The following is a 143,741-nucleotide window of genomic DNA, read 5'->3' on the forward strand; positions in this document are numbered from 1 at the left end:
GGAGGAAGGGAAGAGAATTCCTCCTCCCTCAGTATTTGATATAAGAAGCTTTCTAGCTCTGGCACAGGCAGTGAGTATATCACCATAATTTCTGACCATACACACGAAATTAATAGTTCGATCAAAACTGTCTATAAAGAAGCCGATTTTCCTCCATAATTCGATTCAATACTTCTTCTTTTCTCACTTCTTCCCCATTCCTCTTCTCTCTCCTTGTCATCATCCATGGCAAATGATGTTGTTTGCGCTTCGGCTGTTGTTACAGGCCAAAAGCAATCAGCGAGCGGCAGGTCCTGCGTTTCACTTTGAAAAATGTCAGGTTAGGACTTGTTTGAATCCACACATAATTTGTGTCACTGTTGGAGGCCTTTCCCTGAGACTTGTTTTCCTCCAGTGGCTCTGGCGGAATTTTGGAGCATGAACAAAGGGCTGGGGAGGATCAAAAAACATCTGAGAGCCGTGGGGAAAACATGTTCATGGCTGACACGGGCCATTGTCCCTTCCAGCCCATCCATGTGGCACTTCCCTGGGTGCCTCTGGTGCAGAGGAAGGTCCCAGCACCACAATGTGCCCCAGCTGGATTTCACCTCGCTGTCACACAAGGCAAGACTATCAGTCTCAAGCCATAGGTAAGGAAGTCCATGCTGGACATGCTGTTTGCCAAAAGTCTTCGAAAACTCCTTTGAGCCACCCCTGTGGGTACAGCAAGTGATTTGATTACCTTAAAGCCACTCCTGGCCATGTGGGAAGCTGCATCCCATAGCACAGACACATCCCGAACACCCTTTGTCCTCTCCAAGCCAGCAGGACGAGCATCCCCACTGCTCGTGGTACATTCACAGCACAATGTTGGCAGGAAAATTCCACTATAATAGACTCAAGTAGAGCCTAATTGCATCAGGTTTTGTGCTGGAAATGGTCACTGGAGCCTATGAGGCTACTCTGCTGCTCCCTGCCTTTCAGAGAGAAGTGAATGCTTGGAAGATCACACCAGTGGAAAGGAGCCAAATTTTACTAATGTACTCTTGCCACAGACACCAGCAAGAGCAGAATCAGATGCACAGTGCTGCAGGTCATAAGCAAACATTTTAATCTGGATAGTGCAGTAGAAAAAGAGCAGAACCTCCCAGCACAGACAATAACCATAGTGTGTGGTTTCTCCTTCTCAATTGGGCCTTAGGGTGTTTCCCACATCTTCACCATACTTAACACTGTTTCCCCTTAATTCAGGCACATGGGAATTTCCAGGTAGCATTTGCTTGGGATTGCCTTTAAAAGACTGCATTGATCCTTGATAAAAGTAAGTGCAACTTTGCACCCACAGTGCTTGCTTGGTTATAGCTCTGAGAATGGATATTGTTTCCTGTTTGAGATGCAAGACTTATCTGCACCGCTAATAACAGTACTTTCTTTGTTTAGTATCTACTGATGCATCTATTTATTTCATAAACTAACACTGTAACCCTGCTTTTACTATGAAATGCAATAAAAACATTGAAAGGAGTCACAAAACTGCCCCTGAAACTCTGTGACATTTCACAAACCTTGGCAGACATCTCCACGCTGCCCAGCCTAAATTTGCCACAGATTTTCTGAGCTCTGCGTTTAGCAAACACAGCCCTTGAAAACTCCTCTGAACAAGATGCAGAGCCTGGTTCTGGGCGTTGAGCAGCTCAGTGCTCTCACTGCAGGCACCGCACGGCTGCCCCAGGATTGTTGGGGAGATGAAGCAACTCAGCCCTTGCCTGTCCCTACCTGCACACCCAGCAGTGATCCCCACTCCTGGCAGCTTGAAGGGCGTGACAGAACAGCAGGAATCTACCAACACAGCTGGATTGAGGTTGGAATATCCATTGTATCAGCCAGGTGGTGCAGAGCTGTGTGTGACCACAGCAGGAGCTGGACCCTGCAGTGGCCTCAAGCTCAGCCCCACGGCCTGTGGCACACAGGACACCTGGGAGAGCCACAAACCTGAGTTTTGGAACCACAACAACCTTGTTTTCACACGGCATTTCCGAGGGAAAAGCACCCTAACTACCTCATGGTGACTGGGTGCAGCACATGGACGGGTCAGGGTGTGGAGGGCACCCACAACCTGCCCCTGGCCCATCCCTGTGGTGACAGAAGTGTTGGTGCATCCACTGCTGGCACAGCAGCTCCTGGGCAGGCACTGATGGTCTCCCTGTGCTGCTGCTCACACTCAAACACTTGAGATGCGTCTGGACTAATAGGGCTGCTGAGCTCTCCCTCGAGGCAGCACGGGCTCAGCAGCAGGAGTGGAAAAACACCTCTTTTCTGTGTGTACCCATCCATGCCCCGGGGCGGCTGCCCCCTGTTCCACTCCATGGGACACAGCAGCTAATCCAAATCACCTTGGAGGGCTGCCCTGCTCTGGAAATCCACGTCATGCTTCCTGTTGGGCACCTCGCCACCCTCATAAATATGTGCTGGAACCATGGTCCTTGTTCCCAGAATAGAGCACATCATCATCATCATCATCATACCTGCAGCAGTGTGGTTAACCATTATCTCTCTGGCTTGCCGGGCCCGGATATTTGCTGTGGAAAATCACAACTGCAAGGGACAACTTAAGGTGAGGGGATCACAAATTTAACACACACACACGTTTTGATGAAGAAACTTCAGAGAAAGGAAGGAACTGAGTCACTGCTGGGCTCCTCTGGGGCAGGTGCCAACAATCCTCAGCTGGAGGGATGTACCTGTGGATGTCTCAGCTGGAGACAACTCCCAGACACAGCTTCCCTCTTCCAAGGAGAACTGAGACACTCAAAACCACTAGTTTCAGAAATAATGAGAACTTCCAGATGTCTACATGCCCACTGACTTGGAGGGGACAAGGCTCAGAGCCCAGATGTGGGCCTGGAGATCACACACAGCTCTAAATCAGAGAATAAACACCAAGAATTGCCTTTACCTGTGGAAGGGATGCAGACACATTCATACACCTGCCAAGAGCACTTGCACATGAAGATCTTACAGCAGGATCTGCTTTGTCTTACTTGCTGAAACAGGGCAAAGAAAAGCAATACTTGGTTTAATTTCCATACTTGTATGAAAACAACATAATCCTGATTACTGTATATTCTTGTTGAAGGGTAGGATGCATCTATGCTCCCATCTTTTTTCAATACAGATGAAAGAAAAATAAGAAAAAATGTTCATAGCAATCATCAAGAGAGATTAGGATTTTATTCAGTGTATGTTTTAGACAGATGAGCTTGTCTTAATGCCTTGTACTTTCCCTCTCTTCAACTTTTGCAGTTAAGATGCCCAGAAAACTACTGAGTATTTTTCTACCTGTGCTGAGCCCTGCCCATTCCACGGGAAAAAATCCCACCCAAAAATCCCATGCCCAGCCCCGCTTCCCAGAGCAGAGAATTCACCGTAATTTGTAGAATTATGTTCCTTTGGTAACTCAGCTCTACCTGAAATCTTTAGGTCCTCGCATGATTTTCATCTACAGCTCGATGATCTGCAGAGTCCTCATAATTTCTGCATAGATAAGAGGTGGAGAAAGACTGAACTATTTAAATATAAAAAAGTCAATGATAATGAAAGGATTTAAGGCCACGTCCACCAAATCCTTGATGGTGCTTAGACCACTGGAATTTTATCAGTAAGAGCGTTTTATTGCAGCCCTTGGTCACAACTGGACATCTTTTTTCATGGAGAATATGATCAGATGAATTTCTCTTTCACACTAGAACAGACCAAAATTTCAAAATTCCTGGCAAAAGAAATTTTTTGAGGAAATAATTGCTTTGCGTTTATCAAAACATTTGGTTTCTGCATGAATTACTTATTTTTGACAGTTTCTATGACAGTAGGAAAAATATAATCTGAAATTCCCCAAGAGGAAATCAAAGTTTCTTGTTATACTAATGGAGACACAGACCATACCCATGTTGCTGTCATTTCCTTGGGATTTTTTGGTTTGGGGGGGTTTTTTTGTTGTTTTGGGGGGTTTTTTTGGGTTTTTTGTGGGGTTTTTTTGGTGGGTTTTTTTTTGGGGGGGGGAGGGATTTTTTGTTTCTTTGTTTTTTTCTTTTCTTGTTTCTTTTCCAACAACAGCAACATCAAAATGACTAAACAACATGATTTCACAAACAGTTTTGGTTCTGGCAGAATTCAGCCCCCAACAGAAAGAGATTCAATGAGCATCCCTATGAACATTTGTGTTGTCAAAGGCACCAATCAACACCTGCAGCTGAACAAGCAGGTTTTGCTCTGCCTTTTTTGCTTGCAGATGTGCCTGTACTGCCCCAGAAATCTTTCTCACACTTTTTTTTCCCCTCCTTCCTTTGCTCCATCCACACAATCTTTCTGCAGCAGGGCTGGATGCAAAGTTTGAGTTGGCCAAGCTGCAGCTCACCACAGGACTCCACAAGTTCTGGGGTTCTCTGATCCTGAACAAGGATTTCAGATGAGAGATATTTGCTACCACGTGAGGCAGATATAGTTTAAATTCACTTTTTGGAGATGAGCAGGAACTTCTGCAGCTCTTCAGGAAAAAAAGGCCCATCTAAATTGTTACATCAGCTGTGCAAGGGGGTTTCACAGAACTCATGAACTACCTTGGGGAGGGTGGGGTGAGTATTTTTTTTGCTCTTCATCAAGTACAAATTGCTGTTCATGTGGGGTTTTGCTTTAGGCTGCTACATATTTTGCTATTGTCTCTTCCTTCCCCCAAAGACATTGAGAATTCCTCTGCCTTATGTTTTATTTACAAGTTTTTGTGGTTTTGTGCTTTATCAGCTTGAGTGGGTGGGAGAAGCTCAGTTTTATGGATTTTTAATAGAAAAGCAGAGAATAGCTCACCTCAAAATCCCACACAAATGGTTTGTAATGTGTCAGGAACTACCCTCCTTTCTGGAAGACAGAGCTATGTATTTCTTTAGTTTGGGTCCCGAACTGAAACAAACTTTCCTCTGAGGAGCTCAAGCCTGAACACCACACAAAACAAAAGAGCACTGCTGCTCTGGTCCCACAGTAATTTGAGGCTGACAGCTTTTTTTCCACTGTTGGTTTTGCTGCATTCACTGGATCAGGGTGAAGCTCCTCCTCTCTTACTCAGGCGTCAAAGATGGGAGGCAGATTTCTACCCTCAGAGGATCAGGATCCAAGGAAACAACAACTGTGTAAAAAAAAACATTGCACATGAAGGGCTTAGAAAACACAAGAGCGTGCAGAATTTTTCCCTTTTTCTGGAGTGAAGGTTGTACATATGATGATTATTTCCTTTTTATCAGAGACCATGGCTCCACCTCAGCACCAGGTGGATCTCTGAGTGATTCTTCCAAGAGGAACAGCCCTCCTTAGTCAACACATGGAAAAATAGCAGCTCTTTGACCCATCAGGGGCTGGGAACAAGCAACACTGAGGACAGAAACATTCACCTCTCGGAGCTAACAAGGGGAAGGGGTCTGCATGAAATATTCTGTTTGTGCAGGTGGAAGAAAAAGCATCTTGCTCTAGCTGAGAAATCCACCCATATTTTTTCAGCTGCATTCAATACAATTTTATAATTGCATTTAAATCAGCACCCTTGGAGCAGGGTGGAGCCCAGGTCTGAAAGCCAAGAGTCATTTGAAAACATCTTTCTCTGTGAGCCAAAATCTTCTCTTATTTGATAGGGCCAGAAGGATGGGAAGAGCTTTAAAGGGGCCCTGGAAAGGTGCTGGCTGTGAAGTGTCCTGTGAGCCAGAGTTCACACAAAGCTGCCCCTGCTCAACACCCCCTGCCTCTCTGGGTGTCCTCAGCAGCAGAAGGGTCCCTGTCCCTGCCCCTGCCCCTGTGCAGCTTCTTGCCCCAAGCCTGGGACTGGCTTGCATTAGCAAGGATGTGCTGGTACAACTTGACTGCACACACCCCTAAGGGAAATACAGCTCACACCCATAAAAGAATTCATCTGTCAGGATAGCTCTCTGAGCAAACCAGCTCTCACAGAAAAAGGATGGTGTTGCTGTGTAAGCATGTCTCCATTAAGGCTTTTCTCCAAAATGAAAACAAAAGGATGTGTAGAAAAACCACGGCTTCTGTGAAGTGGTGAAGTGAGGGTCAGCATCTGAAATAAAAAAGACTGGTTTTGCAAAAGCAAAGGTCTATAATCCTGATCATTTTTCATTTCATTGAAAGGAATATGGGTGGACACTCCTATGAAACAGGTTTAAAGAGAGGTCACAGAAAGGTGATGGAAATTGGCTATTTAGAATTAGAGAGAAAATCGCATGGTTTTGAGTATGGTACGATTTTACTCAAGCAACTAAGATGGGTGATAAATATTAAATAAAACATAATAGCATTTTATTATTTATAATGCTTACTGCAAACATGAGGATTTGAAATAGAAAATCGAGCCAATTTTATAATTACTAGTGATAAAATGCTTTAACCTCTGCATTAGCTGCTACCCATACTGTACCTTTGATTCAACTAATCGATCTTAATTGATTAAATGGAAGCACTTCATCTTTGGATTTTATTGCCAGCATATTCTGCCACTTTCTATTACAATCCATTTTGGAAGATACCCGATGATCCTACTCTTCTCTTTTCTTCACACTTTCATCCTCTCATTAATTATCTGCTGCCAGCCCAGCTTTCTTGCAGCAAGGGACTCCAGCACACAGACACACCTAAATTGCAGCACATCCAACACAACCAAGAGCAAATAATCTTTTCTACTCAAGTCTCTGCCTCAGTCCAGCATTGCCCAGCACAGAAAATCCCTTTGGTTCATGTGTTCTTTTCCCTTGAAGGTTCTTTGGGCATTTTTTAGCAAGGACTCAATGTAGAGCTGCTTAATAAAGAGTTTTGTATGTGCCTCAACATGCTGTTTAAATCTAGTTAAAATGAATATGTGTTTCCTCTGAAATTTACCCTGGCTTTCAGGGTACAGTTCTCCTTTAGAGTACCTGCAGTGCACCTAAATAAAGGGGAGGGTTAGTGGAGAAAACCCCACAAACTTGGATAACATGAAGATCGTAACTGCAATTTTCAAGCTAAAGGAATTTATTCACCTAGAAGGGAAATATTCCCTGAGCAAGCAGACGGTGGAACACCTGAATTATATTTTGCATATCTTTAATCATGAAGGGATAGGTACTCAAGCACTCACAGAATGAGCAGTGTACTACAACCAAGTTACTAGGGGAACACAGGCCTGTATTTGGGTTATTTGTCCCTGGGTGCTTCAGTCAGAGCTCATCAGGCAAACTCAGAATGTAATATATAATCTGACCCATATATGCTATTAGAGCACTGCACAGAGCACTGGGAAAGCGCAGAGCAAGGGGAAATGTGTGAGCACAATCCCTGGAATCTTTATTCATGAGGGCCAGTGAGGTAGATAATGTGCTGCTGTGGTTTAACCCCGGACAGAAACTCATCCCCAAGCAGCAGCCTCTCACTCACTCTCCCCTCCTGAGATGGGGAGAGAAGCAGAAGGATAAAAGAAAAAAAAAATTAAAGAAAAAACAAACAAACAAACAACAAAACCAGCCTCAGACAGTTAATAGGTGAAGCAAATTCCACACCCACAAGTAAAACAAAGAATTCATTCACCATTTCCCATGGGCAGGCAGGTTCAGCCACCCCAGGAAAGCAGAGCTCCACCACATGTAACAGTGACTTGGGAAGGCAAAACCCATCATTCTGATTGTGTCCCCCCTTTCTTTATTTCTTACCCCAGCTTTAAACATGGATCATCATCCACATGGCCTGGGATATCCCTTGCATCAGTGGGGTCACCTGTCCTGGCTGTGCCCCTTCCCAGCTCCCTGGGCACCCCCATCCTCCTGCTGTTCGGGGTGAGGAGCAGGAAAGGCCTTGACTCTGCCTGAGCTCTGCTCTGCACTAGCTGAAACATCCCTGACTTACCAGCAAATCCAATGCACAGCCTCAAACCAGATACTGTGGTGAATATTAACTCTACCCCAGCCAAACCCAGCACACAGGCAGAAACCAGTGGTGCAGATAATGAAGAGAAAATGGAAATAAATTCTTCAAGGGGAAAAAAAAAAATATGGACAGTTCCTCTTGCTCTGTCACTGCTTTGAAAAAGCAGTGTTCCCAAAAAAGAAAAAAAAAGAAACTCTGCTTGGTTTGGAGTTGTCCTAATGACTGGGAATGCTGCCACCACAGTGACTAGGTAAGGCTCAGGAATGACCAACCTGTAAAAAGACTTTTTCACTCACTATAAAAAGGAAATTCAAGAAATACTCATCCACATAAGACACAAGCCTAGCAGCCCAGTAAGGTCAGCAGTTTTTGCAAATGATTGCCACACATGTTAACATGGCATGAAGGCTGTCTCGGAGCAAACTGAACTTCCCCAGCTCCAAAAGCTCCAGAGGGGAGAATTACAACCTGCAGATGATGCCTTGGTTACAATCCAGTCTCCAACAGAAAATACACTGAGCCAACAACGGGCCTTTGCTTTTATTAGAGCACGGGACAAATCCATGCCTATTTTATTTTTTATAAACTGATGCCTGCTAAGCTTTTTTCTCTTAGAAAATGGCTCTTCCAAGTTCCTGCTGCACTTAAATTTTATCTCATATATAGATAATTATCTTATCTACCGCCTGAGTCAATAGGGGAGGAGCCCTTCTTATCTATCTTAGCCTACAGGGAAGAGCTTAATGAAAAAAACCCCACTGTTCTTCAGTAACAATCTGCTCCCAGCTCCCAGCCAGGCACTGAGACCCGATGGAGATCCACTGATACCCATCACACTGCTACGAACATCCCTTTAGATCCAAATCACACGTCTGAGTTATCCCACAAGGGCCCAGACAGCGTTTCACCATAATTTTTCACCCTCTTCTTCTGGACTTCTGAGCGTGCAGGTGTTGCTGGATTCCTCAGCTGGAAACTTGCTTCATAAATGTTAAAGATTGTGCAGTGTGATAAAGTTCACCGTGTTTATACATGAGAGGTGATTCAGATTAAAACAGCAGTCTGCAACGGTTGTTTCTCACTAACTCCTTGTGCAGACAGCTGTCATTCCAAAACATCATCTCCAGGGCAGGCCTTTATTTGGGGCATGCATTAATTCAGAAGTTAAGATCTCTGCTCTTTCAGGAGAACTTGGAGACCACTTAATCTTTCTAAAGAAATTCATTAATGAGCGCAACACCTAAAGGAGAACCAACAAAAGTCTCTTGTGCTGAAGCACCAGGAAGTATTTTGACTTTGCTGATTTATTCCTGCGAGGGAAGGCAAATAAACTAACCCAGCATGTTAGTTTTTATGTGTTTAAAAGCTTCACGCAGGCATTAATGCAGATAAAAGATTCTCTTACCCTGAGTTTGGAACACCAAGACAGTCAATTCATCAGGTGCACAAAGGGCCAAAGCCTTGACTGGTTTTGTTTCTCCTTACCAAAATGCAATTAAAATACAAATTCCATCTTCTCCTTGCATCAAATTTGTGAAAAGGAGACATTTTCTTGCAATAAATTCCTGAAGATTTCGTTACATGAGCAGCAGAGCATAGTCGAAATGCATAATAAATCAGTCCAAATTCTAGCTGTGTCTAAAAGGTTTATAGAAAGCTCTCTATCCGTTTTTCACACTCCAAAATCTGAATTATAATTAATTTCAGGAATCAACCAACCTACCCCTTACTTTAAAAACGTCAAGCTAAGGAGTGCATTATGTGAGATTACAATTAATCAGACGTGGAGGCGCGCGCGCACACACACGTCTTCCCACTTAAATGCTTTGGCCAAAAAAATATTACAGAAGCCTTGACAGATACTAAATGATCTTTTCAAATAATACTCCCCGGTGATGAATGCTGCAGCTCCGCAGCCTGGTGCTAATACAGAGCTTTTCGGCAGAGAACAGGCATCATTTGACAACTCCTGCATTAACTCTAATGACGTGCTGATGGCCCTGACACTCCTCTCAGCTCTCTGGGATGCACTACCCCATCTGGAAAGAACTCCAGGGACAGGAGAGCCCAGCGTGCTAAATTATATAAAAAGAATTACCAACGCTGGCAAAAGCGTTAATGAAACATTAAACGTAACTGTTTCGTAGGGCAGTGTTGTTATTTACTCACTGTCTTGCACAGATTAAAGGGGCTCTTTAGAGCTGCTGTCTTTGGCCCTGATAGTGCCTTCCAGTCTAATATTGCCCTGCTGAAAGGCAACGGGGTTTTCTTCCTCTGCCTCATCCTCTTTAAAATATTGGGTAGCCTGGGCTGCAGTCACCATGCCCTCAAGAAACCCAAATTCACATTTAGGGCAGAGTACTGGTATCTTCCTCCATCCGTGGCAGGAGCACGGCCAAGGAGGGGCTGTGTGGGCACCCCCCTCTCTGCCCACGCCCTGGCTCTGCCCTGCAGTGGTTGTCCAGCCCTCCAGGTCATGGACAGCACCCAGAGTTAAAGCAAACCAAAAGAGGAGCTTTCCCTCCCTTCCTCTGCAGCAGCACCTGACCTTCCCTCCTCTCCTGCTCGGCAATTCCACCAAGGGAAGGCAGCTCCTGTCCCTGCCTCAGCTCCTCAGCTGCTGATGAAAAGGCTCGACACAGCCTGTACAAGGCAATATCCCAAAAATATCATTTTGCTTCACTGTCAGCTGCAAGGGGTGAGGAACAAAAATAACAGCTTCTTAATTTAATGTGGACTTCGAATAAAAGCACTTCCCCTGCCATTTATCTACCTATGGAGCTATTTTTGTCCAGTTCACTGGGAGAATTGCTGCATTCTGTTATGCTCAAAATATTTTGCTTCTTTAATCACTGCACAGGGTTCCCACCTGCAGTAATGGACTGAGCAGACAAGAGAAATTTATTGCAGCTACCAGCCAGAGATCAAATTCATCTCTCATCAATTATTTGGGACACCATTGTTTCCAGCAGTTTCTCCTCTTAATAAAACTGATCACAGCTGAATGTTTGGCTGCTTCTGTAGAAAATGCCAAGACTTGTTATTTCATTATACATGTATTCTTCTTACCTGTATATTCTCTGGAAGGATTTTATATATAAGTGATGAGCATTGTCTGGTTGACAAAGTGTGACTAAAGTACAAGCCAAAGAGCTGGAAGATAAATTCATCCTTGCAATGCTGCTGCTGATTTTCTATGCAAGAATTAATAAAAAGTGCTTTTCATTCGCCCCTCTATCAGAGGCAGAGCTGGCAGTTTGGTGTTTTGGGGAGAGGAAAAATAATGATGCAGAAAAAAAATCTGGGCAAAGCCATCCCCTAATCCAGCACTGAAAGGACAACACAAGGTCTGTGCAGCCCTCCAGGGATGGGCTGACAGAGTACAGGATGGCCTTGTCCCTAAGAAAGCTCTTCCATACGCTGGGAACAAAATGCAGGCCTCAGGTGATACAGACTTAGAGACTACATTGCTCTTTTCTCTCTTTGTAGGGCACAGGATGTGGTCTCTCTCTCAAAAAAAAAAAAAAAATAAAAAACCCTTTGCAAATCCCAGCCCAACCCTACAACAGCTCCAGAGAATGGGAAAGCAGAGCCAGACATTACAGAGACAAGGAGCAAAGAGGAGAGACCAAGAGTGGTACAAAACCAACCTGGGAAGGGCTGGAAACTCGGCAGGATCTCCTGTCAGCTCCGGAGGGGCAGCAAAGCTCCCCAGGAGCCACAGCTGTGCAGTGCCACGACCCAGGGAGGAGCAAACTGCAGGCAAACCCTCCCCAGCCCTGCAGGGAACATCTGCACAGCGGCTCTGCCATCCCCAAGGAGCAGCCAGACTGGTCCAGAGCCCGCCAGCTGCTGGGAGGCCAGGACACATCACAGGGTTTATCGCTGGGAACACAGATGATGCTCTTGGAGGGGCCATGCTGACAGCTCCCCAGAAACAGAGATCACAGAGGCACAAGGGGCATGAGCAAGGGCTCCCTGCCACCGTGGGCTTGGCTCTGGTGGGGAGGCAGCAGCGAGGGAGCTGCTGGGATCAGCCCCATTGCCCTATTTCCATGTGCCTCTCTTTGAGCCTGGCACTGCCCCAGGAAGGATTAAAATGAGAAGTCAGGGCTCCTCCCCAGGCCAACAGGAGCTCGGCATCCCATAAAAGAGACACAGGCAGCTTTGGGGACCCTCAGCACGCAGATCCAGAGCAAAAACACTTCTTGCCCTTGAATAAAGGGATTTTGACTGTTGCTGGAGGACCAAAACCATGCTGTCATTCCCCAGGATGAGAAAGCAAAGAGAAGGAACTGAGCGCCCCTAGAAGCACTGGAGAGCAGAGCAGGTTCCTGAGGATTTTAAGCCTTTGAGTAAGTGAAAGTGCCATGAGAAATCCCTGCAAGGGATTTATTATTTATTTGTTGAATGGATTTGTTGAATGAATTATTTGTTGAATGTACTGAAGTAAATAAGGCATTATTATTAGCACAATTATTATGATGATTAAGATGAATAGACCCATTTTTAAAAGTTCTTTTACTTATGATGGTAAATTCTATTTATTAAATAAATTACTTATTTAAATCTTATTATTAATTTTAATTTTTGATATACCCTCTTTAAGTTGTGGTATACTCTTATGAATAGATTTTGAGTAATTAGATAAATTCATATAACATGTTTTTTAAAAATCTTTACGCTTATGTCTGTGTGCTGATAAGAAAAATTATTAAATGCAGATTGAATTAAAGAAGTACAATTATACTAATTAATCTGATTTTGTATGTAGAGTAGGACACAGCGTAAGCGAAATCAGGAGAGAGAGGCCTGGTTGTGTCTCTAGGACTTTCCTCCTCCAGCTGTTGAAGATGTATCCACCAAGTGTCATCTGCTCTGATTCAGAAGACCTGCTCCAAAACCACTAAAATGAGTGGAGTTTTGCCATCCGCCATGAGGACTTTGAGATTGCCTCTTTTATCTTGCACAAATCATTTCACTTTCCCTTTCACTCACTTTATCACTATGGAAAGCAAGAATAAATAAATTCTGCTACTTGACTGAATTACCTTTGAGAGGAGTCTATGCCCAGGCAAAGACTCTCTGCTGGCAAAGCACAGCAGAAAACCTCAGCCTTGGATGTCTAAATAGAGCTCCAGGTTCTAGTGGGGACATGGTGCTCACTCTAGAATATGAAGAAATTGTCTTGATTTTACTAAAAAAAATGGACTGAAGAGATAGATGAAAAATTAAATGGCCTAATGGCAAAGGTTAACGAACTCGAGGGAATCATTAGACAAACTTTGAGGTGATCAGTTTTATAGAAGAGCAGAATCAAAGATAATGGAATTCAACTGTTTCAACTCAGTTTTTCTCATTTTCCTCAGCTGAGAAAACATCATAAACCCATGTCAAACACAAGTGTTAAATGGTAATTTCTACAGCATTTCTCCTTGAGCATTGGGTTTAAATGAGGCTTTATAAGGTAAAGGCTGGTGACTATTTAACCTGCTGTAGTGGAAAAGTATTTAAGGTATTAAACATGATTTAAAATTATTGTTATAACCCATCATTTTCTAATCCCTTAACTCTTCGGGAGGATTTAAAATAAATTATATAAGCTTTAGTAAACAAATAAATATACCATATAGGGAATGAAAACTGAAGATTACCTGGGAAGGAGACAGACACACTGCAAGTGTGGTTTTAGAGAGTTTTCCAAAGTCTCCTGATGAATTAAGAACCTAATTCTTATTTATGGAAACACTTAGGGGCTGTGATAAAGGACAGATTTTCTTCAGCGAAATTTTTAACTAAAAATACATGACAGAAGTACTTACTTCACGATTTTTATGACAACAAAAATACAGTGCCAAAAGGCTCCTGGAGCTCCTGATTGCTTTCATTTCATTTCTCACCACAAAAGTGAAACAAGAGAACGAAGGGGAGATTATATTGCCAGCTTTCTCATTATTGATGGTGGAGGAAATAGCTGCCTTAATGCATTTGATTACATCTTAATAATCACAGTCGCCCGGCTCCTTTTTAAACACGCCAGATCCTGTAACAGAAAAATATCTTTACGCCGACCACAAACCGTTCAGCCCCGACCACTGACAAGTTGTGACAACTGCACTGAGCCTGCTGGGAGAGTGTAAATATAACTGGCTTTGCACCCACGTGAGTATCATCTGTCACCAGGGGAGCATTCTCAGAGCTCAGGGAAGGCAGGGCTGGGCGCTGCACAAGTTTCCTGAGGTGCTTTGGGAATCGTAAAAGGAGCAGCACACCAGCACATGGAAGGAAAAGCTGCTCTGTTATGGTCAATGCCAGAGCTGCCCTCTGAATTCCTGATCAGGGGTGTTCCTGGGGGGAAAAAAAGATGTTTAATACTGGTAGACTTGTGTGAGGAAAAAAAATTCTGCACTTAAAAGTGTGCCCAACTGCTGAGATAGGGTTATAAAGTGTGCCAAGATGTTAAGAAAACCTGATCTTTAGCAGAGAAATAAAAATCAATCACTGGAATGTAACTGAAACTTCCCAAGCCTGAAATAGTCTTTCTTGGATTTGAGCTAAAGAAGTGCAGAAGGCTTTCAGGAGCTGCTTGACTTCTTTTTTTCCTGTTTCACACCTCCCTGCAAGGTCTTGGTCTCTTTCTAAAAGCTCACCAGCCAGAGCTTGCAGAAATTGCAGTGTAGCTCATAAACTGCACCAGACTTGGCCTTTTGTCTGGTGCCCAAGAGACCAAAAGTCAGAACTGAGCCTCCTTTGTGAGAAGAGAGTCAGCAGTCACCCAGAAAGTGCAGGAATGCAGATCCACCACCCAGGGAAAGCGCAGACCTGTCAGTGACAGCTGCCTCTGGCCACAGCTTTGCGTTCTCCTTCACTTGCTGTGAAGTGAAAGAAAGGAGAAGTTTGATAATTAAATGTTTCTCTAATTATAAAAAAACCCATCTAAATAAAGTCACATGCACCACCTCATGTAGTGGAACTCTGCACTTGGATAAGCGGGTGAGATCCAGCAAGGGAGAGATGCACAATTTTTTCTGCCCACCAGACTTTCCTGTTGCCTAAAATCCCAGGAGCACAGTCTCAGCTCCTTCCTTAGTCCCTCACAGGTGGTTGTCCAGAGCGAGATCCTAGAGGGATGGAAATGAGAGAAGTGTGAAAATGGAAAGAAAAAAAACCAAAATAAAGCAATCAGGAAGAATCACAGGAGGAACAGTAGTTCAGCACTGCCCCAGACTGCTGTAAAGGGATGCTGCATATGGGAAGGGAATAATCTATTCTTCATGTGCGTGGTAGGTTAGACAAGAAATAATGAGATAAAATTACAGCAAGGGAAATTCAATTCAGACACCAGGAAATACTTTCTAATGGTAAAGACTGTCATGTCCTGGAGCAGATAGCTTAGGGACCCTGGGGAATAGATGGGTGTTGGTGGTTTAAAGAGGCAGATGAACTAAGTGAACTCCTCAGGTCTCTTCCAAGCCCATTTTCTTTAATTTAGGGTAAATCAGCTCAAATTGCTCCATACAGTCTTGTACCTGTACGACCTCTAACTTTGCAGACATGGTGGATGTGCTTAATTCTGAATTAACAGTGCCTAGGGATTTTTTTAAAGAACAGCATATAAACCTCGTGATTATAATTATAGTATTTTATGATATACTTTTATCACAATTGTACAGAGACTATAGCTCCATTTAATCCAAGAATGTCATTAGACATCTGGCTACGTGGCCTTCACTCTGTCAAGAACATCAGCCACTTCAAATAATGGTTTTCAACTGCTCCCAAAAAATCATTCACTGGTTACAAGGCATCAGGTCTCTGGATTTAACCACCTCAAACACTTCAGTGTTTCTCCCTGGAATGGCTCAGTTTAGCAGTACTCTGGCTGGACAGTTTCTGATAGAGTGCGTTGTAAAAATTCTGTGAGAGAAGCACTTTTGGGGGGGGTGATTTATTTAGTGTTGCCACTTATTTTTATCAAAATCACAAGCTAGACCTAATGAAGCAAAAAAGTAAACCTTACAGTTCCCCTGCATGCAAAAAACCAAGGAAAGACTGTGGTGGTGGTCACTAAAAATCTGATCTTGCCACCCATTGCACACACTGGCATCAACCCAGCAAAGCACTTAAGTGCATGCTTAATTTTAAGCGTACAGGTAGAGCCATTTAAACTAATGGAATCATTTAAGTGCTTTGCTGGATCAGGGCCAGCCTCCTCAGCATCTTGCAGTGTCAAGTACGCAGAGCAAGGGCTTCATCTAATTGCATCAGGCTTTAATTGACAAAAATCAAAGTAACGCAGCCTTCAGACTGAGCCCATCTCTCTCAGGCTGCTATTCTAATCAGAGTGAGTAGCACAGGGTTTGTTCATGCTGTCCCAGTGCCTCAAGTGTCCTGTTGGATTTGATCCACCATGCCTCAACTCTGGCATAAGCTCTTTCCCAGCAATTCTTGTCTAAGTTTTCCATCCAGCACGCTCTCCTCAAAACACCCAATTTGTTCACCTGCCCCATGATCACACCACATAATTATGCAGTCTTCCATACCAAGTGTGTTCTATCACCTGCTATTTTCTCCCCCCGATATACATTCAAGATTAGGCTGTGCACTCTTTTAGAAAGCGATTTTACTTACCTTTTGCAATTTTTCATGCATCTGTGGAAGTACAAAAAAAAAAATTGATTGGGAGAAATGTTTTGATGGTGCAGCAGCTGAAGAGAGCAGATCACACAAAGGACGAGCCTAAAACCTCCGTAACCTGAACCATCCCCCTCCTTACATATATAACTTATTATTCAACTGCCAAGCAAAGGAATGCTGTGCCCACAATGACACAATAGTCTCACCTCTATTTGAGCTCTTACTTTGCAGTTCTGAAACGGAACGTTTGAGGGGGAAAGAAAGCGAACCAACACAACTAATTTAGCGTGGATGTAAAATTAACTTCTCACCACAGTGTGTTCCTTTAAACATAGTTATGAAAGGAGGGGGGAGAATGGCACGTCTGGGAATTTGTCAGACTATTGCACTGAGTTAATGCAATTACTGCAACGGGGTGATTGAGAGCTGTGAGAGGAGTGTGGGCAGAGTACAGTAACAGTGAACTGAGAGTGCTCTGCATCTCTACAGCCCCACTCACATGAGCAAGGCCTTTGCCTTAACTACTTTTATCCAAGCATGGAACAAGTGCAGGCCTGAGCCAAAAGCCAGAAACAGAAGATACAGCAAACAAAATAGCAACTGGAAAGGATGGGAGGAAGTTTCCAGAATTGCAAGGGGAGTTTGTAACATCTTTTGTCATTATATTTTTCCATAGTCATCATCTTTAATCTAAAGTTTATGAGCAGACCTAGGTCTGAAAGGCAAATTTCCCTAGCAAATGGGGAAATAGTAAGAAACACTAAAGAAATATTAAGAGGGAGGTGGGAAGGGTCATGTAGTTGAACCTTGCAATGGCAGTATTTCTGTAATAGCTCTCTGAAATGTAACTGTGCTTTCAGAAATGCAACCACATTTTCCTGTGCCTTCTGCAGGAAGCAAAATTCTGCAGTTAACTGCTCAGGAAACAGCTTTTTGCAACACCTAGAAACAAAATGCCATTGAACAGTGGCAGTGACCAACAGTGGCCAACAAACCTCCCAGCAGCTGAAGGAGGCAAAGTCCCCCAGGTCTGTTTGTGTCATCTCTTTGTGCCCTGGTAAAACCTGTGCTGAAACCATCCCATAACACGGGCAGGGAGGCAGGAATAATTCAAACACAGATAATATTTAACATATCAAGACATTTCAGCTTGCAAACAGGGTTCATCATCCTGCAGTCTGAAGAAACATAAGTATGGCAGAAATTGTTTCGTTTCTAAGCTCTTACATTTAAAAGGAGGCAGGAGTGTGGAAGTCACGTGCAGCAAGTTGAATGATGCAAAATTTCAAAACCAACCTGAAATGGGTCTTTCTGAAGAAAGTCAGCAACTCCATAAATCTTTGACTCCTGTGATACCCTTTTAGAATTTGAGCCTTTGTACACACTTATAAAACAGGTAAAAAATTACTGAGCCTCAATGCAGACACTGAACTGAACTGAACGTGAATTTGGATACAGCAGCAATTTTGAAACTCTGGACTGCAGGCACACCTTCACATCCCACTGATAACACAAAGTCATCAGCACACTTCTGGATTGGGTCATTCCTGGGGGTGAACCCTGAACGAACACATGAGGTTTCCAATTGCCCTTTGCAGCTACCTCACATGTAAGGCTCACTTTCTAAAATGACAAATATGAAGACATAAAAATCAATTCAAGGAAAAACTAATTTTAAAATGTCAACATGACTGTCTCTTAACATTTACTCAGATCTCATATCCAGCTCTACAACTCCACAGTGGCTGTCTCTACCAGGGTGTTTTCCCTAAAAAACCCACGTTTTAAAAGAAATCAAACACCTTTTTCTTTTTTTATTCTTTTTTTTTTTTTTTTTTTTTTGTGACTTCCCCACAGAAAAGGGCTTTTCATTATTAACTCGAATTTTAGCCTTTAATCATATCTGCTCAGAACAGGGTTGAAGCTGTGATGCAATGCACAGCTTTCCTGCACAGCATATGGTATTTGAAAAGCGAGTAGAAGGGAAAAATGACAGACAGGAAAAGGTTCAGACTTCTGTAGCCTTGGTTTTGCACTGTGTGGTAATTATACTGAAGAATTCATGACTCACTTTGGTGCACTACTGTGCGCTGCTAAATTAGAATTTTGGCAAGGACACCAGACAAATGATGAAATATATAATATTGGTTTCTCTAGCATAGCTCATCACTATAGTCTCATAGTGTTTCAAAGGGCTTTTTTTAGCACTCTGGGAAAACAAGGTCTTTTTTAAACAAGAAAAACATATTGAATCAAAAATGTGCTGTACAGAAGTCAGCAGAAATAGATAAAATTCCTCTTTAAAAAAATCAGCCTTTCAGGTAGTTTGAGTAATTGCTCTCCAAGACTTATTTCTGAGTCTGCACAGAGCATCTGACATGGAGACTACTAAAAGCTGTTGTGCATTAAAGCACAAGTGATGTGGAGATGAACTCTTCCACTATATAACATTCATAAGAAGATATTTTCTTTACACCAGCTTACAAATGTGTATTATCTAAATGATTTACATAAAGCCTCCTAAGTCATTTGACAACTGCAATGAGGCCAAGCACACTGGAAGATGCACACATTGGGACAGCACTTAACTCTTAAAGGCAAATTCCTTTCTCCCAAGGACTGCAGTCAGTCTGGAGTTATGCAGCACATTGGAATTAATCCAGTTTTGCCAGGTGCAGCCAATCCCCCATGTAATGCTGCACTAGTTATTCTGATTTGTAATGAGAAAGAAGTGGCACCAGTCGCAAGAAAGAGGCACCACCATTAAAAATATTTTGCTGCGTGACCCAGAATTAACATCTCAATTTATCCAGATAAAAGCCAAATAAAAATACCCAGCTCTCCGCTAGGGCAGGGATGGGAACCAACATCTACTGGGCTTTCCATATCTTTTCACAAATTTACTGCAACGTGCAAGTGGTCATAAAGAGTTTCACAGCAGCCAGAGGGGTTTGACCATGGAGAGAGTTAAGATGTTAGCAGAAGTCCTTTCTATGAAACTTGCCATTAACTTCAAGACCTCCCTGCACAAAGCTGGCAAACTCTCAGAAATATTGGATGTTAAAGCCTCCATATGCTAAACCACCACTGCTCTATACCATGTATTTTGTTTAAGGGCAAGCACAGAGATTGCAAACAGCTATTTTTAACTCTTTTCAGTGTACAGTACATCTGTTGTGTTTCTGATTTCCATTAAAAATGAGAGTCATTTACTGATCTGGCCCTTATCCAGATTTCTACATGAAACACATGGGCTAAGCACAAAATAACACTGTTTTATGTGCATGGGTGCATGTATTGTATCTATTATCTACTACAGCGATCAGGAGTACAGTTAAAAATGCTGTGGGGACTTTGAAAGAACAGACTATCACACTTATCTTGTTTCCTCAAAGTCTCCGGACTCAAAACCACCAAGAACAAGGCAGTGAAACCTTTCTTTATGTTTACATGCTGCTGCTGGGACCAAAAATAAATCCCACTGACTTTGCTGAGTGGAGAAGAGGCTCCTGAGGCTGGGGACACAGTTCGGGGTGCAGCAGATACCTTCAGCACAGCTGCAGAGAACACCCATGGAGAAAAGCCTCCAACAATAACGAGCTACTGAAGGATCTGCCAACATGGACCTCAGCCAGTAAGTCAAGCAAATTAAAAGTTGCAATCACTTCCCTGACGATTCTCCAGCAAAACTTGTCCCGAGCTTTGCTTCCCTGGTGAAAAACAGAGGATGATCAGCACGCACCAGAGGTCAGTAGGTTCACACTATCTGAGACCAGCAAAGGGAGGAAATTAAAACACTAAGAGGGCATCACTGAGTGCCCTGCCAGCAGCACTTTACCAGCTCACTCCAAAGCCTGCTGAAGTCAACTGGACTCTCTTTGTAGATGCCACCAGCTTTAGGTCACATCTCCATGCAGGGCTCCGCTGCCCTTCTCTCTGCTGATTTCAAAGGCAGCAGTGCAGCATTAGAGAAAAGAGGGACGCTTTCAAATAAGCACAGAGTCAGGGCTAGAGAGGTCACCCACCACAGCACTGCTCTATTGAAAACTTTGAGTGGAGAAAATATAAAGATATTCACTCAAATTTGAAAATTAATTCCAAGGTCACTGTCTGGGCAACCTTTCAGCATTTGTTTTCCACGCTTGCATGCACAGAAAACCTTTTCCTAACCAGGATCCCTATGAAATCAGCAGGCCCAAAACGTGAACAGCCAGATGTTCAGAAAAAAAGGTGAAATCCAAATTGTGTGTTTGATTTCTGATGCGATTACATAACCTGTCCTGGAGGAGAGGAGCCGACACCCCGAGCTTACACAAGCGACCCAGATGGAGCTTTGCTCGTAGGGCAATTCCTGTTATTATTAGCAGAGGCACATCTGGCTGGCCAGGCCAGCCCAGGCACAGCCAGCCCCCAGCACTCACAGGTCCCAGACCATCCCCATGATGGAGCTGTCAGCAACTGGGGGAGCCCCAGGGCTCATCCACCTTCTGTGGCAGATCCCCAGAGGTGTCACTGCCTTTCCTCACCTCAAGCAGGGCAAGCACTCACCCAAGTGCTCACTCACCCATCAGGAAAATGACAAAATAAAGTCACTTCAGATGTGCACATTCCCAAAGTTCTCCTCTTTAAGGACAACGTGATCTTCTCTCACTGTGATTTATTCACCCCTGGCCCTTATGTGCTGGCTACATATGGTACTAATTTCACAGCCATTTTCAGATGATGCAATGAGATTAAATGACATGGCCATAGTCACAAAGGGATGGCAACATTAATGCAGACTCTGGGAAAAGCTCCTTGTTTTTAGCTCTAAATACGGGTGTACCGTTTCTTTCATATTGTGTTACTCCTCCATGGCTGCCAGACTTGCCAGACTGACAATAGCATCTTATGTTACAAAACCTACAGTTTAATTTAACTTCAGTGTCCTTCAGAGGTTAAATTTCCATGGGAAATTACTTCTGGAGAAATATGGCTTGCATATGTTTGTGCCAAAGAGCCATTTCTGCTGCTTTTCTTCACAACTGTGATCCGTGCATATTTCATTTTTTGAATCATGACTCAGATGAAATAAAAGTTCAGCTTGGGTTTCAAGAATGCAAATGTGAATATTCAGCATCCAGGGTAAGTTTTCCCACTATTGGCATTAGCCTGCCCACGCTGAAAGAATGGCCCCTCTGGAGGATCCAGCTGGCAGCAGTCAGCCCCTGCCCTCTGAACACTGGGGTCTGGAGAGCAAAGGAAAGGGGAAAACGATTTTCTATTAAAAGACTTCAGAAGTGGCTGCCACTGCTGTGTCTCTCACCTCTTTAAGGCTCAGTCCTTTTTTGTCTTCTCTCTCTTCTTTACTGCAGTTTGTTCCTCAGCCCTTCTTGGCTGTCAGGTGCCAGCAAGTGAAGAACAAAATCACTTCAGATGGCACGTCCTGGGGGGTACAACCAGGAGCACATTTGCTGGTGCCACGGCAGGAGCAGATGAGCTGCTGCACCAGAGCACGGCCTCCAGAAATTTAACGGTGGAAAAGAGGCTCCAGGGCATACAAACTGCCAACATTCCCCTCTGGCGTAGGGTTATATATTCATTTTGCATGGCAAGGTTTAGGTTTGGGTTTGGGGGGGCTACAGGGGTGGCTTCAGTGAGAAGCTGCCAGAAGCTTCCCCTGTGCCCAGTGGAGTCAGTGCCAGCCAGCTCCAAGAGGGACCTGCCACTGAGCCCATCAGCAGCAGTGCATCTCTGGGACACCTGTTTTAGAAGGGGAATAACCCCACAAAACTTTACAACTGCAGCCAGGAGAGAAGAGGCGACACAAGAGCAACAACCCTGCAGACACCCAGGTGGGTGAGGGAGGGGTAAGGGGCGCTCCAAATGTCAGAGCAGAGACTTCCCCGCATTCCCTGTCCCCCTGGGCCACTTTGGGGGCAGCAGGTAGAGAAAACACAAGTGAAGTTGAGCCTGGGAAGAAAGGAACCAAAAGAAGATGTTTTTATGATTTGATTTAATTTTTCACTATTCTCTGATTTGACTGGCAAAAAGTTAAACTTGTTTACCCAAGTTGAGACTACTCTGCCTGTAACGGTAATTGTAGATTAATCTCTCCCTGCCCTTATCTAAACCCTCAAGCCTTCATTATATTTTGCCTCCCCTGGTCCAGCTGAGGCCAGAGCAGTTCTGGTGGGTACTTGGTGTCCATCTAGGGTCAATTCACCACGGACTATTCGTATTTTAGTGCAAATAAAACTGAACTCTGAACTGTTTTGCAGCAATGTCAATGACTCCCTTCTGAGGATAAACCAAAATGCCAGAGCGGAGGGGAAGGCTCCTTTGTGAGGGAAATGGTTTGGGTCTAGCCGGACCCACAAGACACAATGGCCACTTCACTCCCATTCTGCCAAAGGTCTGTATTACCAAACAGGTGGAAAATTGAGTGATTAAGCTCTGAAACTTTGCCTCTGTAATGGGATCACCCTGGAGTGTGCTTGGGCATCTGCTACACCCCCAGAGCAGCCTCAGCCCCTGCCCGGGGCTGCTGTGCCCTAAGCTCCAGTGCAGGGGGGCACATGGGAACCTTCTGACCCTGATTTATGTGCTGATCTCCACATCGAGCTTCCAACCAACAGCCACATGACAAGACCCTGGAAAATGGCATCTTCCTTAGTGCGCAAAGTACCCTGGGGACTGCAGAAGCACTTCATGTTCCTGTGCACCACTCCATAGGCAGCAGATGGGACCAGTCACACATTGTCAGACCTCCATCAAAGACTCCTCCCCAGCCTCCACAAGCCTTCACCCCACTGTCAGGAACACCCCCAAATCCTACCCAAACTCCAGCACTTTCCAGTGCTCTGCCCTTTGCCATCTGCAACCCCCACCCACGCCTGCCAGGGGTACACAGCCAAGCATCCAAGCAGGTCCTGACTACCCACAGTGCTCATTCTGCCAGATCCCAGAGGCAGAAGGCACAGCCTACCTGTAATTATTATTAGAAGGAACTTATAATTATCTCTTCTCGGTGGAGAAACAATAAAAGAAAATCCAAATTATAAAGGAAGTGTTCATATTGCTCTACGAACACCTACACAAATGTTACTTAAAGCTGCATCTCACCATTTGTTATTCCCTCGTTTCATTATTTTTTCTGTGTCCTTCATTTTCAGTCCTTCTGTACAAGACATTTTGCTCTTTTGCTTCATAATTTTTTTCTTTAATTTATTTGCCCGTATTTCCTTTTGTTCTTCCTTTGATCTTTATCCTTTTAACTTTGGGGTTTTTCTCAAAAGCTTTTTTGGTAAACTGACAGTTTCAATGTTCTGTCTTTGATGCATTTTTGAATTTGCTGCTACTTTGCTCTTCATGCAACTTTTATTTTTCTTTTTGGCTTATTTATCTGTGGGACAGCAGCAATCAGATGCCAGGAACCTTATTGCATCACGGCACACTGTAACTACTAAATTTAATTTTCACTTTATTACCCCTAGAACTTGACTTGCCCACCTTAACTCCATTTGTAGACTGGAACTCTAAAGTGGGTCCTATGGATAACAAGCAAAACATAACTGTGGCCTTACATGAAGTTCTCCAATATCATTCATTTGACTCTTGCAGAACTCAGTCCAGCAAAGTGCTGATCATTGGTGAGTTGGGAAGGAACTCTGCTCACATTTATGGTGTTATTCACTACGAGCTGAGCAGGACCTCTGCTCCTGGTGATGGAATTCTGTGCAAGGGCTTCATCAGCCTCTCACTTCAATCTGTCCAGTCCTTGAATATCAAACTTCTGTTGATTTCAGTGAGCAATGAGGAGGCCAGGCAGGTTCTGCTGGCTCACCTCAAGCTGAGGGAATCAGACCCAGCTGAAAAAGCCTCTTCCTGTCACATCACGGCAAAGACCTTTGAGCCATGGAACTACCCCTTCAGGGATCTCAAGCATTAACCCTTTTTCAGAGCTTCACCAGCTGAATGGAGTAACACCTATGCAAAATGCACAGAAAAGTCCAGTCCCTGAGCCCTGCCTAACCTGCCAGAAGGGCACAACCTATATTTGAAAAGAGCTGGAAAAGAGAAAGGGAGCTGCACACCTTTGCACCACAAAATATGAGCACAGCAGAGCTTTGCAGCCACTGTCACTACAAGGCCCATGTGCTCTTGAGATGATCAGCTCCAGTACCAGTAGCAGATACACCTCCTGAAGGAGGATTCAGAAATATGAGTCAGCACATTAGCATTTTGTGTACGGCAGTCGTGTCTGAAGGGTTCCAGATGAGATCTGGGCCATCCTAGCCCTGCTCTAGCTGTGCTGTGCTAAGGTGTCTTGTAAAATATTTCAGAAAACAGCCATTGCATTGGCTTTTACCTCTTCTGCATGTTTTCCTATGAGAAAGGAGAGAAATCAGAGCAGACAGCCATGTACAGAGCGCTAATCCAAAAGATAATGGGAAGAAACTTTGCGAGGAGAAAATGCAATTCACTTTATAACAAGCAAATGTTCATTTCTCACAGTGACATCCAGAATGAGCAATGCTGGGTTCCTGCCGGCTCAGCTCTTTGTATAAAGGTTGTGATAGTTTGTCAGCAAGGAAAACAAAGGTGCTGAGATGGGCTGGTCAATAATTGACTGAACCTTGTTACTCACTGCAATCACTATCCTGTCACCAAGTCTCTGTCTCAAAGTTTCAGTAAAACCAGTGAATCATCACACTGAAAAAGACTTCTTGCCTTGAAAAAAAAAGAAAATTACCATCACTGACAACAACAACAAAGACTTCCTATCTGGCTTTATCAAAGGTCAGTCAGCAGTTAAGTCCATTTACACTGTGACTTCTATCAGCTGTGAAGAACACAGAACAAAGTGAACACCAATATTCACTCCTCTGGCTTCAAAAATTTCCATGGAAACCTTTTTCTCCCCTCTTCTTTTTAAGTTACCTCAGTCTTCAAAGAACCCAGGGAGGACAAAGCCTGCGCTGGAAACCACTTTCACTTTGCATGTCTGACATTCGTGTTTCCAGCCCACCTGAGAGTCATAACCTTGACACATTTCTTGGCAAGTGCCTGGAGTTTTATCTTCCAGCAGTGAAGGTAAGTGAGCAACCCCTTTCCCCACTGGATTACAGGTGCTGTGTGTGGATATTATCCCCACCCTCCTTCCAGCCTGTATTCCACCTGAGGACACAGCTCTCTTGCTGTAGGCTCTGTACAAACGCAGAACACAGAACCCTGCCCCAAAGCTCCCATCTCTGAAGATAAATCAAATCTTATTACTCCAACCTATATGTGGAAAACCATGTTGGTCTCTCAACTAAGTGACAAACCCAAAGGCAATTAGGTCTGATTTACAAGGGAGTCTATGGCAATTATGCCTCCAACTCAGGCACCTAAATTGTCTCAAGTGTTTTTGAACCCACGCTTTGGAGAAAGAAGCCCAAGGCCTGACAAGAAAAAATGGATACAGAAAACAAACTTGCCCCCAGCACCCTGACACATTCCCAAACTCGTAGAGCATCCCTCCCCCATAACAGCACAGCTGCTTTACCACAAGGGCTGCACACCTCCAGCCTTCAACAGCAAATGCAAAATAGCCAGATCTAATTACTAAAATTTACTATTGAAACATATCAAAAAGAACAATCCAGAAAGTGAGACAGTATTAAAAAAAGCCCTTAGGGAAAGAAAAACAAATTAGAACTGGAGGAGCAGAAATCACTGACAACAAAACAGTTCCAGGAAAGTTCATCCTGCTGATGGGAAGGGAGGGAGAGAGACCCCAAGACACCACCACCTTCCTTGGCAAAACAACAACAGGCTCCCCACATCTTCATCGAGGCCAAATTAGCCCTGGGCCCACCCCGATTCAGGCTAGAAGGGGTTAATTCTGAGCTCAGGGATGTGTAGCAGGAACTGCACAGGTTGGGGCTGGAGCAGCTGCCTCAGCAGGGTGACAGCAGCAGTGGAGTGCCCTGGCAGAAGGGGGCAAAGAGAGCCCCAAACCACAGGGCAAGGGGCAAGTCATCAGAAAGGAAGCTCCCACCAAGCCAAGAAATAGTGGACTTAAACTTGGACTCTGCCAAGTTTAAGGGGTTTCATGGCTCAAGGGCTCACCCCAAGTCCCCGTGTTTCAGCCCTTCCTGTTATATCTCCAGGATTCTGAATTTCTCATGAGGTTAAAGTCAGGAGTATGAATTTTTCTCCAAAGAAAAAAGACCTAAAACAGCACCGTTTCCCTCCTGTAGTGGCTTTTATTAATAGATCTCAAAATTCTCCAGGGTATCCTTCCCATCAGACAAGGAGACAGAACTGAAGCAACTTCTCAGAATCACATTGGCAAGGAGCATCCAAGCTGGGGAGAATCCTGGTGTCTCCCAGGGGCAGAGTAATTCACAGCCTATTAGGATACACTGCCTAGTTGTAAGACTCTCCCATGAGGGTTTCTATTAGTATTTTAATTTCTATTTCAGGCTGTCACATGCTTAAAATATCTTGTGGTTTGCTCTCAGTTTCTCAGGTGGGTTTTTTTTTTCTAATGATCTGATTGAAAAATTAGCCATCCAAGAGGAAAAAAGCTCAAGTTGAGGTGTCAAAACATCCATACAAATCAAAATTAGATTAAAATATAAAAAGGGATTCCCAGAAGAGATTCTTCAGTATACAATTAGGCAGTTCATAGTTTTGTATGCACTCAAATGGGTCTGTGTGTGACTGCACACTGCAGTAGGCAGAAGATTTCTGTGTGCACGTGGAGCTACACCTTGTTTTAGCATCAGGATGCATTTTTTTCCTGGCATAAATCAGGTAGCTTCCTCAATTTCACTGGAACTGCAAAATTATTTTATGTGTAATTTAGCAAGCCACGTTTTCTGTGCTTTACAAAGATTCATGCATTAACTCAGAAAGTCCACAAGGAACACAGGCTATTTGATCACAACTATTTTTAGAGGAATTAGTTGCTATAAGAAGATGAAATTATGATAACTCAAGCAGTGCATGCTCTTATGTCATGCACATCAAGATAATTTGTTTTGACTTGGTCTCAGGGATAATTTTTAGATAAGAACACAGCCTCCTAACAACTAATTTTCGTTATAACATCCTACCACTTAGGAAGGTAATTTCTCAGCCCCTCTGTAATGTAGCTATATGCAAGATCACTACTCCACTTGAATGCCTCCAGCAAATGTGATCCCTCCACAGGCCCAACCCCATCACTCCAGCAACAACAAGAATTTTGTTCTTGCATGGCCAGGCAGCTCTTTGTTCCAAACAGTGGAAGAATTAAGCATTGTGGCCCACATCCTCAGCTGATATAATTAGACGGCATTTCATTGAAGCCAGGGCCAGCTGATACCAGCTGAGGAGCCAACCCTTGATCTGCAACAGCAACCGCTGAGAAGTAACAAACAGGCAGGGCAAAAAAACCTCCTGTTCCACTGCCTTACTAGAATAACCAGCTCAGTGCTTTCAACGGGTTGATCAAGAAATCCCTGGGGATTTAGATCATCCAGAATATTGTGTCCCAAATCAGAGAATGGGAACACTCAAAAGCAAGAGGCTGGAGCTGGAAGCTTTGGCTTTCTGAAATGAGCGGAGGCTGGTGATGTGTCTCCACACAGAGACCCCTTTGCCCAGCCCTGATGATCTGACAGGACCAGCCCCCCCTTTCAGCACTATTTAACTCCAGCTTGCAGCTCACTGCCCTTTCAGGCAACCTTAGCAAAGCCACCATGGGAAGGAGCAGGTGGCCACACTGCCTCTATGATTTGGAAGTGGAGGTTTGGTCAAGATTCATTCAAAAAAACCCGCAAATACCTAACAAAACCCTGGGCCAGAAGGCTGCCAAAAGAACATTAGTATGCATTATTGAAAAAATACCAGCACACCACTTGAAACGTGTGTTGCTGACTCCTCATACTCAGAAGAAGCTGACAGTGAAATCAAGCTTATGGAATTGCCTCCTGTTCAGTACCAAGTGTATTCCTCAGCAATAAAAGTGGTTTTGGCAGTGTGGGAGGTTAATATGCAGTACCCATTAGAGTGCCAGTGTGATCTGTGTTTATAAGGCAAAGCACCAATAAATTAGGTCAGCACACAAATCTTCAGAGGGAGGAAGGAGAGGGAGAGCAGGAAGAGGACCCTGGGCAACAAGGCCACAGGGGCCAGGCAAGGCATGTGATGCCCTCAGGACTTCCAGCATCATAGACAGAGGCTCTCAGAAAGCAAAAATCCATTTTTCCATTAGAAGTAACAATAAAAATATTACACTGATTCAAAATGTGCAATCAGGCCTGACTTACAGCTTGCCCTGCTGCATTCAGGCTTTACACCAGAAGGCTGTAAACCGTTATAACAGAAAATAATAGCTGGGTGTGTTTACTCACCCAAAACCATGCTTCATTTATTTACCTGAATACACTATCACGTACACTGACCATTGTGGCTGCTCAGCGAGGCAGGCAGAAAAAAAATGGGGAAAATAAACATCTACGCAGATTCCAGCAGCAGATAAGCTACTAATTCATGCACAAAACAATGAAGAAATGCCGGGACATACGACAGTAACCCCTCCTGAATTCTTGATTGTATTATTAAATAAAAGCAAAGGTAGAACATGCAAAGAAGTGCTGAGTGCCAATTTGTAGTACCAAATTAAAAAGCCTGTTAGATCCAAAGCAATCCTGGCTTGTGATTGTAGAATTCAATGTGAAATTCCCAATAACATTCAAGCACTTCAATAAAAGGAAGATTTTAATTCAGTGACCAAAAATAAAATAAAGAGTTGATGTAAGTGACTTGATTTCATTTGTATTATTGAAATGAGATCTATGCAATGACTTATTGATGTCACAATATTCCATTAAGAACTGATTATTTTCTTGTTTACATAATGCCAGCAATTACAGGGGTAATGCTGGTCCAACACACAGCACAGCAGAAATAAAAAGCTCTTTGCCACATACTGGAATTCCACATGAAGGTGTAGAGTTTAGTTCAGGAGAAATATTTAAATATTCCTTACTAAGACCAAGTTAACTTGGAAAGTTAAATAATAAACAACTGTCTTCTAACTAACAATTGCCCGAATCAGGCATGGTTACAAAGATCCCGTGGCTCTTTGCAAACAAGTTTTGTACTTAAAAACCTGCTTGAGTAATAATCAGCAGGTATCAAAAATTTGGGGGTTTTTAGCAAGTCTTGAAAGCAAATATTTGAAGGCAGAGGAGGTAACTTGAGTGCAAACATTGGACTTGCACTGAAAGGGAAGGGGCCAGGGCCTCACAGTACATGGACAGGGATGTAGGGCTGAAATCCAACTGGCTGGACACAAATCCCCATTTCTTCCCTTGCAGCAGAAAAAGGGAACCCTTCCCTAGCAGGGGTGGATCACACGACCCCCAGATCCCAGCACAAGAACAAACTCTCTTGCACCAAGCTCACTCTTGCCCAGGGCCAGCAATGAGGTTGTCCTGGCAAGCTGCACTAGCCTTGAAATACCTTAAACCCAGTCCCTGGGTCTGCCTGCCACCTGCCACCCAATTTCCAGGCTCTTCCTGACCTGCAGCCCAGCTCCTGACCTCCCCCAGTGATTTCACACATCATCAATCCCTGGCTTCCTGACCAGAAGTCACCTCAGCCCTCCCACCCCAGCAGATCCTCCAGTTCCCACCTCCCTGGCCAGAACACCAGGCTCCCTGCCAGCCCCACAGGGTCACCAGCAGGAATGCAAAGGTGAGACTGGCACTGATTTTGTGTTCCCAAAGAGATGATTGGAGAAGTGAGAGGGGCCCCTCCACTCACACCCAAGGCACAGGGACTCCAGGACAAGAGCAGGGCTCTTGCTCATGGGAAAGGTCCATGAGAAAACAGGTGGGCCGGCGTCCTCCTTGTGTGGTGGGCTACAGGGGGAGCCCACAGGGCTTCGAGAAGAGCCAACTGAGCTTGGCTTCATTCCCTTGGCTTCATTCCCTTGGCTTCACCCATCACCACAGCCCAGAGGCACAGAGGGGCTGTAACACACTGCTGGTGCTGATCATTGCCAGCCTTCAGGACAGAGGGAGAAAGGCTCAGGAAACAAGGAATTACGCATTTCCCGTAGTCCAAAGCAAAGCTACAAGCTCACTCTCTGCCAGAGTTCACCAGCTAGCCAGTGCATCTTAGATCGCAGACGACCAACCAGTGGCTAAAGGCATTTGTGGATACTGAAACTGAGAAACAAGTGCAGAGACAGCTCTCTTTTATTCACATCTCTGGGGCACTTTGGTCCAGGCAAAATTGTCCATAAAGGTCGGTTACGGAAGAGAATACAGTACATCTACCAATCTCAAATCCTTAGATTAAACTCAAATGTTTAAAAAGCTCAAGGAACAAACAGCTCCTGGAAGACAGGGAGATTCAGTTTACAGGCAGGCACAATTTAGATGAAACCATACTTAACTGAATAGCCAATATGCACTGAAGGTCACACTGATGAAAACAAAAACATGTAGTTTCAAGGAATTACTTGTTTACAATATTGTCATTTTCACCTCTTGAAAGTCATGTAATTAACTGCATCTAGTTGCTTGCATTATATTTCAAAGCCAGTTTCCCTTTCATTATGTAACTTACACATGGAGTTACAACCTTTGACACAATGTTCTTTTACTATAAAGTGAATTCAAACAACTTTAAGTTAAAGAACTCACTTTAGTAATTTGCAACTTTCTCCTCAGACCTGCTCAGTTACACTGCCATCTAATACCATAGACCTCAGTTTTAATGGGGCAAACACTAAGAAAAAAACTCCTTCATGTAGCTAAAATTTGCAACCTACAAATTCTACTGGGCTTTGGAAAAGGAGATAAGGTGTCCTATTATCTATCCTCACTTGAAGTGCTACAAGCAGCTCCCCCAGAACTCCTTAAAAAACCACAGCACAGTGAAACATAAGTGATACACAGGGAACTACATACCCTGCACTCACCCCTCACTGGCTTCTGCTGCCCTCCTCTATCAGCCGTGTGGTCAGCTGTCCAGACAGCCTTTGTCCAGGCTGCTCTTGGCAAAAAAAAAACAAACCAAAAAACAAAACAAAACAAAACAAAAAAAAAGGAATAGACAGAAAGCCTTGCTTCTGGCTCTGTAGAAAAATATTTTTCTGTGACTAAGTACACCTGTACTTGAAGGATTCAGGTGTACCTCTGAACCCTGGGACTACAAGGCCACTCTCGACAGCAAGTTTTGTCTCTCCACAAAGTTACAGAGCAGTCCATAGGACCGTGGTCCTGTTAGGTTGTTTTATGGGTTTTTTCTTGGTTGTTTTTGGTGGGGTTTTTTGGGTTGCTTTGTTCATCAGTCTTGTTTTCCTGCTGGAAAATCTGTGATTTCCCTTGTGCAAAACATGGTGACAGTGTAACACTGCATGGATGTGCTTCTGAGGAGTGCAGGGCACAGGGCTCTGCGGAAGTGCCAGTAAGGGAACGGTGCTGGATGGAGCCTGGTGGGTGGGGGAAGACTTTTTGAGGAAAAGAAATACTTCAATATGGCTTAATGCAGGGAAAAAATCGACCACCACATCCAGCATTGAGATGATTCTGTGGAAAGGTGGTGGTGGGTTAGAGAAAGCACTTTATATCTCTCACCCCTCCTACAGCCCAGCTCAACAGCCTTTGGAGCCTGTTATGGAGCAGAGAATCCAGGGGAACTCTGCCCAAAGACAGAACTCAGCAGCTCTGAGCATCCCTGCCTGACCACCTGAAGCAGCAGGAACAGTTCGTTCCTTCCTGCAGACTGCCCTCGCTTATCAGCCAGCTGCCAACAGCACTGTCAGGGCTGTGCTGGCCCCAGGGCCACCACTGCCACCTACCCACTGTGCCGGCCCCAGGGCCACCACTGCCACCAGCCCGCTCTGCTGGCCCCAGGGCCACCACTGCTACCAGCCCACTGGGCCACCTGGAAACGGAGCCAGCTGCGGGGAAGGCAGCAGGAGGGAGGGCAGCCCGCTGCTGGGTGTCACAGCCCGCTGTGGGTGTCACAGCCCGCTGTGGGTGTCACAGCCCGCTGCTGGGTGTCACAGCCCGCTGTGGGTGTCACAGCCCGCTGTGGGTGTCACAGCCAGCTGTGGGTGTCACAGCCTGCTGAGGGTGTCACAGCCCGCTGAGGGTGTCACAGCCTGCTGAGGGTGTCACAGGCCGCTGCTGGGTGTCACAGCCCGCTGTGGGTGTCACAGCCCCCAGTGGGTGTCACGGCCCGCTGTGGGTGTCACAGGCCGCTGAGAGTATCACAGCCACCAGTGGGTGTCACAGCCCCCAGTGGGTGTCACAGCCCCCAGTGGGTGTCACAGCCCGCTGCTGGGTGTCACAGCCCGCTGTGGGTGTCACAGCCTGCTGAGGGTGTCACAGCCCGCTGAGGGTGTCACAGCCCGCTGCTGGGTGTCACAGCCCGCTGTGGGTGTCACAGCCTGCTGAGGGTGTCACAGTCCGCTGAGGGTGTCACAGCCCGCTGCTGGGTGTCACAGCCCGCTGTGGGTGTCACAGCCCGCTGCTGGGTGTCACAGCCCGCTGTGGGTGTCACAGCCCGCTGCTGGGTGTCACAGCCCGCTGAGGGTGTCACAGCCCCCAGTGGGTGTCACAGCCCCCAGTGGGTGTCACAGCCCCCAGTGGGTGTCACAGCCCCCAGTGGGTGCCACAGCCCCCTGTGAGTGTCACAGCCTCCTGTGGGTGTCACAGCCCCCTGTGAGTGTCACAGCCCTCTGCCGGTGTCACAGCCCGCGGGATCCCGGATCAGACAGAGGGGCTGCTCCCGGGGGAAGCGGAGCCCGCGGCTCCCGGGCTGACCTTGCCGGGCCGGGGGCGAGGGTAGCGGGCGATGCGCCTTTTGCCAGCCCGGGCAGTGACGGAGCAGAATCGCCCATCCCAGCCCGGGTACACACCGCGCTGCTGCTTCGCAACGCTGCCAGTGCAGATTCCTCTCTCCTCTACCGCTCCTTTCTTTTTTTTATTATTTATTTTTTTTTCCCCTCTTTGTAATTTTTTTCCCAAACCTTTGTGGAACAGACGCCCTCTCCTTGCCCCAGTTGGAGCTGCAGTAGAATGAAAAGGGGGGGGTGGGAAGGAAGGAGGAGAGGAGGGAAAAAAACCCTCTTTTGGTTGAGGTTTTCCTGTTACTATCACTGTAGCGTTTATTTAGCCAATCTCCTAACTATGACGTGAGGAAGGCAGGAATCATGGCTCGCTCATAATATTTAACACACCCACTGAAAGCTGGAGCTGCAGAGCTACTAGTCCAACCAGTCTCCAGAATTCAGTGTAGCTGAAAGAGGTTTTCACTCTGCACCTGCCAAAGATCTCTCCCCGCTTTTCCCTTTCTCTCCCCGCTTCTCTCTTCCTTTCTCTCTCTCTCTTTAAAAGATCTGTAAGACCCAGCAGAGATCAAAGACCTCTTCGCTAAAAAGAACCTCTACTGATTCATATTAGTTTTTTTCCTCTAATCCTTCCTTCTCCCCGCTCTTTTTTTTTTCTTTTTTCTTTTTTTTCTTTCTGTGCCATATTTAACCTTTATGTTGCAGTTGTGCCATCAGACAGTTTTGCAGCCAAAAAAAACCAACCCAAGCCAAAGCACAAGCCCAGCTCGGATACAGCAGCCACCCAGACTCGATCTCAGTTGAACATACTAATCTGTCTCGAGCACTGGACGCGATGGATGAAGAAACTGGAACCGCTCTAAGAAAATGATTTTCCAGCCAATGTTCTTAAAGAGTCTGAGAGAAGAGAGGGAGCAAGAGCGAGCGGGGAGCGCTTCTGCTGCATCACTGCTCAAATCCAAGGGAAGGGAGTCAGCGTTTCCAGCAAAGCCAAATATTATGGATGATTTTTTTCCTTCTGTCGCCTTTCCGCACAGGTTTTCTTAATATTTTTCTTTCTCCCCTCCTCCTCTCCCCCCCCCCCTTTTTTTTTTAAATTTTATTTAATCAGCGCCTGTGTCTGATGCCGGTTTCTCTCCAAGAGCCAGTTTTCCCTGTTTGTTGTGATCCCTGCAATAAAAAGAGGGCGAAATCGTGAACAGATGGCTTTCTATATTACCATGCCGCTGGCATTGTTTTCCTGTTGATTTTAAAGGCTCGGTCCGGAGCTCTTTTTTTTTTTTTTTTTTTTTTTTAAATTTTTTTCCCTTTTATTTTTTTTTTTCCTCCCCCTTCCAAGTTCTTGATGATACTGAGACATGAGGACCTATCGGGTTTAGGCTGTTTATTTCTCGGCGCCTATGGAGGTAACTTTATTGACTTGATCGCTCGCTTCCCGACCCGAGAGGAGCACGCCGGAGCCCCGGGGGGGGCCCGGCAGCCCCGCGCCCGCCCGGGCTCTGTCCGCCGCCTCCCCTCCCTCCCCCTCCCCCGGTAATTCATCAGCCGCCCCGGCCATGAAAATGCTCCTGGTCCGCAAGTTCCGGGTGCTGATCCTGATGGTGTTCCTCGTCGCCTGCACCATGCACATCATGATCGACCTGCTGCCGCGCCTGGAGCGCCGCGGCCCCGAGGGCCGCCCGGGCTGCTCCTGCCCGCCGCCCGCCGCCGCGCCTCCCCGCGCCGCCGCGCCGCGCTGGCCCAGCAAGCACACGCTGCGGATCCTGCAGGACTTCAGCGCCGAGCCGGCCTCCAACCTCTCGTCGCAGTCGCGGGAGGCGGCGGAGAGAGCGGCGGGAGGCGGCGGCGGTGGCGGAGCGGGCGGCGGGGGCGCGGCGGCGGCGGCGGGGAGGGCGCGGCGCTTGATCGGCCCCGGGGCTCCGCGCCCGCCGCCTCCCGCCGGCAACGCCGCCCCGCTGGCCGCGCTCTTCCAGCACCCGCTGTACCGCGCCGCCCTGCCCCCGCTGGCCGACGGAGACCTCCTCTTCAATGTCAACAGCGACATCAGGTTCAACCCGCGGGCGGCCGAGCAGACCGAGTGGTGAGTGGCCGGGAGTGGCGGGGGGCGGGGGGGGAGGACGCGGGTGGGGACGTGGCGTGTGCCCCCGGGTCGCCGCCCTTCGGTGGGGAACGCGGGCTTTAGGGTGTCGTGGGCGGAGGGTTGAGCGGAGCGTTTCGGGGTCGCTGGAAAAAAAAAAAAAAAAAGGGGAACCGTTCGCAGGCTCGCCCGGTTGGTTCCTTCGGGAAATTGATGCCCTGAAATGCAGAATAAACAGGGGAGCACGGGAAGGCTGGAGCGCTGAGGCCAAGGGGTCGGTGTGCCCCATCTCCAGCCGCAGCCAAGGAAGATGCTGCCAGAAGAACGGTGTGAGGAAGAGGGTGAGCTCACAGCGAGCCTTCCTCCCCAGCACCTTCCCAGTCTCCCACCCAGAGGTGAAGGGGCTGAGCAGTGAGGCCAGGCAGTAATACATTAACTTTTCTCAAAAGCAAGGTCTGGTACCACAGAGGCATTCATCCTGGCAGGTATTTCCGCTCTCAGGATCTGATCTGTGCTACATTTTTCATCCTCAATTAATTCCCAGTGCCCTGCACCTCCGCTGCTCTCCAGCCTTCAAAGCAGTCAGTTGCCTCTGTGAATCGTATGCCCTGTTGGCTCCTAAGAAATGCTGAGAAATTCAATGACTGAAAAATCAAAAGGGTTGTCTAATACAACAGCACCCTCTTCCAAACACAGTGACATTGTAATGTTTAAACAGCTGCATTGTACCGTGCAAAAGCTCTGTCAAGCTGCAGAGCAGCCAGCATGATCTAAACCCTTAGAAAGAGAGGATAAATAATTCTGATTTCCGCCCCGTGAGCATGTGAATTGTCCAGGCCCCTTCCATCTAATAATCCTAACTGACTGTGAAGGGAAATAACCTGGAAAGTTTTGGGTTCTCTGAAAGAAAAAGGGGGAAAAAAAAGTCACGAATGCCTGAACATCTGGAGTTGACTGTAAACACAGAGAACTCTGCATCAAAAATCTGGGTTAGTCTGTTCAGTAGGTGAAGAGTGAAATCAACACTGATATCCACAATGCGGCTGCCTGTTGTACATATTTTCCTTAGTGGCTGCAGCCAAAGTTCGCAGAACTTTGAAATTCACAAGGTAGTGGTCATGTAATTAATTCTTTAACAGGTTGCTACTGCTCAAAAAGGGGCAAGGCCAGCCAGTTCTTCTTTAGCAATCGGTTCAGAGTGATGCATTTTCTGTCATTCCCCCTCTTTAAGAAGGAGGAGGGAGTGGGAGCGCTGGGCACCACAGGTCAGGTTCTGCTGCACTCTTGGTTTCCTGCCCCACATCCCTGTTAAACAAAGGTTCAGGATGATGCTGTTGTTCAAGTCAGACCTGTAAAAGCTGTGTGCCACATAATGCAACCTAAACACAAGGTAAAACTTGAGCTCTGTGGTTCTGGTATGGAAGGGCCTCTGCCAGTGCTCAGTGATGCCACTCTGAGTTTTGCTCCTGACTTTCATGGGTGTTAAATCAGGCAGGATGGGGGGAAGTGAGAATCTGCCTCCCCATTAGCCCCAGGTGGGAGAAGGCTCCTGGTTCAGGGAGAAGCCTGGCACCTCTCTCCCTTTTGTAGTGTTTTGCCTTTCCAAGGCACATTTTGAAGCCCTGTTTCTTGATGCATGTTACAAACTGTAACATTATTTATTTCTCCTCAACTTTTGTATTGTTCTTTTTTTTTTTTTTTTTTTTTTTGGTGGTAGGCAAAATGAAGATCATCATGAAGAATTTTTGCCAACTGGAGAAACCTCCATAGACTCCTACCCAAATTGGTTAAAATTCCACATTGGCATTAATCGGTACGAGCTGTATTCCAGACATAACCCTGCAATTGAGGCTTTGCTACAGGACCTTGTCTCCCAAAAGATAACCAGTGTTGGTAGGTTTGGATATATGTTATTTTTTTTATCATTATTTGCTCTTTGCTCAGGATGTCATTGCTGTTTGAGTATTAATATTTTGCATGGCTTCTCTCCAGCATCCCTGCAACTTTGCTTTCCGACCTCCCTGCTCATTTTCCCTGCGAAACATAAAGATATATCGCCAGCTCTGTATTACCTGAATAATTGCCAAGTCTGCCAGCAAGGCAAACCCCATTCGTGTCAGAGATCCTTCAGTCACAATCAGGCTGCAAGTGCCCTGCTCGGTTATTCAAAATAAATACGCTGACACAAAAAAAAGGGACGGCAGAAAGCAGACAGCACCTTGCACGAGCTAGATTTGTATCTGTGGCTGATTATTATTTCAGAGGCTGTGCCTGGCAGAGCCTGCCTTGCCAAGGGAGGAGAGGCTGCCCTGCAGCCCTGCTGCGGCGGCTGCGGGAGCATCCGGCACCGCGGGCTCTGCGGCTGCGGAGCTGCAGCTTCCCCAGGCACGTCAGGGAGCTCCAGGCAAGGCAGCCTCCTGCCGAGCAGAGCCTGGCTCTGTTTACTCTGCCTGTAAATCCACAACGGGGGTGTGCCCATGTCAGCCTTTGGCTCTGGTTAAACAAGGTGACACTGTTCGGGGGCTTTTCTCCAGGGCTGTTTAATGGCAACGCGTGTCTTCTTGAATTTAGCTGCGTAGCTGCACGGGGAAAGGAATGTCACCACCTTAGGTGAAAGCCCTGGGATACCAAACAAGTGCACAGCCCGTGGTTTCCAGAGGCAAGGAGCTGCAGCACAGGCAGCGGTTTCCATCCACCAGGCAGAAAATGGAGTTACTTGTGCTGACCACAAAGTTGCAAAGTCCCTTTCGGAGGGATGAAATAGCAGGAGCTTTGTGAAAGTGCTGATGGTGTGTTGGCACCGTGGGATGAGGTCAGCAGGTCTTTAACCCTGCAAGGCAAAAATTCCCCTGGCTTCAGCAGGAAATGGCCTGGGCAAGAATAGCTCAAGCAGCCCTAAGGTTTACATTTTCCATTGTGTGAATCACGGCGGCTGCTGAGCAGGAATAAGGGAGATCCTTGGTCATCAGGAGTGGGCTGATTTAGCCCTTTGAGATGGAGTAGGTGTAAAATACAGAGTGCCACCGGAGACCCCCAGCTCAGTGAATCTTGCTGTGTGTTGGCTGTGCTCAGTGCACTGCTTTGCTGGAGCAGCACTTTGAATAAAGCAGTGTGTGGTACCCAGGTGCCATCCCACATGTTGGATTCAAAGCTCCAGTGGACTTGCAGCTCAGGAAAGATGACAAACATGGGCTTGTTCATTAACCTGTGATGTGTTTCCTGTCCCCAAAAGTCTGGATCAGGGTGATTCATTCAGGGGGTCATGTTTGCCCATTAAGCCACGTGCTTTCCCTTCCCCAGGTCAGAGGTGACACTGCAGGTAGCACCAGGCTGCCCACGCTCCTCTGGTCTGCACTGGAGGGTGAGGAGGGCACTGTATGGACAAGCCTGCGTGATTTTCTCCCTGATGGATCCCTTGCCTTTCCTGACCTCGCCCCTCAGTACCCACCAATTTTTGGAATATTGGTGGCACGTGCAAATGGGGATTGAGCCAGCACAGTGTGTGAACATTCCCCCTTGGGCACATAATGAGGAGGGACGGATGCAGTCTGTGCTCATCCCTGTCCCTGCAGAGAGCAGCAGTGCCGGGCAGTGGCCAGGCTGTCCCCAGAGGGGCGGAGGTGATGCCCAGCCAAGCCATGTCCTGGCCCATCTCTTGAGGTTTGCACCAAGTGCAGTGGCTGTAGCAGTTCGTGCCACGTGGCTGCTGAGTTTTGATCTTTACTCAGCTCCCCAACACTCCAGAGCTCAGCCACATTGTCTGTGCGGGAGGAGAGCAGTGTCTGCAGCAAACTCAGCAGTGCTTGAGCCGTGAGGTCTGTCCCTTCTGCAGAGCAGGGGGGTGGCTGAGGTGGATTAGGGACTTAGAAGCTGGTAGGAGAAAAAGGAAGGCTGGAGCAAGAAATAGTAGTTTAGTGCTCACTCTTCACTTGATTTTCTGGGCTTGGTGTTCACTTGTGCTTCTGGGCACGTGGCTTTACCTCTCTCTGCTTCAGTTGGCCTAGCAGCAAAAATCATTATCATAGAAAATGGGAGTGAAATCCTGATCCTGGTGACGTCAGTGCAAGTTTTTGCCACTTACTTCCCTGGGGCCGTGATTTCACCTAATGTGTCCTACAGATGTATCGTGGGCTTTCCATTAATTCCGGTTTTGATGGAGCTTTCAGATCAGTGGGGGGAAAGGGCCATGGGACCACAGAGGAGGATTTATGGTTGCTATTAGCCATTCCCTTTGGGATTGTCTCTGTTAATGTTTGAACAAGGCTCTTAAGAGCATTGCAGGGCCTCTTATGCCTCTTAACAAAAACACAGAGCCATGGTTTCTAGCAATGAATCAGGATAATTTCCATAAATTAAACCAGGAGGTGTATTTGGTATTGTTGTTGGCCACCATGGGAACTGACAGAGAATGATTCCTACACATCCATCCCAGTCCAAAATCAAGTAGATGTAAATGAAAGGGGAGTTTTGGCCAATATAGAGATGCCAGGATCTGAATTTTGGTGTTAGCATTCACTGCCTGACCCTGTGGGGATTCAGGAACTTTGTCAGCTTGCAAAGAAAGAAAGAGCATGTTGCTAATATAGTTTTTTAAATTATATTTTGCACAGTGCAACTTCTCTTATTTTATGTTGCAAATTCTTTGGATGTTTAAAAATACATCTTTTAAAGTAATTCCTGCCAGTTTTCAGCTTTACTGCAGAGCAGCAGAAGGATTCAAAAGCATGTAAGCTGATTAATAAAGAGTAATATATTTGACCAAAGGACATTTATAGGGCTGTTACATTCTTTGCATATTCCTGCTTATCTTCTAATTAGCCTCAGGATTTTTTTCCTTATAGTCAATTATTGCTGGTTTTGGTTTTGTTTTGGTTTTTTTTTTTTTCCTTTTTAAGGCAGCTGGAAAGATGTCAGGTTAGGAGTATAAAATAAATTGAGACCTTGATAATGCCTGCTCTTCAGGCTTCTTTTAGCAAGCAGGACAATTAAATACACAGGGTTACATGCATTAGATGAAATGGGATATGGCTTTATCCAGTTTCTTCCCAATGCTCAGATTTACTTTGGCTCTAATAGAATTAGACGATTTGCCTGATAGCTACAGTAATTAGATCCAAACTGCAGCAGAGCAGCATCCTTGGCCACGCTGTGATTTCTCTGCTCACCCTGCATCATTTATGGGAGAGAGTGGGGACCAGACTGATCCCCCACATCTGCCAGAGCCACTCACACGACTCTGCAATGTGCAGTGGTATTTTAAAATGAAAACGGTGACAGAAGCAATTCCCAAGAGCAGGGAGCACCAAGGTGACATTTTCTTGATGTTAAAGTTTAAATGGAACAAATCCATGGATGGGAAGGAGCATCCCATCCCACAGTGACACCTAGAGCTGGCCTGGAAAAGGACAGGGTTACCCAGGCTGGGGCTGAGGATGTTTCTGTGCCCTGCATCGATATATATACATATTTCCTATTCATTTGGTTCAGCATAAAGGAATAGCTCTTAATTTGATTTAATTCACTGAAAATTTCCTCTTGCCATAAATAGGGGCCTGGAGAGAATTGTTTTTTCCACTGAGCACTGAAGCCTGGTTTTCAGAAGCACATGCTCAGGCAATTGCACATTTCCTTTGCCTTTCATAGCTGCTTATTGCATGCATAAATAACCACAGTTAGCTATTTTCTTGCATATTTACAAGATGTCTGTGCATAATTGTGGCAGCACTATCAGCACTTTAACACCAGCTCTGGCATGGTGCATTGGAGGGGCACTGTGGGCTTGGTCTTGCTCTCCAGAGGAGGTTCTTTGTAAGCAGAATAGACTTTGTAATTCCTCTGGGTTGCTGGGACTTTTTTTTTTTTGATTCTTTAAGTTCTCTGGTTGTGAAGGTTTGGAAACATTACCTGACTGAGGTAATTTGTGAATCTGTGATGCCTTCAGTTTGTACAGGCAGTAATTAGAAAGCAAGCATGTGAGATTACTCACACTGGGAATAAAAGCTGCAATTACCTGAGGTGGACTCTGCTTCAAGGCAGGGAAAGAAAAGAGAAAAAGGAAGGACAGGATGCTAAACATTGAAGATAAATTCTGGCTCTAAAGAAAATCGGGAAAGTTTCATCCAAAGGAAAGGGAGAAGTGCTTTTGAGAACTTGTGAAAAACAATGAAATGTAACATCTTTGATTTACTGTGTAAGGAAACAATGAATCGGCCAAGAGTCAACAGATCGATTTCATGTACAATTCCAGATGAAAGGAGGGGACTTAAATGTACAGCAAAGCCTTAGAATAATTTTGCAGATCTCTTCCCTTGCAGAAGTCTTTTACTTTCCTGACTAAATCAAAAAGTCCTTTAAAAACAAGTTAGCAGAATTGGCTGAACAAGGACAAACTAAGAGATGATGAGGGCTTGAATGTATTTTTAAATATGTTCTTTACAGCTTGTACAGGGCCATGTCTCCAGCCTGGGGCAGAGCATTCCTTGTTAAAGCCAATCAAGATGTTTATGTTAGATTTAAGCTTGATCTATAAATAGGGATCCAAAATGGATCTGAGCATCCTCTGTTTCAGATGTTAACTGCATCCCAGGCTGTGAGTGTGTCTCACTTCTCAGGAATTAGCACTGCATAATTAAATACATCTTAAAATGTTTGTTGGATGCTGACCAAAAGAATGGGAAAAAGCTCAGAGATCCTGTTGGGACACTCTCTCTATCAGAAAACCATAGGGTTTAGACAGGCTGGTGGGATCTGGGCTGCCATGGAGCAAAACAGAGGAGCTGGAAGGGCAGAACCAGTTGGAATTCCAAATCCCTTTGGGTCAAGCCCCTCTGGGCAGCATTGTCAGTAGCTGACAGTAGCCAGGAACCCTGTAGCTTGACAAGATGTCTGAGAAATGATAGCTGGGACATCTTTTGCACTGGATGGGTTCTGTGGCTCAGGGAGGGAATTCAGGACTTGTGTTGGTGAGGTGACAAGTAGCAGACATGGCAGGTGGCCATGACAGCAGGCTCAGGGATGTAAATGGAGTGAGGATTTTTGCGGGCTTGATCCAAAGTCTGTCAGAGAAAACAGAAGGAATCCCACCAGTTTCACTAATCTTTGGACAAGACTCTAATCCCAAGCATTCAAGCAAAAAGATATCTCGGGGAATTTTTTGCAAAGCTTCCTGAAGTTAGGAAGATTTCTGATCACACCCCAGAGCACTTACACTGGGTTAACAGGAAAGGTTAATGCTGCTTTCCATTTCCTTCTACTTTGGAGGGAAAAGAGAGGCTTTGAATTGCCTGAAGATGAAAAGTAATGATGGCATTGGGATTTGTTTTTAGCAGTGTGCCAGTACATCCAGGAGCTGTGTGAGACTTGATTTGAAGTACCTGCTGTGAGCTAGCAGGTTTATAAAGCCTTTACAGAGCTGTTTGTGACCTGTGGTGTTACAGTATATTAAAATACTTAAAAAAAAGAAAAAGAAAATAAGGTGAATTTAGAGTGTGACTGGTGGTTCCTTTGGAGTCAGCAGAGCCTTGTGTTGCAAGGCTTTTGTAAAAATCCCCGGACCTGCTGATCACAGATGGGACAGACTGCAGCATCCTCCACTCCTTGAAAAATTGGATGTGCTCTCTCTGGTGTTGTACATCCCTCAGGAGTGGCCTGTGGGCAGCAGAGGAAGGCATGAGGATGTCTCCAGATGAGCAAACAGTGTTTGTTTGGGACAAAGCCCTGGAAGGTGACAGCTCACAATGGCCAGAGGGACAAGTTTAGCTGAGGCTGAGCAGGAAAGGGAGTTCCTGGAGGAGCACAGCTCAGAAAAGGAGAGGGGGGCCAGTGTGCAGATATGATGCTGAGTTAGGACAGGGAGAGTGATCTGACCTAGAGTGGATCATCTCCACTGAGATCTGCTCTTCTCTGGTATTGCCACCCCCCAAATTTGGGCACCCTGGACTGCTCCAGGGCTGCTTGGTTTGCCGGTACAGCAAGGCTTTGTCGAGCTCAAAAGAACAGTCCGAGCTTAGGTGTTTCCATCTCTGCAGGGATGACAATGTCAGGTTCTAACCAGCCTGGATTTGAAGGGTGGCCTTGCATCACCCCCAGCCTGGCCAGCACATTCCTGGCACTCACTGGAAGGGCAGACAAAATGGGAATAGCTGCACCTGAGTCTGGATAATGGGGGGAGGGCCAGGTGGAGCTCTGGCATTGGGTCGTTCCCCATGATCCATGTGGGTTCCACCATGCGCTGCCCTAAAGCACAGTGGGACACAAAAATTCCCACCCGTGTCCCCCTCTGGTTTTCTGAGTTCCAAAGTTTGCTCCCAGCAGCAGTGGAGGGACAACTTGTGCCAGCAAAACTTGTGTTGGGGGGAGGCTGCTGGTGCAACCAATTAAGGCAATACAATAAGATGGATCTAAAAAGACAAGGGAGATGCTTTTGTCTTACTTCATCTCAGTTCCTTCTGACAGGAAACCAGGCTTTTGTGTCTCATGGAAGAATTATTCTGAATTGTTCATCTTCTTCATGCATATCCCTGCTTGGTGATGACATCCTCGCTGTTGAGTTTGGCTGCTAACAAAATCATTATCTGTTGAGTGGCCTCGAATAGCTGAGAAACCAGTCCTTGTAGCATCTGAAACTCTGTGCTTAGAGAAGAGTGTGCTGAAACTTCTTCTTTTTTTTTTTTTTTTTCTTCCTTTTTTTGCATTGCTGTGATTGCAAGGGGGTTAGATTAGTGCATCTTTTAGGTCCCTTCCAACCCAGCCCATTCTGTGATCCCATGTTTCTTTGCAATGTGGTGGTGGTGGCTGGGCAGGGGAGGTGGTGGGGACTGTCCTGTGCCTGGCCCTGTGTCCCTGTGGGCTCCAACTGCCCACACTAACCAGAGCTGCTTCCAGGGTGCACAGATGGTCCCAGGGCACCACAGGCAGGGTTTGGACTGGAAGGTTTCCACTCATGGTCCTCAGGCTCTGAGCTGGGCATGAAAAAGCCCAGCTCCTCCTTATGCTCCTCCTGCCCTCAGGTGCAGATAAAATGACCTGACCTGCACAGGGGAGGGAGTTCAAGCCAGGAAAGCCCCTCTGCTTCTGCTTTACCTGGTCAGTGCAAATTGCTTAATGCCCTTTAATTTCTAATTATTTATTTGGTCCTTTGGGATAAAGTGGAAAGGCGAGAGAAGGCTGGGATCAGCAAAACAGCAGGACAGGAGGGATTTTATTCTAGGAGAAGTGTAATTACACTGACCAGATTTGCATAGCATTTTGTTGCAAAAATATTGGTTACAAGAGCTGAAAGAGAGCTGATGACCTATCAGTGATAAGGCAGAGAGATGAGTAATTAAAAATATGTGGAGCTAATGGCATTGGTTAAAGAAAAAACTTGTACAAGCTGTAAAGGTGGAACAAGGGCAACTCTCAGCCAGAATTTACTGAGCAAGATAACTTGACATTTATGCAGTTCTCCAGTTGACGTGGCTTTTTTCACAACTGCAAAGAAAGGGATTGATTATCTGATGATTCCTAGAAAGCATCTTTAAAAGACTGACTCATCCACACAGCCCTGCTGGCCACATCCTGCCTTCCCAACACAGAGGTGCATTTAGGAGTCAGGCTGTAGGTCATTTCATTTATTAGGACACTTCTGATTGAGGCAGCAGAAAAGCAGCTGTTTTCTGAAATATATGTTTATCTTTTTTGAGTAGCCTTATCATCAAGTAAAATGCATTTCTATGAATTCTTATATATATTTTAAAAATTCCTACTTTAAAAAACATTATAATCTGGCTGTTACGTGACATTGTCCAAGTTTTTCAGAATGGTCTGAATGAGTATCAGTCTTAAAATCCCATTAGCTCCCAGCTGGGAGATGAGCAAAGCCACTGTCCTTGTCACCTTCACTGTCCTCCTCTGCCCTCCCAGCCAGGCCAGGCTGCTCTGCACAGCTCTGCTCTCCCGTATGAACCACCTTGACATCCCTGGAATTTAATGCCTGGGCTTGGGTACATATCCATTGTGCATAGAGGAGGTGAATTTCCGTATCTCCACTGCTCAGAAACAGTTATTAAAATCGCAGCAGAGATCAGAGATTGCTACAGTATCTGCTCATACTTTTAATTAAGGAGCTGTCTGCCGTGCACTCGGCTGTGCATCCCAGCTGCAGCTGTCTTTGAAAGAACCCCCATCTCCTTTTCCAGTGTGAGTCCCTTGTTAAAAGGGACTCCAAGAGCAGTAAGAGATGGAGAAAACCAGACTCCAGTGGTCTGCTCCTACAGGTACTGTCCACCTGGGCGTTTGTGGAGCCCATGGTGGCCAGGAAAAGGCAAAAACATGTCAGGAAGTAAAATCCATGTTTAGTCCTGGTGAGCAGCTCAAAGCCCTTCCCTATATTCTGCTGAATAATCTGTTGTCCAGTTGGGAACACTCTGCTTGATGCTCTGATACCACGGTGCTGAACTGATACAGAGCAAATGATTGTCTGATATGATTTGGTTTCAAGGAGACTGAGTGTAAGTTGATCCACATGTCTCATTTTGAAGCTGTTTCGTGTTTTTCCCCCACAGCAATGAAATCAGGAGGCACCCAGCTGAAGCTGATCATGACATTCCAGAACTATGGACAGGCATTGTTTAAACCAATGAAGTAAGTAAAAAACACCCTGTGATTTAAAGTGGAATTGTGGTGGAGTAGCCATTTTCTAAGCTGTTAAAAGTTTGCGGTAGGATCTCTCAAGGTTAATGTGTCTGGCTCCTGAGCCTTGCTGCTCGCCCTGGAGTTTCAGAGTCTGTTGAGCCCTTGTCCTGCTAGACTGGTCTTTGGAAGAGATGCTGAGGGGACTTCAGAGACATTACAGTCTTCTCAGGAATGTTATTCACTCTGATCTCTGTGAAATCTCCCGTCATAAATACAGGATGTTTTCAGCATTTCTATCTAATGTAAACTTATTCCACAGGTCTGAGCTTTATCTAGTGTCAGTGCTCTTCTGGAACATGGCCAGACAAGAGACATGATTCAGAGCAGCTTTGGGAAGAGCTAAAGAGTATTTGTCTGATAAATTAGAATTTAATCAGTTGATTTATTGTTGTTTGTATTAAGGAGTTGTATTAGTCATTTGGTTAGGTCTATGCTGAGTCTGTGAAAATGAGTTTATCCAAGAGTGGTACTGCAGGGTAATGACTCTGGAGAGAAAGGGAAGGACTAGGATTGTGCCGCCTTGATTTGTGCCTGCCTGGATCCCACTGAGATGAGAGAAGTTATTCAGATACAAAACAGGCTCCTGAATCCTGACCTGTGTGTTTGTGTTGTGAGAAGGAAAATGACTCTGTGCTCGTTGTAGAGGGTTTAGCAAAGCCACTCGAGGCTGCAAAATGTTTAATGGAGCTACTCAGTGTCTATGTCAAGGGTACCACTGGAATCATGAATTCATTTTTGTATTTTGTTCCCACTGTAGGAATGTTCATGTAATTTCCCCTAAGATGGTCCATGGAAGACTAAAGTAGCTGGGGATGGGTGGTTTAGAATATAACACAGAGCTGGCACTGTGCTAGAGCTGCAGCAGGGAGAACAGCTCAGAGGGGAAGCTGCTGGCTGGAGACTGAGAGATTCCCTCTTTCACTACAGATTTTGCTGTAGATTGGCTTCAGACAAGTACAGATTTGGCTTGATTTTATTTAACTGCCAGAAGGGTCAGAAAATTGGTCTGACCTTCCTTCAACCCAAGTTTGAGCAGGAGCCCTCTCTGTGTGCCTCTGTCCTGGGAATCACAAGAAAATCCTATGAACTTCCAGAGAGCACAAGGCATTTGTGCAAAGGCCTCTGTGTCATTTCCCAAATTGCCCACAAGTTTCTCCACGTTTCTAGTGGGTCACTGGCTGCCTGGGAGAGGTTGGAGGAAGCACAGACAATACTGGCAGCTCAGAGGGAAGGTGGTACCAGAGAGCATCTGCTCCAGCACCTGCCCTTCCTCTCCCTGTGTTCTCCCTGAGGGTTCAGATCATCAGTGCACAAGCCCATCCCCTTTATCTGCAGGCTGGATGCATGTAGGCACAATTCCTAATTCATGTCTTGTCTCACATGCAAAATCAAGAGCCAGGGGGTTTCAGGCAGCCTTTGAGTGTTTGGCAGAGTCGTGGTTGCACTGTTGGCTTTTCACATAGTGTGTGATATCCTCCTTCTGCACGTCCTCCGATGCGGATAATCTCTGCCTTTATCATTGGCATGACATTGTAATTCTGGGAATGCTAATGAGGTCAAATCAAAATACTGTACAATGCACAGCCTCAGCAAGATGATGGATGACAACAGAGGTGTAGCCACGTTCCTGTGTAGAAGCAATTACTACCACCCACTGGAACAATAACAGAAAATGATGATGTCTTAATCATTCCCTTGGATTGATTTGAGGGGCAGCAACACCCTCTTTTCTCACTGCTCTTTGTACTGCACAAAGACCTGGAAGAAGCATTCAGCAGCTGCTTTTCCAGGCAGCACACCTTCCGGCAGCAGCACTGCTGCAGTTGTGCTGAGTGTGGCCGAACACATGAGTGATCTGGAGCAAGGGTGTTTGCAAGCATTTGTCTTCACTCTGAGAACAGGGAACAGGGAGCCAGATGCTCAGCTAGCATAAATCTTCCTGGCTCCTTTGGCATCTGGTCCCACTGGCCTCTTTCTCCACCTTATGGACTGTGGTTGATGAAGTTCTTGGTGAGGTTTGCAGCGTCGTTTCTTTATACAGAAATAAGCAGCCTAGAATGAAATTTAAAAAAAAAAAAAAAATAAAACAAAAATCAGGCTTTAAATCAATGAGACTTACACTTGGAGGATCTTCTTGAGACCCTCGACAGCTTCCATGATGTTTCTTGTGCTTCCCCTTTTCTATAGGGCACCCTTCCTATCCGGGCCTCACAAAGAGGGGTGTTCCTTCCCAGGACAGGAGGCTGTAGGCAGCTCAGAGACATTGCTGCTCGTCAGGGCTGACAGACAATTTTCTTTCTAAGTAGTTCAATTTGAGAGCCGTAAAATGTCATCCTGGTGGCTTCTTCTGAGGTGAGCTCACTGAAGGAAGCCCTTGGTGCTTAGTCAGGTTGTCCCCACCTGGTGCATCCTACTTGTTTCACTTGTTCCTGTGTTATCAGCTCCGTGGCTTTCCAAAGCAGCAGAAATTACAATTTTTTTTTTTCCCTCATGACTTGATAGGCCTCTTCAGACAAGCAACCTCCTTCATGAACCCCAGGTGACACGGCTGTTAGATAGGGCTGAGTGTAAGATTTCAAGCCTGATCCCAAGGCATATTGATAATCCTGAGTTTCCCATCCTGTCTGAGACCTCAAATGCTGAAAGCTGCATGGTGTGAGGTACACAGAGGGTATCGTAGACATGAGGCCAGTCCCAGGCTCTGCTTGGATTTGATTCTCTGGAATTGCCTGGAAAGCTGTTTTTTGCCACACATAGCTGCACTCAGCATCTTCCAAACTGAATTAATACCTGTTTGAGTGGGATTGCAGCAGATAGTGGGGACCATGCCAGCCTTCTCTGACACAGCTGGGCATCTGCCCGTGGGAGGGGAGCTCTCCAGACCTTTGGCAGCGACTTCTGCAGGGCAGCCACAGCAAAATGTGCTCCCTGGAAAACTGCTGAACGCACTGCAGAACTCATCTGACTGGCTCTGCCCTTTCCCAGCCTCCCAGTTCCACACTGAATTTATCCAGGGAGCAAGCCAGCTCCAGAAAAGCCCAGGCAGAATTTGGAAATGGGGAAATGAGAATCAGCCTTTGGCATCTTTTGTGCTCTGTGTTTGACATTAACTGACAGCTCTTCATCTGGTCATTGATTCAGGCTAGTGGAGCAAATGAGAGAAGTGTAGCAGTCAGGGAAATATGATAGCAGTAAATAAAGCCTGATCAGCTGCAATTATTTTATTTATCCATGGCTCTGCATCTTCATTTCTGAAATAATTGCCCATAAAATATTGCAGAGGAAGCCAAATCTATTTATAAATCCTACGGCCCAGTGTAGATTCTTTTACTAATTCCAAATGCATGATAGAAAAAGCACGCATTTGCTAAAACTCCAGGGAAGATTTAATGTATTTGCAATGTATCTTACAGTTAATGTGTACTTTTATTTGGCTCATAACAGTTCAATCATACAAAATTATTACCATATGGGACAGGAAAAGAATAGCACCCTCCCCTCCTCCCATGATTAGTGTATCTAACTGTACCAGTATGGTACATACAACATAATAAAATTTATTTATGTGATTGCTGATATCTGCAGTTGCAGTTTTCTGTATGACTTCTCAGGTAGGGATGGGTAGAGCCATAAATGTCAAGAAGGTTTTGGCTCGTTTGTCCAAAAGGAGCAGTTGTAGCTTTGTAGTTTTATTTGGTTTCCCTTTGTTTTTGCTGGCTCGTGGAGTTAAATAGCTGGCTCAGCCACAAAACCAACACGCTATTTTTCTCCTCCCAAGGCTTTATTCTTGAAGAGGGAAATTCTGCTCCAGCAGAGCCAGCATTAGGATTCCTATTGCACACACTGGTGCCAGGATTTTGAGAGAGGTTTTTACAGTTCCTTATGGAAAAGCCAAATAGGATCAGATAGAAGATTATACCTCGTTATTGGAGTTGTGAGAAAAGTGTCCTGTGTTTAGGAATGACATCTCTCATCCCCACTTTTACAGACTGCATTGTACAAGTGTGTGCAAGGGGTATTCATTATAAAATCTTTGAGGCTTATTTGTTCCATTCAAAGAAATACTACTGTATCTAGTGAACTCAGTTTTGTCTGAACAGATAAAAGCCAGTTCTGTTCCAACTTTAGATTTTACTCCATATTTTTAACATCTTCTTTCTTTTCTTGTGATTTTACAAGTCACAGTACAGGATTAGAAAGAGCCACATGACTGTTTCTTCCAGTAGATGAAGTTTGCAGTTCAAGTCTTAAACGAAGTAGAGCCAATTAGTATCAGGGGGATACCAGGCCAGAAGAGGATTTTGGGGTTGTGAAATCCAGTCCCCTTGAATCATGGGCATTCATTAACTGATCAAACACTGCTGATCCATGTTATTTGGAGCTTTGGCTCTCACTGTCCCCCCTGAAACTTGCTGCTGTGGAAATAATGCCGCCCGTGGGAGCATCTCCATGTTCCTGCAGCCTGCAGAGCCCTGACCCACCGCAGTGCCAGCCACAAAACTGGCTGGTAGTCAGAGTCTGGGCTGAAACAAGCACACCCACCTTTCAGTGTCTGTAATGCTCCTGTAGCTGTCTCCCGGCTCAAAGACACAGGTGCTGTTAAATTGGGCTGAGATCAAGCAGCCAAGGTCACAGGAAAGCTAATACTGCCCCCGTGGATGTGGATGTGACGCTGGGGATGCGGCTGAGTGGTCAACACCCCGTGCTGGGTGTTGAGTCAGGAGTTGGGCTTGGCAGTGCTCTGTCAGTGGTTGGACTCAATGATCTTAGGGGTCTTCCCCAATTTAAATGAGTATAAGGTTCTGAGATTTTTGTTTCAATTGGCAAAGCACAGCTTTTCACTGCCTTTTTTAGACGTCATACTTAGAGTGACAAAGGATTAGCAACGTTCTTCAAGTTTCCGTTTGATTTGCTTTTAGGACTGTTCAACAAATAATGCATCTTTTGATAGGGATAATAAATAGTCCAAACAATCCCCGTAATACAAACAACTGTTAATCACTTTCGTTTCCTACAGTTATCTTCCCTTTCTGAAGTTGTGGCTGTTGTACCTGGGAAGTGCAGCCTCCGGGCTTGATTATCATATCAATTAGTGTGGTGCAATCCTTCTGCACTGGGGGCACGGCTTCCAAGTCAGAGGAGTTGAAATGAGCTCCAGAATGGAGACTGCTGAAAGATTGCTTTCCTTATTACCCTGCATCTCATGCTGTTTTGAGGAAATACGTTTTGCCAACCTGTTACATGTGAGCTGGCAGGCATCCAGTATAAACACACTGTTATAAGTCAACATGGCAATTAAATCAAATTGCAATGTTTTCTCTGAGCAGCTAGAGAAGTGAGATGTGCACCCAGTAGCTGCTGATCCTGCTAGGAGCCTTCCAGGATTAGCATTTGGGCGCTCTGGAATCTGCTGTGTGAAGCCCAGCTGAGCAGTCGCTGGTCAAAGTACAACCCAGCCACTGAGGTTTGTCCCTCGGCCATAGCAATGTGACTGTGACTGTGCCGGTCACTGGTTCTGTGCAGGCTGGGTTACTGGGACCTAACATTGAATAAACTGGTTGGAAAGGCTGAAACTGGCAATCCCAGCATTCCGTTTATGTAGGAGTATTTTAAAATTGCAAGGAATGCTCTCATTGTATCACGAAGGAGAAGTGCTTTCATTGCTGCTGGAAGGAATAATCAGTAATCAGATATTCTATGGACCTCATCTATGAGATTTGGGGCTTTTTTAAGGGCATTCAAATCCTTGCCAACCAAATCCCTGCTGAAATGTTTACCTGAATGAGGCTGATAGGCACATTTGATTGTACTTATATCAGGAATAAATCTGGAGTTAACTGGATGAATTATATCCTTTGAAATTTAAAGTGCATGAGATCTGAATGTGGTCCTAAATAAGGACAGTGGAGGATGCTGTGTAGTATTTTAGCTCTTTAACTTTTGGTATATTATGCATGGACTGTTTTTCTCTTTTATAACTAATCCTGTTCATCAGATCAGATTTCTTCAGTATTTCAGTGCAAATTGTGTTTCAGGACTCAGCAGTGCCTCTGGTCCAAATCTCATTTATGCAGATTGGAAAATTTGTGGTGACTTCAAGGGGAGCTGGATCAGGATTGAGGCTGACTGATGGCCCTGGACAGCAGTGGAATCCAGTCTCTGTCCACCACCGTGCTCTGCATTTCCTCTTGCCACAGCTCAGCAGCTGCTGGTTGGAATATTGATCAACCCCATCCAGCTCAGGAGCAATTTGTTCTCCAATTCTGCAAACATGTTTATGGAATGACCCCAGAGTCAATGTCTGCAAGTCCACGTAGCTCAAAGGTTGTCCATTCAGATTAGGATCTGCAGGGATCTCTGACAGCAGATTTCACCCTGCCAGCAGCCAGGGAGGGAAGATAAACCTCCTTCCCTCTCTGGGCAGCAGCTCTGTTGTGCTGTCCCAAGCTGAGCTGCCCTGGATTATCCCCTCCTGGAGCAGGGCAGGATCTGCTCTAAACCAGGACTGGGCAATGTGAGTCCCAGTGTGGGAGGGACCAAACCTTCTTCCAGCAAAGCAGGGCTGTTTTGCTGGATATCTCTGCCTCCATGGGGTTCAGCTCCATCCCACTTCCCAGCACTGGGAAACTGCCATCCGCCACTGCAGGTGAATTATCCCCCAAATCCCTCTCTCCTGACTTCCCCATGGCATGTTCAGCTCCTGACAGAGAAGACTTTGCTTTGCAGCTCACAGAAATGCCAACCCCACAATCACAGTCACTGGGGCTTTTTGTAAAGCCTTCCAGCCTTGCATTTTTTCCTCAGCTCATTTGCTGGGCTGGTTTTGGCAGATAACAGGATGCTCAATATCTATTTTTGTTCCTGTCTTACACCAACACAAATGGGCACAGGTGCTGCCTGTACCTCCCCTTTATCACTCTTTGAAGGGAGACCTGAGTCTGCAGCCACGTTTTACAGTACAGAATTGTCTCTGCTTGATTAGCTGCCTTCTAGGTACTTATAGAATCTTGCTAATTAGTCTTTGGGAACAAAGACATGCTGGTGTTTATTTTTTCTTTAAAAGCCAGTTATTGCAGCAGCTAGCTTTTTTTTTTTCTTTTTTTTTTACATTACCACAGTATATTAGGAAAGAACCATCTTCAGTGTCTGATTTTAATCAAGCCACTTCTTCACTTTAATTTTCTGCATACCAAGAAGTGCAGTCCTGTGGCTTTGTCTTTTAATCAGAGAGGCACTTTAGCTGCTCAGTTCCTTTTTTCACACGGTTTACCATGTATCAACGGTGCAGAAAAGTGAGGAGCTGGCATGAAATGCACAGTCTGTAATTTACTGCTGAGTAACAGGGCTTGGCACACAGGGGACTGGTGAAGCACTGAAGTAAGATGTCCTAGTAAATCTAAGCAAAATAAATGTGTCCACAGTGTTTTCAGTGGGACATGCAGATGCTGCTACCCTGAAACATCCCATGGGAATTTGTCTCTGTTTCTCTACAATTTATAATCCTTAAACTAGGCTCCAGGGGCTGAAATTCAGGGAGGGGGAAATGATTTGTGCAAGACTTGTGGCATAAACCACAGGCTGAGGCTGTTTTCTCTCCGGAGCAGCACACACAGCTTTGTCCTGAGGATGAGTTGCACCATACACATCTTGCCCCTTGGGAGGAGTTATTTTTGGATGTTTTATGGAGCTAAATTGCTCTTTCTCTGCCCCTGGTCTTTATCTCACACAGAGATAGCTCTGGGGATCACCACCACTTTGGAGGAGGCAGATGGGGATTTGGGCACTTGAACTAAGGTTTGTTTGAAGTTTGTCAGCTCAATTAAGCCTTCAGCATTTCTACAGGGTTTTAAGTTAGGGTTGCTGGCCATCCAGAGGGGCAGGAGATAAGCAGCAGTGAAATGGATCCGATGGAACAGCAAGTGTAGGACCAAGGACCTGTGTCCAGCTTCTCCAGAGGTCACCAGTTCAGGCAGCACAGTTCTGTGCTCAGTGACAGTGCAAAAATGGTGTGGCGTTTAGGACAGACCCACAGCCAAAGTAACAGTGTCTTGCAGGTTGAGACAGGAAGGTTTTGGCAAAGCTTAGGAGAGAGGGCACAGCACAAATCCAAAATACCCTTGGCATGGTGCTGTGGGTGACTCACTGCTCTAAACCAACAAAAAAAGTGTGTTTCAAATAGCCATAATAGCTGTTAATAACACAGATTTAGGGCATGCTGAACGTTTCTGAGGTTTGTTTTTTTCTTTTTCAGTGTTTAGTTGAATAGTCTTAGTACTTTTCTTCTTAATTTGTAGTTTTTCACCCTGCTGTAGTGTTCTGCATGTGGGTAAATAAAAGTGAGAAAGCCTGAAAGACTCATTTGCATGTGAAGAAGTAGCAGAAACACAGAGTAAGTAGCATCTGCAAATGTGTGGGAGCTGGAGAGTAGCGGGGGGACACCAAAACTGTTGTAAATAGAAGCAGCTTAAAGTGCAGGATTATGTGCTGTGGATAATAAAACACCCCAAGCCAGCACATAAGCCAGATACTGTTCTCAGCAGCAGCATCCAACTGATCCTGTTAGCTCTTCAAGGCCCTTTTGTAAACCTTGCTAATTGGTAGTCCAAATTCTTCGTGCCAGGGTGTTCACCTGGCCAGAGGACACACGTGGCTGGCCATGGAGACCTGTAATAGCAGAAATATTGCACACAGACCTCAGCTACACACAGGCAGTATATGGATTTTAAAATGCTTTGTTCAGCTGGCAGCAAAAGAAACGGAGGTGTTAAATCAATCTGTAGGTTTAATGGGAAATCTGGCAATAATTGGTATAATTTTCTTTGGTTTCCAGTATGACTGACTTGTGTTTAGTTGGAGTCTGTCTCGTGATACACCAGAAGGGAGTTTTGACCCAGCATATTTGTGTTTCCCTGTATTCTGTGCCTCTTCGAATCACCACTCTAAGATAACCCAGCCAAAATTTTCTAACAACCCTCTTTTGCATCTGGTTCTTTAGGGGGTTTATTAGGCAGAAAATCTGATTCCTAAGGCATAAAACCCAGAGATTTTCCAGCCTTTCATGTTGCAAGCCCAGGTTTTGTGTCAGGGCCCTGAGTGAGCCCCAGCCAAGAGGAAGGAGAGCAGCAGTTCCTGCGCCAGCTCTGCCTTCTGCGCTGACCGTGGCAGACAACTGACAGCAAAAAAATGGTTTCCTCCACGGGACTGAAATGTGGGGCTGGGGGTTGTTGGCAGTAGAAGGATGGGGTGCAGCAAGAAGTGTTTGTGCCAGCCCTGGAAAAGGTGGGGACGGCAGCTGTCCCTTCAGCTTGACCGAGTGCCACCAGGAGGGCCGAGCCTGCTTTCCCCATTGCCTGCCTAATTTTCCTATTCCCAGAGCCAGCTCCAATATTATTTTTTTTTGCAGCCTCTCAGGTACAGGAGCTGGGTAACTGGGATTTTAGCCCAAAACTTGCCCTTTTATGCTCTGCCTGACCTACTTGTCTCTGCCCGTGGGGAGCCACGGGGGTTTCTGCTCTGCTTGTGATTCTCTTCCAAGAGTCAGGCTTTTGTGCCCAATAGTGTCACGGTGCCTTGAAGTTATCTTGGCATGCACTGAGTATTTTGGTCCAGAAGCTGGTTTTTCTGTGCTTCAGTAGCACTCAGGGGCACTGATGCTTTGCCTGAAGCATGGCAAAGCTTTCGTGCTGCAGCGTGGAGGGGCAAAGCCAGCGCCGAGCCAGCCCCGGGCTCTGGGAGCACAGACAGGCCCTGCTCTGTTAGCAGTCACTGAGAGGAGATGGATTTTGCAGCGTATCCAGGCCACCTATTCAAGCCCAGGTTCTTCTGGCACCCGTGAAATTGTCTGACAAGTTGTGAGCGGGCAGCGTGCCACGCGAGCAGATGGGCTGGCTGTCCTGGCAGCCAAGAGCCTGGGATGCTCAGCTGGCCGAGGGGAGGGAGCAGAGCTCCTCGGTGCTCCTGTCCAAAAGCCTGCCCCTCCTGAGGCTACCCTGGGAAGAGCAGGCACAGGGGTGTCTGGCGTGGGCACGGGGTGTTTCCCAGCAGAGATGATACCCCCACACTCTGCCCTGGGCTCCATCACCGAGGACAAGGCAGTTTGTGAGGTGCTTTCAGCCTGAGCTCCCCACTGGGGACAGCTGGCACCTGCCACCATCCTGTGTCCTCCAGAGACTCACCTTGAAGGCAAGAGCATGGCAATTATTTTTTTAACTACCTCTGCTAGGTGGTTTCCTGTGAGAAGTGAATCCTGAGATAAAGGGATTAAAACATCCTCTTCGAGGCTTCAGAAATTGTCACAAGGACTTTCTCCAGGGAAGGCCTTAATGCTCATCACCCTGAGGGGCAGCTTTCCTCACACAGGCAAGCACTGCAAGATGATTGACACGTCATTAATTAACTGTTATTAATTAACCCCATAATCTGCAGGGATGGGGAGGGAATTCCTCGCAGGGCTGGATCCTGTCATTTCTTTGAACACTGGAGTCCCCCGTTCTGCTGCATTCCCACACCCATCTGGCTTTGGGACTGAAGAAGCTCATAAAGAAGGCAGGACTAATGAACAGCCTTTTACAGGCCCCCATCAGCTGCCTTCATTTCCTGGCAGCCACAGTTCAAACAAGTTTTGCAGGAGAGCAGCTATTTGTATCTATTACTCAGAGTTTAGAGGAAGAGGAAAATGGAAAAAAAAAAAATTAAAGAATTGGTTGTTGCCTGTCAGGTTTCCCTTGTTCCCTGCTGTGTAGGGTGGGATGCTGTGAAGGATAATGGATCTGTCCCTGATGTAACACAGGTTCCACATGTCCCATCCCTCCTGTTGGAATGGTCATGCTACGTAAGCCCAGAATCAGGACAGGAAACCAGTCCTGCCTCTCCTCGTTTACTCCATCGTGATTCCCTCCCTCCCCATGGCTCTCCAACCCCAAACTGGGCTGAAGGGCTGAGCTGCACCCACAACAGCAGCACAAGGGCCAATCCTTCCCCTGCTGACTTCAACTGGACTTCGCTGATGTCCTTGAAGACTTTATTTTGCTCTCATCACCTTGAGCCAGCCCACATCTTGTGCCAGTTCTAACAACATAACCATCTCCCGTGTCAGGCAGCAGCATGATCACAGCTTTATTTCACTAATTTTGTCTGCATTTGCCTTTCAAGGAGCAACAATGCAGTGATTCTGTAGTCTGAGCGTGGCCTGAGGACAGAAACTGCCCTGTTTGCCCACAAACACCAGATTCTTGGGGCGATGCCAGTCTCAGTGAGACATCAGTGCTGCTGATAAGCCAACAGCCATAATCACTGATCAGTGCTTTGCTCTGGCAAGGTTCTGTGTCCAATATTGTTGACCCCACACTTTTGCTATTGTGTGCTGCATCCTTTGGCAGGAGAAAGAGCTTCTCAGTGATCAGAGTGGTACCTGGACTGCAGGAGGTGCCCAGGCCCCCATTATTCCTGGCGTGGCTGGCTCCTTTTATTCGGGGCTGTAAATCAGTGCTCATCCCTCCAAAGCAATTGCAGGCCCAGCAGTATTAATCCTGCCATTTTGTGTCTCTGCAATTGGGAACGGCCTCCTGTTGCTGACATCTGAATTACATTTTTAACAACAATTTCCTTTGTTGTACAAAATGATGCCAAAGCAAACACTGCTGTTGGAGGCTCACTATCTGGTTTAAATAACACAGACCTTTAAATGGATGAGGGCTATGAATAATTTTTATGTGGATCCTGAATTTGTGTTGTTTACTTGCTTGTTTTTGAAGGGTTTTTTTTCTCTATTTTCCCTGGCAATGTAAGCCTGTCACTCTTGCAGTAGGACAGTTTGGGAAAGCTCCCTGTTCCCTCTTAGCTGATTGTACTCTTATTATGTTATTGGATTCTCTCATCTTAACCCTCCTCCTGAAAAATGTATTGAATTGCCTGATATTGCACCAATTCTTTATTGCAATATCTTCTAGATTTAAAAGCTACATGTATTGAAACTATTTTGGTGTTACCAAAGCTGTTTAATATCTGTGAACTTAAGGAATGCATTTTCTGGCACTCAGCAGTGACTCCAAAGCCCCAAAGAATTACACTCAACAGCCGTGAATTTCAAAGCCTGACATCACTCTGAGCAAGGAATACAAATCCATCAACAGGAGCAGGATTTTAATTGCTTTTGAATGATTCTATAGAAATCTAAAATTGCTTTGTGGGATGGAAAAAAAAAATCCCCACTTTCGTCTGGGAAGAAGTTTTAATTCTGACGAATAAGATAAGTGGTTGCTGGAATAATACAAGATTTTTCCCCTCTGACTGTGTAGCTGTTCCTACAGCCCTGCCTGCTGGGATTTTATCCTTGAGCAGTGAGACATCAGAGTTCATCAGATATTATATGTGGCAATTGCCAAGCCAGGAGAGGCTGTTTGGTGGCTGGAAGATTTGTGCTTCTATTGCATTCACTGTTAAAAAATGAGACCACCTGCTTTCTTTTGCAATGTGACCTTCTCTGGCTGGTCATATGCTGTGTTTTCTTTGTGATCTGATCTGATTTTAAGGGTAATCAAAAGACCAACAGTGCTTTAAAACCCAATAATACCTTGACTCTTCTTTTACAGTTTTCCTTTCTTTTTTTTTTTTTCTCTCTTTTTTTTTAATGAAAGGAATGAAAACGTTTGCAGACAATTCTACATCTGGCTTAGCTTCTAGTTAAATGCATCCTCAGGGAGTGCTGGAAAATATTACTTCTCCTGTTTAGAAGAGAAGTAAATGAGTCATATTTTCCAAAATAGTTTTCAAGGAAAGGGATATCAGAAGCTCTTTGTATTTTCCTGTTTAATAGATTTAGTGAATGCTTAAAATCTGGTCTGCATCACGAGAGGAGCAACATCAGGGTGTGAGTGGTTCCTTTGCCTTGGCAAATGGCAGAGGCCTGCAGAATTTATGGCTGAGCCCTCGAGGGATGGGGCAGCTTGAGGGTCCCTTCCCTGTCCCATACCTTTCTTGTGTGGGGGGTAAAATGCTGTGGCCCTCCTGGCCTGCAGAGGAAATAAAATCTGGTCTCTCTTCTCATGCCAGCATTTCTGTGCGTGAATCAGCTGGAGGAATCCCCTTCCCCTGCCTAAAATGCGTAGGATGTCCAAAGATATCCAGGGCACCCAAACTGGGAGCCTGTCCCACCTTCTTCCTCTCCACGTGGCTCCTTGGCAGCGAAGGCTTTGCTGAGACTCTGAACAAGCCTCAGCCCAGGCCAGGGCACAAAAAAGTTGTCATATCCCCCATGGCACCCCCCAAAGCAAATCACTGATGAGCTAAACCTTCTCAAAGGCACTCAAGGACATCAACAGACGTGGCTCAAGGGGGGCCACAGCAGCATCTAATACAGCAATAAATTTTCCTTAACCAGGTATGGAAAATACTGCTGAGCTTGTTTTAGGGAAAACAAAACAAGACAAGACAATCCAGTATTTTATATTTTATTTAGCATTACACTCACAAAGTGCAACCAAAGGTGTTTGGTTGCAGCATCTGACATTCCTCCCTGGTATTTTCCTGGCATTTGAAGCATGTTGATGCTGGTATGTATTAAAGTCCAGAAAACCTTCCTGTTGAGGGCCTTTGAATATTTTTAATTGTTTTCAGAAACAAAACCAGCCATTGTATTTTTGAAACACAGTCATTTTGTCCTTTCTTGCCTAGCCACGTATCTTAAAAATACTTTCTAAACCATTACTTTAAAATTGTTTCTCCTTTAAATTGACCATAACAAGCCAGACAGAGCTCTTCAGGATTAATTTTCCACCTAGCTGAAGAAATTAGCTCTTGCTTTCTCCCTCCCTCCCACCTTGAAGCTGTGCTAGGATGGTTACCTGGATACCCTGCCTGTAAAGGATGTATGTGCCGAGGCAATTTAAATAGCCTGATTTGTCATCTAACTGCAGACATCATTAGCAAAGCATTATTTGGCTGGAACACTGTAGGCTGAACGTGGCTAACTCCTCTGTGTTGAGGAAAGATTTAATTTAACCACCTGGTGACCAAATATTGTCTGTCTTTAATGCAGAGCTGTAGCAAAGCTGGTGTGAGGAATAAAAGTGGTATCTGGGTGGGAAGCTATTTTCCTGTGGTGTATAACTATTGGGAATTTATTCTGCACCAGGAGGAGGACAGCTGCTTTTAAATTTGTTGGTTCAGAATCTACTGGTTAGTTTATTTTGGGGCAAAGAAGTAATTTTTTGTCAAGGAGAAGAAGAAGAAAATATGAGCCTGGCTTTTCTTTTTTGCCACATAACTTTTCTCCTTGTCACAGTCCCCATTTCAATTTATTTCTCTGGTTATCACATCTGGTTTTAAAATGGCAATTCCGTCAGGATGGAAAGATCCTTATAAGCAGGTCTTTAAAAATAAGCTGGTGAAGTTACAGTGAAGTTTTGAATTATGTGACATAGTGTAAAGCAGAAAATAGTTGCCTTCTCTGATCAGACCTGCATGTCAAAAAGCAGAAATTGGCAATTCCTTGGAATCTGGCTGGGGAGCATGGTCAGGGACATAGTCTGGGTATAACAATAAGGAACATGAAAAAGCAAATCTGAGTTTTAGGAAAAAGGAATTTGTAGTTCTCAGATGACTTTTTAGTTCAGGATTGAATGTAACATAACCGTTTCAAGACTCTAACCAAAATCAGATCATTTATTATTGAATCCAGTATGGTTTGGACAGCTCAGCTGGAGTCTGGTTATCTGTCAGGTTCCACAGACCTCCCATCGAAGGTAACTCTGCAGCTACAGCTGAATTGCAGAAGCACCACAGTGGCAGAGCTGTCAGTTATATATTCCTGAACATTCTTCTTGGCAAATCAAGTCCCAAATCATGTTCAGAAATCATAGTCTTAAATGAAGCACGGCTGCAAAATATTCTGCTGCTCTGTGGTGCAAGTCCTTTTCCTTTAGTCATAATTGATGTTACAAAATATTTTATGGCTTCTGTCATTAGTATTCCCAGTTGGCTCAATCTACAATTTATCTCATGCTGTAAAAATGCTGAGAATTTTCTACTGATTAGCAGCAACAGTAGGGCATGTTTCTACATTTATCCACATGGGGTATTTTGGGGTGGGTAAGGAGTCTTTTGTCTTTGAATTATAATGTGTCTAGACATTCTATTTTTGTTACAAATCTAGCAAAATGAAGATGCTTTTCAGGTAGTAATTAAATTCTTTCAGTGACATGAAGTCTACTGTGCACAAGGCTTCGGGATAATGAATATATTTATTTCCAGGAAATCTGCAGTATTTTCCTTGCCATTTGTAGGGCTCAGCATATAAATAATGCAGGCCATGCTGTGCTGATTTTCAGTTCATCCCAGGAAATTATGCCATTAGAAATGCCACAGTTCTTTCAGGCACACACAGACACAGCAGGTTACAGGAATATTCATGTGATGAACAGTGACAGAAGCAGCATTAGGTAATGCATAACCTTGCAAAGCACCCCTTAGACAATGAAATTGTTTGCAGTAATTATAGTGTGGAATGAGACTGTTGTTTAACTTAACATCATGGCAGCCAAACTGTGATCCGTCAAAGTGGCTCTGAATTTGCAACCCAGGGTTAGGACTTGGAAGTGCAAAATAAGGTGAAGGGAAATGAAGAGCTCTGGATTCTGCCCTGCCACTCCAGACGCACACAGCGTGGTGAAGATGGAACTACTTCTAAGCAGTTCTGGAAATGTAAGGTCCCCATTAATTCCTCACAGCCTTGCTTTTGTCTGTGAGTTGCTTTCTGAGATCTGCAATTCCGGTGTTAAAATCTCCCCTCTACAAAACCAGCAGTGGCTCTGGCAGTGCTCAGACAGCAAAGATCACACGGTGTGTCAAAGCAGCATCGTGTCTCTGCTCAGAAAGGTGAGAGTGGTTTGTGTGTTTAAGGAGGAAAACTCACTATCTCCCATTTGTAGGCATCACTTATGCATAAGCAGAGCTTTAGTACGTATTGCAAAAGGAAATCAAGTACATGATGTGCCTGGAAGGAGTTTATCCGACTATTTATGGGCTGATCACATTTGGAGCTAGAACTGGCTTGGTTATTTTTAGTTGAATAACGTTATAGTAGTAGTGGCATTTACAAAGAAGTGAGAAAATTCTCCTGCAATTCACAGACCTTTCTCGCTGGATCTCCTTTCAAACCTCACTGTCCCCACACTCCTGTCCCGGAGGAGAAGCTGAATGCCACATGCCAGGGGTCGCCTGTGTGATTGCAGGTCAAGGAGTCACAGCTCAGACACAGATTTAGACTCCCACAAAGCAGCTTTGTGGGTCTTTGTGCCTTTCCTCCTTCCCTCCCAGCTCTGTGCAGCGCGCTCCGACGGGCTTTGCCTGCTTGGAGCCACATACTCTGCACTGGAAGTGGACCATGACTGTTCTTTGGCAACCCAGGATAAGTTTTCCCATCCCTCCGAGGTTGCAACTGTGTGGAGTGCATGTGTTTGCCCGGTGGTGTTGGAGAGAATCAGTTTTCAGAGCTGGAGTTGGGTGGAACTGGCACAAAGGAGCTTTGTGCAGGAGGGAGTTCAGCTGGGCGCGAGGCTCCTGTGAAAAGTTCTGGCTGGATTTCTCAGAATAGTTCAGAAAGAAACAAAAATCCTCCTGCCTTTGGAAAGAAAAAAAGGCCTCAATCTTATTTCTCATCTTTATTTTCATGATAAAAATCAACAATTTCAAGCTATTGGTCTTTGATGTGCCTCTGGAAAGAAATCCCAACAATTTTCAAGATGCAGATGTGATACATAGGTCCACCATTAGCATGAGTCATTGTTCCTTCTTTCTTACAAAGAAAAGGAATTGAAAACCATTAAAAATCATGAAATAATATAATTTAATATGGTCATCTATTAAAAATGCACATTGTGCATAAATAATCAGACATATCAGCAGGGGATCCACAGCCCTCTAACAACTAAGTTGCTTTGCCATTGCCATCTGACCTGTAGATAAGTGGAAACAATGTCTTCATTAAGCTTACAGAACTGAATATTAATCATTAGCAAAACCAGCCCTGCAAGATGAAGGGGAAGTCTTGCTATGTCCCTGGGAGCTGTGTGTATGTACCTAATGGCAGGATTTAACTATTAAGGTCATATCAAAAATAGATCTGCTATTTGTCCACGGGGCTTACTGCTCTGCTACAAAGGCAGTCGGATTTAGGATGTCATTTAAAGACTTATTGCGTGTTCTGGGAAGAAAAGGTGTAGCTGGAAATATGCCCTAAAAGGCTTGACTTCTCTTGGCTTGTTTTCTTATTTTGTCCTCTGGGTGAAAAAGATTAGGAACAGCTGAGTGTTTAATTTTTATAGGATTTTATGAAAACAGTGGGGGTTTTTTTCTGTTTGTTTTCAATGTCCCCACTGCTCTGGCCTCTGCCCCAGCCAGAGCTGGGTGGTGGGAGCAGGAGGTGATTCCCTGACATTCCTGGGACACCTCATCCCATGCTCTCAGACTGCACTGTAGGTATGTAGGTGAAATCCCTAATTTGGAGGACGTGACAGTGTGACATCGTAGCACCAGCCTATGTGATGCTGGAAATCAAAGGCTAGAGGTAATATTTCTAAAGAGGTGACTAAAAAGATCTGTATATGTATAAAAAACCAGAATGTCAAATTTAATCTTCTTTGCATTTGGGTCATTTTCCTCATTTTCCTGGAGGTGAGCAAGGAACCCACTTTATTTTGTTTCTTTTGGTTTCCTTTCCCACCCGTTTGAACCAATAAGCCGATTCAGTCTGGAGGTGCTTTGGCTGTCTGTAACTAATCCTGTAATACTTTCCTGATATTCATATTGATGTTGAGCAGTTCTGTCAATACAATCACTGCCTCTGAGCAGCATGGAAAACAGCACACAGGGAAAAAAAAATAAAGGAAAAAACCCAGGTTTAATTCTTGCCAGTATTTCTGATAAAATAAAGATCTTCACTCAACTTTATTGGAATTGACTCAGGCATTTGGTAATAGCAGCCTAGTGGAGATTGCTTAAGGAGGGAACTCAAGGGACCTGTAATACAACACAAAAAGATGGCTTGTGTATTCTCCGCTATCCGAGATCTGAGGTCCTGAAAGTGTCAGACACACAGTGTGCTCTAGACAGAGTTGAAATTCCAATATTAATTTAAGATTCTTCAACTCCTGCTCTTGCTTAATCCTGCATTATCCAGCTTGATATTGGCAAGAGCTGTGGAGGATCTCATGGATGTATTCAAATTACATGCTAAAACCAGAGGTTGTGTCTTCTGTCCCCCTCATCCAGGCATGGATGAGGACGGAGTGTTTGCTGTCACAGGTGGCTCATTGGGTTATTTAGCTGAGTCTGCATCTGTTCCACAATCCTCTGGAGTCAACGGGGAGCTTTTCCCATGAATTCACTGCCCTTTAAATTTGAGTACAGGCTGGTCAGGCCCCAGTTATGAACTGGCTCTGTCTTTCCTGATCTAGTTCACCTTGAACTCATGGGAAACCTTTCACTCAGTAGGAGGAAAGTTGGATCGAACCCAGAGGAAAAACAGTAAGTGTTGCAGGAATGGGACAACGAAGTCCAATGGTTAAAGCACACAATCACTTTGCTCTGCCATTTACTTATCCTCACAGCAGGAAAACTGAAATACAAGTGTCCTTGGCTTTGGGAAAAACATCATTCTGTCTTTGAAACCAAACTGCTGTGGGCTGTGCACACACACAGCTATCACACTGTACATACAGTAGATAAGCTTCACATTTTGTGGACATTTAAACACAGTTAAAAATTCAAGGAGAGGTAACCAGACGACATTCACTGTTAGAGAAAAGCAGGTGCATGTCATAAATCAGCCCCACAAAAAAAAAAAAAAAAAAGAAAAAAAAAAGAAAAAAAAATCTGGCAGCAATATCATTTCACTAAAGCCTTTGCTGCACATCTTTTGCATAATTTTCCTCCTCTCTCTTGTCCTCTACCCTTGCCTCTTTTTTTTTATGTGTCGTTTTTTCTAAGCTCTGCTTTTTTTATCAACCCTCTCACACTTTATTGCAATGTCACCTTTTCTTACCAAGCATCCTCAACGTAGATAGACTTTAAAGTTTAAATTAGCTGAAACCAATGTCTAGGAGTGGGACAGGGGAGCACACCTGTTTCACATTGAGCACTGGCTCAGCACAGCCAGAGGAAAGTGTTCTCTGTGTCCGCCTGCACACACACACACACAGATCCCTTTCTTTATCTCCACTCCAGCTCTGAGTGGGTGCATTTTTGCAACCCACCAAGCGTGAATATTCCTCTGCACCTCGAGCGTGGGAGTTCACCCAATGATTGCACTTGATGGGAGATGTTTATATAAAACAGTGATTGCCCTGAGCAGCCAAGCCAGCCACAGCCTTCCTTCCCTTGCACAGCCACAGACTTCTTCCCCTAACATCCTTTTGCTCTTTATCTTGTCATGTGGAATATTTTACAGAGATTTCAGTAGGTCTTTTTTTTTTTCTTTTTTTTTTCTTTCTTTTTAATTTTTTATTTAAGAGGAGCAGTTTAGGCCAATACTGAGCCCTTTTGAAATCCTGCATCCACTGTCATTTTAAGTGATTCTCCTCCAAATCCTGCACCTCTATTTTTTTCCCTAAAATGCTGCATCTATGGCTGGGATAAAAGTAGGAGAGGGATGATGCTCTGTGGCGAGCAGGGACTGTATTTGCAGCTCCCCAGCAGCAGAGCCTACATGGAGGCCAGGAGGTTAAAATCCTCCTTCTCAGTGGAGGTGGAGAAGAGGGAAGAGATGTTGATGTGGCTTGATGTTCCCCTGGGAATTACCCAGTGACTCCCTGTGGGCTGCAGAGCATGAACCCACCCTTCATGTAGATGGTTGTAAGCTTAAAGGACCCTGGTGCGCAATTTCCAGTGTAATTTGTGACTCACGTGGTGCCCTTAATATAAAGTGTGGATTAGCAGGGGAGGTTTCCAGCCTGGAAAAGGAGAAGTTTAGAGAGAAAGGAAAGGGGTTTTTTATAGGTTTGTAAAACAGCGTGATCATTCTGCGAAATGGCTACTAAAAGAACCTTCCAAACCAGTACACTCTTCCTCATGCAATAAATGAAAAACCAAGGCTGAGGAAGACAGAGTTAACTAACTCAAATTTAGCCAGGAAGTGAAACATTTGGGTTAATACTAAGGTGATCCAGGGCTGTGTTCTACTTGAGAAGTCAAGGCATCCTCTGGCTGAGGAACGCCGTTCTCAGGTTGTTGAGAGATTTAGGAGCCTCCAGGAGTATTTGCACTTGTAAGTCACCTTGGCCGCCGTCAGGCAGTAAGAGAAATGCTCATAGTGGCGATATCAGCACATTCCCAATCGTGTAACCCTCTGCAGATGGAAATAATCCAGGTGGGAGAGTGTGAGTGGGGGGAAATCAGCCTCTGAGGTGTACGGATCAGCTGCAGGGCTCTGCAGTGGGATGGGGCCAGTGCCAGAGCTCAGCTGGGGAATGGTGAGCAGCAAAGTTGATCATAAAACCCACATTCCTTGTTTAGGCAAAATTCTCCTTGGGAAGAAAACACATAAGAAAATGAGGGGTTACCCATGAACTGCAGAAGCAGCTTAGGGCAAAGAATGAGTTGGGCACTCTTCAGAGAGACTGTGTTTGCTGACAGGAGCGATAATGAGGCAGGAGTTAAAATAAAATAAACGAGGAGACAGACAGGTTGCATAGTTTGCTTTATTAGAGCAATGAAATAACCACACCATATCAAAGCGGTTCCCTTTCCTTTTGTAACCATGAAGCAGTCTGAGGCAGGCAATTACACCTCCTTTCCAGCTCAGAGAGGCACATCACCCTTTGCCACCAGTTAAGGAATGTTAACAGCAGCAGGAAGGCGAGTTCAGGGGTGTGTGTGCTTTACTGGGAAATCGCGCCTCCCAGGAATTAGAAACACTCAGTCCTGGGGAGCAATTGTCTCGCAGCAGCCACATGCCTGCTGTCCTCAGCGGCACAATTATGGACAGTTCTCCGGATCTGGGATTGAAGCAAGCTTGAAAAGCCAACCTTGTGTTTCTCTGGGTGGAAGTCCCCTCTGATGGCAGAAGGATGGGGCACCAGTGCATCCCCTGACCCCTCTGTGGGGCATTCTCAGGGGAAATGGTGTGTGGAGGGCTGGGGCTGAGCTGTCTGCTGGCGCTCTGAAGGTCTGGGGTTTGCAGGAGGAGGTTGCACAAGATGCTCTGTCCCCGTTTCTCATTTTGTACTGAAACTTTGCTACGCGCAACTGGAAAAGCAGCCCTACAAATATCCATGGATATGAAATATTCAGAATTTCATGCTCTTTTTTTAAAAATATCGGTCCACACACTATGTAGGCTCTGTCCCGTTAATGATTTTGATGGTAGTGATTTGTCTGCAATATCTTGGGCCCTTAACTCAGTGCACTTCAGGGTCCAGTAGCTCTTCAATGGTAAACTGGAAATAGAAAGCCAAAGGTGTTTGAACTTCTGCATGGGCAGGTGGGAAGGGAGAAGGGAGCATGCTCTTAGTTTGGTTTCGGCTCCTTGGTTCCGTGGTTTTGGGCCCTTGGGAAAGCACAGCTCTCCTGTACAAATGCAGATGTAGAGGTCAGCCATGACACAAAACTGTGAAATCTCAAAGGATTTTTCACTTCATAGCTGGAGCCTGAACATCCTTTTATTTATTCTTCCAAGCCACAGGTTTTATTCCTGTTACAGGATCTCAAGAACTGCAACACTTCATGAGTGAGAGAGAGGGAGACACGGGGTGAAGAAATTCAAACTCTCAACTACAAATTGCAAGAGAGAGTCTGGGCCAAATGTGCTGGACAGAGAGTGCAAACACCGGGGTGTTTCTAGTGGTGTCAGTACAAAGTTCGGACAAATTTTGGCCTGGAGAGGACGATGTTGGATACACTGTGCTCGTACAAGTTGCTCCTAGTGCCCCGTGGCCCCTCAGCACATTCCTCTACCTGGCGCAGCTCAAAAGGCATTTTAGGAAGACTAGAGCGCCCAAAAATCGTCTGAGCCTTTTTGGATCTCTTTTTATTTGCCTGCGTGGGGCGGCAGACCCACCGGAAGGCAGGATTTGAGCCTCATTTCAGTTACAAGGAGTCCTGATCACCCCGAGGAGCTGCCGGCCGCAGGGTCAAACAGAAAGGTGACACTTGGGGCCTACCAAAGCCCGTGGCCAAACTGACTTGTGCTCTTTGGCAGAATGCTTTTTTGGGAAGTGATTTTTTTTCTTTTTTTTTTTTTCCCCCAAAGAAGTTGTTGTAATGGGTGGAAAGAGGAAGAAGAAGAAGAAGGAGAAAGGGGAGTTCTGAGCCTGGCAGTGGGCAGGGTGAGTGGCCAGAGCCGCTGCTGGGATCTGGTGCTGATCTCTGGCTCCTTCTCGCGAAGTTCTGAGCCCAAAGCAGCTCCGAGGGAGGATTCAGCCTGTGCTGGACTGTCAAGGACACGCACATAGTTCACTGGCTATATGTGTGCCCAAAGTGAAGCATGTGCTTAATGAGGCTCGAGTGCTTTGCTCAGGGCAGAGCTGAATCCGTAATAGCTCCGTGGTTTTGCAGCTTCTGCTGGAAACCGGGGCTAATATTTCCCTGCTTCCTGGGAGATTCGGAGGACAAACTTAGTAGCATTCATGGTCCTCGTAATGATAGCAGGGAAGCTCATGAATAAAAAGCAAGAAATTATGTATCAATGCATCAGGCTCACAGTAATTACTTTTTCCAGCCTATAAACCTATTGTGAACCCAGGAATTTCAATGGGCACGCACGTCACGTACAGTGAGAAGAAAAAATACAAAAAGCTGAAAGAAATTTGAGCTCTGCTATGCTTCTAATATGTTTAATGTTATTGTTCCATTAAATCCCTGCCCTTAATGACCCGAGACATATTAAATAACATTCTCAGGGCTGAAGAAATGCTTCAGACTTCTAATTTTACACATATTTTTCCCTCCTGTGCTCTCAGCCTTCTAGAAGTGTTGTATATTGAAAAACCTCTGTAGAAAACACTCTGCCGCCTTTTTCCTGAAGGGAAGCTGCAGGTAACTGGGCTCACGTGGAGCTCTGTTTGCTCCTGACAGTTTTTCAAAGCTAGTTTTTGCAGCTGTATCATTTTTCATGTTTGCAGTTTGTGGCGAGCAGACAATGTGCAGTGGAGCCCCAAAGGGATAAGTCAAGGGGAAAGAAGACAGATATTGTGGGCTTGGCATGGCAAAAATGCTCACACCGCTTGTTTAAGAGCACAAAGGAATCCAGGCCATGCAGGCACAGAAAATGTTCATGGTGATATAATTTCTTAATGAAGATGTCTCTAAAAAGACACAAAGTATCACTGCAATACCTCATTAATGACGTCTCCTGCTTTTTTAATTGCTGTGAGGCTTTTTTCTCCCTGCTGTGACAAGAGCATTGACCACTTTAACATTGGCACTGGGAACTCTTTTGTTGTGCTGTCAAGTACCTTTTAATCTTTCAGTTCCTGTGTGTCAAGTCAGGTTTCTATCTCAAGGTTGAACCAAACCTTATTTCTGGGTCAAGAATTTTTTTTTTTTTTTTTTTTAAATCTGCACAGTAAATTAGTGACAGGAGCTCTCCAGAGCCTGCCTTTCTTTTCATCTCGTGACTCATTTGTTTTTGTGTGCGAGCCCTGCTTGTTCTGGATGACAGGAAAACATTCCTACCCAACAAGCCCTGCCACAGCCACTGTGGCATCAGTGTTCATCTGTTCTCCGCATTCCCCCTTCCCACCGGCATCTCGAGGAGGGAGACAAAGATGAGTTTGCCGCCAGAGTCCCCCCTTTGCACCCCTGTGATTTCTGGCTGTGTGCTGCCTCCTGTGCAGTCAGCACTCCTTGCATTGTAACCCTCCTGCTGAGCTCCCTGGGCAGGGGGAGGCTTCTGTAAATCAAGGGTATGAAGAACTGAGCTTCTGATTTTGGAAGTGCACACTTTTGGAAGTCCCCACTGCTGGCCATAAACCCCTGGGAGTGTCACTGCTCACTGCAGAAGCACCCCTGGACAGAGCTCGCTGCAGCGGTTGGAAAAGCATCCTTATTTCCCTTACCCCAGCATCCAGCGGGGCTGCTTTTCCGTAATAACTGAGATCAGACCCGTAATGTTGGAAAAACTCATCTTACCTCAAACTTGTGTGCTTTCTAACACTATGCCTGCCTTTTAAATTTAAAGATTCCCGAAAGAAAGGCAAGGGGAAAAAAAATCGCTGTAGCACCTCACAAGTGTTTGCAGGGTGCAGGGCAAATACAGGCAAATGTTACAAAGAATGATCCTACTTGTCTGGTCCCATCATGTCCAAACCACAGCAGGCGGTGTTAGATGTTGCTGTATGTGCTGGATTATTCATTAAATGACTCTCTGTCCATCCAGCTGGAGCTGGGTAGCACTGGAGCACATCTCTGGTTTTGTAGGGCTTACCTGCTCTGTGACAGCATTTCATTTTGCTTTCTTCACAGCCACCTCCTAAATAATAATAACAACAAGAATAAGAATTAAAGAACAAGAATAAGAATAAGAGTAAGAAAAAGAATCACATCAGCCTGTGAATCTGAGCTGTGACCAGGCGGAGAGCTCAGCACCCAGCACACCCCGTCTCCTCAAATTCCCAGGGGACAGGAAGGGGACCAGTGGCTGTCACACCAAAAAGCAGGGTGGGGAACTCATCCTGACAAATGTGCTTACACTAATAGATTTTTTTCCATTTGCTTTTCCCATGGTGACAGTCAGCTACTTACTGGGCAGAGCTGGAAGTAATAGTCTGAATTGCTGAAGGAAATTTTCCCAGTTGATCAAACTTGTATGTGTTTTGTGCTGATCAAAGATTCTCTTCATGTCTTATGCATTTGAAAGCACAAAAGAATGAATGAAGAAAGAGCTATTCTTCTGAGCTGGTAGACAATGAAATGATGATTGGTGAGATTATGCCTTGACTTCACTGTCAGCACAATGTCAGTAAAAGCAACAGTATAGAGAAGGTGCATTTTGAGATATTAATACCACTAAAAGAAACAGAAAAGCCCCCCAAAAGAGGAAAATGTCTGGGTGTATTATTATTTTTATAGTTTAGTGGAGAATAAAATGAATTTTTCATATTCTTGGATCATACTATTTGCCCTGATTATTCATCCTTTCATATCCTATCTGCTTGTGTAGGCAGGAGTGGCAACTCAGTGTTTTGCTCAGGTGAAAATCTGCTTATTTATTTATTTATTTTCTTACTTACTTACTTACTTACTTATGTAGACATGTGCTTGGAATGGCAGGAACCTTCCACTGGTGCTGCTCCTAGCAAGGGACTGACTTTTCCCAACATTTTCACAAATGCCCTGACCTGTGTAGAGGAATTAGAGGTTTCTTCTTTGTCTTGTAGCAACGGTGCTGGTTTTAATGGCAAAGCCTAAAATAGGCTTTCAGGGCTCTGGGTTGGTTGGATTTTTAATGAATTAAAAAGAAATTAATTGTGCTTAGTAAAGGAGGGGCTTCTGAGCTGAGGAATCTACCAGTCTCGAGGCGTTAAGGCTTCATTCCCAGGCCTTGGCTTGGGGATGCTCTTTCCAGGAATGGGAGCCAGTTGTTCTGGTGTGTTTATCACATGCATCCCCCCTCAAGGCGCTCACATCAACTGCAGCAGGTGTCTCTGGGATGGTTTTGCCCTGATCATGGAATGAGGAAGAAGAGCAAGGCTGGAAGTAAGCAGGGGAGGAAGGCCAGCACAGCAGGGTGAGAGGGCTGTAGCTGTGGCATCACAGAAGTACATTTTGAAGATCATGTTAGAGCAACGTCTGTCAAGCATGGTTTAGTTCTAGCTGATCTCACCCTGGGGCCAGGGAACGGGCTGGGTGACCTCCTGAGCCTCCTTTTGTTTTTCCACTGGAAGCAGAAAGAAAACCCACCTCAATACCCTGTTTCCCTGTGGATTTTCTCTCCCTCTTCCCCCCATTGTCCTTCTGTGCCAGGTTACAAGATATTTATGTGTACAAATGTGCTTTCAGAAGTGTATTGTTATTCTCTGCATAAGAAGTTTATGATTTATGTTAAGCTAACTGGTCCTTGAGCATGTGCTGTTGTCAAGCTCTCTCCGTCTGCTCAGGAGAAAAGCTCCCCGGGGCTGGCACACAAGAGCATGATCTGGGTATTTATCCTTTTGGCAGTTTGCTAATTATTCCTATTGCTATCACATCCCTGAGCAAATTTCTGTCTCTCTGCCACAGTAAATATTCTCTCATTTTTTCGAGCTGCAGAGCTGCTACTTAAGCTGGAGAAGCCTGAATATCCTGCAGGGACCCATATTGTCATTTGGTTGATGGCAGTGAAACGGGCCAAACATCCTTTCTGTACCACTCAAATTGCATGTCTTTGCATTCCTGCGTTGGCCACTCGTTTTCTGGCCCATATTCTGCTCTTGTAAACAGCTCCTATCATCCCTGGGAGTGCTCTTTGTAGCACAATGCTTTGATAAAGCCAGAGCCATCAGCTGCCAAGACTCCATAAGGAGTCAGAAATAGACACCAGATATCTCTGCTACTGTAGATGTAGCTGCATTAGCAGTATCATTTCTCTTCCTAAGGACTTACTAAGCCATTAAAATGTATTATAAAATTAAATGGCTTTTTTTCCACCTGTTCTAACCGGTGCCAAGTGCATTGAAAACCCTCCCAGATGATACAACTCTGCATGCAAAAATCTCAGTACCCTCCTAAGGACTGCAGCTGCCTCAGAGACACCTTTTTTTTTTTTTTTTTTTCCATGGGCTGCCTCCTTCACTTAGAATAATAAGCTTTAGATGATCTCAGGGCACTCTAGATCCCCCTGCTGCACAATCCAATTTGACATAAGTGTTGCATGGAGGGGAGGGAGAAAATCTTGCAAGCAGACACCGGACTTTCAGTCTGAGTTTTCTACTAGTACAAAGAAGAAGTTCATCAGTGAGGGCTTGGGAGATTTCATGCCCGTCTGTATTGGAAGAAGGGCTCTCTGGAACTGATGGAGCATCTGTGCTTCAGTGGTGTGCTGGATCAAGGGGCTGCCTGGGGAGCTTCTAAATGCAAAAACTTCCCGAGTCCATTCCAGGCCATAAAATCATTGAAACTGCAGCAAACTGATGAGTGGCCACCTTTTAGTCTTGCATTAACTATCCTTTTAGTCTTGTACTAACTATATTTTGTCATTTAGGTAACACTGTGTATGATCTGTTGAGCCTGCAACTGGGCTTCGGGACAGGTATTTAAACACCTTAAGTGCTCCACAGGAAGCGAGGAAAGCTGCTTTCCAAAGGAGAAGAATAGCAACCTATAGCTGTCGACCCAGTTAATCTCCTCTTACCTGTTCCGATAGCCAAATTATGCTTTTATCAGTGTTAGTCCTGTCCTTGCCAATGCAATTACAAAGCCTCACTGGTTTATATCTCTTAGTGAGTTTGCTGCTGCCCAATTCCCCTGGCTGGGTCAGGCACGGGGCTCTCTCTGTCTGCAAAATGGCCTGACCCAAGCAAACCTGCTCCCTGCTGCAGCAAAGCCCCTAATCATCCCTAATCCCAGCGGCTGATTCCCCTGATTATGTGTCAGGACACGAGGGTAACCTGAAAGGAGCTCTTTTCCAGCCACCACTTCCTCTCATTAGTTCAGGGACGTGGGTCTGACACAAGAGGTGTCTCCGAGACGTCTCTGGGCTGCAGCATGGGAGGACAGCATGTGTCTGTCAGGATAACACTTAGCTCACGTTGGGCTCTTTGCCCTCTTTTCTGGCTTTCTGGCTGCTCTACAGATAATAGAACCCCTCCAGAGCAGAGGAAGTCTGGCACTGAGCGGGATTCTTTCGAGTAATGCGCGGCCCTGGTGGGTATTAATCCTGGTAGTTTAGGCAGGTGTATGCAAGTGATCCTGGAAACTAAATACAGATTTCCAGGCTAAAGGTTTGGTTTTTATATTACTGTTTTCTGAAATACCAGAGAGTTTGTAGAGTCTGCAAGTCTGCGGTCACCCTGTGGTGATTTGGTTCATGAACAGCTAAAAGAAAACTCCTGAGAAGTTATTATTGTTGAGGCTGGGGTACCAAGTAATTGGAAAAAATATTTTTAAAAGTTTACAGAAACATTGAAGAGAATCTTGAGACTTTACAATTATTTCTGAATACAAATCACTGTGTTAATTTCTCCAAATACTACTGAACACCAAACCAGGTCCCAACCATAGCTAGAATGGAGCTGACTCACCAAATTCATTCATGACTGTTCATTTATCAGAGAAGCTTTCTCTCTTCTGTTTGTAAACATGACTCACTTCTACAGCCACCAGATCAGATCACAGTTGCATCTTGTCTTGTGTCAACACAATCGTGTCCCTGTCCTGTTTAAAATCATTCTTTGCTTCCTAGTTTGTTTTTTTTTCTGAGTTGTTCCGTGGTGGGAAAATCTTCATGGGCTTTGATTTCCCCTTAGTTCTGATCCCTTCCCTACACGTGTTACCATGCTGATTTGTCTTTTCCTCATGCTGTAATTGGGCTGGTGCCACTGTGTAATTTTTAACTGTGTGCAGTATCAACAGACCTCCATCTGTCTCTCCTCCAGAGCTTCCAAGCCTGCCGTTATAAATATCTGCCAAATCCTTCTCCAAAGAGAGGATCACCAGATTCCAACTGTTTGCAAAATAAGAGCTGCTGCCAGAAATCCTCTCCCACCGTCTGCAACCTGCGCAGAACCTGTCCCTGCTCGGTGTGGGGTGGCACTGCTGGGCACTGAGGAGCTCAGGCTGGAATTCATTGTCCTCCTGAAGCATGTGCTGCTGCAGAGGGTTCTGCTTGTTGGTCTCTCTGCTCAAGTGTCTCATTATATGTGTCATTTTATTAGACAATAACCTTCAATAACCATCAGGTGATAAAACCAAACTAACTTGTAGGTAGGGGGTGAGGGGTTTTTTTTCTTTTGAAATGCAGTTCTGATTTAAAACATGCTGTGGGGTGGATGAGTTACAGTGTTGTTTCAAAAGATGTTTTACTTGACCTGGAAGGGTCTGGGAGTTCATTCCCCTTTCCCAGCCTGTCACTTAGGGGCTGAAGACCAGTTGCCATGATCTGAAGCTGAAGTAACTGACTGGATTTGCTGAGAGTAGTTTGATCTTCCACCTCTCTATATTTTTACATCAGAATAGACCATTAGAAGAATTAGCAATAAACAGACTTGATTAGATTGTGGACAGTTAAAAAAAAAAGGCAATTTTTAACATGGATAAAATAAAATTATGTATCAACACAGTTGGATAAATTAAAAATTTTAGATTATGATGAAAACACTTGAAGCCATTCTGATTATCAGCCTGTTAATGGCATTGGTTCAAAGCTCTGTTAGACTCATGTGGCTTTATAAGTTCAGTTGTGAATTTTGGGCTACGGTCCACACACATGTTAGTGTTTGCTGGTGGTATGGCAGCTTGCTCTGCCTGGGGAATTCCCAAGGAACCTCTTCAGGTACTGCTGCAGACATCAAATTAAAAATAACGGTCTGCTTGAATAAAAATCTGTCTAGGTAATGTCAGATCCAAGGAACCAGGTTTCTGTTTTATCCCTAGAAGATTGGAGAAAGTCAGCACAAAGGATATTTCAAGGTTATTTCAGGAGAAGGTTTTGTGTTTGGATCTGCTACATCTTTGTTCTGGAGAGTTCTGCAGAGGAGTATGAGGGATGTAAAGCACCTTGAGGGGGTCCTTCCAGTCTACTTTCTGAATGACGCAGTATTTTGTGTTGGACAGGGGCATGGACCATGTGGAAAGTGGCTGGAGAGTGGTTTTTGTAGAGGGAAGCACCTTAAACACTGAAGAAACTTGGGAGTTTGTTTCATGATGTGTCATCAGGTTCAAAAAATACTGATATTTCCATTGTCTAGATTGCGCTGTGGGTTTGGTGTCCATTTTTGAAGGGTTTAGGGCAATCCATTTCTTGTCTTTCTTAGAAGGGTGTGCTACCACTTAATAATACATGATGACAGCAGAAAAAATATGTACAAACAAACCTGAGCCTGCAGGACAGCTGTACTTACTCCCAAGTGAAAAATACCCGCAGCCATTGCCTTGGGTGGCAGGGGGCACAGGGAACAGTGAGAGGGAGCAGGGGCTGGGCTGGGGCAAGGCTGAGATCCAGCCCTCAGCTAAGTCTCATTTTCTGGAGCAAGATTTTGTCATAAAGGAACAGGTTTTTTTGTTTTTTTTTTTTGTTTGTTTTTTTTTTTTTTTGTCTGAGTGATAAAAGCAGATGGCATTGATTAGCTAATTAGGAATATTTTCTGCACCTTATCAGCCGTGCTTGATGTGCGTAAAGTTTGTGAAATCTTGGGGTGAGGATTTGTTGAAGAAATCAACTCTTTTAAAAGCTGGAGAGGAGGGAAGGTTACATTCAGATATGTAATTTTATCTCCAGCAGAAATAGGTTAATCTTCTTCCTTTGAATTCATATTCAGGGCTCATTCCTTCATTTTTTAGGGGAATGTGCACAGTGACGTTGCAGCTCTCCTAACTCTTGTCTTGACTGCTTAGTGCATTATGTGATGTGCCAGAGGTTCTGCTCTCCCCTGTTCCTCTTTGTGGGCGTACTTCTTGCCCTTTTGCATTTCTAATGGAGACAAAGCAAAATACCACTTCTTACTTTGTGGCAGGCTCACTTTCAGCAGATGTCCTTGTGAACCCTTTGTCCTTGTGAGTCGTTTTTGTGTCCTTGTGAACCCTCTGTGGCCACAGCAGCTCCCTAGCAGGACTTCTGCCAAGTGTTGGCCACCTCCATGACCACTGCTGTGGTCAGTGCTGTTTTGCCAGAGCACCCCTGGGGTGTATAAGGCCACTCTGACCTTGAGTTCTATTGGACACAAGACAAATACCTTGATGTTGTTCATCATTTAGGGCAAGATGCAGTACCTTGCCAAGATGTGAATCTAAAAAAGAATGTCTGAAAAAGGATATCAGGCTTTTAAACCCTGCTGGGTGCACAGCAAATTCTTCACACAGCCAAAAACCACGAGACTTAACTGGTTTCTCCAGCAGCTTGGAGAGCCCTGGGTGGGTCTGTGGGCAGACAGCAGCTCTGGTAGTCACGGTGGTGGGTGGACACAGCTTCAGGTCCCCAACAAACCCAAAATTAGGACTTCAGTGGAGGTTTGAGCTTTGCTCCAGCAGCACCCCAAAGCCTCTCATGCGCAAGGTCCCTGTTCAGGAGCTGTCTTTAATTGCCAGCAGGCAGCACGGGTGACACATGAGCTGTCAGCTGGGCCACCTGTGACACCGGGAGTGATAAAGAGCTTTGTTCTCCTCTTCTGGAGAGCTGTCCTCCCTTGCAGATGCTCTGCAGGCAGCTTTGCTGTGCTTATCTCCCTCTGAGGACTTCAAAACAGGTTGAGGTGAGACCCAGACATTGCACTGGTCAGCTGTTTGAGTTATGCTCCTTCCAAAAGGACTGGAAGTTGCCTGAAGTGAGACAGAGATTTGCTCCTCTCTTCCCCAGAGCTTTGTATTTTCCATGTACAGTGATGTGGAAGCTTTAGCCTTCCTATTTCCAGCCTTTCTATCAGAACTACATTTTTATTGGTTCTTAAACTGAAGAAACAACAAATTCTGCATCCTCTCTCTCAAGCACAGTCTTGTTAATGTTCTTTGAAACATGACAAGTGTCGTGGCCATCAAACTGCAATGATCCCATTCCTTCTGAAATGAGAAAAACATGTCACTTTTGGCTCTCAATAATACAAAGGGAGAGGCATATTCTCGATGGGAGCTGCATGGCTGCCAGAGATGAAAGCAAAATGTTATTACTTTTGGAAATTTCATAATTGCAGTTAATGATAATTTAATGAAATGACATTGTCTTCACCGCTATCGCTAATGAAATGTTTGAGAGTGATAAAACAGATCTTGTTAAATAGAGCGAGAGTTTGGAGTGGAACAGCTTTGTGACAGCACACTGCCTGCACAAATCTTGAATTCCTATTTTTTCGTTAGAGTAGTTTAAGAAAGAAGATAAAATGAAGGCTGCATGGCAAATAATGCACAAATGAGGTATTTAAAGGTCTTCCATTAAGCAAACAATACTGAACTCTTGAACAGCATGCTGATGAGTGAGCACTGCTCCTTAGGAATGCTAGCCCTTCATTAAAACACTTCCCTTGTTTTCCTTTGCAGGCAAACCAGAGAACAAGAAACCCCACCTGACTTTTTTTACTTCTCAGACTATGAGAGGCATAATGCAGAAATAGCAGCATTTCATCTGGACAGGCAAGTAGAACGGATTTGCATTAAAAGAAAAGGGGAAATATCGTGATAAGTTGCTGCACTTGGCCATTCCTCTAACTGTAACTGATTTTTTTTAAGGGGAAAGTGGAACAAAGGTGGGCAAATGCCATGAATAAATGAAATGGTAGATCATGAAAGAGTAAGTTAATAATTAGGAAATGAGACTTTGGGAATGAGAAACCTGGCAATAAGTAATTCTCAAAAAGAAAGAGATGTTGTACTGAAGAGAGGCTGAGAAATTAGTTTCCCCTCTGATCTTGAAGTACAAATGGAGAGGACCCTTCTCCCAAGGATTGTGTCACATTAGTGTGAGAGGAGGCTGGCTCACCCCAATTAGCTCCAGGGCGCAGAGATCCAAAGGAGACACAAGGAGACACGGGGAATGGTGTGAGTATTCAGAGAGGAGTAATTGAGATGGAAGGGTGTTCTGGTTTCACAGCAAAAAGCTGTGACTGTCCCGTATCAGGAGCATTTAGGCCACAAGTCAGTGGGAAGGAGAGGGCAGTGGTGGTCATCTCATGCTCCTGTTGCTGAAAATGTCCCCCCTCCAGAGTTAGTGTAGGGAATGGGGTATACCCCGAGACTGCAGCCTGCCCTGCCTGTCCAGATCAGGGGTGGGAATTACTAACTAGTAATTAGCAGCATGTCTGGAAACAATGGCATTTCACTGAGGCGTCTTTCACACTGTGAGAGGCCAAGAAACATCCTTTCAAAAGCACAGAGCTTTGGGGCCACACTTTCAAAAGCACAAAGCTTTGGGGCCACAAGTTATTTGGGGGTGTGTGTGGCATTGCTGCCTTCTGGGATGATGGCTGGGATTATGGGAACATCTCGGTGGGGGGCACAGGGTAGGTTTGCCAGTAAGAGCCAATCCTGATCAGATCCTTCAGGGATCTTCTCTATTTTATTGCCGTTGACCTTGGTGTTGATCCCTTCTGCTTTATATTTGATATTGCTGTCTTAAGCAGATGGTGCTGTAAAAAAACCCATCAGTGGAGTTCCTACGGGGGGTATGTTAAATATCCACACACTAAGCAGGAAAAGCAGTTGCTGCCCAGTGTAGAAAATCTGAACAGCAGACAGTGGATATAAAAATCCTGCCTATGGGGAGACTTTGTATGGGGTCTTTGCTCTTTTACTGTATCTAATAGCAGTGCTTGGTGGGGAGGTTTTTATAATCTGTGAAGGCGGGGGAGTTTGGGGTAGGGAGAGGCTCTTCTCCCAGCCTTTGCCCGTGGGAAGATTTTTGGTCTCAGGGAGATTGTTTAGGTTGGTATAAGGGTATTAAAACAGAGAGGAGCAGAAGGAAATAAATCAAACACATACTAAGGCTGTCAGAAAAAGAATTACATGGTGTTTATGGAAGAAAGAGGCTGAAATCCCATTCCCCAAGTCACTTAAAAAAACTGGTGAGCAAAATGCATGTCATGACAATCATGAAGTAAAAAAAAATAAATTTTTTGCTGTCTCTGGTTTTTGGAATCATTTGTATCTTCGTTTTTATCATGGAAACGTACCCTCCATACTTTCCTTGTATTTTACTCCACACTATGTAGGCAATGTGGAGCTCATCGTATTCAGGACATATTTTGTAATACATTATATGAGGAATTATCCAGTGTAAAGTTGATGGGCTTTATACTCCTTAAAGACCACAGATAAATGTGCCTTCAGAGTGTAATGAAGCTTCCCAAAGCCTATAACTATCATTACATTTTAATCCTTTACATAAACCCTGTCCTGTCCCCCTCCTGCAGGATCCTGGATTTCCGGCGCGTGCCCCCGGTCGCGGGCAGGCTGGTGAACATGACGAGGGAAATACGAGATGTTACCCGTGACAAGAAGCTCTGGAGAACATTTTTCATCTCACCAGGTAGTCCTGGAAATAGCACTCTATTCTCTCTACCCTGCTGAAACACGTACTTAAGGAAACGATGTGTAGATTGCTTAATTGCTCAGATATTTCTAATAAAACTGTCTTCTAGACCTTTGAATAAAAATAAATGTAGAGACACAGCTTGCAAAGAAGACTTTATTGTTTTGAGTTGAGTGCCTTTTCCCCTTGACAAATTATCTGCAGAGAGAGGCTTTTATGTTCGCCAAAGCAATGTATTCAACAAATGTTTTATGTAGAACGATTTCTAAGGCTTTTTTTTCTGGTGCTTTCAGTTTACCCAAAACCTTATTACCCAGCCCATTAGTTATTCAGGGTTGGTTTTTTTTTTTTTCCCCCACTGCAATGTGATCTGTCACTTCTGTTGGTCAGATGCATTTATTTCTGGGTTAGACTGGAGGACCAAACCTAATTTCTCAGAGCCATTCAGGTTTTATTACAACAGGTGTTTGGACAAAACATCAGGAAATAGATGTGTAATATATCCTGCTTCCAGCTCAAATTCTCTGTTGGGCTAGAAGCAACCTGAATTGATCCCAGTCCTCACACTTGCTTCGAAAGCTGACCCAGAAGCTGATACCACTCTCTCTTACTCTTCAGTCTTTCACATTTTGTGGACCTAGTTAAGAATGGAGCTCCACAGGGTGGGAATTTTACAAGCACAGGATAAAACCCTATCCTGCTCACCAGAATATACAACTAGAATAGGGGAAAGTGGGCAAAAGGTGGGAAAAAGTGGCAGCATCTCTGTTTAACATCTGGGATGCTGAGATGGAGGAATGAAGACTCTGAGTTAAGGCACAGAAGTAATGTTTAAGCTTGTTCTTACATATAGAATTTATAGATTATAGGTTCAGTTTAAAGCACAGTGCTGTGTTCCAGTAGCTTAACTCATAGTGTTTCAGCTGTGTGCAAGTGTGCTTTGCTGTGACTTGTGTAAGAGGCAATCTGGAGCAGAAACCTCTGGAGATCTCTCCCTTGCTCTGTGTGTGATTGGCCGGAAGCTGTTTATCCCAGGTCCCTAAAGTCGAGATCCAAAGACTTAATTACAGTTTCTCTCAATGTAGCTGCAACTATTGCTGTTAGCTAGAAACCAGAGCCCTGTCATTGCCAAGCTTTTGCTCTTAAAATCTTTATCACACTTTTCTGATCCCCAATAAAGTCATTATTACGGCTGTTATTTTTAGCTTCATATTTATGTTCAGCTCTGCAGGACACAGTTGAGCAGACAGTTATGTATTCCAGGAGCTTCACTTGTAAAATACATTACATAATTGCAGGAGGTTTCATTTTACCCAGGATTATGAGCACTCCAATTTTACATGCACAGTTATGGTGACAATATATGTTCACCAAACCTGCTGGAGACACCTTTCTGCATTTGCCTTGGTTGCTTTCCCTCCCTCTTTGTCTCTCTATGCTTTTGGGGGTTTTTTTTGTTGGGTTTGTTTTTTTTTTTTGCTTGATTTTTGTAGGTAAATATGCAGAAAAAATGGCAAAAAAATCTTTTGACTGTGCACAGGGTGCTTTGGCTCACTTTAAACAGAAGCCATTTTATTCCTATTTTGGCAAGTAAGATGTGGATTAGTAGATTTGCTTAACTTTGAGGCTCCCTAGGTTATATTTCAAGACTTAGGGGTGAATTTGAATGATTTCTAAGAATTGCAAAACTGTTCTCAGGTACTGAGCAGCTTACAGCAGCCAGAGCAGGGAAATACAGAGTTAAGGCTGCCAGTTCAGATGAAGATCTTTATCTTGCCATTATGAAATTCCAGACATCGAAGCATAATCCTTTATTCAAATTTATTTAGAGGTCTCAGATAAATTCAATTAAAATATTTGATTACTATGAATCGGGCTTTTCTGGAGAATAAAATGCTGAAGCAATTAATTTTTCTTTCCACTTTACATTTCCTGAATCAATATACTTTGGTTAAATCATGTTGGTTACTTGTCGGAGTTCTTCCCTACAAGTCCCCGGTTTAATTAATCACATTCTCATTAACATATGCCCAACCTCTGTCTTGTATTTCATACTGACCTTAAAAGGCAGACATTAATTAATGAAAAAATAACAAAGATCCTAAATTAAGCTTTTAGAAACAACTTGCACAAGCCCAGCAGGCAGCTCAGGCAGCAGATTGAGGGCAGGGAAGGAAGAGAAGAGGGAGGTGCTGGGGTGAGACTCGTGGTCTGGGGGGTGAGGATGAAGAGGGAATAAGGAGCTTGGGGAAGGCTCAGGGGCTGACTGGCCCCTCTGGCAGATGAAGGGCAGCTGAGCCAGCTGGCTTTGAGGGACAGCTGCCTCCAAAGGTGGGAAATTGAGGTGTGACCTCTTGGTGCACACACAAACCAGGCTGGCCACCAGCACAAGCCCATAGAGAGCCCTCTGGGACTCCCTTTCAGGTGCCTCTGTCACTGCATCTCCATCCCCAGCAGTGCTCAGTGACAATTAATGGTCCTGGGGACACTTGGTGCCTGCTGGCAGAACATCCCTCTCCACGCACACATACACAGTTCTTAAAATCAAACGAGCACTAAGTGAAATTGACTTTACTGGGAGATGTTCCCCTCGGGCTGGGAGCCCGTGGTTTGCACCCTCAGAGGGGGATTATTGATGATACTCAGCAGTCACAGGATCATGGAATAAACTGAGTTGGAAGGGGTCCATCAGCTCCTGGCCCTGCACAGGACACCCCAAGGATCCCACCAGGAGCATTGTCCAAGCACGTGTTATCTCGCAGAGCAGTGTGGGGATGTGTTGGAAGAAACCTCAGTGAATTTCCACTCCTGGGCCACCTCCTTTGTCCCATCAGGCGTGGAAATCGGGGCCAGGGAGCCCCAGGCAGCTTCAGAGCACAGTGCTGAGCAGCATCCCTGCTGCCGTGGAAAAGTGACAATGGCTGCGAGCAGGCAGGTCAGTGGATGCATTAGGCTGCACTCAGAGAGAAAGCAGATTGCAGAAAAGTGCACTTTCAGGCAGTTTGGACTTAAACATGAGAAATGGAATTAGGTCAGTAATTATTTAAATTAATTTTACGTCCTTTGCAGCAGGGCAGACTGCAGTAGCCCTGCTACTCTTACAAATGAATGGTAATTTGCTAGGGAAAAAAGAGACATATTAATGATGTCAGCCTTCATTTTGGAAGTAATTGAGGCAGCAGCTTAAAGAAATCAATGTTACACAGCTAGTAAGCACTATGTTTTTGTTCATATTAACCAATTCCAAGGGATTATGGATTTTTTTCCCTCTCAGCATACAATAGCAGATCTGAATTGCCTATTATTTTGAGCAGGTAAATGAAAGAACTTTTCATGCATTGCTGTAGTAAATATTCAGGATTTTTCCCAGTACTGCAATTGCACAGGCTTGCTAAATGTCCTCTATTAACAGTCATGTAAAGCTGAATAAAAGAACTGTTCTGCCAAGCAATTTGCTTTAAGGTATCCCCCCTTGTTCCTTTTCTTCCTGAGAAGAACTATTGTTCAGCTATCAGGAGGATGCAGAGAATGTGCAGATGAGTACACAGACACTCTGCTTCTTAATTGTAATTAGTTGGAGTTTCGATCACCAGACCATGATTTTTGCCTGTATTTCATTAGGAATCACATCCATTCCTCCTCAGATAATGAAAATCAGACACTGCAGCATGGGCTTCTCTTGCCTTTCTGGTGCTTTGGGGAAACAATTTTGGTTTATAGCAAAGAAGGGGTTTGCATGTTGAAAATGCACAGCATCTGAACACTCCAGCATGGATAAACATCCCTCCCTGTCTGGTTTGCCGGCTCTGCTGCTGTTGCCGTTCCTGCCTGCCCTGCAGGAGCACAAATTCCTGGCTGTTGCTCCTTTTGCAGGTGTACTTATGCAGAAACACCTTTATCTGGTGAGAGGAACATATGGTTTGGGGAATTTTAATGAGAGGAGAAGGACTGTGCTCCAGCAGGGAGCTCGTCTCCCCTTTCTCTCTCATTTTCAGAAAGCCAAACCCTGCTCTCAGCGTGGGATTGCCACGAAGCGCTGGGCTTGTGTCTCTAGCTGGAATTTCACCCTCAGCCTGCTGTGCAGAATGTGGGTCACCTACTTAGGTTTCAAAGAGCCTTGCTGCAGCACCTTGAAGTCTTAAATGAGAACTGTGGTTTTCTATATTTGGTGCCTCTTTTTTTTCCCCCTACATTTTTAAGAAACCTTAAAAATGAATGTTTCCCCAGATAATTCAGGCTGCTTCATCTTACTGCTGGTATGTAAGGACTAGGGCAGACATAATAAGATGTCTATTCTCTATCAATCAAGGCAGTTAATTCCTTTAGCAGTAGCTTGAGATCCAGCATCCTTTCACCTTCACTATCCCCAGGAACTGAACAGGAGCTGCAGGGAGCAGGTACCACAGGTCTGAGCCCATGGGGAGCATAACTGCTGGCAGAAAAGGATTTGTTACATTGGATGTAACTTGTCAGTGAGAAAAATACTTGTGGTTTTACTGCAAGTTCACTGTCTTACTGACTGGACACATCTTGGCATTGGTCAGGACTGGAGCAGGCAATGGGGCTCTGTGGGGGATCAGTAGCTGGAGGGTCCTGGCAGGAATGAGTGGGATGAGTGGCTGGCATGGTGCAGAGCACACGCGCTCACTGCACAGCCCTGCAGCAGCAAACACCAGCACTGGCAGAGCCCCCAGCTCTCCTCAAGGTTTACCTGGATACCAGTGTGTGATTACTGCCAAGTGATTTGCCCCAGTTGCTTTTGTTACAATACAGAGCAGGGTTTCATTGTTCCCGAAGCTGAATACAGAAGCAAACTATTAAACAGAGTATTTATCTTCCCAGTGAGCAAAATGCTGTGTTTAATACAACTCCTTTTCCTTGAAAGGTCAGATTTACATAGCGAGCAGCAGAGGCTGTGATGGTGTGGGGTGCATTTGTGGGCCTTTTTGCTCTTTACAAAACTGATCCCGCAGGAGATAAATGAACACTGACTTCCTGCTGCCAGGTGGAAGTCAGGTCACAGAAACCCTGGAAGATAAGTTATCTCAGGCAGTCAAGACAAATCTGCATGGTTCCCTCTCTCCACAGATGAGGGGGTGATGCTGAGACAGCTGAATTGAAGCCCAAGCCCCACTGCAGCTTCAAATCAGCAGAAACACAATTTTTGAGAGAGGATATTCTGCTTGGTAAAACACTCAAATTGCAAACCCAGAAGTACAGATATGTTGGGTGATCCCCTTCCTTCCTTCCTTCCTTCCTTCCTTCCTTCCTTCCTTCCTTCCTTCCTTCCTTCCTTCCTTCCTTCCTTCCTTCCTTCCTTCCTTCCTTCCTTCCTTCCTTCCTTCCTTCCTTCCTTCCTTCCTTCCTTCCTTCCTTCCTTTTGTAATTTCTGTTCTTCCTTTTCCCTAAAGTACTTTTCTTTTCCTTGAGTAACTGTCAACAAGCCAAAGAGTAAATATTTCTGGACTTAGCCAGGATGTATTTAACTGCTATGATCCAACCCTGTGAATATGAATATACAGTTTGGTTAGTTGTTCTTGAGCATGGCCCTTGTGAGTCAGTAACAGCAGAGTGATGCACAAAGGCTGTCTTAAAGTAATCACAGCTTCATGGACAACTCAGGTGACCATCAACAGAGAAAGTTGGACATCAGTGGGAAACTGGGACAGATTGTCAAGTAGCAACACATCAGCCATTATAGTGTGGTCATTTGGAATAATTCCATGGTTTAACAGCCAGCCCCAGATAATGCAGCTAATTAATCAAAAGCATCATGACACCTTTTTGCTGTTCCATGTTCCCCTACTTCTTTTTCAAACACACCTCCTTGCTCTGTTCCTCCCTCCCTCCTGTCATGCCCAGAGTTGTCCCCTGTCCTGGCTCACCATCTCCCCTGGGCACTCAGCTGTGTGCAGCTTTGGGCTGGGGGATGTCACAGTGACGTGCAGGGCCATGTGCTGCAGGGCATCACTGCCGTGCCAACCCACCACTTACCTTCCTGTGGCAGGCAGGGAATCACCTCCCGCTACTCCCAGCCCTTCCTGCCTCATTTACACTGAGCCTGCCCAGAGGGAGAGGAGCTCAGAAACAATATTTGAATTTAGAGGCCTTATGGGGAATTAGGAAGCAATGTGACTTCTCAGCTTCACGCATTACCGTGAGGAAAGGGCACAGTCTTCGTCTGATGACATTTTATGTGCATAAAGCAATGTCACCTGAGTTGTAGCACACTGGCAAGAGCAGCAGTGTGCTCCTGTTGCTGTTCACAGTCCAGCACTGGTGGGCTTTGGGGGTCAGCTGCTCTCTTACCTTCAGTGAATTCCCATGGGCAGGGTGTTCTTGGAAAGGGGTGGGTGTTCCTGTTGGTACAGAAATATGTGGTGGAAGTTCTGGGGAGGTTTTCAAGGTAACACACGGTCCAAAAAACCTGCTGCAGATTCTTTTCTCTGTGGTTGTTGGAGTAACGTGAGGTGTGGAGGAAGGAATTTGTGTTTGAGATGTGTGCTGACAGCGTTACGTCCGAGCTATTTCCACCTTCCACACACACCCCCGCAGGACTCTTGATGGGAAATAATTCTCCTTGCAAAAACTGCCAGTTCTTCTCATACCAGCAAGGAGATGAATGAAGTGTTCTCTGTTCTTAAAGAAACGAGCCAAGATTTTGAGAAGTGACTTAATTTTGGGCACATGCCACTTGTTCAGCTGTGGGGTTTGGGGTTCCAGCCTGGGGTAGCAAATAGCTCCCAAGGAATGTATCAGTCTGGGAAAATGAAAGGAGAAAGGACAGGATTAAAAAAAAATAGGTTTGGGGAATATAAATAGACTGGAAATAGTCACAAAGAGCTTAGCACAGGGCGTGATCCCAGCCACTGAAATCAATGTCTTTCTAGTGGTTTCAGTGGAGGAAAACTATGTGTGGTAACGGGTTTGGATTTATTTCTACTCTTACATACATCAGTGCTTTTATAAATTTTCAGTACTAATTTAAGGGTAGGCTTTAAAGCTCTTTTCTTTTCTTTGCCAGCCAACAACATCTGCTTCTATGGGGAATGCTCCTACTACTGCTCAACAGAGCACGCCCTGTGTGGGAAACCAGACCAGATCGAAGGGTCCCTGGCTGCTTTCCTGCCTGATTTGTCATTAGCAAAAAGGAAAACCTGGAGAAACCCTTGGAGGCGTTCCTACCACAAGCGCAAGAAAGCAGAGTGAGTAGTGGTGAGCAAAGCTGCACAGGGTGGCAGGGAAATCACCCAGGCCCTGGCCTCAGGACAGCAGCTGGGTTTTCCCAGGGCAGGGACAGGGCACTTCACGTGCCAGGAGCTCCAGTTTATGGCCCTGAATCCAAAAGGACCTTCAGTGGCACAGTTCCCTCATGGGACAGACACCTCCAGTGGCATTGACAGGATGCAAGGGGACCTGTCTAAGTCCTGTCAGAGGGAGAAAGATTCACTGCTTTCAGCAGCCCTAAACAAGTCTCGGATGTTTGCACCTTATGACTGATGGTGCAGCTGGTCTCCTAAATCCTGGAGCTACTGGCCAGACAGTTTTCAGTCTTGTGATTTTCTTCCTTTTTCATCAGTCACAATCTTCCTTGCTTGTCTGCATTGCTGGAATTTGCTGCCTCTACCTGACCCTGCCCTCAATCGAACACGATACAAGTAGATCTTTGCCAAATAACATTTTTTTGTCATTTTCAGTAAGCTTTCTACGTCACATTAAATATCAAAATATTGCCTTTTCCAGATGGGAAGTTGATCCAGATTATTGTGAAGAGGTTAAACAAACACCCCCATATGACAGTGGGACCAGAATTCTGGATATAATGGATATGACAGTTTTTGATTTCCTAATGGGTATGTTTCATCTCTTTCAAAAATTAAATGCAACATTTAATTGGAATAAGAAGCATTTCTTTCTGCGCTGCTCTGCACAGCTCAGCAGTTTGCTAAAGCATGGCTGAAACTGCATTTACTGTATGTGCTGTTCTAGATGATTAGGAGAAAATGCAGATTTATATGGTTATGTATTCCCATCAGTGCAGATTAAAGGAACAAAGATGTTCAGAAATGCAGAGTGATGATGAATGCAGGTCAGGCCAGTCTCCTTCACACCAGTGAAGGGCTTCACAGTTTGCTTTAGTGAGTGCTTTACCCCTGTAATATATGGGTCCTGGACGCACAGGCAAGGACTACTCATTACTGGTGCTTTGTTTTCATCCTGCAGGAGTGTTCTCTGCTGCTTCTCTATAAAATGTCGGGGTGGGGGGGAAGAGGCATTGCTTTGTCACAAAGGCAGCTGTGGATTGCATCAGGAAATTTTCTGTTTGTGTAACCTGATCTCAGTTATTTACAACCAGGTAACGGTGACCCATTCCAAGCCTAATTCTCATTCTCATATGAAACCTTTCCTGCTGCAGCAAATACACCTCTAAATTGCCAACCTTGGGCACATACCAGCATGGACACATCCTGTGCCATTGCCCCCACTGAGATTCTTGCACTAGGCTGCAGCAGGAGAGGCCAGGTGACAGCTCAGGAGCCACATGTGGCATCTATAAGTAGCTCTAGACCCCTGCCATGGAGACAAAATTCCTAGCTTGGCAGCACTGCTCTGCACATTGACCTTAAAAAGCAGCTTGCACAGGGAGAGCTGTGCAGACCAGCACCATCCTGATCCAAATCTCACAGCCGTGGTGCTGTTCTGGCTTCCCAGGCAGTCAGCAGCTGGGCCAAAGTTCTTACCAGAGGAAAACCAGGTTGGAGTTCAGAGAGCTGGAGGCAGTATTAACAAAGTGATCAGGATTAACACCCCTGCTCAAAGCAGGCATTTTCTCCTCCCTGAGCAAAGCCTTGCACGTGTCACATGTACCGTGTGTGCTTCACATGCCCCACTGACCCCAGGCTGCAGCAGCAGGGCTCCCTGCCACCAGGGAGGGAAGCTCTGGTGGCTCAGGACACAGCAACCCTACAGGTGACCAGGCTCCCCAGAGAGCTGTGATGCTGCTGTGCTGGAGAGGGATTTCTGTGCTGGATCCCAGGAGGGGCTGCTGGAGGGTGGGAAGTTTGGCTTTGTCTCCTGATGGGCCCTTCTGAGCTTCAGTGTAAAAGCCACAGAGAATTTCAAAAGCTGCCAGAGGCTTAACTACACTTCCACTATCACACACTTTGGGATATCCACAGTAGGAGCAAATGAGCTCAGCAGGTTTGCTGCTTTCTCTGCTCTACCCAGCCATTGTTTTTGGGGAGCACTGGGCTCTTGCATTGCCCTGACCTGCAGGCTCAAGCCAGAGTGAGAATGGTCTTTTTTCTTCTCTTTGTTCCACAGGTAACATGGATCGACATCACTACGAAACCTTTGAGAAGTTTGGAAACGAAACTTTTATTATCCACTTAGATAATGGAAGAGGGTAAGCACCTTTCATAATCTTTCTGGGGTTAAAGGAAAAAGAAAAAAGTCAGTCTTTAAAACAGCCTTTGTTACATTCTTGCTCTTGTCTTTAAATAGGTTTGGAAAATATTCCCATGATGAACTTTCCATATTGGTGCCTTTAAACCAGTGCTGCAGGTATGTTTTCCCTCTGGAGATGTTTCCTGGTTTGTACTATTGTTTCCACTAACAGGACTGAAAATGTTCAAGTGAATCTTTCCTCGCACACTGTGGAGAGCAGGAGATGGTGTGATCCTGCCCAGCCAGCCCTGAGCATTGGCACTGCCACATTAAATGCTCTGTTGGGATCAGGACCTTGCAGGAACATGGCTGTGAGCTGTTGGGACAAAATTTAAGACAAAATACACATCCCATGGAAGCCAAGTGACAAAATCCCAGCTTGTTCACATGCTTCTCAACAGCTTTCCTTGGTGAAAACCCATGGCCAGGGTTTTCAGAGGGAACAGGTGACACTGAGAGTTCCAGCTCTGCAGGGTGAGCTCTGTGTCTGTGGAGGCTCTGGGCAGCCCTGCAGGGTGAGCCTGAGGAGCCTCTGCTGCTGTCACACGTGTCCCTGCTCAGTGCCATGTGTGTCACACGTGTCACTGCCAAGGTGGACATGGCCCTATGAATGCTGCACCAGTTCTGCTTGGTGCTTTTCCAGGTGAGGGATGTGGGAGCTGCCGGCACTACCCTACGGATCTGTGCTCCAGAACCTCTGCACCTCTAAGGGCCCAGGAAGATCAGTGGCTTGGTGACAGTGCCAGGTGTTCATTAGGACTGTGACAGTGCCTGGTTCTTGTCATTTCAGATCACAAAACAAAGCTCTTACACCATTATTTTAATTCTGGTTGTAAGCCTTTTAGCACTGCTGAGATCAACAGTGACAGAAATAACCGATTTGCAAATTTTTTCCTTTTTCTCCTTTTCCTCTTAGAATCAGGAAGTCTACCTATCTGCGATTACAGCTGCTAGCCAAGGAGGAGTACAAACTCAGTCTCCTGATGAAGGAATCTTTGCTAAAAGATAAAATAGCTCCAATCCTCTACCAGCCTCACTTGGAGGCCATGGACAGGCGGCTGCGGATTGTCCTCAAGGCTGTCAGTGACTGCATAGAGAAGGATGGGTACGACAACGTGGTTGAAAATGACTTTAACATGGATGTTAACACTGTTGCCACCGAGAGGTAGTGAAATGGCAAGACTTACCTTTTTACCAGCCGACTACAAGAAGATTCAAAGGAGAAAAAGAAACAAAACAACAGCAAGAAGGAAAAAAAAAAAAAAAGTCTTGCAAAAGACTGTGTATGCCACTTTGTGAATTCAGTGAATTCAGAAATGAAATATAATTGTTCCCAAAGTAGGTAAAGCGTAGACTCTGCAAAGGATTAGTTCATTAAGAAAAATAAAATAAGTCTAATGTGATGCTTTTCATTAGTTCCTGAAGAGAGATTATGAAAAGATTCATAAAATGCTCAATCACTGACAGACAACAGTCTGACAGCAAAACACCTCCTGTCCTTTTTGTATAGAAAGGAGGCCTTTACTTAATATTTTGTATTTATATATGGTATATCTATGAAACCCCAGACCTACCTTCCAAATTTAACTAAGAGGGACAGCATAGTTTTGTGACTCACACTTTATTTGTGGTGACAGTCCACTTAGTATTTTGTGTTAACCCTTTAAGTGCTCTAATCCACTGTATCCTATTTAAATTGAATGCTTATTTTCCCCCAGCTACTCAGCATTTAAAGGGTTAAGGCATTATGAACTTTAAAAGGCAAAAAATAATAATAATTATAATGATAATAAATACAGGGGTTACCAGAAGGGAATTTCACTAATTGTGCTTTGACAGGAATACTTGAATGTTGGTTTTACAAGGTGATGTAAAATGACAAGTTGTACTATTTGTCCATAAGGAGGTGGCAGCTCTTATCTTTCTAGACTATCATAGCTGAGCTGCTGCTTTTCAATTTTGCTTTTGATAGTTTTGTGTAAATATATACATATATGGGTAAAAAGCTGCTTTCGGCAGCTCTAGGCTTACTTTTGCAGCATTTTTGTGGAATTGTTTGCAACGTGGTAAAAGTGCAATAAAGATATGCAAAATGTGTAGCCGCCTTGTCCAAATGGATTCATTCATCTTGTTCAGAGCAAAGCCCTGTGCACCAGCCAAGTGTCCCAGGAGTGGTTGTTGGAGTTGTCATCCCCTTTTGTAGCAGCAGCAAATGGAGCTGGAGCAGGGAATTGGTGATTAACACACACTGCAGTGCCAGTAAAGGCCGGGGTGTTGAAAAGGGTTAATCTTTCCTGTGAAAGCATTGTTTTGACTGTCGTTTCTGGATCCCTTCCTCTTGCAATTACAGCTGTAGAAACAAGCTGTGGAGCAACACCTCTCAAAGATTGTGCCTTGACAGGCTGCCCAGAGGATTTAGAAATACCAGTGCGTCTGACTTGGGCTGCAAAAGCCCTTGCACAACCTAGAAAATCTCAGCCTAAACTAGCTGGAAACATGGCATTCTTATCCAAACAGCCTTGAATCATGCTCAGCTGCATTTCGTTTAAGATCTGTGGAGACTTTCAGCCCAAAAGCAAGCTATAAATTGAACACATGGCTGTATTTGACTTGTGAAAACATGGTGTGGTGCAGCAGGAATCCCTCATCACTCCTCTGGGTGAGGAGAGAATTTATTATGACAATGTTCATCACAACTATAATTCAAAGCTGCCACTTATTTCATTTGATGTCTTTTTTTCCCAGGGATTCATAACCATATACTTTAAAAGCCAGGTAGACTAAGATGCAGGCATTTCAGCATATTAAAATTATGAATGAGAGAAAAAGCTGCTACATGGGCTCATTCACTTCTTAGGTTGATATATTATCACTAAAAACCACGTATTTGTATTTTATTGCCCATTTCAGATTCCCATGGCTCTCACATACATGGCATACAAAGACAACGGAGTATCTCAAATTGTATAACTGCGCATGAACTTGGAAAAATTCTGTTGTATTCCATGGCTTTTTTCACTTTTGAACACCCACCTATGATGACAAGGATTCCTCTGCAACACAGCACTGGAACTGCAATGTTCTCTCCCAGTTAGCCAAAAAACCAACAAAACCCGAAACAAGACATGGGGTTATGAAAAGGTGGAATGGGTGGTATTATCCTTGGTCTATCTTCAGTGCCTGGCTGTGGTTGTCCTGCAGGTGCAGCTTTTTCTCACCATGAAGTTGTGCCAGGACAGCAGAGGAGCTAGAGAATCACCTTCCCAGGGCAGCTCCGCTTTCTGCTGCTGGGATCAGCTCAGCAAACCTGGTTTGCTTTAGGAAAGTAGCACTTGGCAGCTTCTTTGTTCAAAGAGGATCAGCTCAGTGAAGGTCTTGGCTCTTTCAGGGCTGGGTGTAGGTCAGGAGCTGCTGACAGGGTGGTTCAAGCTGCAAGTCTCTTCAAATGGCTGCCTGGTGCTGTCAGGGATGTGAACTTACTGTTATGGATCTGGTTCTGAATTTCTATGAGCAAAATTAGTAGTGCTTTTATAGATTAAGTGTTGCTTAATGTGGAGTAAGTAATGTTTGTATAGGGTATAAAGAACTAAAGGCTGTTAATCCTTGCCACATTGTAAAGAGTTCTGAGGGCCTCCAGTTTCCTTCTCCTGGACTTTGATTCTTCCCCTTGTAAGCTCTGGGCTACAGCTTTCTAGGCTTATAAAAATTCTTCTCATTTCTAGTCTTAAATTAGGCATCCAGAAAAGCTGAAGGGGAAGCTTTTCTTTGGCATGAGGCATGCACCTTGAGTACCTTGGAAGGATGGAGACACTGGCCCACAGGCTGGAGAGGTTTCCTTTCTTTGGTTCCATCCTCTGATGGGAAACTGGGGTGAATGAGCCCCACGTGGGCAGTGCAAGTCTGAACTCACTGCAGGGTGCTCAGGAGATGGATGGCAAGAGCTGAGTCCAGACCCCACCTGAGGTCAGGGCAGCTGAGGACACTGCTGATCTGGAGGATATTGCAGGGGTGGAAGGGATGATTAATTAAACAGGCTGTGGAGTTACTGCTCAGTATCCACCAGGAAGCTCTGGTGTGTTTGCATTCCTGCTGCCAGGCAGCTGGAGCTTTGACTCATGTTCATTTTGTACATTTTTGGGAAGGGAAAAGAGTTACTGCCTTGTTCTGCTGTTCCTTTTGTATGTGGGTAGGGGCGAGTGGGCAGGAGAGACAGGAAACTGGAGCTAGGGAGTGAAACTTGTGGCTCTGCCTTTCAGTTCTTGGGGTAACACAGCCCTGAGGATGGCTCTGTGCTGCCCAGGGAGGGGCAAACCCCACTTTTGGGGTTCATCTGCATTGCCCTGAGACACAGCTGGTCTGAATTCCTTCTGGAAACCTCGTGGGTTTGCCTTTAGGCAAAGGAGGTTGCCATGTGCGCCCTGAAAGTGCTGTCATTGTGTGTTCGGTCAGTAATCCAGGAACTGAGGAGGATTACTATGACGTGGTGTAACATCTCTTTAGGAGCCCTACGTATTTACCAGGCAAAAATATTCCCTCTAGGAAGATAAATAAATGTCAGAATTCAATTGGTTTGTCTCTGAATCTCAAAAATGGGTGTAGCAGCAGGGCCCAGACAATTAACACACTGAGAAGTCTGTGGTAGCCTGTCAGGGGCATAATGCATTCAGCACAATAAATACAGTGTGCACAATAAATAACAGATAAAAAGAGATAATATATTTCTAAAAGCACCTAATTACGAGGGTATCTGACAGTGCAGAATAGCTTACCGTATTCTCCTGAGTAATTCAGAGGAGAGCCTCATTTGTTTTTGTGGTTTTTCTGTTGCTTAAGCGTCAAAGGGAAATTGCAGGCAGAAAGCTCTCATTGTTTGAAGCAGGTATCACTGTTGTGATCAGCAGAGCCCGTGATGTATACACGAGCTGGAAACCCGGAGCAGATTGCAGGGTAAGCAGCAAGATGTGTTGTGTAGGAGGAGGGAATCTGGGATTTCAGCCTGACTGCTGCCCTTGGGCGCTGAACTGAAAATGAACTTGTCTGAAGTGGGCGTTCCAGGGAGGAGCATCCAAGGGGTGTTCTGGTTCCATCTAGTGGGGCTGTACGTGGTTCAGGTCCAAGGGGGACACTGCTATCCACTGCAGCAATGGCATTGTCCCCTTTATCCCCTTGGCACGTCCAGGCCCCACCCAGTGACTGCCAGCAAGGGTCTTGTGACCCCAGCCTGAAAGTGCTGAGTGTCCAGCTTGGAGCTGGACACACACTAAAGCACTGATAATTTGCATCCTGAGGGAACAAACTTTTCTTCTAGCACTGAGTGTACAACCACAAAGTTCATTTTCCAGAAATTATTCCAGCTAGCTGTTGTTTCTACAGAGTTTCCTGCCCATGGTTGTTTATTTGGGGCTCAAGACAAAGAAAAAATTGTGCACAAGGAAAAATCTTTTGAAATTAAATCGAGTGTTTGGAGGAAATTTTGAGTGTTGTGGGATGTTTTCACATGGAATTTCAAGTTATTACCATTTGGAAGCTGCTGGATTTCTTGAGAATAATATTTTTATGCTAGAAGTCTTCATAGGTAGCCTCCAGCCATAACTCTGTCTGACCAGATCAAACTCAATTATCTGCTCCCTTCTACATTTGCATCAGTAAAGTACCACTTCAATGCTTTTGGGGGCTGGCTAGAAAAAAATTAAAAGCAATTCAATTTGGTGGGTCAAAAGACTTGAGAATTGAGGTCAGACAAGTTCTGGCCATGGTTAGAAATGAAGCATCAGCAAAAAGGAGGCTGTTGATTTGGCAGTACCAGTTCCTCTTCCTCCAATGCAAGGGCAGAACAAAGATTTGTGTTTAGAAAAGAGCTGCTGGAACACCTGCTGCTCCACCTTTTTAGACGTATTAAACTCTTTCCAAGTTTTTCCATTTATGCAACTCTGACGTAATGACAAGACCAACTAGGGGGTTTTGAGCAGGGTGGGGGGAATGCTCACATTTGTATCCAATCTTCTCTGTGAGGATTTGGGTGCTGGGACATCAGTTCCTCTCTTTCAAATGACCTTGCTGCACAATCAGCCCCATCCCTTGTCACAGGTAGCTCATGTTAAGCCTTGAATCTTGCGCAGGTAAGGGCCCAAACCCAGCAGCTTGCAGATGGCATCAGCAGCTGGAACCAAAGCAGAACATCTCGGAATTGGAGATGTCAGATCAGAGCACTCTCCACTTCCGTGCATGTGGGAATCTGGGTCACGTTGTGCCTTGGCCACAGTAATGAGTTGCATTAGGATCTCATCATGAATTCCTCTGACACTTCTGGAAAGGTGCTGACTGACAGACACATGCACAAAACCACCTATGGCATGTGCTGGTTCACCTTGACGTGACTTTAAAATAAATCCCAGGGGGACTTAAGACAGACAGTTTAAAATCTCAACCCCCAGCTGCTGGGGCTGTGCTAGCACCAGCCTTGTGTCACTCCAGAGTGGTGCTGGAGCCTGCTGGAAGGTGGTGACCCCCATACACCCACCATGCTCACGGAGCACCTGGGTGCCTGCAGAAGGTGCCATAAATCAAGGCAGGACGACAACCTGCCTGCACCTTCTGAATCCTCGTGCACACATCAATGGGAAATGAGAGCTAAAGCTGTAAGCAAAATGTGAGAAATGCAGCTGAAGGAGCTGGGGGAAACAACCCAGAAATGATAGAGGCAAGCTGATGGTCAAACCCATTCTTGTAAACACCAATACCTAAGCCAGGAGCAGCACTTATTCCTCTGATCACAGGCTGAGCTTTGGAGATGGAGGATAAATCTGTTTTGTAAACTAAGCAAAACTAACCAAAATTGCAAAGTGCTTTCCTCGTAGCTTTTCCTGGTAGTCCTTCACCACAACAATTTATGCACCAGGAATCTTTGCCACAGGTAGCATTTAGAAATAGAAATGATAAAAGGCACTTCGGGTTTGTCCATTGAGTGAAGTTTGCACTGTTTTCTAGCTCAAATCAGAACCCTTTCTGCTGATTTTTAAGCAGCTCCTTCCTAATCAGTGAAGTCAGTGAGAGTTTCACAGAATTTAGGTGCATTATCTTCTTTCACTGCCCTATTTACAGATGAATGGTCTCTCTGACGTTCCCATGGCTTTCTTAGTTATAAGTTTTAATTATTTATTATTATTGTTTATCTTTTCTCTCTATTGCTAGATGTTTGCTTCACTGATTTGCACTGGATTTCCATTTTTAATGGTTGTGTGTTTTTTGCCTGAATAAACACCAACATTCATTATTTATAATTTGAGGCATCTATAGCCAACCCTTTGCATTGTAATTAGGGCTTTTTTAAATGCTGGAAGTCAACTTTAGTCTCTAGTTTTGCAGCAAGTTTCCTTACATTGGTTGTGCCTTTTGAGCCCTCAGTTTGTGACATGTCTGGTAGACTGAAATAGGAGTTTGTGTGATCCTGGAGGTGTTCTAGGCCAGGCCGGATGGGACTTTAGGAGCCTGGTTGAGGGGGATGTGATCTGGGGATGTTGGAACGACATAATCTCGCCCACCCCTTCCAACCCAAACAATTCCAGGATTCTCTAGTTCCTCTGAAATCCCTTATTCCTTCTTAAATTTATCAGGAGGGATTGTAAATGTTGTTGGCACAAGCAACCCCCTTGTCTGGTGCAAGAAATAACCCAATGTCATTGATTCGGCACCTACAGATCCTCCTGACTCCCGCTGTTACCTTGGCACTTGCACTGAACCTGGCGTTTTGAACTTCCTGCACTGCTCAAACACCAGACAGTTTGTGTGGGGTGTTCCCCCTGGTTCCTTGCTGTCCTGAAGGCTCTAAGAGCCGTTCAGAGCAGGGTAAGCAAGTGCTGGTAGTCTTCAGGTTTGATGCAGGAAGTGGAAGGAAGCTCCTCTTTGAGGAGAAGCTTAGATAAGGTTAGAAAACATGTCATGACTTGTGTCAGTGATAGCCAAGCACTGGAACAGGCTGTCCAGGGCAGTGCCTGAGTCACCATCCCTGGAGGGATTTAATGATGAGGCTCTGAGGGACATGATTTAGTGGTGGACCTGGCAGTGCTGGATTAATGGCTGAGCTCGATGATCTTAGAGGTCTTTTCCAACCTAAATATTCCAATGATTCTGTAGCTCTAGTGGAAAAATTGGCTTGGTAGTGTACGTGTGGTCCCCACAGTACATTTTTTCACCTCTCAAAGAGGCAATGGCAGAGCCATCCCACAAAGCCTGAAATGAGGAGTATTTTCCTGTTACAGGACCCCGTCTAGTGAAGTTAATGGAAACCTTCCCAGCTGTTTCAATTTTCATTGGATCCAGCCTACAGCAGCTGCAGAGTTACAGAGCTGCTCACCTGAGCTCCTCAGAAACACCCTGGAAATAGGGATGTTAAAAATGACAAGTGTTTTATTTGACCTGGTGGTGGTGTATGTGGTCCCTGGTTAAAGAATAATGCCTTAGCTGTTTACATGGATTCCGGTTTTGCAACAGGAGAAAACAGATACTCCCTAGCAAGGAGGGAGGGTAAGAAGTCAAAAGAAAAATACACAGAATACGCCATCCTGTGCAGTCCCAAACCAGCTGGCAGGCTGCTGCATATTTATGACAACATCCCACACATCCTCACCTTTATTAGAGCATTCTACCTCAAGCTTGTGATGGTTGATTAGCATTTTGAGAGGTTCAGGTACTTTTTTTGCCAGGTCTCCACACTTTGCACCCCGGACTGAATGATTCCAACGTGGAGTGCTGGCAATTTGCAGGGATGTTGCCTGCCTGACAGCATCTCACAGCAGCCTGAGAGAGCTTTACAGTCCCCTCTGGTGCTAGGAATGGTGGTGAGCTGACTGGTTAGACACTTCCACAGTCAGACAACAAGCCTCTTATTCATTCATCAGCCTCCAAACATGGAGCTGTAGCTTGTCTTTGCTGCTCGGCCATCTGAGGCACCTTCAGAGCAAAGCTGTAGGGACACTGGTCTCCCGCTGCCACAAAGGCTGTGGCAGCTGCCCAGGATAATTCAGAACCCAAATATTTTTTCAAAAGTCATGTGAAACAAGGAAACATGCCTAAATAGGAGCACTATTTAAATTAAACCAGCAATGCGCCAGCATCAGTGAGTTTTAAAGAGCAGCTCCTACTGCCACATCTTCTATGCTGCATCAGCAGGCTTGGCACACCCTGCTCCCCTATTCCCAGGCACACGTGGGTGTCCAGCTTTGGCTGGAAGTGAAGTCAATGGAAGGACTGCAGCAATTATTCTGGTTATGAATCACACCTTACCAACGTCACTTGGGGGAAAATATCGTCTCTGCCAACCTGTTAACGAGACTGGTGATACAAACACGTCAAAAAAACCCAAGAGCTGGTGATATTTTTTTTCTGGAAACCTTAATCACAGCATTTGGAGGTGTTGGTGCACATTCTGCAGCTGTGGAGCAGGTCTGTGGGAATTACATGGGTCACTCACCATGGACCTTAGCCCTTCAGCAGGAGTATCCTGTAGGTGTTCTCCTGATGGGTTTCTAGCATCTGAATTACTTCGGGAAATAATATCTTTTTAGAACTATCCTCCGAGTCATTAGAAGGGGAAATAAAAGTTCATTGTTTGGTTCACTTGAGCAAAAAAAGTTGCTTTCCTTTGAGGGCAGGATCCTGCCCAGGTTTGGGATACATCCTGGAGTGGAGGCTGGTATAGACTGTCCGGCTGCCACTGTGCTTTGGACTTGGCTCGGTCTATGAAACCATGACATGGCAAAAACTCTTTGGAAGTACAGCTAATGGCCCCTTCCCTTGCAGCAGCATGGATCTGGGGGTGACTGGATAAACTCCCTCCCCTGCTTTTCTCAAGGCATGTGTCCAAAAACATTTTTCTCCCTCTCTCTGTTTCTTTCAGGGAATGTTCTACGGGGGAGCTGCATTTTAGTTCTTTCTCTGCAACATGTTCTAATTTATAGGATGAGATTTGTGATAATTGAGTTCAGAGCTGAATGCTGAGCCTTCTCCATATGCCCTGGGGTTTTCCTGGGAACAAGATGGATTGCCCAGTATGCTTCACACACACAAAAAAGTGAATGAATAAATAAATACATGAATAACAGCATGCCTCATTTTGCCTGTATCTTAGCAAGAGGGAAAGCTAATTCCTTAAGTATCAGGAATGTGCTCATTATGCAAAAATGACAGAGCAGATGCACGTATTCAAAATAAGTATATTAAAAATCTCATTTTAGCTCCTGGAGGACAAGTGCAAGCGCAAAATTGGGTGCAATTATATTTCTCTTCCCACCTATGGTGTGTTCTCGGTTGAATATGTATTTGCTTGAGCTGGTTGCATCTAGAAGCATGGAGTTTCCTGTGATTGAAAAATCAAATTATTATCACTACCAGCTTGTGATACTTTACATCAGAGCCTGGCTCCAAGGTTGACTGAAGTCACTACAAAGGCTCTTTTTTGAGTCCAGCTGGCTTTGCATACAGGCAAGGGCTGGTCTCTCGTGCAGCCAGTGCTAGGCATGTGTTAATAGCCACACAAAAGAGCAGAGGACACAATCCAAGTGGGGCTATTCATCATAACTATCATTTAATCAAAATAAAATGATGAACTGATAATTGGATGTCCTTGTGATGATTGCCCAGAGCCAGAGCCCTGGGTAGGGTCCCTTTCATACACACAGATAAATCAGACAAGGAGTCTGCTCTGGGCAAGGAAATTAATCTTTGGCATGAGCATGAACAATAGTGGAAATAAGTGTTGCTCATGAGACCATTGATCTGTGTCTGACTGCAGAAATATGCTTGGTGCTTGCCAATGAAAGGAGCTGCTCTTTCCTACCCCTACAGTAGCATTAAAGATTGTTGAAGTTCTGCATGCCCAGATTCATGAAAAGGCTCTGAAGGGGGAAACCTGCCTGGGTCTAAGGCAGCTGCTTTAATAATGTACATGCTTCCACTTCAGCAATATAAAACAGAGTGGAGATGTAAGACTGAATCCAAACAAGGACAGGGACATGGGGAAGACACCTGGAGGATGGACCCACCCAGGCAAGGCAGATGGACAAAGTCTTCCATGGACATTTAGCTGCACGAGTTATCCTTCGGTATTCTTTTTCAATTGATAATAAAAGTAGGATTATCTCCCTAAATGCCAATTCCTACACTATCTGGAAAAGCCTAAATATTTTTTTAACCTTAATGCAGATATGAGAAACAGGGCTTCAAAGACCAAAAGTCAGACGAGCAGTAAGGAAAAGAACTTTTTTTCACAGGGGAAAAATTAATAAGAATAAGAAGGTGATGCTGAAAATGCTCATTAACAGAACTGTTCCCTAGCACGTGGCCTTACAGTATTTTAACTGAAAATTCTGCTCATTCCTGCCCAGCCCGCTCAGCTGTGGTGCCCTGGCAGTGATGCTGCTGCCACTGTTGGGGTGTTTGGGCTCCCTCTGGTACACCCTGGATGAGTGACATCCGACCTCACAGCCACTGCACTGTGCACTGAGCAAAGTGTGGGTTTTGTCTGTGGGTTATCTTTATTCCCCTTTTAATTGATCCCATCACCCCGACCCCACTGGAGCAGGCAGAGCCTCAGCAGCAGCCCTGCCCTGTCAGGATCAAAGCCACAAACAACAGCCTGGCTTCCCACAGCCCCATTCCTCTGTGTGACCTCGGGGAGCTCTGGCTCCTGCTCGCATCAGTTCTGCTCCTACAGAAAACTGTTTTGCCAGAGGAAGGGAGCTGCTGCCTGCCTAGTCAAGGTTCTGTGTAATTCATATCAGCTGAAAATCTGCTTTTCAAGCTTTGGTGAGCCAGGATTAATTGCAGTTTGGCGTTGCAGGTTCCCTCTTGGCTCCATTTTTTTCAGTCACATATTACGTGTAATCTGAAGCCAGCGATTTTTCTCCTATTTCTTTTGCTGTACCAACAATAATTCTCTTACCTTTTCTCTCTCTCCCTCATGCAAACAAGTTAATAACTACATTTGCTGTTAATTATCCCCAAAATAAGTGCAGCTCCATAATTTGAGAGTTGGGATGTCTTTAATTTAATAAGAAGTGCAAAGTGAAAAGAAAAAAGCAGACCAAACAAAATGTAGTGTTTTAAATAGTACAATATTCAGCGTCTGTGTCTCTAATTTTGTATCTGAAATGAGTGTTGGAACCAGGGTGATGGGCACCAGTGAGGCAGTACAGCAAGAATGCTGGTTAGTTATGGGAAGAGAAGAATCTCTGTCAGATTATTCTGGGGTTAACGTAAATATATCCAGAAATAACAGAAGACAAAATTAGCTGCAATTGTTAACAGAGAAACCTGTGTGGAATAGGAAGAGGGAAAAAAAAAAAAAAAAAAAAAAGAAAAAAGAAAGCTGTGCTTCTGGGACTATTTTTATTTCTATAAAGAAGACTTTTACAAGATCTTTCATCCTCACCATCATACAAGAGGAAGGTTGTCTGCTTTCCAAGGTTTAATGAGCAGCACTTTTGAATACTGCTGTGGACTTGGAGACCTTCTAATGAATATGGTGCCAGTGGAAAGCCGCCGTCGTCCAAGCTGAAAGAAAATACGGCATAAATAACAGAGAATCCAATGTTCAGGACTGTGCCTGGGAAAGACAAGAGCCCAGCCCTGCCACAGGACCGTGAGGCTGACACAGACTGCAACTTCAAGGTATCTAACTGGGGCTGGTTCTGCCCCATAAGGTGCCTGATGATTTGGGTCAGGCCCTGTGCCTGGTTCCTGATGGGAATGCTGGGCCGAATCCTGCTCTGTCTTGGTTTGCACCTGGGCACAAATCCAGAGGGGAGAGATCAGAGGGGAGAGATCAAGGGGGCAGAAATCTGAAACAGTCTACTCTCCTTCACAAAGGGTGAAAGGAGAAGAAAAGAGAGCAGCTGAAATCAGTTTTCTAGAAGAAAATAAACCAAGATAGGTTTTTGGTTTTGTTTTTTGCAATCTATTCTTGATTTCCTTAATTAGTTGGGACCAACAGCAGCAACACAAATAGAGAGTGTGGCATTTAGTTGAACAAAAAGCAAGATGGACTAAACTTCTAATTAGATCTCCTGTATGAAGACAAAAGATATTTTCCAAAATAGTTGAATATTGTACTTTCATCCATAATTAGGGCAGGATATTACCCCAGAGGATCATGAAGGTTAGAAGACATAGACAGGGAGGGAGGTTTTTTTTAGCTGGGTTTTTTTAGGAGATCGTTAAAATTGTCACTAGAAATTTACTGAAAAAGACAAGTTTGTGGGCAGGAGAACCACAGAATGAGGAAAAAAAATGCCACAGGAAGGAAGAAGAGTAATTCTAGGAGTAAACAGCTACTTTTAGAAAATACCATCTGTCCTGAATATGAATTTGCCATATACTATGACTCAAAAGATTTTTTTCCATTGAATTCCCAGCTTGGCCTTTGTTCAAAGTTGAAAATCTTAACCTGACTTAGATAAGGTCACATCCTGTCATTAAGGCATCCCTTCATCTGGAGCCAAGGGTTACTGGGGAGGAAAATCTCCATTTCCAGAGTTCATATCGACTGCTCCTGTCATCTCATGGTGTCACTGGGGTTTCTCACCTCCATTTGTCCACCTCTGGGAAGTGGCAGGACCTGTATCTGTCCCCTGGGAAGGGTGGGGGCTCAGCCTGGTCCCACCTGCTGATGCACGTGGGTGATATAGCAGCACGTAAACACCGGGAGTCATCTCACAGCTGATGCCAAAAATATGATATTGCCTACAGTCACAGCTGGTAGAACATGGACAAGAGGCAGAGAGGGAGTGACCTTTGCATTTTGTGTGGTAGAGATCCTGGGATGTCCAAAATGCACAGAGAAATGGACTATTTTAGGTGATGGTAAGAAAAGTACTTTAATAGGCAGCTTTTCCAAGCCATTTATATTCAATCTTCTAATTATCCACAAGTACTGGAGGTGGGAAGTTGTCTTCTGAAATATGTTATTCTCCATCAAAGATTGTTTTCTTCAGGGTTTGCTGTGATACCAGTAGGAAATCAGAAAATGAGAGGGAAAACAATTAATAGATATAAACATCAATCAAGCTGGAAAACAGGCCTAATGGATTTGATCCTTTGAGGGAAGGAGGCAGGCTTTCATCCCTAAGTCCTAGGCAACTCTTAAAGGATGAAGAACAGAGTAGTGAAGAAAAAAACAAGCCAGACCCAGTTGAGGGTTACGTGGGAGCGAGCTTAGACAGAGACTGTCCCCAGATGGCCTTGTCAGGGACAGAGACTTTTCCCCTACAGTTTCCCTGGAAAGACTTCCCTTTGAATAATAAAATTGAGTTAGGGACGAAACCAAGCAGGAACAAAGAGTTGTCTTGGGTCCAGTCAGTGGTAGTGCCCCATGCCCTTCCAGAGGCAAGAAGAGGATTGCCACTGTCCCACCCTCCACATCTGGAGGGCCCAAACTGCTGGTGCCTCTTGTCACCCACCCGAGCCAGCACCAAAGAGAAGGGCAAGAGTACCTAGGAGGGGTGTGTCACATCAAAAGGCTTTTGTAGTTAATCCTGACTTAATGTGGTTTTTACAGCACCCTTTTTATCTGAACATGAGAGGGGACAATGGAACCATAAGCAGAAAATGAGAATGAGGGTGAAAATGCTGATTTTGGCTGGGAAATGAAGCAGCAGGTGCTGTTCCACAGTGTTTGAGGTAGAAGTGACCTTGTCTGGAGATTGCTGAGTGTGGTGCAGCACATCTGGGACGTGGAGCTTGGCTGATTCTGGTTTCACTGTGCTGGAACTTCAGTGTTTTCCATGAATTTCCCACCTAATTTATCCAGACAGACTTGTGATTACAGTTTTTTCTTCATTTCTTTGTGTCGACTCAGCAAGTCCTGCTCTGGAGCTCTGCTGCTTTTCCCCACCAGTGGCTTTCTGGCTTTAAGAGGATTATTAGTGCAAAAAAAAAAAAGAAAAAAAAAATCCTCCTTACACTGATCTAATGGGCATTGCAACACAGCCTTGCTGAGTTTTCTAACACCAGCTGCAAACACTTTTTATGCTGGTGGCCACCCATTTGGACATTCAAAGCCAGATGTCCATGGAAAATTCTCCAACTGCTTCCTATCAGCCACACCCTCTTCCCTCTTCCTGCAGAACTGGAATAGGAACACCCAGGACTCCCTCTGTGGGCAGGGGCACTCAGCACACACACATGGGCTGTGTTTTATATAAACACTGCCCCTCCTCCAAAGCCCTCTCAGCAGAGTCCAACCACAGGCTGCTCCTGAACACCAGCACAAGGAGCAAATGATGTCTTTCAGCACGGACGGGAAGAGGGAGGGAACTTCAGGGAGCCACACTGCTCTCAATTAGCAGTTCTCTCCAGCAACTTGTCTGATTAATGGCTGCACCTCACACTGTGCTATGTGTAAAAGGTGCAGGGAAGGTGCTTGGAAGGTGCTTTGTCCCCCCTAATTACTGCGGAGAGTGGAACAGTGGGGATCTCTTGTCAGAGTAAACATCTCAGTCCTTCACCCAGCTCAGCTCTGTGCAAGAACCACAGACATCAACAGGTCCTGGGAGCTGGTTTGGGGACTGGGATGTGCTGGTGGAGCTCCCAGGACAGACCAGTCTGCTAAACTGGGGCTTGGGCACGTCAGGGAGGTGTGAGTTGAAAATCGCGTCCTCTCCACCATGGACCTTCCAGCATAAATGTGCAGGTAATAATAGTCACCAGCCACAGATTTGGAGATCTTGTCAGAAAAGTTGCTCCACCAGCCCCAAACGTGGCATTACTATGAACAGGAAGGCAACAACATTTCACAATAAAAGCTGAATTACATGAAAATTACAATAATTTCGTGGCTATTGGGGCAACTCTATTCTAAACCTTGCCTCCCTCTCCTTTTCAGTAAGTTCACTTAATTGCACATTCACTGCAAAGTAAAGAAAGGTTTTAAAGTACATTTACCTTGTAAAAATATCAAATCTTCTTTAGAAACGAGCACTGGTGAATTATGAATGAAGGCATGCAGTGCTGAAAGTCCCTGCTTATACATTTTTAAATGTAGCCTTTCACTTCTGATAATACTTTTAAAAACCCACTGGACTGGAGCTTACATTCTATTGCAAACAACAGCCACATTCTTTGCCACCACGTTCCCCGATCTGAAGGAGTCTCAGCTGCTCCAGTCCTGCTGTCCCCCATGCAACCTGCAGAGGAGGCCAGCAGGTCTGAGCAAAGGTCACTTCAAAGAGCAGGAGAGGGGGAATTCATTGAAAATAGCAAATGCAGACTGAGAAGAAAAAAAGTAAAGATTTTAAAATAAAACATTAAAAACCCACAAAAATTAACTCAGACGAAGATGGGCAGGGTGATTGCTGGTGTGGACATGCACACCCCTTATCAAGCTTGAGATAAGAAGCAAGTAAATTCAAGTAACATGAACAAGGGGCAGAAGAAAACTTCCAGCTTTTCCTTTCCTCTTGTGCACTGTCTCTATCAATCTTTCTTCAGAGTGATTGTCATCACTTGTCATCAGAGTTAAAGGCCAGGAGGGGACCTCAGACCAGATCTAAACCTGATCTAAACCTTCCTTCTGTCAACATTTCACCCACTATCCCCAGAGTGACCCCATAATTACATGACCAAAGCAGTTACTTGAAAGGCAGCTCCAGTTGGTTTGAAACCACAAGGAAATGACAAAGTGATTTGCTCCCCTTGGCTGTTCTCCTAAGGCCCTCCATTCAACACCAGGGCCCGAATGTGTCACTCTTTTGCTATGTCCCTTCTCACCACGTTAAATATATCCTGCAGTCACGTCCCCTTGCAACTTTCCATTCAGCTCAGCTTTTCCAATTCTGCAGTGCCAGTCTCTGCTGAGCTCCTGCCAGCCCTCCCAAACCCCTCTATGCAGGAGCAGTCCCGTCACAGGTATTTATCAAAACCAAATCTTCTCCTGTCCACCTCCTCTCCAGTCAGATCCCACCCAGGAAATTACCAACTTTGCAAATTTAGGCCTTATCTAGAAATTTTGTTTTCTGATTGATTGGCATTTATTATAGTCCTGTCTCTGCATTTTATCTTCACAGGATTCACTCTTCACCTCCTGCATGACAAAAAGCAGGAATGGCTGGCCTGATTCTAACACTGATGGAGCAGTAGCATCCTTGTAGTCCTGGACTTCACTCTGTTCAAGCTACCCAGAAATGATTTCTCATGGGCCAGAGACTTCCTTGGCCACTTCCTCTGAGATACTTAGTGGGAATAATTAAATCTGATTTTATCTCCAGCAGATGATGCCTAATGGTTTCCTAGCTGGATGGACCAGGAGGTAACAGCCAAGCCTGTGTGAGAAGAGAGTGGCTTTCCAAATACAGAAAGTGTCTTCTGGATACCTCCCCCTTTCTCATGGCTGCCTCAGCTTCAGTATCTCCACCTAATATCAGGCCAGTGATATTGCTAGGATATGTTTTTGCTTGAAAACAAGTATCTTTTTTGTTTTTCTTAAGCCTTCCTGCTCTAGAGTTTTGGATCTATCTCTCCACCTCATTCATTCTCTGTACCAAATGGCACCCAGTCTGAGCTGGCTGCTGCCCATCCCTACACACACATTTTCCCATGTAGTGCAGGTTGCTTATTTCACTCCAGCTGGTGAATGTATTACATCAGTGGATTGAAAGCAGGCTTTCACCTCAAATTGCTGTCTTCTCTCTTAGGTGGATTTTTTGCATTTTAAGAGTTGGCGTACTCCTATTCCCATTTCCTTTCATTTTTCTTTTGGTTTTCCAATCAGTTCCACTTGACAATGATCAGCTTAGTGAGATAACCCCTTTGCAGCACAATGTATAAACTACTGTGTTTGTTCACTAAAAATTTGCAGTCAGCAACCTGTGCTTCCAAGATACAAATACCCAAAACAATTAAACCAGGTTTCCTACTTGGGTCTGTGATTGTTTCCCATTGTTTCCCAGTCTGACCTCCAAAACACATTATGTTTCATTACACGGACTCCTGATTTAAAGGAAAAAATAATTTTTTAAAAAAAAATAATATAGAACAGCCTAGGTAGAAACTTAAAGTGCAAAATGTCTCAAGCCACAATACAGTACAATATACCAGGTTTTACAAAATATGCATAAACAAGGTGAATCAGGCTCCCATCCCTGCACTTAAGGGAATTACCAGCAGTGCAGTGTTCCAGTTCCCAGCCATTGGCAATATGCCCTCCTGTAAATGCAATTAAAAAATCTCTGCACAGAAAAAAAAAAAAAATTAAAAGAAAAAAGGGAAAAAAAAAGAAAGAAGGCAACTTACCATCTTCTCTCAAATTTTTTATCGGACTGCACCATCTAGAGGGCGGTGGCAGCAGCATCACCCAGCTCGGGAAGGTACCAGTGATGGAGACATTTCTCTGTCCCGCTGCACAGAAAATACTCCCACACCCCTGCCATAATCAGGGCAGCTCTGCAGGAACACATGTTACTGAAAAGATTTTCCTGTCTTTGTGTGAATTGCTGTCAAGGTGAGCAAAGGACACGACTCTGACCCGTGGCCCACCACCTGGAGCCAGCAGCTGTGTGTGTGCTCTTATTAAATTCACATCAAGCTTGGTAGTGACCTCTCATTTGGCAAGGGAAGTATTTCCTGGTTTGCAGCATGACATCTGATATATCAAACCATTAATCAGTTTATTAGCAGGTTATTAACACACGCTACCATGGCTCAGCACCAGGTCCTGCATTTGGGTCACAACAACCCCTGCAGTGCTACAGGGCTGGGGCAGAGTGGTTGGAAAGCTGCCCAGAGGGAAGGGACCTGGGGATGCTGGTCCACAGTGACTGAACATGAGCCAGGGGTGTCCAGGTGGCCAAGAAGGCCAAAGGCACCTGGCCTGGGTCAATAGTGTGGCCAAGAAGGCCAAAGGCACCTGGCCTGGGTCAATAGTGTGGCCAAGAAGGCCAAAGGCACCTGGCCTGGATCAATAGTGTGGCCAGCAGGAGCGGGGCAGGGATTGTCCCTCTATGCTGGGCACTGGTGAGGCCATACCCCAAATCCTGGATTGAGTTTGGGGCTCCTCATGACAAGAAAGGCATTGAAGTGCTGGAGCATGTCCAGGATGCAGTGAAGCTTGGCAAATCCACCAGTCTCTGCCTCCAAAATGCAGTTCAGTGTGATGTCTCAGACAGCCAGTAAGTGATGTGTCCAAATTCAGCTTTCCCATCAGCTAATAAAGAAATCATCAATAATATTAATTCAATAACAATCTCAGCTGCTACAAGAACTGTTTGAAATAAGCCTAGAGGTTGAGGCAAGAAACTTCCTGATGCACAGACAGATCATGTCTTCATGCAAGTCTCATTTCTCATGCAACCAAGCCAACAGTGAATGGTTGGGGGAAGAAAGAGAACTCAAAAATAAATGGGTAGAACAGTGCTAATTACCTTCATTTTGCAGTTCAATAATTTTTAGCAAAATTCTCATCCTTGCAAGACCTTGATCCTTCCCCTTTCCTTAGGGAGTTGAGCACAGAAGCTGAGTTAAATCTTTCAATGCGTTTTACACAAAAAGCTGTTTCTTGGCTGTCCAGGGGGGGAAAGTTATGAATAAGCACCATGAGGGTTTTTAGGCAGCTGTGCTTGGAAAAGAGCTCTCTAATGGTTTCACTTCTGCTCCTGTGTAATGAAACTGAGCGAGCAGAATCTGGGGTCTTTCCCTCCAAGGGATTAAGAGGGATTTGGTCCTGAGCAGTGAACAGCAGCTGACCTGAAGGAACATCCAGTGAGGGACCCTCTGCTCTTGCTCAGCATGATGAGCACAGAGTAGGAGAAAGCTGGCAGGGAGCCCTGCCCGCACAGGGCAGAGAGGGGCAGCGGGCTCTGCACTCCCTCACCGCCTCCCCACATCCTGCCAGATCCCAGTGCTCCACTGGGAGCATCCTGGTACCATGGCCTGGGACACAGCTGAGCCCTTTCTGGGAATATTTTTGTGGGGACAACCTGTTCCAGTGTCACAGTGCTGCCAGTTCCTGAATGCAGTTGGATGTTATAACTTGAAACCAAATTGCTTCTGATGACCTCACGCAATGCAGGTTTTTTATTATTACATTAGCTCCACTGGATCAGCTTCCTCAGAATGGACAAGCTGGCTATTTCTTCTGAATGCTGAGCATTTACAGCAGTTCAGCCCCTTTGATTCCTGCTGAATAACCCCCAAATGGCCAATCAGGTGTCACTAATTGCAGTGCTGCTCCCATTCCAGCATGTCCCCATTTCCTCTCCCATCACTTCTCCCACTATGGCACAGCTTGTGCCATGTGAGCACCACGACATGGGGGAGCTGGTGCCAGAGCAGGGGAGCAGGATGAGGAATCTATTCAGCTGAGTGCTCTTCCCCAAAGGCGTTGTCCTTTCCTTAGACACCTCCAGGAAATTCAGAGGTTTCCCAATCTTCCTCTCACCTGGTAGCAAAATACACGGACGAGCTGCAGGATAGATGTGTGTGAGACAGATTGCTGCAAGATAGGGATGTTCGTAAGACTCAGATGGCTCAAACAGCTTTACACTGTCCTAAGGAGAACTGGGGACACCCCTTCAAACTGGGGAACGGTTGCTCCTCTTTGCTTCCAAATAAAGATTAAGTTCTAAACTGCCCAAATCAGATATGAATGCACTGGGGTTGGAGCCAGGCAAAAAGCCTCAGATCCAGACTTCAGCAACCAAAAATAACCTTGGGAAACAATCTTCTAAACTCCAGGATTTAATTAAGAACATGTCCATCCCCACTCGTATTCCAGGGGAATGAATCTAAATACATCTCTGGCTCTCTGCTCGATGCTGTTCAGGCCTGTACCAAACAAACATAAAATGCTGCAATGCTTTCCCCACAAAAGATAGAGTTATACAGGCTATTAACCACAAAAAACTGAGATCAATTCTGGATGCTCCAAATTTAGAGAGCTTTGGGATCCAAGATTTCTACTGAATTCTATTTAAAAATGCAAATATGAGTTCATGATTCAGATAGCCTTTCTGCAATCTTCTCATCCTGGTGCCTGATTTTTACTTATGAGAAAAAAATAAACAAAAAGATCTGTTCCCTCCCCAAGCTCAGCTAGTGCAGAATAGCTCAAAGTGCATTGTACGACCCATAAAAGTCCCATGCTCCAGTTTTCTCAGCTACCAGGGCACAGTGATGCACTGCCAGCAGATCTCTCTGCATCACACACCAGAATAGGATTCTCTGCTTATTTTAAGTGAAAATATGTCTTCCTTCTATCCTGCTTGCTAGAAACCCTTTTCCCACCCCGGTGTCCTTTGTCAGCACCAATGAATCTGAGCAATTTTCAAGATTGTTTCTGTTTGTAGGCTGCTGCCACAGCATAAAAGGCCTTTAGCAGCCCAGAAGCCCATCTCAGATAGCAAAGGGGCTGCTTCAAGTCCTTCCCAAACTTGCTGAGTGAATCACACAAAAGCCACCAAGCTCAGCCAAGAGCTCTGCTGTTGGATACTCTTTGAAAAGGCAGCTTGCAGAGTGGGGTCACTTGTTCGGCAGATCACTGCTTATCATTTTAGCGTGTTTTTTTGGGTGGAATAGAACAAGACATATCGCATAAAATAACCAGAACTGTCTTGTACCTTCCTTTTAATGGGTGCAAAATGTTGGGCAGTGGCAACACATGATTTGGAGAGTCATTACATTCTCCATCAGAGTCTGAGCATTTAAAATCCCTTTTTATGATTTTGAGTATCTTTTTGTTTTCCAAATTGGCTGGTATGTAAGAAAAAAAAATCAGTTTGTCAAGGCTCCCAAACAGGTTTAAAGAAATAATTGAAATAATCCCAGGGTCTCACCTCCACCCACTGATCCCCCTGCTGAGCAGCAGCCTACAAATGGTAACCCCGAGGTTCCTCCTTCAGACTATCATTAACAACAGGATCTGCAATTAAATATGGATACATCCCTTGCTGTTTCCTGGGTCGTGTCACTACCTTTGTCACCACCCACACAGCTCCTCCTGCTCTGCTCCCATTCACCCCAGCAGCTGCCACGGTGTCAATTCGTTCAGCTCCTCTGGGGCTCTGCTTTCCAAGTGCGGCTTTGGCTATTTGGGTGCCCTTGGAGTTGTGGCTGCAGGCTGTGCTGTGGGCAGCAGAAGGGGCACAAAAAAACTCTGCTGCAGGTGGAGCTTCATGCTGCAAAATACCTTGTAAAATACCAATATCACCACAGAGCTGGGCTGCAGCTGTAGGAAGAGACATTGGGCTTTCTTCACTTTGGGGTCTACTCACCACTATTGGAGCAGGTGACTACAGAAGATGTTGGATTTAGGAATATCTTTCACATGGTAAAAGTGCTGATTTGGCTACCCTGTGATTTCCCACATCCTGGTTTTTTTCGGTTGGTTTTTTTTTTGTTTGTTTGTTTGTTTTTGGGCTTTTTTGTTGGTTTGTTTTTTTTTTTTTTTAGGTTTGGGATCTTACACAGCCAAATACAGAGTCCCTGAATCCTTGAAGTTTCATAAATTGCTGTTTGCCTGGAAATTCACACCAGCAGTAAAATACTATAAATCGTCTTCTATTATTTCCCTAAAAGCATTCTATCTAGAGCTCAAGAATTAGGACCATAATTTCTAAATTTGGAAATCCTGAGAATTATTCATAGGAATTGGGGAACAACTTGGAAAATAAGGAAGATACTAAAGAAAAATAAACTACTCTCACAAATACTCATTAACAGAGAGATGTGCTTGTGAATAACCAGCCCTTCACTTGCACACAGCCAATTGAGCTGCTGCAGAAACAGGTTAGTCAGAAAACACACAGGATTTGCTTCTCAAATAACCAAATCTGCTCTTAATCAAGACATGTGGTTTACTGAGAGCTTGCCTATATATTCCTAAAAGCACTGTGCACCAGATTAATGGGAAGAAGCTGAGCTTCCATTAAAATACTTGCCTTCTTGAAGGTCCCATTTTGTCAAATACAGCTGCCTAAGACACTGAAAATAAGAAACTTTTAGTGCTACAAGTTGGCTTCAGCCACTTTGAAATCCCAAAGACATTTCAAGCTGAGTATCTGATGAAGAAAAAGAATCTAAGGTCAAAACTTAATGAGAAGAAGCTGAAACAGAGCTGGTTTATATTTAAATGGGGAGTTTTTTATTACAGTTAACCAGCTCAAACATAAACCCAGACTTCACAAATGGGCACACAGAAAAGCTCCCAACCTTGCTGAGAACAGCAGCACTGAAGACTAGCACTACTCTACAAGTATTTTCACCTGAATCTATGAACGCTGAGGATGCACTTGAGGTGGCAGAGATCAAAGCTTATTTCTCTGTAGACTCTGCTGTGTGCATCAAAAAGCCTCTCACAAGATGAAAAGGATGGAAAAAGCAAGAAGGGAGTTTACAGCTCTTTAAAGAGCCATCAGCAGCAACCTCAGAACACAATGTTGACTCTGGTTCTCTGCTGCGAGTGGCTTTCATGTGATGGAAAGCCAAATACTCGAAGGATGATAAACGATGAACTGTGAATGATAATTCTAATTCAGAGGAAGAGAAGGCAGTTTATGTCTGGCTTTGAGGAAATTGTAATCCCATGTCCCTGACACATTAACCATCAAGTGTTTATCCTGGAAGGAAGCTGAATAGTTTAACTGGTATTATCAAAACATGAACTTTTTTTTTTTTTTCAGAATGAAGAAAACCTTTGATAATTGAATCTACTTGCAGGAATACATCAAATCAGAATTATGCGTGAGGAGGCATGAGTTATGCAAGAAAAGAAATTATATTGGTAATGGTGAAGTATTATTATCACTTGGTAATTAAGACTTGGGATTCAGATTACAAAGTGTGATCCTGTTATAAAGATGGGTATTGTGGAAAACTGGACTATCCTGGGAGGGTTGTGCAGCCAGAGATTGCACCTTATAGAGAATTTTGAAGGGATTATGCCTGAAGAGAAACCAGTACATGGAAAATCTGGGGGGAGGTAATCCTGCAGCTCAGTTCTGAAGGAAGGTGGTGTTCCTGCCTGCCGTGCCCTTCCTCTAAAGAAATAACAGCACTTGCTTAGGGGCTAATTTCCAGTTGCTTTTGCCCTGCCAGTTTGATCTGCATTGTTTTGGGATTGTTCATGCAGCTCCCAGAAAACTTCTGCGTGGGAGAGAGCTGTGAGTAAGTGAACTGGAATGAATTACTACTTTCAAAGGAAAATAAAATCAGCAAAACACAAGAGCGCTGCCTCTCCCTACCCCTCCTGTTCCCTGAGGTGCAGGGTTAGTAATAGTTGAAGGTGTCAGCAGGGCACAGAAAGGGGCAGTGAGTTCCCAGCCCCCGCTCAGCCTGCCCTGGGCCAGCACCCACCTCTGAGTGTCCCAGGATGGCCAAGGGATCCATCAGGGGATCCTTGGCTGGAACTGCCCACTCAGCTCTGATTCAAACAGTCCCTGCAGGGTCACAGCCCTTCCCAGGGCCTGTCTTTGGTGGCTGCAGACACAGGCACTGCTGTGCCTCTGCTCCAGCTGCTCAGAGCCCCCCTCCCATCCGTCCAGAAGTTGAAGAGCATCACTGTGGGGCAGTTACCTTTGCACTTGCAGGACCACGTGTGTCCAGCCAGCTTGGGGAAAGCTCGTGTTCCTGGCATTTGTTAGCCTTGCATTTGTTTGCCTTTTCTTTGTTTGCCTTGTATTTGTCCATTTTGGCCATATCAGATAACAAAAACCCCCAGATCCTCTGAAATGCGTGCAAGGCAGATGGGAGGAACAGTTTTGAATTGGCTCAAATTTTCTCTGTTTTGGATCTGTCCAGTGCTTGTGTGACCCCCAGAAAAATCCCCTAAACCAATGAATGTGTGGTAGAGAGCTGACAAAGCGCCACAGACCCAGGTCTGGCCCTCCAGCCCCTGAGTAGCTACCTAAATATTGCAATTTGTGTGTGAGCATCATTGAGCTTGATGGAAAATACACACTGCCTGTGGGATAGCTGGCAGGAATCTCTGAGGGATGCTGGTACCACAGCAGTAGACCTTCTCTCAGTTGGGAATCTGTTCCTTTGCTCCTCCACGCCTGGTTGACTACTGCCCTTTCTCCTCTGGAATAATTATGATGGCTTGAAAATAAATGTGTGGGACAACTCATGCCAGTTTCCACAATTTAGCAGCACAGGGACATTTGTGTGGAAGTGTGAGCCAGGATGTTTCTAATTCTCCTAATTCTCTTGACAAAATGGTTTTATAAATAATCAGGCCTTAATTGTGTGATTCCAGTTAATGCAGAGGGAGTTAATTAACATCTGGAACAAGTTTCCTGGCCCGAGTTATTAGCTGTGTCTGGTGCAGAATTCAAACAATGTATGAAGGGAGGCCAATGGCCAAATGATTCTGGACAGCTGGAATGAGAACTGACCAAAGAAGGATGAGGTGAGGCATCTGTGCCAGGCTCATGTCCATTTCTGGTGAATGAGCATACAGAGTTGGGGTGTCAATGTTGTGCCAGCACAAGAGGTGCTCAGTGTGGCAAAGAATGGGCATCATCTCTCAACTTACCCTCATTTCAAACCTTCCAGCTTTTCCTTTGTGACTCCAAAAGCCCCACTGATCAGGATTTCAGAGGCTTTTGTAGCTGAGGCAGGAAAAATCCCACTAACATTAAGGATAGACTATATATTAGGAAGAAATTCTTGGCTGTGAGGGTGGGGAGGCCCTGGCACAGGGTGCCCAGAGAAGGTGGATGTCCCATCCCTGGAAGTGTCCAAGGCCAGGCTGGATGGAGCTTGGAGCAACCTGGGACAGGGGAAGGTGTCCCTGCCCATGGCAGGGGATGGAATGGGATGAGCTTTAAGGTCCTTTCCAACCCAAACCACTCTGTGATTCCTTCTGGTGCAAGCTTGGACATCCCTCCTGTGTTTCCATCCGCAATCTCAGAGAGAGAAATTTTATTTTGTGCTGCTAAGAAAGAGAAGAATGCCAAATCACAAGCACACAAACTCTGAACCTCCGCCTCATGTATCCGTATCAAAGAGAGAAGGAGGGATGTGTCCTTTTAACCACCAACATCCTTGCAGCAGAAAGTTGCTGGTCAAAAAAATATAAAATTTTAATTGTCCTTTTGGGCCAAACCAAACAATTTTGTCCAACCAAAAGTGATCACTTAGTTTTTTTCCAATTATTTACAAAACTTTTAAGATATCTTTCCATAACATTTAGATTTTAGTAGAAAATATGTTTAAAATATTCCAGAATTTCTCTTAGTAAGTGTATAAAAGCTAGAGACTTGTCCACATTCTCCCTCCACTGTCTCTGAAGCCAGGAATTCATGAGAGCAAATGAGCCACAACACAAGAGTCGGTAGGAGAACTGACTTTTCACCCTGGAAATCCTCCTTTTCCTATTTTTTCACTGCCAAAACACAACTGAGACTCTCCAGAACTGGATTTTCGCTTATGCCTTGTGAATCTCCTTATCCTGCTAGGGCAGGGATAATATGTCTGAGTGTCTGTAGTTGCACACTTATTTACCACCTCTGATGTGATGAATTGTCACTGAAGGTTTCTTATCCACGTTCCTGTTTCGGTAGAAACACGTGCAGTGTCTTAGGCATGAGTTTTACACTGCTGCAGCTAAAAGGCATGCAGATGAGGAATGCTTCTCCAAATAACCCCCTAGCTAGGAAATATAAACAATTCTCACTGAACTCCAGCAGAAAACCACAAATTGTGGTGGAAATTTTATTTCCATTAAGTTCTCCATGTGAACACAAAGGAGATGCAGAAGGGAAAGGAATTCAGCTGATGGATGTGAGGGAAGTAGAGAGAAATTTAGGGTGAAATTCAGGTGGAAAGTACAGAAAGCCTCATCCTTTTTCCTAGGAAAAAAGGTCACCAAGTTGAATGCCGTGAGATCTCTCATGGGGAGAAGCAAATACCCATCTGAGTTTGGGGAAGTCACCTTCTCCTTATCCCATTTCAAAATAACTGGGAGGAAGAGTGCATAAGAACCTGCATTCCCCCATTCTCTTCCTGCCCAGAGAGACAGATCTTGTACAAAAAAGTGTACAAAAAGGTTGTTGTTGAGGGATTCAAAGCCTGCTGAAGGACCCCACTGGTTTCCACTGACTTAAACTGAAAGAGAGTAGATTTAAGTTTATTAGAAGAAAGAAGCTCTTCCCTGTGAGGGTGGGCAGGCCCTGGCACAGGGTGCCCAGAGAAGCTGTGGCTGCCCCTGGATTCCTGGAAGTGTCCAAGGCCAGGTTGGATGGGGCTTGGAGCAACCTGGGATAGGGGAAGGTGTCCCTGCCCATGGCAGGGATCTTAAAATGTCCCCTCCATTCCAAATAATTCTATGATTATATGATAAATTTAAAAGGTTTGGAATAAAGTCCTAAACTGCAACCAAGTCTGAGAAACAGCAGAAGGAGTTGTGCTGCTGGGAGGCACCAGTCTGCACCAGTAAGGAGATAGAATGCCATCATTCAGTCTTAAACACTGAGGTGCTCCCTGTTATTCTGTTATCCCATAATGAGCAGTAACTCAGCCCTGTTTGGATTTATGAATTGTCTGAATTTCATGTACAACTTCCATAATCTCTGTCATAATTACAAAAATTGCAAATAACTTTTTAATATCAATGTTTAAAAACTTAGTCAAATCTTTCACTTTTATTGCCTGTTTACTATCTCAAATCAAATGGTTTACAACTTTGTGTTCTGAAAATATACAACATAAGAAAACACTAGCCTGGCAAAATTATGCTTTTATGGTAGTGACAGAGGTGAGTTATAATTGCTCTAGTTAAACTGTAATGGCTGCACAGATGCTGAGAAAAAACTATTGCACAACATGTTCTGCCACCATGAGCATGGCACCTGCTCACTCCACCATGGTACATACAAAAGCATGTTAACATTTCTTCATGAATATTGTTTTCAAGGATTATAATTGGACTATTAACACTGACTTGAGGATAAAATATCGGCACGCAGGCTTTAAAAATTACCTTGAGAAATATTCCACCAGTTTTGCCTATATGGATTTCAGAAGCAAGTTTATGAGAGATCGTATATAATTTGTTTCTGATATTGTGGGACTCACAAATGGTTTGTGCTCTTCTTAGGGTCTGTATGAATTTGCAGCAGGTGAATGCAGTGATATTTCCAGAGCCAGAAACCAAATCCTCCAGCCCTCAGGAAGTGACAATGTCTATCCCCAGATGATGTGTGACACAAATGGCAGTGGCAGCAGTTTCCTGTGTCCTGCCAAGCTGCCCCTGCACCACCCACCCATGGTCCTACTCACTGCTGAGGTGATGCCCAAGGACACCAACCCATGATCTGATTCCTGCGCAATTCAGCCTCACAGACAAACTGCTGAGATGGAAATTTAACCCAGGTGTATTTCCCACTGGAAGGGGTGAGGGGTACCATGGCCGTGAGCTGTAATGCACATTGCAGATGTGCTAGAGATGGGCAAGTGGGTTACACTCACCCCTGCAAGAAAACACAGGAGCAGAGAGAGTGAACATTACTACATACATGACACTACAGTCATTTATTGGTTCTAATTCCCATTAAAGCAAAGCTCACCTATTAAACACTGTCCGTAAATATGTGAGGATTTTGGTCAAAGTGTGTTGTCTGACTTTTCATAAGCCAATTTTCATAAATAAAATACAAAGAACTGAAAAAGGGGGGCTTACAGATTGGGTAAAAGCAGCCAGCCAACCCAATTCTGCTTATTGAAATTGTCATAAATCAGAAGCAAGACCTTTTTTAGTCTCTAGTCTGAGTTACTGGAATTTTAGTGAGGTAAAACACCTCCAAAAAGAAGAACCACTGCTAAAAATCAAAGTGGACATCCACTTGTGTCTCAAGGATCATAGGTTTTAGTGAGGGAGAATCTTCCCAAATGTGTGATACTTTCTTCTTTACTTTAAACCTTCTAGTCTGGCTGGACTAGACTTCAGAGTATGACTGAAGATAAGACATTATATATTTCATTTTCCTCCACTAAATCTCCTCTATCTTACTCAGTATTAAAGCCCTGCTAATGCCTAAGGCAGCAGGAGCTGACCCTTTACGTTGACGCCTCCTCTGCAGTGGGTGCCTCATGCATATGCCTATTGATGTATTTTAGAGTGGAGATAATTTTTATTTTGGCTATCTGCTCTGGTTTAATATTCCCAAGGAAACACCTCATCTATATGGTTTTTTTTCTCCTGCCATGTATTTTCCCCCTATGCCCTGCTATAATGTCGTGTTATATTCCACAGGAAAAGCCTTCTTATGTTCATCTTTGTCAGAACTCTAGGAGCCACTAAAGCATCATTTTAAAGGGCTCTTTATCACTCAGACGAATTTTCCCCTAATTGTATCCTTTAACTCCAAAAGGGGTTTGGGGACATACTTTGCATGAAAGATGCTGCAGAAAACAAAAGTTGCATTGCTACTGGTTCTGCTTTTATATTTCCATCCAGGGAAACTCTCTGCACACCAATTTGCTTTCTCTATTCCAAAACCCATTTCCTCCTGGGGCTATTTCCTGGGACAGAGCTTCAAATAATTTAATTATCATGTGGCACACACCTTTTAAGTCCCCCCTGAAATGGTGCGTGATGCCTTTGGCTTACATCACTTGTTGGAAAACACTCCAAAGCATTGAAAAACTATTAAATTGTTACAGTATTGGATGCCAACACACAGGGCTATTAGTCTAATTCATCCTCCAGATCAAAGCCCACACAGGCAGCTCTCCTGCCTACAGCTATTTTCCTTTTACTTTCCTGCTTGACAGTAGTCCCTCATATCCCTCTGTTCTACTTCCTTTGAACATAAAGATTTTCCTTTAGTCATGGAAATATAATTTATGTCTATTATACTGTATTATAGATTGCAGATCGGGACAAGAGTGCGTTACTGCCTGGGACGTCTGTTTATTGTACGTCGGTTTTCTAAAAATAAATAAATAAGAAAGCCACCCGGCTCCGTTGAGGGAGACAAAAATACAGAGGGGGAGCACTCGGGGGCTCTGGGGAGCTGCACTCCCTTCTCAAAGTTTAATTTTCCAAGCGGAGACCTTGAAGCATGATTTATGAACATCGTGCTGTTTGCCTTTGTCACGTCATGGATGCGGCGGGGGCAGCGCTGGCCCCGCTCCAGCCCGGACCACCCAGCGAGCCGAGCGCGGCTACCGCGCACCCCGGTCCCGGGGGTCACCCCAATTCCCCGGCTCCTGCGGCCCCCAGCAGCCTGCCCGAGCCACCCCGCTGGGGGAAACAGCAAGAACAGCAAGAGCAACACCCCCCCAAAAAAATAATATCCGAACAGACGGGCTGTCTGGGACGCGAGAATTGCAAAAAAAACAATCCCCACCCCATCACGGAGAGTGTGTGTGTGTGCACGGAGGAGAGGGAGTGTGAGGAGGGGGGAGAGAGGGAATGAGACAGACAGAGGGGAGGGAAGAAGGGAGGAGGGAGTCCAAGCTCTGAGAAACATCACTCCATCTCTCTCACTCCACAGGAGCTGAGCGAGGAGCAGGACGATGTTTGACAACACGCAGTACCCCTATAACTGCTTCAATTATGATGGGGATGATTATCCTACCTGTAGTTCTGACGAAGAGAAAAAATTCACCAGACCAGCGTACAGGTAAGGTGAAGTTTTTCCAAGTCCCCTTCCCTCTGGTGAGGTTTCTGAGCTCTGGGCTGGTGGGATCACAGCTCTCAGGGGAGCAGGGGGCCAGGTGTGTGTGATGGGTCTGGCCCTGGTGCAGGCACTGCAGTGGGCAGATTTCCCCCCCTTTCTTTGTCTGAAGTGTTCATGATTTGTTTTCGTCCCATGACGGGTCACAGCAACTCTGGCGTGCCCTTAAGCCTCCAGATCTCAGACAGTCTCCAACCTCCAGGAGCCCTGGGAGAAGGGAATGAAATGTTTCAAAGTGCCAAGGGGTGAATTGGATGTGGAGAACCCCGGTGTGGTGGGAAGAGGAGCGGTGTAGATGCTCACAGGGACACCCAAGGTCCTTTCCATGAGCAGGGTTGGTCTCCAGTGGCAGGGACTGTGAGCCTGGTCTGTCTCACTGCAGCCTTTCTGCTCGAGGAAACTTTTCAGACAGAGTTGGAGAGGTGTGTGATCCTGTCCTCTGCTCTGCAGGCAGCCCTGAGGGCTCAATTCCTGGCAGTGACCCCTCTGTGTCACCTGGGGCTCCTCAGGACACTTAGGACTTGTCCCTGGGACACCTTGGGTCAGGGCACAGATCCACTGGGGGAATTTTAGAAGCAGGATGTAGGCACACATGTACCCAGGTGGTCCTAAAAGCTGAGTCTGTGAGTGAGGCGATGGTGTAACAGCAAGTTTTCCTTTTTCCAGCTACATTGCCTTAATTGCAATGGCCATCCAGCAAAGCCCTTCAAATAAAGTCACCCTCTCTGGCATTTATGACTTTATAATGAAGAAATTTCCTTACTACAGATCAAATCAAAGAGCCTGGCAGAACTCCATCCGACATAACTTATCCCTTAACAGTTGTTTTGTGAAGGTAAGATCAGTTACTGTGTATTTACACACACACACACTGTGCGTGGCTGAAAAAATACAGGCAGCAATAATCTCATCACTAGGAAAGAAGGGAAACAAACAGCTGAGCTGTAAATCACTTAAAATCTCTCTGAGTTGTCAATTACAGAGATAAGGAATATATCCTTGTCTGATGTATGCTAATAGATAACAAATTGGAGAGGATGGGGCTTACATCTTACTCATATAATGACAGAGAATAGGCTTAAAAGTCTTGTCATGTGTGTTTACACCATTCTTAAATGTAAATGAATGCAGATGCTAAACAGCAGCATCTGTAACACATACAAACACTCAACTGCCTTTAAATAAATACAGGTTCCCAGAACAGAAGGGAATGAGAAGGGAAAAGGAAACTATTGGAGCTTTGCAACAGGATGCGAATCCATGCTGGATCTCTTTGAAAATGGAAATTACAGGAGAAGACGGAGGAGGAGGAACGTGAAAAGGGAGCACAAGGAGCAGAGAGCAAGCAGTGTGAAAAGTCCTTTGTCCCCCAATATCTCTTCTGTGGACTCTGCTTTGAACAGCATTTCCTCTTCTGAAAGTAAACATGAAAGGATTGAACCGGGCCCAAAACTTCTGGAGCCTTGTGGGTTTGCTCCAAACAGCGTGACCAACAGGCAGAGCCTCAGCAACTCCTCCTTAGCAAAGTCGGATTCTGAAATCAAATTTAGCATCGACTACATCCTTTCAGCCCCCGACCCTTTGCCTGGCCTGAGATCTCAATATAACATGCAAGAAAATAAATATCACCTACTGGAGGCCCCGCATATTAATCTCCAGTTCTGGACAATGTGATGTTATTTATTCATGATAACAAAGTCTGAGTCACGATGTGTTCAGCAGCCTCATGTCACTGAAAAGCAGCCTCCTGCCTCCTCCTTTTCCTCCCAAGCAGTGCTCAGAAAGGGTTACAGACTCACCAGCTGATGCTCTGTCTGTACCCAAAGAACTTTGCTAAGATTAAAGCATAAATAACTGCTGCCAATATCGGTTTCCACCATGCTGAAATTTATGAAATTCCAGCTTTATTTTCTAAACTGTCTTGGATGTCATTTAGCACCACAAAGAATTTCCTCTCTCAAGCAGAATCCGACAGAGGAGACTTGCTTATCGTCCACTGCTTTATTAAAGACAAAGTGAATTTGATCCCACTTTCAGTGGTGGAAATTAGGATTAACTCCACTGGGGTATATAGGTCAGAACTTAAGCTGATCTAAAACAGTGTAATTCTGTCGACTTACACTGGCTGGGAATGTAGGGGGGCAGGGGGTGGAAATTTGATTCTTAAAAGGAATTATAGAAAATCACCCTCTCTTCCATTATTTTTTCTTTTAACATCATGTTTCAAACTGTTTTGCAGCTTTAATTCATTGTTCATTAGAAAAAGTAGTTACTGATCAGTCTGTCAAGTATATTTTTGTTCATATTCGGGGCAGAGTTGTTTAAATTGTTGAAGTGAAGTTGTATTCAAAATAATTCCAAGAGACCTAATTGCAAGGATGCTGATCTGTGGTAGACTTTGATAGATAATGTGACAGTCAAAGAGTCTCTTAATGCCTTGGTTAAAAAAACCCCCAACACTTCTTCCCTTGTACTATCAGAAATCTTCCTGAGATGCTGCAGAAAAGCCCTTGACTATATTTCATTTAGCAAGTGTGAAGGGAAACCTGGCACTGCAAAAACGCTCTGTCGAGTGTCAAGTAATGCTAAAATTCCACCTACCTGTTCTGAGACAAGTTGTATATTCCCATTAAATAGATTTTTATTGATCCTTCTTGCAAGCAATTACCAAAGTGGTGCTTGATATGATTTCAGCTAAACTGGTGAGATTTATAATTTCCAGATACCAATGTTAGCTCATGAGCTCCATTTCTGAGAAAGCCACTTCATTACCATTTACATGCAGCGGGAGATTTTGGAACAGAACCTGATGGACAATGATGAACTGTAATGAGCTTTTAAGAAGTTGCTTTTATACAACATGTTCACAATTAATTGCTTCTCAGAACATACACAGCCCTAGCAAAGGCTCCACAAAATCCTGGCTTTGACTTGGCTACTAGAGTCTTCACCTACTGCAGATAAAAGGAAAAAAAGACAAGAATTCTGATGGTTTTAAGCAATTAAATACAGAGATAAAATTATCTTTGCAACAGGAACTAAAGGTAAATGAAGGTATATGAGATAAGATTCAGCATAGAGGTATGCTCAGGCATGACTTGAATTTTTATGCAGAAGCTTTGACATTTCACTAAGTTATTTTACATTGTGTCTAATATATACTGTACATTTATACTATATATTCTTATATATTGTTATTGAGAAAGGGAGCAATAGCACTGCACTTATATGTTGTAAAAATGCATGATGTATGTTGTCATGACGCTAAAACTCCTGCCATATACTTAAAATTTACCATCGGTGGTATTTCACACTGATTGGTAATAAATGCCCATTTTTTGGAAAACTATAAAACTTGTTATCTTCAGGCATTTCTACAGCATGCAAAAGTCTTTGCTTCTCCTTCAGAAAAGAGGAAATGGAAAATCATGTCCATTACATCACTGCATGTCTTCCAAACTTTGACGGGATGATTTCTTGAGGCCAAATTCTGCCTTCAAATGGGAGCTTTCAATTCTCTGTGAATCAACAGTTATTGCGGGTGAAAATCTGAAAGCAAAATTTGACTCTTTAGGCCTGATTGATCTGCTGTTTACACTGATACTAGAAAAAGAAGAAAACCTCTGGGGGGACTGGACAGATGGATTCTCATTTGAACAGGGGCGAGAATTTGCTCCTTCAGTGTTTATGCTCAGTAGTAAATAGGTGTGGGAAGAGCATGTCCTCATTTAGTGCTTCAGTGTTTGCATGCACTCGTTGTGGGTGGGTACTTGTGCGCCTCTGGGATCCTGCCTACAGATAAATATTCGTGTTTTATACCCAGATTCTTTTTCCTGGTTGTTTTAAACATGGCAATGCTGCTGTTGGGCTGATGGTTGCGGTACACACCTGCAGTATATTTGAAGTACGTATTTTCTGCTGTGAAAGATGCAAATATGATTGTTACTATGTGTTCTTGGTTGATTCTGTTAATAAGAGATAATTCAGAGACAGCAAAAGTTCCTCCTGAGCAGCACCTGGATAAGGTGAACACTGTGGGCTGCTGAGACCAGTGGAGAAGCGGTTTATGGCTACTAATCAATGTCGAATTAATGCATTAGGAAAGGCAGAAATACACCCAAGTGGATTTACAGCAGAGATCCAAAGCCATTTTCTGTAAGATGAATTAATACTCACAAATAGCCATGTCCTTTGCTCACGGTAGAGTGCCTGCTAGGAGAGACTGTCATACTTTAGTTTCCCTAACATATAATCAAAGAAATTTGTGTACAAATAGGTGTTAACATTTGTTTTGCAAAGGATATCAATCATATTTCGAAAAATGAAGGGACATATTTCAATTTACCCAGTAGATTATATTCTGAGGACTGCAGAAAGGTTTCCAGCAGTTAAAGTGAATGGCATTTAATATAGAACAACATAACAGGGGTGAGGGCTAGACGTGACCTTATTCAAATGTCGTAGCCATTACAAAGCCATTCCCAATGTAATTATAATTAAATACTTTATGCCTTTCTTGCAAATCCTCTGATCGATCATTGATATTAACATTAATATTGTATTACCCCCGAGCAAATATCTCCCACACAAGTGTTATGGATCACCAGGTTTCCATTAACAAAGTTGTGAGCTATTGCCGTGTGCTGGTCGTGGATAAATTTACGTAAATTACTTTTTCTCAGGGAAAGGGGGGGGGGGGGGAAATGTCCAGTTTTCTTTCTTCTCTGAATCCAGAGCTATTTCTTCAGCTCCACCACAGCCTGACAGCCACTCACATAAAGAAAAAAAATAAAATCTCACAGGAACATCCCTCTTTGCCCCGTGTTGGAGCAGGTGAACATTCTCTCCCATTTGGCATTGGGGTTCAAAGCTGAGCTGAAGCCAGGGATGAGCAGGGCAGGGCAAGGCTCTGTACCCTCCAAGGCCATCAGTGGGGTGGGCAGGCTGGGAGAAAGTGTTTGGCTCAATTCCTCATCTCATGACACCTTCCTGGCTGCAGAGAGAGACCCAGAACATGCCCTGGATTTCCTGAGCCCAGCAGAGGTGCCTCACGAGGGGCTGACACAGTCCCAAGGCTGGGCTGAGGCAGGAGCAGGCTGTGGGACAGCAGCTCCTGCATGCTGGGCTGGGGCACAGTGAGGGGGAAGAGGCCATCAGACCTCTCCCTTCAGTATCATAAATACCTTTGGAAAGGAAAGATGAAAGGTTTCTTTCTGGGGAGAGGCAAGGCTTGGCCTCACTGAGGGACGCTGGAGGGGGTTGTTTGTTTATCCTTCTAAAGGAAGGCTTCCCACGACAAAACAAAGATTTTGATGGAGCCAGGCCAGGTTATTATGCAGCAATTTCACTTCTACTGATTTAATTTCTTAGGCTTTTGCCACTGGTGTCACAGAAGTGGGTTTTTGCACAGCGAAATGATGATCAGCCTCAGAACGAAGTTCAGAGTACTTGGGCAAGGATGCAAGGATGCATCTCTTCTCCCCCAGTGAAGAGAGGCCAGATAACACCCAAGGCAGGCCAGCAGCTGACCTCACTTACAGGGACCTCTCCCTCAGCAGAACCTTCTGCACAGTATGGGAGCATTAATGCAGACTAGGACAGCTGAAAACAAACCTTTTCTTTGTCAGTAAAGCCAAGTTCCCCTATTTTTCTGCCAGTCAGAAAGATCTTACTCGTCTGTCTTAGCTGAGACCCATTAACTCCTCAAATAAAGAGAAGCTGTGCTCAAGGGGCATTTGAAGGTCAGCCCACACTGGAGAGCTGGGTCTCCCCATGGCTTTGCTTTGTTGTGCTCCATCCTATGCGCTGAATTGCCACAGCATTCCTCAACCACTCAGCAGGTTGGTTTCTCCCTCAAAACCAAATCAAGATTTCTGCAGTTTTCCAGTCACAGAGGGTTTCTGTTTTGGCTACCACTTGCCTGTTCAGGTCCAAATCCTGTGAGTCTTTCCCAGTCTCTAGCAACAGAGAGGACACAGCAAGAGGAGAAGGGGTTTGGAGCAATGAGCCTTGAGGAAAAAACCTTCCTCCACAGCTTCCACTACTACAGAGCTGATATCTCAAGGGCTCTTGGGGTTGTGTGTCAAGTCTCTGCTGTAAATTGAGGGCAGCAATATCCCATGTCCAGCTGCACTCAAGCTCAGGGAAGAGAGGGAACTTCCATCACATGCCCCTGAGCACACAGGGGGACCTGAACCCTCAGCTCTGGCAGCGTAACACAGATCCCTGTCTGTGAGCAGCCCTTCAAATCCCGAAGTCAAGACATGGAAATCCTCATTCCAGCTGGCCTCTCCCCTCCCTGTCTCTTCTGGGCCATGTTCTCCTCCCTGCTGTGAGGGTGTAAATCCTTGCAAATCCATTAACTTTGGTATAATTACCTCTGGAATTGAAATAGCGCGTGTGAAGCCGACCTTTGCATATTATATCCAACATCTCTCCTCACACAGTCTGCAAAACTGTGCCAGCACCTCCTCTCCCAGATAGAATTCTCAGAACAACAAAGGGTCCTAACCTCTTGATTTTGCATCAGCATCAGCTTCTAATTGCTTCCTCCAGAACGTGGGTCCCATCTGCTGTGCTCTGCACAAAGAACCTAGTCGCTGTCTCTGTTTTACTGGGAATGTCTTTCTTTTTGCACTTAGGGTCATTAAATTAAAGAACAGGGTAGGTCCGAGTCTTATGGAACTTGCACTGGAATCTTTTTTTACCCGGAGAGCAAACATAAAATAACAAAGTAAGTTGTGCTCCCTCCCACCCTTGCTGCAGTGGTTGGAGGCAAATCCAACTGTGAGAATTTTGCCTGAGAAAGAACTGCCGGATTTCTCCCACTGTGAAATCCAGCTGTTAATTCAAACAGAAGGGATGGACCTGACCAGATAGGCCAACTGGCTTGTTTCCATCCTAAAGTCCATTGTGTTCTGCAAGTTCCTAAATTTATGGTCATGAAGGTCTTCCAAGCCCTGTAATGAAGTATGGCATGCAATGTTTTTGTTATGGAATGTGGGCTGCAAAGGGAAAAAAGAAGGTTTGAATTTATCTTTCAAATGAAGATCCTGGAATCTCTCAGGATAAACAAGCTAAATTAGGAATCAAAATACACCATGTTTCTCACCATAACTATGGAACTGAAAATAGCACTTGCAGAGCACTGACAGAAGAAGAAAGCTAGAAGTTGCAGTAAGCCCAAACCAAACTTCTTCTTGTCGTGTTTCTCTGTGTGTCCACTGCCCTTTGTAGCAATGAATGAACCCTGCTATGCCAGTGACAGGAGCCCCCTTTCATCTTTCGGGAGTGGTTCTTCTGACAGAGTATTTCAGAAAAAAAACTTTGCACTGCAGAAGTGAGCTGCTGGTCTCCGTCATCAGCATTTACACTGGGCACACACCACCTTGTCTTGCTCTGAGCAGGTTGAAAAAGAGGTACAGAAATGCTCTTTGACTTGTCAGCCTGCGTGGTGCAGCTCAGTGCAGCTCTCTCAGTGCCCCAGCTCCACAGACTAAATGTTCTGCACAAAAACTGTTCCCTCTTAGGTCTTTACTGGAGACATGATAAAGAATTAATGGGCTTGAAAGTTTGCTCAGTTTCCATGCTGGTATCAGTGGTTCTAAACAAAAAACAACCGAAACTAAATGAGGCTTCCTGAAATTTGCACAGTAAAGAACTCTGCTCTGTCCCACAGTCATTAAACCCTTCTGTCAGCCCTGCACTGGCCCCAACAGCCCCACTCTGGATCCCCCAGAGCTGCACTTTCCACAGCTGCTGATGGTGAAACACTGTCATGTTCTCCTTGTGCAGGGAAAAAACGTTGGGGCAGAACCAACTCCCCTCTTGGGCCCAAAGGCCCCGCTGACCATTAGCCATCTGTCTCAAGCAAGATCTGCTCTGGCTGAAAATGCTTTTTGGAGGATTCATGCCACAGATATTTAACCCTAGGACCAAACTGCTCCCCATCTTCCCCTCTGTGCTCGAGGCATGGCTGGCTGCTGGTATTGACTGCATCCTCTGCTGCCATCCCCTCCTTCCAGCACGGCCTCTGACTGTGGAAAAGAAGCAGCACTTCCCATAAAAGTGAATGTGGAAAATAACAGGTGCAATGAGCTGTGTTTCATGATTAATCTGTCTCGAGCTTTTCCGAGGCTGAGAGCTGTATGAGCAATTATCAAACCCTGGGAGGCACTTCAGCACTAATCAGCCCATAACGTTTTTCTGCATTGGAGCGTCTGGGACTGGCTACATGGCTTGAATCCTGACTCTCATGAAATGAATGAGAGTTTTGCCATTGGGTTCAAGGGATCAAAACTTCATCTTCTATTGCCAGGGCCAGGGATTAATCAGATTAAAGGCCATGTGGACTGCAGAGAAAATTAAATACCTTCTAGCAGTTACTTGGTGTCTTCTGAAGACAAAATAGCAGCTTCCTTCCACAGGTTTCTCTGGCTCTGTCTTCAGCCAGACAAAATACTTCCTGAATTCAATGGGAAACGTGTCCAAATAGGGAATAAATTCCCCTAAGCCCAAGGGCTGCACACAGCAGAACCAGATGTTGGCATCTGGGGTGAGATTCCTGGTCCAGAGATGTTTGTATGGTCTTTGAGAGCACCTCTGTTCTGGAGCTGGTGTACACACTCAAATAAACAAATCACACTAGCTAATATCCAGACTCAGGAGCTCGAATTTTCTTTCAACAGGAAGCTGTCCTAAGATCTGCTACAGTTTGGCAAAGGCTTGACACTGAATTACTTTCCATTTGGTTTTGCTGTTGTTGAAATTACAGGAAAATAAATATTTTCGAGATGAGACATTGTGTATCCCTAATAAATACCAAGGGCACTTAATATAAACTAGGGACACATGGTTTGCTTTGTTTTTCTAAGTAACTATTTCCTCTTAGCCAAATGAAAAGCCAGTTGCGCTGTGATGCTGCAGATTATAAATTAGCAGCTCTCATATGGTTTTGTGCAATTGTTTCTTGAAGAGCTTTAGGCTACTTCAGACAAAAAATTTCAAATAAAATGTGAATTCATTGAACTGTAACTTGTGGCATTAGCTTTATAATAAACAAAGGTAGGTCACATAATCATGTCATGAAAAGCAACATTTTAAAATTCAAGCAGCAGCATTTTAATCTGTTTTACGTTCTGAACCTGAAACCGAGAAGAAGCTTGGCTCTTTCTGCTCCCCAGTGCATGAAACCAAGACAAGCCTTTCCTGGGAGGAGAGCACCAAGCCAGACAGGTTAGCTGGGGGTGGGAGGAGACCAGACAGATTTTATTGTCACCCAGAGAAGAGGCAGCATGCAGCCCTGTTCCCACGCCTGACCAGGACAGGGGGTCAACCCCAGAGAAGAGGGGCCCTGATCAGGTCCTGCTCCCAGTGCCGCCTCAGCCCTGCTGGGGGGAACAGCTGGGCAACATCTGGACCCAGGCTGGCTGCAGGGGAAGGCAGGGAGCCCCCGGGGGCAGCAGGCTGAGGGGAGGCCTGCCTGCCTGCCTCCCAACCTCAGCCACACCAAGCGCTGATGTCAAATATCTGTCCTCTGCCGGTGCACACTGAGCTTGGCGTGGCAAGGGTGAAGCTGTTCTCTAGAAAAGGTCCCACTGGCCTTTAAGGGAACCTCATTTTTGGGGTGGGGAACACATATTTTCCCCAGACATCCTGTATGGTTTTATAGAAACCCTTGGCACCATCTCTGCCATGTGGGAGGTGTATCTCAAGGCCCATCTCTTAGCCTTGTCTCACCTGAATGATCTCCTGGCAGGGGAGGGATGGGACAAGCCACATGAACTGCTCCTGCGCAATCTCAGCTCTCAGCATCTTGTTCTCTCTGCTGTCCCTTCCCATCAGGTGACAGCAAAAGGAACACAGGGCTGCTGGGGGGACGTGAAGGAGCAGACCATCCTGAGTGCCGGGGACAGACCAGGGTACCACCAGCAGGTCCACCAGCACTCACTGGCAGAAGAGGTTCTGTAACAAAGCCCTCTCACCTGAAACACTCCTTGTTTGACAGATGTTTATTTGAGAGAAACCTCAGTTTTTATTTAATGGAAATGTTCCAAAATAAAAATGACTAATCGTGTCAGCTCTGTGCTACAGCATCATAAAGCTGTAGCCTGTAACTTAACAACAGACAGGGAGAAAAATTAATATACCTGAATATATAAGTTTTTTTTTCTTTACTTCTAAGCCTGCCTGAATTTGAACCATTTATACCATATTTGGAGAGGGAAGACAATACTGGAGCTGAAAACCCAACTGTTTTTTTTCCCTGTCAGGAATATTCCTACCAGCACAAGTCAGTTTTCTGTGTCTTGGCTCTACGGCCACGTGGGCATGTGCACAGCACATATGAAATTGATATCTCTGTCTTAATTCAGGGTTGCAATTACTGGAGCTGAAGTCTAAATTTTTCCAACCACCAAACTCCTGAGCCAAATGACTGTACAGCTACTGAAATTGATTATCAGGCTTCCTGTTTCCTCACTTGTGACCCAGTAATATTGACATAAGGTACAAGGAAATTGCAATCAGAACTACTAGTAGCAATAGCTGGAGGCAATTGCAAAAGAAGTATTGCTGGTGGTGGCACATGGGTTCCCGTATTATTAGATTTAGCCGTACTCTGATTATAATGCACTTACTTGAGATAGCAGGAAATTCTATTTTTCGTTTTTTAAATTACAGCCAAGAGAACATTTCTGTTTCCTTCTGTGTTCCATCCTTTTCTCTGGGGTAGCCTAAATAGAAAACCTTCTGGCCTCAGAGATCCAGTCTGTTCTGTCTGCAACACTAGCAATGTCCTGGGGAAAATCACTTTATGTCTCTGTGTCTCCTCCGGGCAGCAGACAGAGTTCACCTTTGCAGGGAATTTTGTTAGAAACCTGCTGGATCAGCAGGCTGACGTTATGGACCTTCCACATTCTCCCCACTTGCTGTCACCTTTCCTGTCTGTGCTTTAATCTCCCCTGGTGCCTGAGCATCTTGTCCACCCTGCCACTGACCAGCTGCCCCAGATCAGTTTTGCACAGGGCTGAGTGGTGCCTAAACGTGGAAGAACCCACAGCACTGTTAGTTCTGATGCCATGTGACTCCAGGAGTGGGACGTTTAAGGAATACATAAAAGCATAAAGAGATCTGGGATCAGGTTGCAAGGCTTGGAAATGTTACTTTTCAGAAATAATCTCCTTTTCCTGGTTTTTAGGCTCATATAAAGCAAACCCATGTCCCCAGCTAAATGAGAGAAACCTTCTACCACATATTAACTCACGATGCCACCTGGTCCAGCAAACATTGTGCTGTTGCAGCAAGTAGAAGCATTTTACAGCTGTTTCTTCCAAGCAAATGCCCACAAAAACCCCTTCTACTGGCAGTAAAAATGAGCAGACAGCACCTGTAATTTCAAGAGGAGGCCCTGGCACTGGCAGCAATGATATTGCAGAGAGTTATTGAACCTTTCTCTTCACAGGATCTCTATAATGCCAGGATTTATGTTCAAATCCAAAGAATCCATGCAGAAACTTAAAATAAATTTGCCACTCCCTGGATGCAAACTCGCCTGGAGAACCCAGCCTGGCTCCTGTAACGTTCCCCATGCTGTTCCAAACAGGGGTGGAATGCAATATGACAAAGACACAGGCTGTGCAGAGAGCAGAGAGCTCTGACTTTGCCTCCAGAGAAGGTTCCCAGGCCAAAGTGGGCTCATTACATTTGCTGCAGACGTAGCCCTGGTGCCATCCTGGAGTAATGATCCGTGCCTCAGGAAAAGTGGATTGTCATGGATCGTGGCTCCCCAACAGGCCAACCTTTTCAGAGGAAAAGTTCACCAGAAGTGGGAAAGTTGTTTAGGTCGCTGGGTTGGTTTTTTTTTCCTTACTTTGTGACCTGTTAGAAAAAAAACCCTTTTATTAATGAGCCCTGCCCTCCTCTATCCTTCAGAACTCACTGGGGCTTTGCGTGTAGGACGAAGCCACAGCAGAATTTTGCTGTGAGTGTGGATAAAGCAGATAAATCTGCCCTGTAATTACAGGGATTTTCCACCTGCAGCCGCTGCTGAAGGTGCAAGGCAGCATCTGCTGGGGCCACTGTGAGCTGTAACAAGGATGCAGCATAGCACTTTCTGTCTCTTTGGGCTGCCAGATGTTTGCAATTCAAACAAAAGCTTAGCTCTAACGAACCCTGACTTTTAAGGCTTGGAAACCTTCTGTGAACCTTAAGAAAAAAATGAATATTTAAGAGTGTGAGGAAGCAGATGTGCCAAAATGCCGTGAAAGTGACTTTTATTCCTGAAGTTTTTCTTTCTCCAAATGGGACAGAGTGGATATTTCACTGCTACTCCGAGGCATCTAAAAAAAAATAAGTTCAGAAGAGTTGTACAAATGTAACCGAACCTGTCAATTTTCTCAAAGTTCTCGGTCCTGGTCTCTCTCTGACCATGATGAAGTGGAAGATGAGTATTTGGAAACTGGGCAAGCCTGCCCTGTGTTCTCCATGGCTTGTGTGAAGCCAGGCTGTGTTGCCCTTAACCAGGTGCTAATCTCCTGTTGCTTGCAATGCAGAAGTTAGTGGCAATTCCACATTGACTAAATGTGTGCAAAGTGATGCTTGAAATGAAAAGTCCCCGGTAAACTGACTTGTCATCACTAAAATCAGTTCAAGTTGCTCAATGTTTTTCTTGCTAAGATAATTAGTCCTCAATCAGAGTAAATTGCAGGGGTAACTGGGTTATTTTAAGGCAGTGTTATTCTTTATTCAAGAAAACTCTTTTGTATTTGAATTATTTCCACAAAGTGATGCAGATAATTGCTTAATGCTTTGTCATTCTAATACATAATCCCTCAGCATCTGAACACTATTAATGGGAGCAAACTTGGCAAAACTACCTGTACATTTTTTCCCCAATATTTTCCACACCAAACAGAGAACATCTCAGACAATGAGGAATGAAAACTTTCTATTTTTTGCCCGCAAATTGATCCTGAAATACAATGTATTCCTCTGGGTGCTGCTTCGGGACTACTTTCGTGCTACTTTGGGTTTAATATATTACATTTTAGCCAGGTTTAACCCCAGTCAATAGGTGCACCTTGGTTTCCTGAGATAAATAACCTGACTGGCAGAATCAGGACCCAAGACTCATTTGTCCTTCATAAAGGTTTGTTTTGTTTGTTTAAATATTAGCATCCACCAGCTGTGCAAAATAGACCTTTTTCATTAGCTGGTTGATCATGGTGGGAAAAGCTATTAATTTAGTCAATTCCCAGCAATGAACTGTGGGGTTGCTACCAAACCACGAACTGATGAAAACAATAAATGCTAGACTGTATTAACTGTAAAGGTTAATCCATAAATCAAAGGGAAATGTCAGATGCCTTTTAACATTGATTGAGATGTAATTTGGTGTTGGTAGTGATATGTTTGTTACATAAATTCACAAATGCACTCAATTCCTGTTAGGAGTCCAGGTCTTTGTAACTTATAACAAATTAAGTAGTTTGCTTTATTTATGTAACCATGTAAAGATTGATTGCCTCTTCCTGTTCAAGTTACAATATAGCACCAGTTTCAAAGTAAGTGAATATTAATATCCAGATCCTCTTCCAGGGTACATTTGACTTGGTATAAAAATGAATACATTCTTGTTTTTCCTGAAAGTATGCCATTACCTTAAGTATGTTTAAGGCAGTTTTTCCTTTTAATTTTTGGGTTTGATTCATGTTTTTCAAATTACAGCATAAGAATTGGCCTTTGTATAAATGTGCTCAAAAATACAGAACACATTTTCTATATTATGGATACATCATATTTCAATATATAATATAAAACAACAAATACGAGGAGGAAATGCCACAAATTAGATCAGAATGGAACACAGTTACTGACGCCAAAACAGCAAGAAAAAGATCATTACAGTCACTCATGGAAATGTTTCTTTCCACTTCTCTTCATGAAAGAAATGTGAGGCCAGGAATCCTTCACTTGATGAAACTGAGAATCAGGTCACCAGACCTCAGAGTATCAACAAATAAAACCAACCTTTTGAGCTTTATTTATCCACAGAAATTGCCAAAGGAGGTTCTCAAAAACAGGAGCATCACTCTCAGGTCACTACCAGCCAAGAAATGGGAGCTACTGAGCTTTTATCCAGGTGCCACTTGGGTGGGCAGGGTGCTGAGCCTGCCAAAGCTGGGAGCACTCTGTGCTTCCAAACACTGCAGACTCCTTGGCTCAGTCTCCATGTCCTACTTCTTTCTTGGAGGGAATCACAAACAATATGGTGCAGCAGGTAAATCACTGCAAGAAATCCATGGGAATTGTGTTTTAAGTGCAGCCAGGTAGAGCACTGCTTCATTTAGCGGAGCAAACAGTGGGAATGCTTTCCCTCAAACTCCTGAAGGGCATTGATCCAAACAGGTATCCAGGATGCTTCTAGCGAGATTAGGATGTGTAAGGACACAAGACACAGCCCATGTAAAAATGTTCCAAAGGATTTTCATTCTGCAGTAATGGGACTCTTGAAGCTCAGCAGTGTCAGTGTCAGCAACAGAGATGGGCCAGGCAGCACCTTCCCATGTGGATAACCAGTTCAATCTTCATGGCTTTAACCTCTGAGCCTCTGCCTGATCGACATTAAAAAGGAGATTTTATTGTCTGTCTGTCTCTGCACACATATTACAGTGAGAGAAAATGCAGTCCTTACTTACCTCGTATTCATATTTGCTCGCACACACCTCATGACTGTGATGGGGCATTTCAAAAATGCTTCAGTTGCCTCTGACAGACCTTGAACACTATATGAAATGTTAGGAGGGGCGTTCCAGGACACCTGTGAATCGCAAAATCATGGACTCATAGAGTTACTTGGACTGGCGGGGACCTTAAAGATCATCTTGTCCCAGCCCTTCTGCCACAGGCAGGCAACATTCCACTAGACCGTGCTGCTCAATGCCCCATCCAGGTTGGCCTTGAACACTTCCAGGGATGGGCCATCCCTAACTTTGGGCAACCTGTTCCAGGTCCTCATCACCCTTACAATTCAGAATTTCTTCCTTGTATCCATAATCTAAATCTGCCATCTTTCGTTTGAAAATCATTCTCTCCTGTTCGGTCACTCTGTGCCCTTGTAGAAAGTCCCTCTCCAGCTCTGCTGTGTTCCTTTAGGCACTGAAAGGCTGAATCCCCCTCTGCAGCCCCTGCTGTGCTGTGCAGCCTGATGCATAGCTTAGACAACCAGTACTGAGGACAGGAGGCAAAAGCAGCATCCTCTGGCTCAGCTGGGGCATTTCTGCTCCTGCCATGGAGCTTGTGGAGGCTGGGAGGGCTGGGAAGGGCAGGGAGCAGGGCACAGAGGGTGCTGGGGCTCTCTGAGCAGGGGTGTGATCACACAGCCCTGGGGACAGCCTGCCCTGTCTGCCTAAATCAGGTCCTCAGAGCAAGGCAGGGAAGGAAAGATGCAGAAGGAGATTAAGACCACCCTGAGCTCCAGCCCACTCCCAGGGCTCTGCATTCTGTCCTCGGAAGGAAGCAGAAAAATGTCTTTGTAACCCGAAGCAATGCAGTCAAACATGAGCCCCAAGTCCACTGCAGGAGGGCACCTGATAAACACTGAAATAGATTTGGCTGAGAAGAGCAAATCTCTGGGCTGATGTGTGTCCCTCTGTCCAGGCACTGTCTGGGGCATTTTTTCATCATTGGCTTTTTCCCTTGACATGATTTACCGATTCACAGATTTTTCAGATATGTTTATTTTATTTATAACAGCACTCTAATCAAATGTTCAGTGCCCCTCACCTTCAAGGATGGAATCATAATGAGTATATAATGAGCTACTCCACAGCCACGAGTTCCCATGCCTTTTAAACCAGCTTCAACAACTCTGAAGTCTTCAGTGCAGATGAGTGGAGCCCTGCTGATTCACATGGCTATTGTCCCTGGAAATAAATGAAAATCATATTAATATTCACAATGTCATTCACTTGTATGCTAATTAGAAGGATTGCAAAAAAAACCCCCAAAAACTACAGAGGCAAGCATAAAAAGATGTGTGGCCAGAGTAAATCTCAAGGACACGAATAATGAAGTGTTGGATGGAGTGGGACCTCTGAAACCACCAACTTTTGGGAATTCTTTCTTCATTCCTACAGTGCAAACAGAGAGGGCAGCTATCTCACCAGGAGTCAAGGCCATGCGCTTGTCCCATGGGCCAGAACAAGTGGCAAGGATGACACAAACAGGGCTAGAAAGTCTGCAGAGGTCGAGGTCCCCGTGTAGGTGGGGAGAGGAGTGCCCTGCTGGGCATCCACCCCATGGTGATGGGTTTGATGGGCCACAGGCAGGTGTTACCGTGCCTTTATAGCAGTCGGCTCAAGGTGAGAATTCCTCCCTGCTCCACCTTCACCCCTGGATCAGCTCAGATAAAACGTTCTGATCACTGCAGTGAGATTTTCCAAGTTAAATGTCAGTGAAATTTGTATTTTCTTTGTTTTCTTCTTTTAGCTTTTTCTTTAATTTTTGGAAAACTGTTCTCCTTGATTTCCCTGGCTTTGATTCAAACTGATTCAAACCCTGGGCTTTGCCAGCTCAGGACTAGGAAGCAGAGATTTCTTCTGTGAGGATCCTGTTCATTGCTTACATCTGGCCTCTTGCAGAGAAAAAGGGACAATGCAATCAACTATACAAGCCACTACAGCCATCCGTGAACTAGTCCTCCTCTCGGTCTCACACTAGACAGCAGGAAGGACATCTCCTGATTTGCTGGGCTGCTCTGGTGTCACTCATGTAATTCTGTGCAGACCTCCCCATCTGAAGATGTCTATGGTGTCAAACATCAGCAATGTGGAAACATAAGAGCAAAAATTAAAGGTAAGAATTGGGGTTTGCCCTGCTGCTGCCATTCTAGGGTGCTCGAATATAAACATCCAGAATGTTTTCCCTTTAGAATAAACCATTAATTCCTCTGTCTAGTTGAATTAATTTCATATATTACATAAATCAATTAGCAGAAGTAAAAAACACCCAAAGAAATAAAGGAAAGAGAACAGAGCACACAGACAAAGAAGCCATAGTGTGAGGACCACTAATTCCTTGTTTCTCTTTTATACCCTGATCACAGAAGAGTGGAAGTGAATCTAAATTACCAGCTAGGAATTCAAAATTCCTAGGATTTTTTTTTTCTTTCTATTTTCTAGTTCTTTTCTCTGAGTTATTTTTTCCCTTCCATTGCTGATGGCATCTACAGCACCAAAACCAGACCAACACTGAGGTCCAGTCCCTTTCTCCATGACTGGATTTAGCTTAGGGAGAAAGGTCCATACCTAGTTTTAGATGCCAGAGCTACTGCATGAAAACCAAGGAATACACAATGAATATGTGGAATATACAGTAAAGAAAAGGAGGGGACAGAGCATGTGTGCAGTTCTTTAGCACAATAAATTCTTCAGTTTCCATTTTAATCTAATTCCCATATACTGGAAGGGTCACACCCTGGCAGAGGAGATTGTCTTTGCTGTGAGCAGAGTTTGCTGGAGCCTTCCAATTCCTGACGCACTTTCTTGCCCCTCATGCAATCCTGAAGTGCTGAAGACCATCCTTTCCTTGCCAGCCAAGAAGCCTCCCAGCAGCTCCTGGGGTGAAATGCGGTTTTCCAGCTAAGGGAAGCTTATATGAATTGAGATATTTAAGATACAATCGAGTCAGATGGGTTCTAAAAGCTCTTGAGTTCATCTGTATCCTAACCAGTCCAGGGTCACATTCCTTAAACCCTGTCCAACCTCACAGAGAATTTCCAAAATCTGCTAGTCTGTGAGGAAAGAATTCCATCTCAGTCTGGTTTTGGCCCTCTCCTTGTCAGGACACACATCCAGTCTCACCTGCTGTGATGTGCTCAGCACTGGCCAGGCCCTGCAGCCTGGCCAAGGCAGCAGACCTGAAGTCTCCGAGCTGAGCTGAGGAGTGGAAATAAGGGACATTGTCACATTTGGTTACAGGAGGGCAGCCCAGAGGAAGGCTGCCTGCAGCAAGAGCAGCCAGGCTCAGACAAGCTCTCCTATTGTTTGGGGTCATCTGGTCTACAAACTGTTTCACATGAGAAAATTAGATTATGCCAAACCAACTTCTTTGGAGTTTTTTGTTGTATTTTTTTTTTAAATTCAGCATTAAAGGGATGGAAATAATCATAAATCTGGAAGCAATCACATACACATCACTTAGAAATGCTCTGCCTCAGTGCAAGGGAAACAGAATACATCGGTGCTGACTGGCCTGGGGTATCTCTCCCCCCACCAAGCCCATGTCCCAGACAAGTTAAATGTTTCATTAATTAGGCGCTAACTATGGTAAAAATTAGGAGAGCTGCAAGGATGTCTCCTCCTCCTTCAGACTAACCCTCTAATTAAAAGCAGGGCCCTCAATTTGGGCTCTGGTTGTTGGCTTGCAGTCACTGAGACTGTGGGCTGAGCCAGCCTGGGGGGGTCTGTGGGGCAGGAGGGGATTTGGGTGTGCTGCCAGAGCAGGGGACACATGGTGGGAGAGGGCTGGGGACATTGGGGACCCCTCTCATCACCCGCTGTGTGTGATGGATGTGCACACTCCCAGCTGCTCATCAGCCTGCAGGGACTCTGCTCACCCCATCCCAGCCGTGGGTGAGCAGAAATGGGGCAAACCACGGTGCTCAAAGGAAAGTATCTCCAGAGAGGGACCCTTGGGACATCCATGTGCTTTACTCACACACAGGAGTGGCAAAAGCCACAGCCCCCGCCTCAAGTCCTCACTGAGCAAAGGACACCTCACAGGCACTCGTCTCCTCCATGAGCCCCCAGACCTGGGACATCTCCAGCTCCTCCACAGCTCTGCAAAATGCAAAGGAAGACAGTGCTCAGGCTGGGAAAAACTTAGATTTAAGGGCACATCTTTTTTCTCTTGGAGAGTCTGAAATCTCCTTATTCCTCCCAGGATCTCTGTTTTAATTTTATCTGTGTGCAAAGGTGGCTGTTCTGTGTCACCATTCTCATAATAGACATCAGCATGAGGAGAAATCCCATTTTCTTTTCAAGAAGCAGGAGAAGATCTCCTCCACCTATCCATCCGAAGTGCTGTCAGACTGGGATTTGAATCAGAAAACAGTGGTTTTGGCATGGCATTCTGTCAAGAAACAAAAGCAAACCTGGCCAGTGAAGGCAAGCAGCGAGGGAAGAGCACCAGAAAAGAAAACAATGGGGACATTCTGTAGTAACCACAAAACCCCAAGTTTTCTGCCATATTCTGTTTTCCATAAATATTGGCCTCACTTTAATGCAGAGCAGCCAAGAGCTGCTTGTGTGAATGCAGCCTCCTTAACCAAGAGCTTTAATCAACTATAAATAAAGCTGCTATGACAGACAATAACAAATATAAATTTAGGGTGCTAAGGTACATCTCAGCACCTTCCAACAAAATGGGAAACCAGAAAAGGCTGCTAAAAAGCAGATGCTTCCAGATGAGAAACCAGTAGCTCTTTAGGGGTAGGCTACAACATTTGGGGGACAGCCAGGGGAAGGATGGAGAGTTGCTTGCCTTAGTGCACTTAGCACTTCAGGAGTCAAACCCCTAGACTGGTTAAAATACCCACAATTTTGCTCAAACCCTTCTCCCCAGGTCAACACCTTCTCTGCATTTTGGGTTTTCTCCCTTTGCAGTTTAACTTTCGAGAGTGAGGAGTGACTTGGGACACATTAAGCAAGTTTTGTTCCCCATAAATCCGGAGTGTTGAAGTTCTCCTAATGAAAAGCTGCACTTGTCTCATGAGGAATCAGCTCCAGGAGATGAGGCATTTTTTACATGAAATAGAGTCAGATTTGCATTGAAACCCAAAGACCTGGAATGTCTGAGGATATCACAGCCAACACTTGTTCTTGGTTAGCAAATGTGCTTCCTCAAGAAGGACCAGGGGGTGAATACCTCCAAGAAAAGAGCACCTCATTTTTAGCTTTGAACAGCAGGCATCAGGGAGCTCCACTTGATTTTTTTAACTTACACAACCTGAGACTGGAAAAAACCACCTTAAATTTCACTCAAGTAAAACACTCCAAGCAAAAATCAACCATGAAATATTTAACTTCCATTAGTCCTCTCTCCTTGAAGCACAAACACGTTTAGTTCCATCTTTTAACAAAAGCTCCATCAAAAAGGTTGGAATCAAAGGAAAGCAAAGCAAAGCTTCATCTTGAGAACATTGCAAGATTAGAGCATGATGAATTATTATTCAGAATTACTCTTAGTTATCATCTTCTCTTGGCTCAAGCACCTGAGAAACATGATTTAATTTGCAAGCCTGTCAGGAGGACTCACATCCACATTCTTGCCTTTTCTTCTAATGAAATATTTGGCCACAAACATTCACTCAGTTCCCATCCCAACACCCCACCAGCTCTGACCCTGTTTACTTCATGAGAGCTGATCCCTTCCTAGTCTGAAGTGGGCAATGACTGGAGACAGGAAAGATACCAAATAAACAGCGTTTGTAAGACTTCCCCACAGCAAAAGGAACTACAATACAGTATTTTAACTCTCCCACTGTGCCAGGGAATTTCATCAAAGTGTGTGACCTTGGTGATCATGTGCCTTGGAACCCTGCCAGAGCCAAACAGGGAATTTTAAGTCAAGTAATCATTTCAATGCTTTTATTCTTTCATTTACTGGCATTGAACCCTTAATGGGAGTTTATCATACCTTCTGTCTCTAATGTTAACACGTACAGATATTTGCAGAAGAAACAGGCTCAATTACACTGGGAGAGGAAGATGATGGAGTCACACTGCAGAAGTTCAGCTCGTAAAGAGGAAAAAAGAGAGCCCTGATGTTATTTCAGCTGGAATAGCTACTAAATTCACTACTAGCAGCTTTCCTTGCTGAGAACAGTAACTTTAGCCTGGTCAATGCTTCTGAGATTTTGGGATAAATTTGACATTAATTGCAAAAAAACTTTTCTCTAGCTGAGAACCTGGACTTGAGTTTCCATCATGAACCTGGTAGGTCCATTACGATCCACCTAAAATCCACCCCAAAGAAGACCAAACCCTGGAGAAAACCACAGTTCTCTCATAGCCATTTATAGAAAGGGAAATAAATATGTTTTTTTTCACTGGCTGCTCAAGATCATACACAGTTTGGCATCTGGCAACTAGAGATCCTCTCTCTCCCAACAACAGAGCGATGCAAAAAATAAAAAAATAGTAAAAATCCCATCTGACTGAGAGAGCAAGAGCTCAGACTCCCTCTCAGGAGGCCAAGCCGAGGAACACTGTGAAGTTTTTCCATGTGGATGTGCCAAAGACTGTTTGCCTCATGTACTTTTTTTGCTCAAGAGCACAGTTCAAAAGGGTGAGTCTTGCTGTGATTAAAGCCCCATTATCTTTAGACGAGGCTCGGGGCAGGCTCTCTCACTAAATGGATGGGGCTGTGGGGTTGTGGTAAGCACTCAGAGGGTTCCATGGATACATTTGATAATAAAAAAGGGAAAAACACTCAAGCCCCAGCCCAAACTGTGGGCCTGGGGATCACGTTTGGGCAGCAGCACAGCCTGGGGTTGGCAGAAGCAGAAGTGTAACATGAGCCATGGAAAGAGGCACTGCTGGTGCCACCAGACATGGGGAAAGGTGAGGGCAACAAAACAACTTTTTTTGGCTGAATGGCTGCTTGTTGGAATGTGGGTTTGTCATACCCACATTCAGCCATCTGCTGTGGCTGAGAAATGATCAGCAGCTCCAGAACACGAGTCAGCCAGAATCACAGGGAAAGGGTGTTTGGGAGCAATGCCGCAGAGAGGATGGCACACATCCACAGACAGGTAAATACAGGATGCAGAGAGGTTTTATTTCCCCTGAGCCCATCCTTTTGCTCCATTTGCACCTATAACCAGCTATAACACAGATGTCTGCCTTTTAAAGGGATGGGAGGGTTTAGACAAATCCAATCTGGATGGTTTTAAAACTCTATTTTTTGAATGAGTGAAAAACAAAATACAGCAGAGAACTTGTTCTGAAATCTTTCAAGTCATAAAAAAACCCAGAATAAAGGCAAAGAAATATTTTTCATGAATTTCAAAATAGATTGTTGCAGTGATCCTTATAGGAAATGTCTTATTCTGAAAAAATCTCACAGTTCATTTTCTGATGCTTCCCAAAGTTCAACTCTTTGAATTGTTTTGCAAACACTCGTTTTCTTTTCATAAAAATCACTTCACAAGCTTCAAGAAGGATAAATAGCCTGAAAATTAAAGACAACGCTGAGTTCTCGGTCAAACAAAGCCATGCCTGGAACCACAATGAAAAACTGGGGGCAAGAGGGTGTGTATCTTTCCTCATTTCATTCAAAAACTTCCACAAGCCTCTTTCACTTCAACCAACTTTTCTCACAGATCTGCATGGGTTTTGTTGGGGGGTTTTTTTCCCCCAATTTGGCCTTAAGACTATTTCAGGTCTTTCATGGCCACGTCAATCAGTCAGGGGGTGCTCTCCCACACCCTTGGTGAGGGTGGAGGCAGCCAGAGGAGCTGTGAGAGGGGACAGACTCTTCCCAGGGAGGGCAGGAATGTGACAGCCCAGGAGCCATCCTTTGCTGATGCCTGGAGGAGCTCTTTGTTCGGGAGGGACACAGGCAGCTCCAGCCTGGTCTGAGTTAAGCCAAAGCTGAAGCAGCCAAGATTTCCAGGGATGTCCCTCAGCAAGGAGGGGAGCAGAAGGCTGCCTGAAGATTCAGGGCAGTGAACTGCATGTAAATACACAGATATACAAGGTGTATGTAGATATATAGGGTGACAGATGCACCTCTGTGGTGTCTGCCCGTGGATTGCCCACTGTGCCCTCCACTGCCATGCAAGACCCAGTCAGGACGCTCCTCAGGATGGCTTGTGTCTGCTGCTGCAGCTTTCTCAGCCAGGTCAGCGGAATTCAGTGCCACCAGGGCTCATTTCTGTGAGTGCCCTGGGACAGGGGATGGAGGGTGGCTGCAGTCCCTAAACCGGGTGAACTCAGCTCGCACACACACACTAAAAAAAAAAAAAAAAAAAAAAAAAAAAGAACCATTAAACAGCCTGAATTGGAAACAGGCTTCAATAAATCTGCCTTGTGAATGAGGCAAGCAGTAGATGCCTTGGACCACCTGTTGGGATGGGGCGTTGGACACGCTGAATGATTGTTGTCTCTCAGGCCTAACTCACAGAAAAATAATGGCATGGCCACACTCCCTGCTCTTGTCCTTGCCATCAGGACAGGCCCTCAGCCACACAAAGGGACAAAGGCAAAACTGGTACTATGGTTTAAATGCTTGAAACCAGGCTGGCTCCAGTGACTAAGAAAAAAAAGGTCAGGGCAGAGGGCAGGATAA

The 143,741-nt window shown here is 44.9% G+C and overlaps 2 protein-coding genes across 3 annotated transcripts; both read left to right on the forward strand.

Annotated features, from left to right (window-relative positions):
- The first annotated feature begins 33,784 nt into the window (after window positions 1–33,784).
- FAM20C (FAM20C golgi associated secretory pathway kinase) lies at window positions 33,785–91,823 on the forward strand. Its single transcript, XM_066197813.1, has 10 exons — window positions 33,785–35,465; window positions 37,180–37,355; window positions 46,007–46,085; window positions 78,291–78,383; window positions 80,159–80,274; window positions 87,302–87,482; window positions 88,021–88,130; window positions 89,602–89,683; window positions 89,782–89,841; window positions 90,641–91,823. Exons 1-10 carry the CDS (start codon window positions 34,942–34,944, stop codon window positions 90,891–90,893), a joined length of 1,674 nt encoding a protein of 557 aa, XP_066053910.1. The 5' UTR covers window positions 33,785–34,941; the 3' UTR covers window positions 90,894–91,823.
- A 28,331-nt stretch (window positions 91,824–120,154) lies between these two features.
- Window positions 120,155–137,116, forward strand: FOXL3 (forkhead box L3). 2 transcript variants are annotated; one of them, XM_066198002.1, is made up of 3 exons: window positions 120,155–120,335; window positions 121,056–121,224; window positions 137,030–137,116. In XM_066198002.1, exons 1-3 carry the CDS (start codon window positions 120,229–120,231, stop codon window positions 137,078–137,080), a joined length of 327 nt encoding a protein of 108 aa, XP_066054099.1. In that variant the 5' UTR covers window positions 120,155–120,228; the 3' UTR covers window positions 137,081–137,116. The 2 variants fall into 2 exon arrangements, with proteins under 2 accessions (XP_066054099.1, XP_066054098.1); XM_066198001.1 differs by lacking the exon at window positions 137,030–137,116 and adding an exon at window positions 121,581–125,037.
- Window positions 137,117–143,741: the final 6,625 nt, after the last annotated feature.

Source organism: Chamaea fasciata, unplaced genomic scaffold (genome assembly GCF_029207755.1).
Source record: "Chamaea fasciata isolate MVZ Bird 193981 ecotype frontalis unplaced genomic scaffold, bChaFas1.0.hap1 SCAF_16, whole genome shotgun sequence".
NCBI classification, from domain to species: Eukaryota; Metazoa; Chordata; class Aves; order Passeriformes; family Sylviidae; genus Chamaea; species Chamaea fasciata.

Excerpts from the sequence above, each read along its gene's own strand:
- FAM20C (XM_066197813.1), top strand. The coding sequence starts at position 34,942 with ATGAAAATGCTCCTGGTCCGCAAGTTCCGGGTGCTGATCCTGATGGTG. Across the intron at positions 89,684-89,781 it reads CACTTAGATAATGGAAGAGG|GTTTGGAAAATATTCCCATG; the intron begins GTAAGCACCTTT and ends GTCTTTAAATAG. Across the intron at positions 89,842-90,640 it reads CCTTTAAACCAGTGCTGCAG|AATCAGGAAGTCTACCTATC; the intron begins GTATGTTTTCCC and ends TTTTCCTCTTAG.
- FOXL3 (XM_066198001.1), top strand. The coding sequence starts at position 120,229 with ATGTTTGACAACACGCAGTACCCCTATAACTGCTTCAATTATGATGGG. Across the intron at positions 120,336-121,055 it reads TTCACCAGACCAGCGTACAG|CTACATTGCCTTAATTGCAA; the intron begins GTAAGGTGAAGT and ends TCCTTTTTCCAG. Across the intron at positions 121,225-121,580 it reads TTAACAGTTGTTTTGTGAAG|GTTCCCAGAACAGAAGGGAA; the intron begins GTAAGATCAGTT and ends AAATAAATACAG.